The 102,802-nt window shown below is 47.4% G+C and overlaps 1 protein-coding gene across 1 annotated transcript; it reads right to left on the reverse strand.

The window, feature by feature from the left end:
- Positions 1-6,819: 6,819 nt before the first annotated feature.
- Positions 6,820-93,595, reverse strand: LOC130487340 (A.superbus venom factor 1-like). The gene is made up of 40 exons (XM_056861171.1): positions 93,506-93,595; positions 90,615-90,807; positions 88,238-88,400; positions 87,685-87,755; positions 86,875-86,960; positions 85,764-85,846; positions 82,560-82,650; positions 75,289-75,391; positions 75,041-75,176; positions 73,961-74,076; positions 73,577-73,723; positions 72,401-72,613; positions 71,808-72,002; positions 61,191-61,340; positions 60,949-61,078; positions 60,415-60,486; positions 58,630-58,830; positions 50,380-50,500; positions 49,778-49,863; positions 49,490-49,629; positions 47,599-47,811; positions 45,611-45,674; positions 43,396-43,482; positions 39,891-40,094; positions 38,740-38,815; positions 37,723-37,885; positions 33,870-33,965; positions 29,779-29,929; positions 27,628-27,791; positions 26,602-26,760; positions 25,307-25,457; positions 24,217-24,268; positions 23,129-23,216; positions 22,859-22,948; positions 22,382-22,487; positions 20,168-20,257; positions 13,093-13,179; positions 9,743-9,826; positions 7,920-8,055; positions 6,820-6,977 (listed from the first exon to the last, which is right to left on the reverse strand). The coding sequence occupies exons 1-40, from the start codon at positions 93,574-93,576 to the stop codon at positions 6,836-6,838; spliced, it is 4,971 nt and encodes a 1,656-aa protein (XP_056717149.1). The 5' UTR covers positions 93,577-93,595; the 3' UTR covers positions 6,820-6,835.
- Positions 93,596-102,802: the final 9,207 nt, after the last annotated feature.

Genomic DNA, 102,802 nt, shown 5'->3' on the forward strand with positions numbered 1-102,802 from the left:
CCGCATGTATAGCTGACTGCTAGGGTTGCCAGGTCCCTCTTCACCACCGGCAGGAGGATTTGGGGCAGAGCCTGAGGAGGGTGGGGTTTCGGGAGGTGAGGGACTTCAATGCCATAGAGTCCAATGGCCAAAGCAGCCATTTTCTCCAGGTGAACTGCTCTCTGTCGGCTGGAGATCAGTTGTGATAGTGGGAGCTCTCTGGCTAGTACCTGGAGGTTGGCAACCCTATTTGATCCATATGGTACATTCTTACAGGGCAGGTTAGAAATAGAGTTGCCAGGTCCCTCTTCGCCACTGGTGGGAGGTTTTGGTGACAGAGCCTGCAGAGGGCGGGGTTTGGGGAGGGACTTCAATGCCATAGACTCCAATTGCAAAAACGGCCATTTTCTCCAGGGATACTGATCTCCATTGGCTGGAGATCAGTTGTAATAGCAGGCGATCTCCAGCTAGTACCTAGAGGTTGGCCAACCCTACTGACTGCTCAAAAGTTATCCAAAGGCCAACATCTTCTGCCCTGCTTTAGCAACTTCTCTACGTGAGGCTAAGAATGCATGTGGAGACATGTGGTGTGAATTTTGCCTGGGTCCAAAACATGTCATTCAAAGAGGAATGTGTTCATTAGACCAGGGCCCCCCCATATACCAACAAAGAGTTAATGAGGAAGAGCCGGTTATCAGCTGGTTTCCAGTAAGGGTTTGTTTTCTCAGCTAGAATTCTTGGATGGAAATGGCGCTTGGACAATGGCCAGAGATATTAAGTCGGTTGCAACATCTCTGTATTTACCTTGGGCCAAAAGCATTCTGAACGGCTTATTCAAAAGCAAGAGACATGTTTCTGTGTGAGTGAGAAATTATCTGTGTCTAGAGTTTCCCGCTCCGGGTTGGGAAATACCTGGACATGTTGGGGGTGGGGCCTGAGGAGGGAGGGAGGGGTTTTGTGAGGGGAGGCCCCCAACCAAGGCAGGGCTCAGAACAGCTATCAATAAGTTAAAATAATACATACAAATAAAAACAGAAGAAGAAGAAGAAGAAGAAGAAGAAGAAGAAGAAGAAGAAGAAGAAGAAGAAGAAGAAGAGGAGGAGGAGGAGGAGGAGGAGGAGGAGGAGGAGGAGGAGGAGGAGTTGATTTTTATATGCCAACTTTCTCTACCACTTAAGGAAGAATCAAAGCAGCTTACAATCACTTTCCCTTCCCCTCCCCACAACAGACACCCTGTGTTGTAGGTGGGGCTGAGAGAGCTCTATCAAAGTGGTGACTAGCCCTGGATCACCCAGCAGGCTTCGTGTGGAGGAGTGGAGAAACAATTCCAGTTCACCAGATTAGCCTCCGCCGCTCAAATGGAGGAGTGGGGAATCAACGCCAGTTCTCCAGATCAGAGTCCACCGCTCCAGACCACCGCTCTTAACCACTACACCACACTGACTCTAAAACCTAATAATTGAATGTAAAATGGTAATAACACCAGATTTTAAATTCCAGTTTTGGTTGAGCCACTATAATAGCGCCTCTACAGCCAGTCCGAATGGCACTGGCAAGAACAGCCTTCAACTGAAATTCTTATACACAGTTGATATACAATCACGGTAAATGACCCATGCTAGCCCAGACACATTTCGGCCTGAATGGGCCTTCCTCAGTGATCGTAAATACAGAAAGTTATTTAAAAAAACACATCCAGGAATAAAGTTTATGAGATATTTTAATCTGAAAATAGAAAGCCATAAAAAGGGAGACAAAAAAGAAAGCCAAATTAATTTTATGCATATCAGGACTGGAGCAGCTCTGGGGTGTGCAGGGCTTCTCCCGTGTAGCCAAACAGGCCTGGAGTGGTACACAGAAAAGCACCTCTAGCATTGGTGCCAACACCATAAAAGTAACTCCCAAAGAGCTCCAGGTTGGGGGGTGGAGCCTGAAGAGGTAAAGGTTTAGGGAGGGGAGGGACTTGAATGGTGTATAACGCCATAGAGTCCGCCTTCCAAAGCGGCTATTTTCTCTAGGTGAACTGATCTCTGTTGCCTGGAGATCTGTGGTAATAGCGGGAGATCTCCAGCCACCACCTGGCGGTTGGCAACCGTACAAAGAGCCCATCGCAATGGATGTGCCTTTCATTCCACACTGCTTTGCTTGCACCCTTCAAATGCCACCACCCAGACTGGTGCAGCCAAGCCACCCCGGGCCTCGTTTTCGCTCCTTGCACAAGAGCAGAGCGCCGTAGGGAGCTTTTCTTCAGCATTCCTGGAACTGAGTCACGGACAGGGAGCATTAACCGCTCCTTTCTGACCCTCCCAGGTATCAGGAACAGCATTTCCAAAGCCAGCAGAGCTCCAAGGTCACGGGCCGCTCACTGGCATTCTGATAAATGATACTCGTTGGCAGCGTGGCCAGCGATTGCCCAAAAGGGTCCGCTTGGGTCGGAGAGGAAAGGGGAAAGATTGGGCAACAAACTCCTGCTCTTCACATCAAAAATGAAAGGGAACATTTGAGCAAACTGCCACAGTTGGGGGGAAACCCTCTCCCTTTTCCTACAGAGGGAAGCGGTCAGGGCCGTCACCTTTTGGTCTGAATGCAGGCTGGGTGGATCTTCACATGTTTACCCCTTTGTTTACTTGCAGCCCCAACAGCTGATTATTCACATATAGATTTCCTTAAAGAATCATAGAGTTGGAAGGGACCACCAGGGTTATCTAATCCAACCCCCTGCACGATGCAGAAAATTCACAACTGCCTCCCCCCACACCCCGGTGACCCCTACTCCACGCCCAGAAGATGACCAAGATGCCCTCCCTCAGCATTGCTGTCAGATGGCCATCATCAAGCCAAGCAACAGTTTTACCTGCCTTATGTTTGTACGACTGACCCGTCAATCAAAAAAGCCTGCTTGGTGGCTACAAAAGAGAGGGCCTTTTTAGTGGCAGCCCCACGTTTATGGAACAACCTCCCCAGGGACGTGCTCCTGGCCCCCTCACTCTTAACCTTAACTGCCTTATTCAGTGCGGCTTTTCATTAAAGCAGTCCTATACTGTGATTTTAAATTTAGGGTTTTTAATGTATTTTATGTAAACTATTTTGTGCATTTTATCTATACGGTGAGCTGCCTTGAGCTCCATAAGGTGGCTAATCAATGTTTTAAATAATTAAATATGAATGTCTGGTCATTTGCATATCAGTGGCCTCATCTGCATATGTCATCAGTTGACTTTCATACTGGTAGTTGGCTTGCCAAGGGCTCTTCTCCATGGTGGGTGGGTTGCAAAATGTCTTTACTCCTGTGGCTATTTTCTTGCCTGGCATGCCCCAGTAGCCCGTTTTTCTTCCTTGCCCCAAACTCAGCACCTCTTTCACCTCCCAGAAGGGTGCAGACCTCTTCCCCTTCAGGACCCTTCTCCAGTTTCTCATTTTCATTACAACTCTTTGTTTACCTCTTCTGCAGAATTTGCCCAGCCTTCTTCTCTGCAATTTTGCAACCACCTAAACCTTCTTTGCCTCCTTCCCTGAATGGCAGGGAAATCCCCCAGCTTGTTGCTGACCTGGAGGGAACAGGGAGTTCCCTGTTCAGGACAGTCTGGAGCCCTTCGCGCCTCTGTTCTCAAGCGATGCCCCTTCTCAGAAACTTCACAGAACTGCTGTGGAGCAGAAGAAACCTGCATTGTGTTTGAGACAGACACACAAAAAGTCATTTCATCACTTCTCTGTGTCTGAACTTCCCTGTCCTCTCACACACGTTTGTTGGAAGTGCCAGGCAGCCCCCACGCACGCTGGTTAACTCCCCATCCCTTCTGGATTTTTAAAAATTGTGTTTTCCCATCTAAGTTGAGTAATGAACCATCGACAAGCTCAAATGACTAAACTGAGGCGGTCATACTTTGGTCACCTTATGAGAAGACAAGAGTCACACAGTCATGCTAGGAAAAGTGGAAGGCAGCAGGAAAAGACGAATACCCAACAAGAGATGGATTGACTCTATCAAGGAAGCCAGGGCCCTCAGTTTGCAAGACCTGAGCAAGGCTGTTAAGGAGAGGACGTTTTGGAGGACATTGATTCATAGGGTTGCCATGAGTCGGAGGCGACTTAACACACACATGGATTATGTACACATAGCTAGGGCTGTCAATTCGGTTCGGCCCGAACTGAAAATCAGCCGAATTTCCCTTGATTCGGCGGTTTTTAGTTCGGACGGATCCGAACTCAAAACTGGCGGGCAACCGGGGGGGCCGAATTCAGCGAGTTCGGGAGTTCGGCGAATAAATTCGGCCAATTCGGCCGTCAGTAAGCAGCATAACCGTCAGTAAGCAGCATTCTCCTCCCCCGGCCAATCGGTGGCCAAGCTGGGTCTTCTTCTGGCCAATCAGTCAGGATTGAGTGCTGGAGGAATCAGCTGATGTGCGGCCGGCCGGGGAAAGAGAGAGAGAGAGGGAAATCCTCATGTGTGTGTGAGGGGGTGCTTGTGCACATTCACTCCTTTCCGTGGCTGCAGGGGGCGCATTTTTTGGGGTACCGACCCCAAACTTTCAGGGGATATTCAGACAGGTTTTTTTAAGAGACCACCCAAGCTTTGTAAACATTGGGTCAGTGGGTCCCGAGATATGGGCTCCCCCCCTTTTTTCTTTCCATGGCTGCAGAGGGCGCATTTTTGGGTGTGCCAACCCCAAACTTTCAGCGGAGCATCAGACTAGGCTTCTTAAGATACCCCCCAAGTTTTGTGAACATTGGGTCAGGGGCCCCCGAGATATGGGCTCCACCCCTTTTTCCTCTCCCCCCTTTTCCATTTTCGTGGCTGCAGGGGGCGCTTTTTTGGGGGTTCAGCCCCCAAACTTTTGTCATAGCTTCAGAGAATCCCTCTTAAGAGACCACCCAAGTTTTGTAAAGATGGGTTCAGTGGGGGCTGAAATATTGGCTCCCCCCCCTTTTCTCTTTCCATGGCTGCAGGGGGCGCATTTTTGGGTGTGCCGATCCCAGACTTTCGGCGGAGCTTCAGTCAAGGCTTTTTAAGAGACCACCCAAGTTTTGTAAACATTGGGTCAGGGCCCCCGAGATATGGGCTTTCCCCTTTCCCCTATTGGGATGAATGGATCACCCTCGAGAGATGCATACATATGGATCTTATATTGGATACAAATGGAATCATATTGGATTACCCAGCCTCCCAGCCCCTCCTGCTGGAACAGAAGACAGCCACAGTAAGACCCCTTTGGGGGCTTTAATCTATATTTTTTCTTTTCTGTGTGTGTGTGTGGGGGAAAGCAGAGTCTGTGTGTGTGTGTGGGGAGGGAGCAGTTTCTGTGGGTGGGGGGGAAGCCAAAGGGGGCTTTTGCCGGTTCTGCCTGGGGTGTGTGTTCCCCCTCCAGTCTCTCTCTCCCTGGTTTGAGGGGGGGCTTCATTTTTATTCTTCAGGTTTTTCCTCATTCATAAGATCAGTTAGGTTATTGATGCTTGCTCAAAACTGGTTTTCAAATGGTGACTTAAAGAATGCATCTGCCTGGTCCCAAGTCCAATGCAAAAGGAGACATTCCACCCCCTCCTGCTCATTATGCATAGCTAGCTGCCTCTGTCCCTTTCCATGGTATGCAAACTCCCAGGTGTCAGGTGTTGCTGTGCACTGTTGCAAAGGTTTTGCATTGCGTGCTTGTGTTGCTTTGCAGTTGTATTGTTTTGCAAAATTCTTCACACCTGCCCCGCCCTTTGCATATTTGCAAAGGGGTTGCTCTGCAGTTGTGTTGCTTTGCAAAGTTCTTAGCACCTGCCCCGCCCTTGCTCTCATCAGCTGTTTGTCGGGCCGGGAGCTTTGTGCGTGGGCGGCAAGCTCTGCGGAGAGATCCACATTAAGGGTGGGGGGGACCCCTTTCAGGGCCCATATCTCAGCCCCCCCTGACCCAATCTTTACAAAACTTGGGGAGTCTTTCAATATACGTCCTTTGAAGCTCTGCTGAAAGTTTGGGACCTCTAAGCCCAAAAATGCCCCCCCCAGAGCCGCGGAAAGGCGCGGTTGTGTTTTTAATGGCTTTATTCGGCCTAATTTTTTTTCCGAACTTTGAATTCCCGCCGAATTGAACGGATCCGAAGTGGGGGAGTTCGGACTTCGGCACGTACCGAACCCACAAGGGCCAAATTCGGCCGAATCCGAACTGTACCGAATTTTTTTTTTTTGACAGCCCTACACATAGCAAAGACACAAACTTTCCACACACACCTCAATCTTTTGATGCCTGTTTATTCTGTATATATGAATCAAATGTGTGTGTGTGTACATACGAATAAAATTTCAAAAGTTATTGAAAGATGCTTTTGTTTTGCTATTTGATCTTGAATGATCTAACAATGGGAATTATCAAATTATGGAAAGATGACCATAAAGTTTCTGGTGATTGCTAGAACTGTCCTTGTCACTTCAGTAGCTGTAGGAATTGTCAGGAACTCTACGGTCAGAACTCCTTGTGAGGCCTTTTGTTTTTTTATTTTTCTGTCCAGGATGATCATTCCCCCGCCTTTGGACCGAGCTTCCATCCGCTGAGCGTTGGCAGGCAAGAGCAGCAATCGGCTGGGGGTCTCCTGCCATAAGTGGGCAAATGGGAACCCTAAAGAGCACAGCTGACAACTTCTTTCTCTTGGGATACTGAAGCCACCTTAAAACTGGAGGATTTGGGGGTAACTATTCACTTGCTTTCACAGTGAGAAATCTGTTATTTATTTTTATTTTTATATATAAATACAAAAACAATGTTGGGGACACCACAGGAGAATCAGCTAAGAAGCTGGAACGGTGGGCTGGAAGGCATCTTCTCGGCAACGTCGGCTCAGATCCGCCTTCACTCAGCTGCTGTGGACGACGCTTCCACCGTTAGTTGTCACAGCCGAAAATGGTGATTCTGTTGGAGAACTCGAGGAAGTCGTTGCACAGGTCCTGGTATTCCTCCTCCTGGCATTCGTCGTCGGTTGGCCACTTCTCAATCCACGTGTCCTTGCTGATGATGTAATTGACACTGGAGAAGGGAAGAGGAGAATTTAGCCTTTTGCACCTTTGCTCCGCTGGTCATGTGGCCAGTTGGGACTCTGAGAAGGAACGTGCAAAGATGGCATGGCACATACGATGAGGAAGACCCCACTTTTGTCACCTTCCTGTTACAACCCCAGGCCTCCCTCATTCCAGGAGAACTCCAGGCCCCACCTGGAGGTTGGTAATCCTAGATGGACTGGGAGACCTGTGGCTAAGCTGAGCTCTCTGGTACATGTGTGGGCAAGAGACTGTGTTTGCTGTGAGGTGAAATGGATATATGACCAGAAGAAATGATAGTAGCCTATCCCTGTAGGAGGTGAATCATACATGTATCCTATAAACTCACTGTGAACTTGAGCCATGTGTCTGAAAATGTTCTACATTCCTCGAGAGACATGGGTGGGAGTGTCAAGGCGCGCGGGATCCACTGCGGGTTGTGTGCATTTTAATGACGCATGATGGCTGGCCTCTTCAAATGTTCTGCTCTTAGGCAGAACTGCCACCCATGAGGAATTAACTGCCCATGGCCTTCAGTGATGATCCCAAAAAGCAGACCAAGAGTTTCAGCAGCCCGTACGTGTGCAATAGAGAAAGCCCCTTCTATGCTCTGGAAGGAGCACTGGACAAGTTCCTTGTCTCCAGCAGGGCAAATGCCTCCCTCCCCACAACATTTCTTTTTGTTTGAGCTGAGCAAGCTGGTCATAGGGAAAAGTAAGCCTCAAAATAATTTCTCAGGGTTAAGATCTAGTTCCTGAAAGCTTCTTCTAAGTATGCAGCAAGAAAGTGGCAAACAAGGGCTATTGGGGGAAGGAAATACAAACTGACAAACTGCCAGTTTCAAAAATTTCAGTTGATCTGTTGTCAGGGGCTTTGTGAGCCAATGTGTGGGAAACAAGATGTAAATCAAAGAAAGGAATGAAATACGTACCCATTTTTGGTGGGCCACAGGTCTTTTCTGTGGCCTAAGACCAGGTAGTCCTCGTTCACCCGCAGCTCCAGAGACTGCCGGCATTTCATGTGGCTGATGAACTGGCAGAGTTCGGCTTGTGGATTGGCGTCACTACCTGGCAGATTCAGAAGAAAACATTCAGGAATACTTTCACTGGGGCTGTGAGCTTAAATCATCTTAACCATTAGATCAATCAACTAATGATAAAATGAAAGAATTACCAAGGAGGCCGCTTTAATCTGTGAGATGGAGGGGGAAAGCCAAACTCCCACTGTTGTTTTTTTTAAAAAAAACATTTTGCCCCTAGGAGGCATGTATGGACACAGAGGCAATTCCAGTCACCTGACCACAAGAAACTTTCATGAAAAACGACAGTCCTACTCCCTGCATCAACAGTGTGATATCACCTGACAAGTGATCAAACGGATGTTAAAAGGACAGGTAGAGGGACTTGGTTGGAAAGGACCAGCTTAGGAGACCCCACTACGAAACTAGGGGCTCATACAGATGTGATGCAGTGTATTGCTGTGATCAAGGGGGGAAAAGAAGGGGAATGAGACCCAACCTGAAAGACAGAAGCTGGGTACCCAAGGTTGGGTGGGATAAATAAAATAAATAGAGAAAATATAATTTATTTAAGGCACTATGTCAGGATAAAAATTATTTTAAAATATCTTTAAAACAGCACAATGGCATATCCTAGGTTGATATACTGTAAACTCATGCCAGATGTGTTTTGGCCTGTTTGGCCTACCTCAGTGGTCAATTAATACCCATGGGGCTCAGAGTGCAAAGCTGCAGTACTACAGTCCAAGCTCTGCTCAGGTCCTGAGTTTGATCCCGACAGAAGTCGGTTTCAAGTAGCCGGCTCAAGGTTGACTTAGACCTTCCATCCTTCCAAGGTCATTAAAATGAGCACCCAGCTTGCTGGGGATAAAGGGAAGATGACTGAGGAAGGCACTGGCAAACCACCCCGTAAACAAAGTCTGCCTAGTAAACGTTGGGATGTGATGTCACCCCATGGGTCAGGAATGACCCGGTGCTTGCGCAGGGGACCTTTACCTTTTTTAAAACATACACATACATATTTACAGATATATAAACATATACAGTCCAGTATAACACCTTGTAGACAATCTAACCAGATGTTTGTATAATCGGAAATATACTATAGAACCTATATGCATGCCTGGACTGATATATAATTGTCTGTATATGTTTATATATCTGTAAATATGTGTGTGTACATTTTACATGGGTATCAATTGACCACTGAGGAAGGCCAAACAAGCCAAAATGCGTCTGGCTTGAGTTTACAGTATATCAACCCAGGATATGCCATTGTGCAGTTTTAACGATATTTTAAAATAATTTTTATCCTGACATAGCACCTTAAATAAATTATATTTTCTTTCTTTATTTTATTTATCCCACCCAACCTTGGGTAACCAGCTGCAGTTTATTGCAGTGGCGTGCAGTATATGCAATGATGCAGTAAAATGCATATAGAATCATAGAGTTGGAAGGGACCACCAGAGTCATCTAGTCCAACCCCCTGCACAATGCAGGAAATTCACAATATCCTGCCTTTCTATCCAATCAGGGAAATCAAGGCAGTTAACATTTTAAAACACAGCATGAAGACATATCATAAAGATGGAAAAGTAAAATGCATATATAAAAGGAACATATAATGCATATATAAAAAGCAAAAGCCAACAATTTAAAAAGAGGGCAGGAAGGTATTAATGCTTCTTTTTTATTATTTAATGTTCCTGCCCCTTCAAGAAGGAAATTCTTACCTGCTTTAATAATTTCCAGAACTTCCATCATGTAGTTGTCATAACCATTTTCTTCTTCGATTCGAATAAGCTTGGCTTTGTACACTGAAAACGAAGACCGAGAACAGGTGTTAGTTCAGATACCGACCTGCTCTTGACACAGAGATTTTCCTCCTGGATCCTGGTCCCCATTCCCATTTCAGGTGTGCGTAAAGAGCCGTCAAGTCGCAGCTGACTTATATTGACTCCTGATGAGGTTTTTCAGGGCACGTGATTAAGCAGAGGTGTTTTGCAGACTGCCTTCCTCTGCAGAGTATTCCTCGGACGTTTCTCTTCCATGTACCGACCCAGCTTAGCTTCTGAGACCTGATGAGATTTGGCTATACTATACCATTACACACACACCCCTTTTAGAGTGAGAGAAATTTTTTAAAATTCTCCAGCTCAATGGAGAAACTGTTGGAGGAGTCGCAGGCCGGTCTACTGCATCGAAACCTTCCTTGGTGATCTCCCATCCAAGTACTAGCCAGGGCTGACCTTGCCTAGCTTCCAATATCTGACAAGATCACGTTAGCCTGGGCCATCCAGGTCAGAGCAGAGATGAACAGAGGTATGTTACCATTGCCTGCCTCTGAGATGTGACCATGGACTTCCTTGGAGTTCTCCCATCCAAGTCCTAACCAGGGCCAACCCTGCTTAGGTTCTGAGATATGATGAGATCGGACTGGCCTTGGCTTAGCTACCATAGCAGGGCAGGGGGTGCATTTTCATGCTAGCTCCTTAAGTGTAGTCAGCTCCTTAAGAAGTAGTGAAACTTACTTCTTGGAGCTGTTGAGGTGACTGTTCCTTGGGCAGACTGTGCAGCCACCAGGAAACCCAGAACCTGCTCATCAGTATAGATCTAAAAGGTAAAGGTCCCCTGTGCAAGCACAGGGTCATTCCTGACCCATGGGGTGATGTCACATCCCGACATTTCCTAGGCAGACTTTGTTTACGGGGTGGTTTGCCAGTGCCTTCCCCAGTCATCTTCCCTTTACCACCAGCAAGCTGGGTACTCATTTTGTAATGCCTATAATCTTCATCATTATTGGAAATGTATGCTTTTATGCTCAGTCCGCATACTCGCACTTATAAAGATGCTAAGCCTGGGGTAATAAGGGTTAGCATCTAGCACAGTACCATATTCTGCACACATGTGTAATGGCAGTGCCCCAGGTGTAGGGGGTCGGGTATTATTCTTTGGTTCCTGTTCGCTCCTGTGTGATCACTAAGTTAGCATGAGTCTGGCAGACGCCATTATGAGCTGCCAGAACAGAAGATTCTAGTTGTGCCTGGTACAGATCGCCCCAGGAAGGGGCCCACTAGTGATTGAAGCTACCAGGGGCGTAGCTTCAATTCTACCTGAGGCTCAAGTTGTAACGCCTACGGTTCTCTAATTGGATATGCTAATCCAAATGTATCCATTACCGGATCCTTGTGTATCTACGAACTATGTAACACCCCTGACCAAAAGTTATAAACGTTGTTGCAATCCTTTGTTCTGGTGTGTGAATTGTCCTGCGCATTTGGGGCAATTCTCACCCGGTGTGTGTATTGTGGCCACAATAAAGAGATCGTTAAATCTCTCAACCTCCTGCTGTTTTATTATCATTGGCTACTAAATAATGAGGCATTTCAATTTTACCGACCTCGGAAGAATGGAAGGCTGAGCCAACCTTGAGCCAGCTACCTGAAACCGACTTCCGTCGGGATCGAACTCAGGTCATGAGCAGAGCTTGGACTGCAGTACTGCAGTACCACTCTGTGCCGCGGGGCTCATTCAGTCCATATCTAGGATGCTCCAATTGTCATCATGGGGCATCGGAAGCCCACACCATACACTATCAGAGGCCCACACAGCAGCCACCACAGAAAACACTGAGAGTCTAGGGGAGCCAGCTCTGGGTTGGGAAATTCCTGGGGATTTGGGGGTGGAGCCTGGGGAAGGTGGAGTTTGGGGAGGGACTTCAGCAGGGAATATTCCCATAGAGTCCACCCTCCAAAGGCACCCATTTTCTCCAGGGCAGCTGATCAGTGTTTTCTGGAGATCAGTTGTAATTCCGGGAGATCTTCAGGCCCCACCTGGAGGTTAGGAATCAAAATTATGCACTTGCAAAGCTAGTAATAAAAGCACAAATTCAAGCTGAGATGCAAAACGGTCTATTCAAAAGAACGACCTCTAAGTACAAGAATAAATACGTGCTCAATACAACAGAACAGCAAGCAATAACTGACCAAAGTTCACAATTACAATATCCCAAAGGTAAGTCTTGGTATAAATAAATGCATATGCAATTCAGTCAAAATTCCAACATCACAAGAATATTCATATAAATAGATGCATAGGCAATAGTTCAAACGTCCAAAAATGGCAAGTATAAACTGGGCAACGGAGTAGTTATCAACAGCAATGGGCTTCTGGCAAAATTCCCATTTCATAATCTTTTTCAAGCTTCAAATATTTCCGTGTGCCAATGAAACCTAGACAAGAAAAAGGAAAATGCAAAACCACCAATAATATCTATATAAAATGCAAGTAAAGTCTTTTAAATTCTTTAAAATAATGTTATATACATACCCTTATGGGAATAAAGCTTTTAAGCTTGCATTAAATGTGGACAACTTTATAAAGCGTCTAAAGTGACTTATGCCAAGTGCTATTTATATACTTTCCTGATTCCACAGGTGTCAGTAGTTTCGTGGGTCTTACAAGGTATTACCATATATTGTGGTGAGCAGGCACCATTACAATTTATAGAAAACTGGAAAGATCCATATATGAATTTAAACCATTTTTGAACGTTTGAACTATTGCCTATGCATCTATTTATATGAATATTTATTCTTGTAATGTTGGAATTTTGACTGAATTGCATATGCATTTATTTATACCAAGACTTACCTTTGGGATATTGTAATTGTGAACTTTGGTCAGTTATTGCTTGCTGTTCTGTTGTATTGAGCACGTATTTATTCTTGTACTTAGAGGTCGTTCTTTTGAATAGACCGTTTTGCATCTCAGCTTGAGTTTGTGCTTTTATTACTAGCTTTGCAAGTGCATAATTTTGATTCCTCACCATCTTTGCGTGTACTTGTAGCCTAGATTTGATTACTTCCCACCTGGAGGTTGGCAACTCTAGCTGCCACACGTAAAGTTAGGCAGCTTCAGCCTTATCATGCAGATGGAGACAACCTTTGCATGAGGCAGGTACCCTGGAGGCAAAGTATGGATATGAGATGAGGTGCTGACCACTAACATTTCAAAAGAAGTGACAGGATGAAGCACAGCCCCTTCCCTCAAGCACCCAATCCAACAATCCAACTGCGGTTACCGTAATCCACTTCTGTCTCGCAGGCTTTCCGAACCAGGTCCTGCAAATCGACCTGTTCATCTTCTTGGTTGTGCGAGAAGCAGTTTTCTTTGGGAGGAAAACAGAGAGAAAGTGTTGGGTATTAGAGAGCGAGCTTTGTTACATGTCAGACAGTTAAAGGGTTAATATTGTAACTGACCATTTGGTCAGTGTAGTGGCCATTGCAGTCGTGCCCGAGGGTCACGTATACAACTACTTTGCATGTTCAACTGCTTTCGATTTCTTTGTTAGAAGAGAAAGTAGTTGACCACTCACTTTCTCCTTGCTTGACTGCTGAACAGGCAGGATGGAGAGAGGCTCTCCTTTTGCTAAGGATGCCTACTCGTAAGTAAGCTTAGTGCCTTGCCAAAGGCTTTTGGCAAGTATAGGAAACAGAATGTAGACAGATATTATTTGTTTTGTATCCCAGTGACTTTTTCCCTACCCTGAGTTAGAGTAAAGATTGTTTTACTTCAAGACAAATGCGTCTTGCCTCTTTTGTGCGTGTGTGTGATCTCAATTCTCATAGTTCAAGAGGAACGATCCAATCCCTCTGATTTGGTAGCAGAAAATTAAATATCGGGGTTCCCTTTACAGGAACTGGGGCCCCGATTCCCCAATAGAAAGACAACGAAGGCACAGGTGGTCTCTTAGTCCCCTGGGTATTACGAACTGGACGTGTTCGGAGTTGCCGGCGTTTCGTTCCCCAAACCTTGCATGCACAGGCAGAGCCAGGCCAGGATCTGGTTGATCAGGCTGAATGAAGACCCGCCAGCTGACACAGATAGAGAAGCCCTTAAGAAATTTAAGATTGCAGATGCCCAGGCAATGAATTTGATTTCCAATGCGATTAATCCGGAAGAAACTGCGATAATTTTGAATAATGATACTGCCAGGAAAATGCTAAATGCACTCAATGAGAAATTTGGAACTGTGTCAAAAACCCAGAAAATGATTTTAAAAACTAGACTGTATGCAAATAGAATGTCTGGAGATATGACCCTCTTGCAACACCTTAAGAAAATGCAAGATATGGAATCAGAATTGAAGGCTGTAGGAGGGGAAATCGGTGAAGAGGAGTTCCTCGTACTATTTCTGGGAAGTTTGCATTTTAAATATAACGCTGAAAAAAGGAATCTTTTGGGTAGAGAGGACTTAACCCTTACTAAGCTGGTGACTGCACTTAAACAGTTTGAAGCAGACAGGAGCCAAGAGAGGGAATTATCTCGTGGAGTGTCTGTACTGCGTGTAAATGACAAATCCACAATCAGATGCTTCTCGTGTGGAAGGCATGGTCACCGGTCGTTTCAATGTGAGAAACATGAAACAAAGGGAGAAATTCCCCCCCCCTCTCGCCAGGAAGAAAAGCCCGCCAAATCCTCACAAAGGGAGAGGGATGGAAATGGGAGGCAACAGCCCCAATCATCCACAAGAGGGAGGCCAAGCCAAGGGAAGCCCAGATGGCCCCACCAGCCAAAGGCTTATCTAGTCTCGAATAAAGCCTCAACCAAAGATTATTTAAAGCGTGTAAATACATTTGTTCTGGACAGTGGTGCAGATGTACATGTGTCTGGCTTGAGATCAGCTTTTGACTTTCTAGAGCCTTGTGATGAAACATTAGTTATGGCTTGTGGAGAAAGATTTCTATGCACTCAGAAAGGAGAAGTTTCTATTGCAATTCAAAGCTATTGTGGAAATGTAATGCATTTAACCTTACAAGACGTATTCCTAATGCCTAATTCAGATGAAAATTTATTGTCCGTGAATAAATTAGTGGATGCAGACTTTGAAGTGTCTATAAAAAAGGACAAATGTCGCTTATTTGATTCTAAAGGAAGAGAATACCCAGTGCTATCAGTAGGCTCGCACTATTGCCTGGAGAATGTTGCAAGTCAATTGGAGGAATATGCTTGTAGTGATTTTGAGAGCAATGTTGATTCTGATGAAAGTGATTTTGATGGAAATGAGGATAATGTTGAGGAAGAATCAAAGTGCCTAGTTGCTTTTAATAAAGGATTGACAGAGCAGAAGGCTGCAGATTGTAACCACAAGGACTGTTTGTACCAATGGCACGTGAAACTAGCTCATAAAAACTTTAAGTCAGTGAAGCAACTGCTGATTGATTGTGGAATGCCAGTTAAGGAATGCTTTAAGGACAAAGAACGTTGTGAAGTGTGTCTCAGAGGAAAGGGAACAGCGCCTAAGCACGTGCAGAGGCCAAGCAGTGTTAAGGCAGAGATTTTGGAAGAAGTGCACTCAGACTTGATTGGCCCACTCAAGGCTTCAGCAGGAGGGGCAAAATATGTTCTGCATTTCATAGACAGCGCTTCAAGATTTGCATATGTGTATTTGTTGAAATCAAAGACTGAAGTAGCTGAAAAATTTAAAGCTTATGTTGCCCTGATGAAGAATAAACATGACAGAGGAATAAAGTTATTGTACACTGACAGAGGGACTGAGTACCTTAATAAAGAAATGAAAGAAATTCTTGAATCTGAAGGAATAGAGCATGCAACCTCAGTTGCATATACCCCTAGGAACAATGGGTTGTCAGAGAGGTTTAACAGAACTCTGATGGAAAGTGCAAGATGTTTAATGCTACAGGCAGGCTTGCCTTACCCCTGCTGGGGAGAGTGTGTAAATACAGCAGCTTACCTTTACAACAGGACAATTTCAAGTGCTATCAACATGACTCCATATGAAAGATGGAATGGCAGGAAGCCTAGTCTAAAACACTTGAAAGCATTTGGATCTTGTGTGTTTGCATACATCCCAAAGGAGAAAAGGGGAAAAATGGATCCTACTACAGAACTTGGAATTCTTGTGGGATACCATCCTTTCTCAAAAGGATACAGGATAATGGACATTAAGACTTACAATTTACAAATATTGAATGCAGTATATATAGATGAAAGAAATGTTATTAATAATCAACAAATTAATAACTTTGATGATCCAGAGGTTTGTGAAGAGGAAACCATAGAGATTCCATTTACAGCATGGGATTGCAATCCACCTGCTCCTGCGGAACAGCAAGAGACTGCAGATTCAAAAGGGGTTGATCCCGGTGCTGATGGAACAGCGGAACCCTCTCAGACCTTAAGGAGATCTACAAGGACTACAAAAGGAATACCAGCAGAGAAACTGAGTCTTTTCACTAGAATTGACAGCCACGTGGAACCCTCAAGTTGGGACGAACTACAAAAGTTGCCCGATGGGGAGCGGTCGAGATGGCTGAAGGCAATTCAAGAAGAACTAGACTCACTGCAGAAGAATAATACCTGGAAACTAACCAAACTCCCACCAAACAAAAGGACTGTGGGGTGTAAGTGGGTGTTCAAGGTCAAGAAGAATTCGGATGGAACTGTTGACAAATACAAAGCAAGACTAGTTGCAAAAGGATTTACCCAGAAGTATGGAACTGACTACACAGAAACCTACGCACCTGTGATTAGTCACACGGCTATAAGGACTTTGCTGAGTATAGCCGCCTCCAGGAATAAAGTGGTACTGCAACTCGACGTCAAAACAGCTTTCCTGAATGGAGACTTATCAGAAGAAATATACATGGAACTTCCACCAGGATTAAAGGACTGTGATACTAAAAATCAAGTTTGTAAACTTGAAAAGACTTTGTATGGGCTCAAACAGTCAGCAAGAGCATGGAACCACAAACTAACCTCATTATTGAAAGCTCAAGGCTTTGAACAAGGAAATATAGAGAAATGCTTATTCAGAAGGAAGAAGGATGATGGATGGGACTTTATTTTGGCTTTTGTAGACGATCTTCTGATTTGTTCTGACACTGAAGAAGCTGCAAAAGAAATTGCAAACAAACTGAATGAATCAGTAGAAGTGAAACTACTTGGAGAAGTAAAGAACTATCTTGGAATGGAGATTGAAAGAAACCAAGACAATGGATTTTCAATCAATCAAAGGAGCAAGATACTGGAATTTCTACAATTCATGAATATGAAGGAGTGCAAGACCAAGGACACTCCACTTGACCCTTCATATATGGATCTAGACGGAGGTGAACTATTGCCTAACAATCACAAGTACAGAGAAGCTATTGGAAAACTTCTATACTTGAGCAACGTTAGTAGACCGGATATAAGTGCAGCAGTTGGAATCCTAAGTAGAAGGACCAGCACACCTGCAGAACATGATTGGAATGCAATCAAACACCTCACACAATACTTAAAGAAAACTATTGATTTGAAGTTGAAGATAACTCCAAATACTGAGCTGAAACTGATAGGATACATGGACGCTAGTCTGGGTGGTACTAGAACAGACAGCAAATCTACAAGTGGATATCTGTTCTACTTTGGAGAAAACCTGATCTCCTGGACCAGCCAGAAACAGCAAGTTGTGTCAACGTCTTCAACTGAAGCAGAATGCATAGCAGCCAAGTGCGCATGTACAGAGCTGGAAGAGATAATTGAACTGCTACACGACTTTGGATTAGATGAACTGACACCTGCTACAATGTTTGAGGACAATCAATCGTGTATAGCACTACTGAATGGCGAGAACTCTAAGAAAGGGAAGAAACTGCTTCGACTCAAAATGGACTCAGTAAAAGACAAACAAGAAAGAGGTCTCGTAGTAGTGAAGTACTGTGAAAGTAAAGAGATGGTGGCTGACATCCTGACGAAGCCACTGCCTAGACAACAGTTTGAATATTTACGTGATGCATTGTGTTTATATGTCTGAATGTAACTAAACCTCGAAAAGGGGATTGTTGGGTATTAGAGAGAGAGCTTTGTTACATGTCAGACAGTTAAAGGGTTAATATTGTAACTGACCATTTGGTCAGTGTAGTGGCCATTGCAGTCGTGCCCGAGGGTCACGTATACAACTACTTTGCATGTTCAACTGCTTTCGATTTCTTTGTTAGAAGAGAAAGTAGTTGACCACTCACTTTCTCCTTGCTTGACTGCTGAACAGGCAGGATGGAGAGAGGCTCTCCTTTTGCTAAGGATGCCTACTCGTAAGTAAGCTTAGTGCCTTGCCAAAGGCTTTTGGCAAGTATAGGAAACAGAATGTAGACAGATATTATTTGTTTTGTATCCCAGTGACTTTTTCCCTACCCTGAGTTAGAGTAAAGATTGTTTTACTTCAAGACAAATGCGTCTTGCCTCTTTTGTGCGTGTGTGTGATCTCAATTCTCATAGTTCAAGAGGAACGATCCAATCCCTCTGATTTGGTAGCAGAAAATTAAATATCGGGGTTCCCTTTACAGGAACTGGGGCCCCGATTCCCCAATAGAAAGACAACGAAGGCACAGGTGGTCTCTTAGTCCCCTGGGTATTACGAACTGGACGTGTTCGGAGTTGCCGGCGTTTCGTTCCCCAAACCTTGCATGCACAGGCAGAGCCAGGCCAGGATCTGGTTGATCAGGCTGAATCTGGCTGGCTTTTCAGAGTAACTGACTAGCGCTTTGCTGAAGTTCTGCAATCAAACTGCTCATAAAACTGATCCTGCAAACAGCATCCTACACCAATTTTTTTAAAGGTTTAAAATAAAGCAGAATTTTTGGTGGATGGAATGAATTGTTAATGGTCTGCACACAAACAGAGGATGATGACATGTGGAAACATGGGGGGGGGTGAAATCCTTGGTATAAAAGCCTAAGAGTCAGCCAGGGACTGAAGGGACATTGCTGGCCGAGCAACAGAGTAGGGGTGTGCAAAAAAACAAACCAAAAAAACCCCGGTAAATTTCGGGTTTATTGAGCCGGATTTTTTTTCAAGAAACCCAAAACAAGCCGAATTCCCATACAGGTAAATATGGGAATTCGGTTTATTTTTGGGTTTCCTGAAAAAATTCAGCCTGGGGGCCATTTTTGAGGTAGAGCCCCCAAACTTGCAGGGCACCTTTCAGGGACTCTCCTTGCAAGAACTCCCAAGTTTGTTGAAGATTGGATCAGGGGGTCTGAAGTTATGGGGTCTGGAAGAGGTCACACCCTCCCGTCTCCATAGACAAACATTGGAAGGTAAGAGGTTCTCTGTTCGCTAACCAGCTAATGCTTGTCTATGGAGGAGGGAGGGGGTTATTTTCGGTTCCGGTTTATCAATATGCACAGCCCTAAGAAGGGGGAAAGGAAGGAGGAAGGAGATCCAACCCATGTCTTCATCGCTATCTCATGCACACACATACACACACCACTGCTAGTGAACAAGAACACTAGGGGGCAGCAGACACACAGAGGGGGCACTTGTAGGAAGCAACTGAAACTACTGGGGTACCCAATCTCAAGAAAAGGAGAGTTAGGGAGGGAAAGGTTTTCTTTTGGGATTTTAATGACCCATAAGTTAGTCTCTCTTGGGTCTTTCCCGGCCAGTCTTGGGCAAAAGAAGGAGGAGGAGGAGGAGGAGAGGAAGAAGAAGAAGAGGAGGAAGAAAAAGAATTGTTTTTTATACCCCAATTTTCTCTACTTTTAAGGAGTCTCAAACCGATTTACAATCACCTTCCCTTCCTCTCCCCAAAACAGACACCTTGGGGATAGGTGAGGCTGAGAGAGTTTGGAGAGAACTGTGACAAGCCCAAGATCACCCAGCAGTCTTCATGTGTAGGAGTAGGGGAACCAACCTGGTTCACCAGATTGGTGTTTGCCAGTCATGTGGAGGAGTGGGGAATCAAACCTGATTCTCTAGATAAGAGTCCGCCTCTCATGTGAAGGAGAAGGGAATCAAACACAGATCTCCAGATTAGAGTTCACCACTTCTAACCACTACACTATGCTGGCTCCAGCCTCTTCCACCAAAAGGGCAGCTTAGGACATAGTTTAAAAAATAACTAACAGCATAATGCAAAGAGTTCTCCAGGATTGTAATGTGCGTGCTATAAACTACACAATGCCCTTCCCATTTTAACACACTGAATAGCCAAACCGTGCACAATTTGCAAAGCTGAAAAATGAACAACCCTCAACCATTGAAAAGACCACAGATACACAAAGATTTAGCCTTGTAGAACTGGCAATCATAAATTCCTCGGAAATCTTTGGTGAGCAGAAGCCTTATTTCCTGTCCCCTCTGCCCTCCCTTACCTTCTGCACACCGGCAAACATCACCGTGGCAGATCTTATTGAGATGCTCGCTTCCCTTGGATGGGTGGTAGAACTTGGTACAACGGTCATCTGAAAAGAGGAACAGAAAGATAGCTTCAGAGGGCAGGGCCGTGTTGGTCTGCAGTAGAACAGCTAGATCTGAGTCCAGTAGGACCTTCAAGACTAAAAAGATTTTCAGGGTATGACTTTTCAAGGGCTTGGCCAGAGAAACAGAAAGCGACACCCCTATTTCACACTGACTGTGTACTCCCTCAGTTCCTGAGGAGGATATCCCGAAGGGACGGCCGTAGGAAGGTGCAGAGGAGTGATGACTTGTTTCTCCCTAGAGATGCCAACGAACATGTCAACCCAATTTGCTGCAATGGAAACCTGTTAAGAGGGCAGGTTTAGCTGCACAAGTCTCCAAGCTTGCGAGAGAAGCTTGTAAGAGAATTGTAACTCAACGCTCCCTGCAAAGAAAAAGAGATGGCAAACCTCCGTAGTCTTGGGGATTGACCAGTCAATTATCTGCCAATTAGTGCATTTTGTAGACCAGGAGGGGGGGCCCTGGGCACTCTCTGCCCAGTAGGGTTGCCAAACTCCAGATGATGGCTGGAGATCTCCTGCTGTTACAACTGATCTCCAGGCGACAGAGATCCATTCAGCTGGAGAAAATGGCCACTTTCGAAGGTGGACTCTATGGCACTATACCCCGTTGAAGTCCCTCCCCTCCTCAAGCCCTGCCTTCCTTAGGCTCCACCCCCAAAATCTCCAGGTATTTCCCAACCTGGAGTTGGCAACCCTACTGCCCAGAGCCTCCCGAAACCTGGAACCGGTCCTCTCTCACAGCACAAATTATCCTCGGTGGGGAAGCATAACAACAGTGGCTGCCTGTCACAGCTGAGCTGCTGTCCAGAGAGGGAGCTCTCCTGCTAAGGAGCAGCCAGGGAATTCCAGTCAAATTTCAGATGTCCCACAAAATTGCAGAAGATCCGTGGCTTCTTATCCAACCACTCTGCTCAATCAAGGTGGGGCTGGAATTGAAAAGGCTGAGGCTGCTTTTACCCAGTTGTGATACCAACTGGTTAGAGTAGGGGTGTCGAATTAATTTGTTATGAGGGCTGGATATGACATAAATGTCACTTTGCCGGGCTGGACCATGCCTCACCAGCTCAGATCGGGAATGGGGTGTGCGTGGCTGCCTTGGCTGGCTCACGGGCTGGATAAGAGCTCTCAAGCAGCTGGATCCAGCCCCCAGGCCGTATGTTTGACACCCCTGGGTTAGAGCTTGCAGGGGTTAATTTAAAGGGGGTATTTCTGAAATACTGTAAGCGATCCCAGGGGGATGGGCCCCTCAGACCAAGCGAGGGAAGGATAGAAACAGGCGAAATCACCCCTCTTTTCTTTTCTGACCATGCACCTGTGCTGGTTTGGGAAGATGGAGGGATTTTGCCTCCTTGCCCCTCAATTGCAATCCGAACATAGCTATGATGGGGATCCTATATAGGTGGAAAGGCAGCACAGAAATGCCTTAAATCACTCAGTCAATAAAATACTCCATGTGGGTCCCCTGATCCCAGGAATCAATCGGTCAGAAGGAACTGCAAGGTGTTGGGGAAGGCAGGGAAGGTCAGTGATCTTTGCGTGAGTGGATCACTGGATCCCACCCTTGGCTACTAACCTCCCAGGCACAGACATCTAGTGTTGGCTATGGCTAAAGCAGAGGAAACCGGGAGTCAGGACTGCGTGGTTGTGTTCCCTGCTCTTCGTGGGCCACTACAGTTGGGGACTGGAGCAGAGAGCTGGTCAGGAAGATGGGGTGGGTGCTGAGGACTACAGAATGGTCTGTTGCTAGGGTTGCCAGCTCTGGGTTAGGAAATTCCAGGAGATTTGAGGGCAGAGTCTGGGAAGGGCATGGTTTGGGGAGGGGAGGGACGTCAGCAGGGTTTAAGGCCAAAGAGTCCACCTTCCAAAGCAGCCATTGTCTCCAGGGGAGCTGATCTCTGTAGTCTGGAGATCAGTTGTCATGCCAAGAAATCTCCAGCCACCACCTGGGGGTTAGCAACCCCACCCATTGCTCCTGGTTTCCAGGACAGGATTCATTTCATGGGATTCCATTCATAAAAGGGAGACAATAAATGGTTTGGAAACCTTTTGCGAAGTGTTAATTCAAAGTCATACAGTTAAACCTCTGCCAGGAGGAGCTGGCGTTACCTATGGAATAATAGCTGTACACTGTGACTGATCCTGGCTGAACGAGGCCGGCCTCAAAATACTTGTAAACTTTGAATTCCAGACATTCATCCTCCGAATGAGAAACCTGGGATGGAGAGAGAGAGAGAGAGAGAGAGAGAGAGAGAGAGAGAGAGAGAGAGAGAGAGAGAGAGAGAGAGAGAGAGAGAGAGATGACATTGTGTGTTGCCAGCTTTCCACTGGACTTCCTCGGTGGTCTCCCATCCAAGCACTAGCCAGGGCTGACCCTGCATAGCCTCCAAGATCTGATGAGATCAGGCCATCCATGTAAAGGTAAGAGACAAACAGAGGTGGTTTGGCATTGCCTGCCTCTGCATAGGGACCCTGGGCTTCCTTGGTGGTCTCCCATCCAAGTACTAACCAGGGCCAACCTTGCTTCCGAGATCTGACAAGATGGGGCTAGCCTGGGAAATCCAGGTCACAGAAGAGCTTCTTTACCTTGTCTAAATAGATGACCAGGTTCCCCCTTTCTGACGTGTCCGTGTTGATTTCATACTTGGAGATGTATCTGTCCACACCTTCTGAAAGCTAGACACACAGCAAAAATATGAGGCACTGCTGAGCACAGGGCAGCAACCATACAGGAGCCCCCCAGAGTCACAGACGGCAAAATGCAACTTAAGTCTGGAAAGGCCTCATCAGGAAATGTTCTTTTGCACTCAGCATATAGAACAGAGCCTGGGGACATGCAATGATTGGCCTACCTACCCTCTTAAGATCTTCCGTGGCAGGTCCATACCCAGTGAGCATGGAGACGTCGATGATGGACATGGTGGCATCGACCTCACGAAGATACCTGCAATCAGAGACAGAGGGGAAATGCACTCAGAATGGATTTCTTGGCTCAGGCAGGGATGGGTGTTTCATTCTGCCACTCCTCAAACCACTAGGGCCAGACTACATGATAGGACACGGTATTCAGCGTGCACACAGCCCCACAACTGGGTAAAAAGTGCCCCAGGGGCTGTTTCGCTTTGGGAAAAGAATGGGGGAGGGAAAGGTTGATGCCCCACTCCTCCCCTAGCACTGTGGTCCCGATCCAAATCAGGCCCGGCGGCACTTGGGGAATTAAGTTCCCCACAGCTGCCATGGGATTGTGAGGAAAGGGAGCTGGCCAATTGCATCATGTGGGCAGGCAAATCCATACAAGACAAGACACATTCAGGAACAACTAACCCTTCCCCCTAAATAAGGTTGCCAGCTCTGGGTTGGGAAATACCTGGAGATTTTGGGCGTGCAGCCTGAAAAGGGTGGGGTTTGGGGAGGGGAGGGGCATCAATGGAATATAATGCCATAGAGTCCACCTTCCAAAGCAGCCATTTTCTCCAGGCGAACTGATCTCTGTAGGCTGGTGAGCAGTTGTAATAGTGGGAGATCTCCAGCCACCACCTGGAGGTTGGCAACCCTACTGCTTAAAGCTTCAGCTTCTCCCACCTTGTGGCTGGAATATAAGAACTCAGGGATCTCCATTCCGATGTGCGTCTGAGGAAGGGAATGTTGACTCTCAGAAGCTCATGCCCTGAGACTCTTGCAGGTCTCTAAGGTGCGACTGGACTAGAATCTAGCGTAGGGGTATCAAACTCAATTGGTATGAGGGACAGATATGACATCAATGTCACTTGGTCAGGCTGGGCCATGCCTTGCCAGCCCAGATCGAGAGTGGGGGGGGTGGCTGGCTCATGGGCCAGATAAGAGCTTTCATGGGGCCAGATTTGGCCCCCGGGCCTTATGTTTGACACCCCTGCTCTAGCTGTGACTGAAGTGCCAGAGATCCCTTTAATGCCCACTGTTCTCACCTGGCGCAGATCTTGATCTTGGCTGCTCCCAAGACTCCATCTATTGGCTTACCTAAAAATTGTTTTGAGACAAGGAGAGGAATTAGACTCTTTGCATAATGCCCACGCCGTAGGAAGCAGCTGGGAAGCAATGGTTCACTTGACTCCAGAGCCTGTGAGAAAATGGATTCGCCCACCAGCTATGAGCCCTGTTTCTGGCTTGTTCACTAAAAGACCCTTTCCATTTAAAAAATCTTGGTAAGGAGCTCTCATAAGCAGTGGATACACCCTTTCTGATCCAACCCTTTACTGAAGCTGGTGCTGCTCACTTGTATGTTTAAAGTTGTGTTGCCAACCCCAGGTGGGACCAGGAGATTCCCCCAGGATTTCAACTGCTCTCCAGAGATCAGCTCCTTTACAGAGGGTGGATTCTATGGCAACAGAACCCTCTGAATTCTCTCCCCAAATGCCTCCCTCCCCAGACTCCACCCCCCAAATCTCCAGGAATTTCCCACCACAGAGTTGGCAACCCTCGTTTGAAAGAAGAGCAGCCCTTGTATGTTTCTCCCAGTGGTTTCAATGCAACTGGAGATTTTTAGCACCAGGCATGTTAAAGCTGCGTAACACTTCCTCTATGCCACCTTATGATAACTGCACGTTTGAGTCTTCCATGATCACAAATCACATCTCCCCTTGCTTTTATTTTACGCAGCCATTCAACTAGAGAGCAAACACATAGCTCAGGGGTCCCCAACCCTTTTGAGCCTGTGGGCATCTTTGGCATTCTGACACACTGTGGTGGGCACAAGTACAAAATGGCTGCCAGAAAATGGCTGCCGCACGTTACCTTCAGTCACGCACTGAAGATCCTTGTGCTGTGGTGGCAGCTGTTGCCAAAACAGCATTTTAAAAAATCTGCCCAGCCAATCAAATCTCCAATGGCCAATCAGAAACCTTGGGGCAAAAGCCCTACCCAACTCCTCTCATTTTCTAACAACACTTGGTGGGCACCAGGAAAGGTGTTGGTGGGAGCCTTGATGCTCATGGGCACCGCGTTGGGGACTGCTCCCATAGCTTTTCTAGCAACTCAGAGCCCACCATCGGGACTTACGGAGCTGGAAGGGTGTGGTGGTCACCTCCAGGTCAAAGTTCTTGCAGGGAACGGCCTCTTCCCGGAGTTTTGCATTATACAAGGTCACTACGGTCACTGTGGCCTGTCCCTGTCCCGTCGCTTTCACAGTGAAGTCTTCGTTGATCTTGGTCTGGAAAGCAACCAAGGTTGACACGTTTTAAATGTTCCAAGGTGTAGAGTGAAAGAGACAGTAAGTTGGCAGGGGATCAGTAAGACAAATACCAAGAAGACAATGTCCATCTTTTCTGATGTCCCCGTTGTTCAAAATCCTCCCCCCCAAATTTATTTTATTGTTTATTTACAAAACCAGTATCCTGCCTTTCTGCCCTTGCAAGGGTTGCCGAGGAGGCTAACAATTTCAAACATACGTGACAAAACCACATTTGAGAACCATTAAAATCAACCCCTCCCTCCAGTAAAACCCACATCATTAAAACAATTTTAAAAGCAGAGTTAAAATACACACAAAACATAAAAACAGCAATTAAAACATTGGTAAGGAAAGAGGGAGGAATGTCAATGAAATGAATGGGAGGGGCTATGCTCCCGCCCACAGATTGCTTCTTTAGCAGCATCACATGATTTTGAACACAGCATATGGAAACAGGGCTTTTTCCCCACCCACAACATTCATGCAACCCTGAAACCTAAAACAATGGAATCTGGGACTCTAAAAGCAAGCTGACCCTATATGTGGTCATCATCAAGTCTTTACTCGGTACATAACCAGCAAAGTTGCAAAAAGTCTAATACACAGTTATATTTAACCCGCCATCCAAATGCAATTCCCTATAGGTGGTCAGCCGGTCTCAAGTCTGTTCTCAGGTGCATGCAGACATGGACACCATTTTTGGGATAAGTCCACGGTTGACATACGCTCACCACGTTTTGCACTGGTGCATAGCTTGTGGTGACCTCATAGCCACCACTGAGAGCAGCTGTCAGGGTCATTGGGGTTTTTTTTATTAAAAAAAAGAATGTTTTAAACTTATATAAATAAAACATTGAACAAACTTTTAATCAAATAAGCATGCAAGGAAATTGAGCAAAACATCCAAACTGAAAGGCGGACAGCTCATCTAAAGTCCAAGGGAAGGGGAGAAGAGAGAAATCACCATTAGATCAGGAACAAGTACCATTTGAGGAGTCAGGGTTTTAAATCACTGGCTGCTGAGAACTCCAGCATGTGTTACCCACCCTGAGCCCTGACAAGAGGGTGGGCTAGAAATGGACACTGAATGTCCGGCGTGAAATTTCTCACAGAACCTCCATACCTCTGCTGTTCTAGCGTGGAGGGCATTTTCGTATTCAATTCTGTGCCTGACCAGATTTTCATATCCCGGCAATAGAAGAGAAACGTCCAAATTCATTGCCTTTAGGAGAGGGATGTCCGTGTGGTACTGGGCAAGGGCTTGAAACACCATGACAGTTGACTGCAACAGCAGGAAAAGGACAGAGCAAGTTAGGAATTTCTCATAGGAGACCTCTCAACGTGGCCCTAGGCCCTGAGGAAAGGAAGACCTGGCGACATAGGGGGCTGGCGCATGGTGGGGCATGGATGCAGCTTCACACTTCAGGCAGTGGCCGTGGATGCACACACACTGGTCTGACACAGGTGGTTCCCACAGCGCCTGTGCAGACGGTGGATGCGGCTCGAATCAGGATCCAGCCCGGAATGTGGAGTCGCCGGAATGCGCAAGTATTTTGGTGACCAGGAAAAATTGTTCCTTCTTCCCAAGTATAAATTGGGGAAGGATGATACAAATTCCATCTCTGATCCCCAAAGGCCCACCCTCTAAGTACATTATAAAGTAATTATTTTTTTAAAACGTCCACTGGGGAAGGGGGGCAGTTGGGCGAGGAAGGTTTAACCCCTCCCTTCTCTGGTGTGACGTTCCTTAATGGAGAAACTAACATTTCAGGAGGATGAGGTATAGCCTCTGCACTTTGGAGCCAGTCAGACTGGGGTTGCCAACTTCAGGTTGGGAAATCCCTGGAGATTTTGCTCTACAGTTGCCAACCGCCTGAATATCTCCCAGAATTACAACTGGTCTCTAAATGAGAAATCGGTTCCCCTGATGGCTGCTTTGGTGGGTGGGCATAATACCCCGCTGAGGTCCCTCCCCTCCCCCAAACCTTGCCCTCCACCCTCAAATCTCCAGGAATTTCCCATCCCAGAGCTGGCAACCCTAAGCCTCTCCCTCCACCCTCAAATCTCCAGGAATTTCCCATCCCAGAGCTGGCAACCCTAAGCCTCTCCCTACAGCCTGCCACCAAAGGACAGTGAAAAAGCCACTCACCTGAGTGTGCCCGTATGTTCCCCCATAATATTTCTGCTGTGTCAGCCATCTTACGACAGGACCGGCCTCGTCAAACTTCCTCAGTTTCAGCAGGGCCAGAAGAGCGTAGGAGGTGCCTTCGATGTTATAGGTACGAGCATTGGTTTCTTCCCACCGATTTCTACCTAGATAGCAACAGACCAATGTGGTGGTGGAAAGTACTGTTGATTTGCAGCCGATTTATAGAATCATAGAGCTGGGAGGGGCCACCAGGGTCATCAAGTCCAACCCCTGCACAATGCAGGAAATTCACAACTACCTCCCCCTACACACACCTAGTGACCAGAAGATGGCCAAGATGCCCTCCTCCCTCTCATCATCTGCCTAAGGTCACAGAATCAGCATTGCTGACAGGTGGCCATCTAACCTCTTCTTAAAAACCTCCAGGGAAGGAGAGCTCACCACCTCCCGAGGAAGCCTGTTCCACTGAGGAACCGCTCAAACTGTTAGAAAGTTCTTCCTAATGTCTAGACGGAATCTCTTTTGATTTAATTTCAACCAGTTGGTTCTGGTCCAATTTTCTTGGGCAACAGAAAACAACTCAGCACCATCCTCTATATGACAGCCCTTCAAGTACTTGAAGATGGTTATCATATCCCCTCTAGGGCTGTCGATTCAGTTCGTCCGAATTGAAAAAACAGCCGAATTTTCCGCAATTCGGGGGGTTTCAGTTCGGATGGAACCGAACTGAAAAAAGGCGGGAAAACGACGCCCAAATTCAGCAAATTCGGGGCGATCGCCGAATAAATTCGGCAGGTTCAGCGTTCCCAAACCTGCCTTTTCTCGCCTTTAAAGACCCCCTGCGCGCGCCTTCACGGGGCTTCCCTGAAGGCGCGCGGGGGGCGCTTTAAACAGCTGGAAGGCGCAGATCTGTTTAAAAAGCCCCCCGCGCGCCTTCACGGGGCTTCCCTGAAGGCGCGCGGGGGGCGCTTTAAACAGATCTGCGCCTTCCAGCTGGAAAGCACAGATCTGTTTAAGGAGCCCCCTGCGCGCCTTCATGGAAGCCCCGTGAAGGCCCGCGGGGGGGCTCTTTAAAGACCCCCGCCGGTTTGAAGTGGTGGGCGCCCAGGCAGCGCCCAGCACTTCAAAGTCCCAGCCGAATTTTCACCCAAACTCCAGATCTCGCGCCGAATTTCATGGATCCGAAGCAGAAGAGTTCGGACTTTGGCACGTCCCGAATTTAAAAGGGCCGAATTTTGCCGAAGCCGAACTTTACCGAATTTTTTTTTCAACAGCCCTAATCCCCTCTGTCTTCTCCTCTTCAGGCTAAACATACCCAGCTCCTTCAACCTTTCCTCCTAGGACTTGGTCTCCAGACCCCTCGCCATCTTTGCTGCCCTCCTCTGGACACGTTCCAGCTTGTCTACATCTTTTTTAAATTGTCATGCCCAAAATTGAACAGAGTTGAGGTCTAACCAGAGCGGAGTAAAGCGATACCATCACTTCGCGTGATCTGGACACTATACTTCTGTTGATGCAGCCCAAGATTGCATTTGCCTTTTTAGCTACCGCATCACACTGCTGACTCATGTTCAGTGTTTGGTCTACTAAGACCCCAAGATCCTTTTCACACACACTACTGCTCAGACAAGTCTCCCCCATCCTATAATTATGCATTTGATTTTTCCTACCTAAATGCAGAACTTTACATTTGTCTTTGTTGAAGTGCATTTTATTAGTTCTAGCCCACTTCTCCAGCCTGTCAAGATCATCCTGAATCTTGGCTCTGTCTTTTACCGTATTTGCTACCCCTCCCAATTTAGTATCATCTGCAAATTTAATAAGCATCCCCTCTATTCCTTCATCCAAATCATTTATAAAGATGTTGCACAACACAGGGCCCAGCACAGATCCCTGAGGAACACCACTAGACACTTCTCTCCAAGTGGATGAGGAACCATTAACTAGCACTGAACGAGGCAGGCAGCTGAGTGGAGCAAAGAGGGGCTCTCTGGCATATTGCTTTTGGCTTGGCTTGAACTGCTGAGACATTCTCTGGGCCTTGCGCATTTTAGCCCTCCCCACCCATCCCCGCCTTTTCACATTGGTCCCTCGTCCTGCTCCTGGAATGAACAGCGTGCCCTCAAAAGCCATGAATTACAACCAACGTACCTGTCGATGCTCTCATCAGCACCCTGTCGTGATTCAGCTTCCCGGCCAGGGTCAAGGCATACGAGGTGAGGGCCACGGTGTACGGCCTTTCCAGCGAGTCATACTTCCTGACTAGAAACTCGGCAGCCTTGGTGATGCTGTTTTCTAAACTCTGAACAGGAAAGCAAAGTTGTCTGAATGCCAGAAGCCTTCAGAGACCAGTTGTCAGACATGACGTCTGTGATTTTGCTGCCTACCTCTCCCCCAAGTGGTGGGAAGTTCTGGAGGATCCTTACACACCCTTTGCTTCTTTCTACCATTTGCCTTATTTAACTGTACTGATCATGTGTTGTTATATTTTTTAAAAAATGTTGTTTGTTTACACATTTGTTGTTAGCCACCTCGATCCCAGCTTTTGATGGGAAAGGGCAGGGTATAAATCAAATCAAATCAATATGCAAGCAGAGCACAATGAATAAAAACAAGCACTCCTACAGGAGGCAGCAAATCACCAGGGAGTAGGGTTGCCAGGTCCCTCTTCGTCACCGGTGGGAGGTTTTTGGGACGGAGCCTGAGGTGGGCGGGGTTTGGGGAGGGGAGGGACCAATGCCATAGAGTCCAATGGCCAAAGTGGCCATTTTCTCCAGGTGAACTGATCTCTATCAGCTGGAGATCAGTTGAAATAGCAGGAGATCTCCTGCTACTACCTGGCAGTTGGCAACCCTACCAGGGAGCAACTTGCTGATTCCTTTACTTCCCTTTTAAGTGGGGGATGAAGAACAGGATTTTAGCTCTGTCTACTGAGCAACATGTGCATAACCCTAGATGCTAGCTAGGCTGTGGAATAATGCACACAGCACCCTTTGGACATGTTTCCCTATCAAAGAGGTGCACATGTGTGCACACCTTTTTCCATGCATTTATGGGTCAAGCATGCAAGGAAATAACAAATAGAGGAGGAATTAGATAAATGTTAGTAAATGCATTTATTTCTTTAATTCGTTTATACTCCACTTTTCTCCCCAATGGGCATCCAAAGCAGATTACACTGTTCTCTTCTGTTTTACCCTCACAACTAGGGCTGTTGGGAAAAAAAATCGGTAAAATTCAGATTCGGCAAAATTCGGCCCATTTTTATTTAGGAAATGCCCAAGTCCGAACTCCCCCTATTTGGATCTGTGGAATTCGGCATGAAATTCGGCATTCGTGAATAAATTTGGCCAAATAATGCCATTTAAGCACATTTGCGGCTTTCCGCTGCTCTGGGGGGGGCATTTTTAGAGTTAGTGGTCCCAAACTTTCCGTGTAGCTTGAGGGGACCCTTCTTGCAGGAACCCCCAAGTTTGGTGCAGATTGGGTCAGGGGGTCCTGAGTTATGGGTCTGGAAGGGGTTCCCCCCTCCGCCCATTGGAATGAAGAGGAGCTGGCAATCCTTAATGTGCATCAGAGAGCGGCAAATCCAAGGCAAAACCTCCCATTGTTTCTGGGGCAGCCAGAGAGAGACTCACCGACCCACACTGACCTCCAGGCGAAGGTGGCAACCAGTGAAAACAGCAAAAATCACACTTGCAAAGAGGAGATCAAGCCGTCCCCCCCACCAGGACAGGTCACCCCCCTTTGGCTCCCCCCCCACACACACACACAGCAGAAGCCAGTCCGTGATTTCTAAGAGCTGAAGTAACTACGCCGAAAGTGCATCCAACAACACTCAAAGCGTAAGTATACAGCGTAACTAGCATGGGTAATGTATCTTTTCATGTCAACACAGCCAAAGTGCATCTTATAACGCTACTAGCATAAGTGCGACCTGCACAAATTCCATATCTTCAGGACTGATAAATTTCATTCGCAAAGAGGCAATCAGCCCCCCCCCAGGACAGGTAACCCCCCGAAATCACACTCCACAGAGGCAATCAAGCCCCCCCCCCAGCAGAATAACCCCCCCTCAAACCAGTACGGCTCAGCTCAACCCCAAACAAACAATCCAAGGAAGAGGAGGAGGCGCGGGTGCCGAGCGGAGGGACACTCACGCCACACTGCCGCACTGACTCAACTCCAGGTGAGGGTGGCAACGGGCAAAAAAGGCAGAACACACACTCCCACAGAGGCGAGTGCTCCCCCCGGCAGAACAGGCAAAGCCCCCCCTCAAACCAGTACGGCTCTCGGCTCAACCCCAAACAAACAATCCAAGGAAGAGGAGGAGGCGTGGGTGCTGAGCGGAGTGGGACTCATGCCACACCACCGCACTGACTCAACTCCAAGCGAGGGTGGCAATGGGCAAAAAAGGCAGAACGCACACTCCCGCAGAGGCAAGCGGGCACACCTCCCCCCCGGCAGAACAGGCAACAGCCCCCCTTTGGCTTCCCCCTCCCCAACCACAGAAACTGCTTCCCTACACACACACACACACACACACACACAGAATCTGCTTCCCCCCCACACACACACACACAGGAGAAAAGGTATAGAGAAAACCCCCCAAAATCAAACTGTGTGGATGTCTTCCAGCAGGAGCAGGGAGGAGAAGTAAATCCAATCCTATTCCAGTAAGCAGCTCAGCTCAGGATCTCTCAGGAGCAGCACCACCAAAATGGAAGGAAATGAACTCGGGAGGGGACGGCACAGGAGGGAATCGGGAGTTTTTATACTTTTCTCCTGGCCAATTCAAAAGGGAGAATCCCTGCTCTGATTGGCCAGAAGAAGACCCAGCTTGGGCCACCATTGGCGGCGGGAGAATGCTGATTCAGGGGCCCCGAAGTTGTACAAATTTATCCGCCATCCGCCCAAACTCGCAGAGTTCAGCTCGTCATTTTCCCGCCTTTTTGGACTTTGGTTCTATCCGAACTAGAAACCGCCGAATCAGGGAAAATTCAGCTGTCGGATGGAACCGAATCGTCAGCCCTACTCACAACAGCCTTGAGAGTGTGTGACTGGCCAATGTTCACCAAGAAAGCTTCCATTGCAGAGAGGGGATTCGAACCCTGGGTCTCCCAGATCCCAGACCAGCCCTCTAACCACTTCACCATGCTGGCTCTCAGTTAAATGTATTTCATTTCAGGAACACCATAACCCTCAAAAACAAGGGGAGTTTAGGACTTACAACTATCTTACAGATAGGGTTGCCAGGTCCCTCTTCGCCACCGGTGGGAGGTTTTTGGGACAGAGCCTGAGGAGGGCAGGTTTTGGGGAGGGGAGGGACTTCAATGCCATGGAGCCAAAGCAGCCATTTTCTCCAGGGTAGGGTTGTTAACCTCCAGGTACTAGGTGGAGATCTCCTGCTATTACCACTGATCTCCAGCCGATAGAGATCACTTCACCTGGAGAAAATGGCCGCTTTGGCAATTGGACTCTATGGTATTGAAGTCCCTCCCCTCCCCAAACCCCGCCCTCCTCAAGCTCCTCCACAAAAACCTCCCGCAGGTGGTGTAGCGGGACCTGGCAACCCTATAGCCAAAAAATGGCTGCCACAGAAGGCAGAACCAGCCACAAAATGGCTGCCACCGCTTACCTTCAGACGCACAGTGAAGATCCTTGTGCTGTGGGGGCAGCTGCTGCCAAAGCAGCGTTTTTAAAAATCTGCACTGCCAATCAAATCACCAATGGCTCATTAGAAGCCTGGCTGGGCAAAAGCTCAATTCAGTTTCTATAAACACTTGGGGGCCACCAGGAAGGGTGTCGTCAGGCACCAAGCACCATGTTGGGGACTCCGGTTTTAGAGGTTACTGAAAGCCAGATCTTGGCCAGCATAACACAGGGGAAATGAGTCACACACCGGAAGACCATCAGCAAAGTTCAACTCAGATGAATAGAGGATGGGTCCCACTGTTGTTAAATCATAGAATCATAGAGTTGGAAGGGACCACCAGGGTCATCTAGTCCAACCCCCTGCACAACACAGGAAACCCACAACCACCTCCCCCTACACCCCCAGTGACACCCCCCCACTCCTTGCCTAGAAGATGGCCAAGGTGCCCTCCCTCTCATCGTCTGCCCAAGGTCACAGTTGCTGTCAAATTTCAGACCTGAGGTACAAGCAGCAAAAACTGAACATTGGGGTGTGGGGACGACTAGGGTGTGTGTTATCCTAGGAAGCTTTGCACACAGATACTTACACTGATTTGCCCTCTGCAGATTGGTCTGGTCTCCAGCAGTGCCACCAGGACAAAGGCTGTTAAGGACACCTCTGGTTCCGCACCCTGATAGCCTCCCTAGGAACAGAGAAAAAAAACTAACCATTTAATAACCGTACTAATTTTTTTTAAGACCCTCCTAAGCCCCCAAGAACGGTGACAGTGCAGACACTGCAAAAGAAGTAGCAGTACAGAAAGCTAGCGAGAGCACAGCAGAAGCCTGGAAACTTGAAGCCATTGAGAAAAGGCGCTGATAGCCTCTTGGTCACCCCCACCGACCGCTCAGGTGCCTCGTTTTGATTATGCGCGCCTTTCCCGACCATCAGAGGTTGCCTCACTCTCCCCACGAGTTTTCCGGAATCCAGAATCCAGAAAACTCGGAGGAAATGCACAGAAACATGTGAGGAGAAAGAGTTGACCATTGACCATCAGGAAAGGAATGCATAATCAAAACGAAGTACCGGAGTAGTTGGCGGGGGTGACCCTGGGGAAACCGCCCTGCATAAGTGGCCTCTGAGTGTCGCAACCTTTTGCATTCAAGGGGGGTCCTACAATTTTTTTTCCAATAGCTGAAACTCGCTGCAATCTGCCCATGAGAGCCTTCCCCCACTTCCACCCTTTTTGAGGGGCAAATTAAGGGCATGACCCACTGGCAGCAGAAGCAGCAACAGAATTACACAGGACACTTCGGCCCAGGGGAAAACACTCACATGGAACTGCCCAATGCTGAGTCAGAACTTGGTCTGTCAAGGTGGGTATTGTCATGGGGAGTAGCTTTTCAGGGTCTCAGGCCGAGATGCTTCATAACACCTACTAGATGCTTCATAACACCTGCATCGCCCAAAGCTCCCAGCCCCGACAAACAGCTGAGCTGCGGGGAGCAAGGGCGGGACAGGTGCAAAGAAGATAGAACAGAAGACATCCACAGTAAGACCCATTTGGGGGCTTTTCTCTATAATTTTTCTCTGTGTGTGTGGGGGGGGGGAAGCAGAGTCTGTGTGTGGGGGGGGGAGGGAGCAGTTTCTGTGGGTGGGGGGAAGTAGATCGCTACTTACACAAAAACTCCAACCACCACCCCCGACAGAAAAGAGGAATAATCAAAACATTAATGGACTGTGCAAGACGGATCTGTGAACCACAGTTTCTCAAGGAAGAAACTAATCATCTAAATCACGCACTGCTAGCAAACAGCTACTCCAAGAATGAAATCAGAAGGGCCATTAAACCAAACAAAAATCAGAAAACTCAGGAAAAACAGTCTCCCATAGGAAAGGTATTCTTGCCATTTATTAAAGGAGTCACTGATAGGATGGAGAAACTTTTGAAAAAACATAACCTACAAACAGTGTTTAAACCCACCAAGAAAATACAACAAATGCTACGATCAGCAAAAGACAAAAGAGACCCCCTCACCTCTGCAGGAGTATATCGTATACCTTGCAGCTGTGGAGAAGTTTACATCGGGACCACAAAACGCAGCATACAAACAAGGATAAAAGAACATGAAAGATACTGCAGACTTGGCCAACCTGAGAAATCAGCAGTGGCTGAACATGGACTGACACAAACAGGACACAGGGTCTTATTCCAAGACACTGAAAGACTGGACAATTCTACCAACTATTTTGTCAGATTGCACAGAGAAGCCATTGAAATTCATAAACATCAGCACAACTTTAACAGAAAAGAGGAGAGTTTAAGAATGAATAAGGCTTGGCTTCCTGTTCTGAAAACCTCCAGACTAACAATGACAACAGTTAACAATTGCCATGCAGATTAGCTTTGGATTACACACATTAACAGATCACTTCAGGATACAATGGTTCCATATTAACATACCATACCCTCATTAGCACATTATCTTGATACTTACAGGACAATGATTAGCACATTACTTTTGCAGGACTGTACTCAGCTCAAACCCAACCCCTTTCTGACTATATATTACTCTTCCTACACACTTGACACTGAGAGACACTGTCCTTCAGTGTTGCTCCTCTGAAGATGCCTGCCACAGTTGCTGGCGAAACATCAGGAAAGAAAATTCCAAGACCACGGTTACACAGACCGGATAACCTACAAGAACCAATGAACTCTGACCGTGAAAGCCTTAGACAATATCTATTTTGATGCTTGCTCAAAACTGGTTTTCAAATTGTGACTTAAAGAATGCATTTTCCCCTCCTGCTCCTTATGCATAGCTAGCGTGCTTCTGTCCCTTTCCATGGTTTGCAAACTCCCAGGCGTCACGCGTTGCTTTGCATGGTTGCAAACGTGTTGCTTTGCATGGTTTGCATGGTTGCAAACGTGTTGCTTTGCATGGTTTGCAAACTTCTTCACACCTGCCCCGCCCTTGTTTCCCCCAGCTCAGCTGTTTGTCGGGGCTGGGAGCTTCGGGAGTGGGCGGCAAGCTCTGCTAATGTCAGACAGGGCTTCTAACAGCTCCGTCCCCAAACAAGATGGTTTCCCCGCGAAAAAGTTGGAGTTCTCCATGCACTCCTTCCCCTCCCCCGTTTTGCACACGAGCTCCGGCCAGGGATTTACAATTGTATTGGGACCCACCCGTGTAAATCTCCGATCTGATATCGTGTCCCACACACAAAGCCGAGAGCCCGGCCATCTCTTCCACTGATTGCTCACAATTGTTTCTGTTTCAGTTTTACTTAAGTTGTTACTGGCAGGAAACGACTACATTGTCTCTTTGTTCTTGTAACCCTATTGTATCAGCCCTATATATGTATCCATACTTCCCCAGTCATGTATTCCAGCCTTGCTCGTCTCTCTACTGAAATCACTGACTTTCGGAATAAATCCTTGAATCACTGCTCTGTCTGGATTTGAGTTCTATTGCCTGAAACGCCATGCATTTGCTGAAGCCTGACAGCTAATTGCAAACCCCCATTGTCATAGATGCACATTAAAAAGGGGGGATCCCATTCGGGGCCCATATCTCAGCCCCCCCCTGACCCAATCTTCACAAAACTTGGGGGTTCTTGCAAGAAGGGTCCCCTCAAGCTACGCTGAAGGTTTGGGACCTCTACCCCCAAAATGCCCCCCCCCCGGAGCCACAGAAAGGCGCAATTGTGTTTTTAATGGCTTTATTCAGCTGAATTTTTCCCCGTATTCCGGATCTCATGTCGAATTGCACAGACTCGAAGCGGGGGAGTTCGGACTTCGGCATTTCCCGAATAAAAATGGGCTAAATTTTGCCGAATCCGAACTTTACCGAATTTTTTTTCAACAGCCCTACTCCTAGCCTGACTCTTCCCCACTCCAATCAAGGGTGCCAAACCATAGCCTGCCATGGCCTGAGATACCTAGAATACCTTCTTCTGGTTCTTGAGGTGGCCTGAACACCTTTTTAAATCTCTCCGTAACCTGGACCTGGATAACCCAGGCTAGCCTGATCTCAACAGATCTCAGAAGCTAAGCAGGGTCAGTATTTGGATGGGAGACCACCAAGGGTTGCTACCCAGAGGCAGGCAATGACAAACAATCTCTGAACATCCAAGATCTGATGAGATGGGGCCAGCCGTGGCCATCCAGGTCAGTGCTCAATATAACTACCACTACAGAAAGTTTCTGTTCTTTTAGCAGCGAGGTTAGAGGGTTTGCAACTCTATTCACAATGCCTTGTTCACAATGCCTTGTTCAGGGAGCCTCTCACACACCACCAACTGGCCACTGTCATCAGCAGAGGGTTAAGACCTCGTGAGCTACGTTGGCTCCAACATACAACACCAATTCTTGTGCTGCGTTTCTTTCAGAATTAGGAACTTGGAAAGCCCTGGATTTAATCAGGTCAAGAAATGTTCACAGCGCAAATCAAACATACCGCCATCGATCCACTGATCACTGGGGCATCTTCTTGGAACATTCCGTCCGGCTTTTGCTTGTTCAGAATCAGCCATTTCACCGCTCCGCAGATGACCTGGGCATCAATGTTTGGCTGAACAGGTTTAGCCATGGCAAAGATCTTTGCGATGTATGCTGTTAGCCTGAAAGGGAGGTGGTGCATCAGACCAGCCAACTCCAAGTTCTCAGGGCAGTGGTAGAGTATCTGCTGGGCTCAGTGGTAGAGCATCTGCTTGGCATGCAGAAGGATCCTGGGTTAAATCCCCGGAATCACCAGTTAAAAAGTTCAGGCAGCAGGTGAGGTGAAAGACCTCTGCCTGAGACCCTGGAATTGGTTTTTATACACCGTTTTTCTCTACCTTTAAGGAGCCTCAAAGCGGCTTACAATCACCTTTCCTTCCCCTCCCCACAACAGACACCTTGTGAGGTACGTGGAACTGAGTTTGGAGAGAACTGTGACTAGCCCAAGGTCACCCAGCAGGCTTCATGTGGAGGAGTGGGGAATCGAACCCGGTTCTCCAGATCAGAGTCCGCCATTCTTAATCACTACACCACACCTTTGCTGAGGATGTAGCTTCACTACAAATATAAAGAAGTTTAATAGCAATTATTGCTGAACACCTCCTCTGAACTTCAGGTGGGGCCTGAAGATCTCCCGGAATTCCAGCTCATCTCCAGAGTACAGAGGTCGCTTCCCTGGATGAAATGATAGCTTTGGAGAGCAGACTCTTTGGCATTATATTCCACTGAGGTCCCTCCTCTCCCCAATCCCCAACTTCCCCCGCCACACCCCCAAATCTCCAGGAATTTTCCAACCCATAGTTGGCAATCTACAACAGTGGGCGGGGGGTGAGTTGCCATGCAAGAGGTGGGAAGGGCAAGCTTCATGATGGCGAGCCTGCGGCCCCTCCCAGTGGTCTGGCCTGGCTTATTGCTACATCCAAATCAGGGCATCAGAATGCCAAGCAACGACTAGATTGGGCATGGCCACACTTACCAAGTGCTTGATGGGCGACCAGTAAATGAGGCATAGGAGTGGTCTTCTTTCTTGTACGCCAATTCCTGCACATAACCTGAAAAAGGAGGAGGTGGCAGGCAGCGGTGAGATCTTGGCCCAGTTTTTCCCAAAGCATGTATCTCATTGGGAAGAATCCATGCTTTTCACCCACCAAGCCTTTTCTGGTGCCTGCCGAGTGTTTTTAGAAAGTGGGTGTGGCCAGGTGGGCTTCTTGCCCAACAAGGCTTCTGATTGGCCGCTGGAGGTCTGATGGGCTGTGCAGATATAAAAGAATGCTATTTCAGCAGCAGCTGCCACCGTAGAATACATTTTATTCTCTTTCTCGCTTCTCTTTCCCAGTGCATTTTTAAAGAATTACTCTTCTTCTCATAGAATCACAGAGTTGGAAGGGTCTATAGAGGCCATCTAGTAAAAACCCCTGCTTAATGCAAGATCAGCCTGGAGCATCCCCTGACATGTATTCGTCCAGCCTCTGCTTAAAGACTGCCAGTGAGGGTGAGCTCACCACCTTTCCTAGGTAGCTGATTCCACTGTCAAATGACTCTTACTGAAAAAAATGTTTCCTAATATCCAGCAGGTACCTTTTTACCTGCAATTTAAACCCATTATTGTGAGTCCTATGATCCTCTGCTGACAACAGGAACAGCTCCCTGCCCTCTTCTAAGTGACAGTCCTTCAAATACTTAAAGAGAGCAGTCATGTCCCCTGGCAACCTCCTCTTCTCCAGACTGAACATTCCCAACACCTTCAGCCTTTCCTCATAGGGCTCGGTCTCCAGGCCCCTGATCATCGTCGTCCCTCTCCTCTGCACCTGCTCTGTTCTGTCCACATCCTTTTTGAATTGAGGCCTCCAGAACTGCACACAATACTCCAGGTGCGGCATGACCAATGCGGTGTACAGCAGAACTATGACCTCTTGTGATTTAGATGTCATGTTCTCCCCTGCACTTGGCCATCTCCTGTGTCTGACTCCACCTCCCACGAGGGGTGTTTTGTGGTTTGCATCACCTGTCATGGCAGCCATTTTATGGCTGTGCCCACCACCCTGTGACAGAATTGCAAAGGGGCCCACAGACTCAAAAAGGTTGGGAACCCCTGCCCTAGTCTGATGATGCCCCTGCTGCTTTTACCTTGCATGATCTGCTTGATGGCATCAGATCGGCGCTCCACCCCAATCTTCTCCCATTGCTTGGTAGCGTCCAGATAGTGGGTGGCGATAACCGTCGGAGTCATTTTGATCATGTTCTGCTCTGCACAGCCAGATGGAGTTACGATGAGATGGTTCAGGTTGGCCCCATCAATGGAGTCTTCGACAATCTGGGCTACAGGGTTTCCTGAACCAAACAAACCAAACAGAAAGTGGGCATGTGGGCAGAAAGGCAGTGGGACAGATGGGTCGAGATTGCATGCTTAAGGACATAAGAAAAGCCCTGCTGGATCAGACCAAGGCCTATCAAGTCCAGCAGTCTGTGCACACAGTGGCCAACCAGGTGCCTCTAGAAAGCCCACAAGCAAGACTACTGCAGCAGCATTATCCACCTGTGTTCCACAGCACCTGATAATAGGCATGCTCCTCTGATCCTGGAGAGAATAGCTATGGGTCATGACTAGTATTCATTTGGACCAGTAGCCATGGATAGCCCCATCCTCTATAAGAATATAAGACAAGCCCGGCTGGATCAGACCAGGGCCCATCAAGTCCAGCAGTCTGTTCACACAGTGGCCAACCAGGGGCCTCTAGGAAGCCCACAAACAATGCTTCCAGGTTGCTGAGCCGCCACAGTTCTCTGCAGGACATCATGAGCTCTTATAATTATCTTTGGGGGTCAATTTCAAGGTGCTGGTTATTGGCCTACCATAGCCAAAAGGAACATGCCGTGAATGATACAGTGGTTAGACCAGGACTATTATTTGATTAACAATGATCTAAGCCTCATTGAACACCCACCCATCAGTGTGGTCTCCCTAGATCAGTGGTGGCGAACCTATGGCACACGTGCCAGAGGTGGCACTCAGAGCCCTCTCTGTGGGCAAGCGAGCTGTCGCCCCAGCACAGAGTTTGCCTGAGTTCGTTCCCCTGACTGAGGAGGCTGGGGACCAGCAGTGCCTTCCCGGCTCCTCCGGGAAGCGCCGGGCTCCTTCCCAGTGCCTTCTCCATAGTTGCCGGCTGCGCACTCCGGAAGTGAAGACAATGACGAGCCTTCTGCCGAGGACTGGAAGAGGCAGAGCCGGGACGGGGCTGGACCGGGAGTGGGACACCTGGGCAGCTGTCTGCGGTGGGCTGGTTGATGACTGCAGCGCAGGGGGTTGTTGGTGAGGGCCGAATGGGGACCTGCCTGGCATTTGTGCTGGAGCTCTTCGCTTAGCTCGGGTTTCCACTCTGCTCGTTCATGCAACCGAAGGTGCCTCTGAGTGCGTGCAGAGGGCTGTCCCCACCATCAGCCCCCCCACCTAAAAGTCTTTTTTAATTCGTATGAAGATAACAGTTGGAAAAAGAACCAAACTGAAGGGGTGGGGGCTATGCTCCAGCTGCTTTCCTTCCCCAGCTCGGCCGCCCATGAAGGGTTGCCAACTTCCAGGTTGTAGCAGGAGATCTTCTATTTCAGTTCACCTGGAGAAAATGGCTGCTTTGGCAATTGGACTCTATAGCATTGAAGTCCCTCTCCAAACCCCACCATCCTCAGGCTCCGCCCCAAAAACCTCTCGCAGGTGGCAAAGAGGGACCTGGCAACCCCTAGCCCCATGTGGACTTCTAGCTGTGTTGGCACTTTGCGATAAATAGGTGGGTTTTGGGTTGCAGTTTGGGCACTCAGTCTCTAAAAGGTTCTGGTCCGACCTTCTGGGACAACAGAAAACAACTTGGCACCCTCCTCTATGTGACAGCCCTTCAAGTTCTTGAAGGTGGTTATCATATCCCCTCTCAGTCTCCTCCTCTCCAGGCTAAACATACCCAGCTCCTTCAACCTTTCCCCACAGGACTTGGTCTCCAGACCCCTCACCATCTTTGTTGCTCTCCTCTAGACACTTTCCAGCTTGTCTACATCTTTCTTAAAGAGACTTATCTGTAATTCTGAGATCTCCAGGCCCCCATTGGAGGTTGTAGTCAAAGACGGTTACAAGTGCTACTAAGAAGATGAGGCAATTCAAAATAAAAGCACCAGCAAAGTTACACAATTGAAGTAACTACAATACAAATGCTATTGGAAAAATATATTCAAAAGTGCTTATTGTAATCACAACCAAAGTTGAGCAAAACAACACAATAAATAGTTTTTTACAATTGGTCTAAAGAAGACCTAATGTAAGGACGCAAAGGTGTTACAAAATAGGTAAATATTATCTTGCCGTCCATGCATACAGGGAAGGCACACTCCTTCATGGAATAAATGCACGAAAGGACTCATGAAGCTTGAAAAAATATCGCATGAAATGGAATTATACTGGATTTCCATTGCACTATGTCCGGTCTTTGCTGCCTAATTTATTGCATTTGCACTTTATGTGTATGGACTTTTATAAGAACTGAGCAATTGTGCCTAATATTTACCTATTTTGTAACGCCTTTGCGTCCTTACATTAGGTCTTCTTTAGACCAATTGTAAAAAACTATTTATTGTGTTGTTTTGCTCAACTTTGGTTGTGATTACAATAAGCACTTTTGAATATATTTTTCCAATAGCATTTGTATTGTAGTTACTTCAATTGTGTAACTTTGCTGGTGCTTTTATTTTGAATTGCCCCACTGGAGGTTGGCAAACCTAGGCATGCAGTATTATAGCCACCTAGCTCCAAGCACCAAGTGGACTTAATCTGCCCCTTGCTTACCGTAGTCTACATGCAATGGTGGGCCAAGAAGAGATATACCTCCACCACCACCCCACTCAGGCTGGCAAAAATTAGGGTTCAACTGGAGAAGCCCAGCCCCAAAGAAGCCTCCTTGCCACCTCACCCCAAGTAGGGTTGCCAACATCCAGGTGGTGGCTGGAGATCTCCCAGAATTATAGTTGCTTTCCAGATGACAAAAATCAGGTCCCCTGAAGAATATGGTTGATTTGAAGGGTGGACTCTATGACACTATACCCTGCTGAGGTCCCTCCCCTCGCTAGGAGAGGGCAAAGTCACCATGTGAGCCAGGATGGTCTAAACAGCGTGGGGCTCTATAGGGCTGCCAAATGCCAAGTTATGCATTTCTATTCAAAGTCTGCAGAAGAGAGATGGCCATGCCTTGGTTCCACTTGGAGTACGGGAGGACAGACATAATTTTAAGGGAAGGGAAGGGAATTCTTGGAGATTTCAGAGTGGCTCCTGGGGAAGATGGGGTTTGGGGAGGGGAGGGACCTCAGCAGTGTATAATACCATCGATTCCACCCTCCAAAGTAGCCATTTTCTCCTCGTCATCTTTACTCCAGATGATACTGGTCATCTAGAGATCAGTAGTAATAGTGGGAGATCTCCAGCCGCCACCTGGAGGTTGGCAACCCTAGGTAAGAGTGATCTGAGCCCTGCGCTGCATCGGTGTCCTCCTCATTGTGCTGACCTAGGCAACGGCTTGGATGGACGACCTGCTCCCCCTTCTTGGTAGTTTCCTTCCCTGTGATCCTCTGGCCCTATATTTTAAAGTTAGTTGACACTTGCCTAGGATGGTAATTTGGGTCACAGTTTCCGAGTTGGGGACCTGGTCGTCGATAACTTTGGCACTGACCTTCTGTTCCTGAACTCCATCTGAAAAAAAGGGGGGAAAGCAGGAACATCGTAAGGGACAGAACCATAACCCTCCACCAGTCTCTACAGATGTGCCTTCGTTCAGGACATCGGCCGGTGTTTCCCTTGAGCCAGTGAGGAATCCGTGCATGGATGGACTACCCCAAGGGATTGGGAAAGGACAGGGAGATGGCATTAGAAGGAAGATTGTCTCAGAGGAATCACATCAGCATAAGGCAGACCTACACAATGCAGCATCCACCCAGTCAAGCAGACACGTAACGTGGCCTGCCACGGGCTTGACAAGATACCCTTTTTACCATCCCATGCGTGCAATGCCCTGACCTGGATGGCCCAGGCTAGTCAGATCCTGTCAGATCTCAGGAGCTGAGCAGGGTCGGCCCTGGTTAGTACTTGGATGGGAGACCACCAAAAAAGTCTATGAGTGCTACACGGAGGCAGGTGATAGCAAACCACCTCTGTTCATCACAGTTAGACTTCTAGAAAATTGTAGATCACTGCATCTGGGTTCTGTCCCACTTCCAGTCACAAGTCACACTAACACACGTTCCTTAAGAAAACCTGACCTTAACTGCTGTGAGTGTGTGTTAAGTGGTAGTTTAAGCGATTTGTGGCTGGAAGTGGGACAGAACCCAAATGCAGAGCTCTAGGTAGTTGAGAGAGCCATTGACGAGCAGCTACAGCGGTTTCTTGATGATGCATTGGTTCTAGACCCATTCCAGTCTGGTTTCTGCCCTGGCCATGGGACGGAGAAAGCTCTGGTCGCCCTGGTAGACGATCTCCAATGACAGCTGGATGGAGGTGGGACGGGGCTGCTGATTCTTCTGGATCTGTCATCAGCCTTCGACATGGTCGATCATTATCTTTTGGACCACCTCCTTGCCGACATTGGGATTCGGGGCACAGCCCCTCAATGGCTGTGCTCCTTCCTTTATGGTCGGGGACAAAGGGTGGTGCTCAGGGAAGAGATTTCGCAGTGACACCCTTTGGGGTGTGGGGTGCTACACAAATCACAAAATCACACAAGGTTGGAAAAGACCACAAGGGCCATCCAGTCCCAACCCCCTGACATGCAGGATCCCACAATCAAAGCGCTACAAAATCACACAAGGTTGGAAGAGGTATGCCGCAGGGAGCGATCCTCTCTCCCATGTTGTTTAACATCTGCATGTGCCCCCTTGCCCAGCTTGTGTGGAGTTTCAGGCTGGGGTGTCATCAGTACGCTGTTGACACCCAGCTTTATCTACTAATGGACGGCCATCTAGACTCTACCCCGGACACATCAGCCCTGGCTCCGGCCTGGTGGAATGCTCTGCCAAGGAACATCAGGGCCCTGCGGGACTTTAAATAGTTCTGCAGGGCCTGCAAGACGGAGCTTTTCAACCAGGCCTACAATAACTGAGGGCAGCCGCAGATATCATCTATACTGGCCTCCCTTACCCCTACCCCTTCATATGTATGAAATGATATGGTGGAGGGGCAGCCGCCTGCAGGGGCTCTTACAGCAAACGGGGATTTGTACGTTATCTTTGGTCTGATTAGTGGTTTTAGGTTATAAATGTTAGTGTTGGTTTTATGATTACTATTAGTATTATGTAACTGTGTGATTATTGGATTTTAAATTGATGTTACCCGCCCTGAGCTGGCTTGCTGGGGAGGATAGATAGATAGATAGATAGATAGATAGATAGATAGATAGATAGATAGATAGATAGATAGATAGATAGATAGATAGATAGATAGATAGATAGATAGATAGACAGAGAGAGAGACAGTCCTAGAATTCTGCTGTCTTTGCTCAAAAATCTGGAAGGAGTACAGAAAGGTCTGGTGGCAGGCAATGTACATACCTAAGACCATCGCCTTGCAGAACTAAAGTTACAAAATTTGTGTTTGGGGTGGGATGAAGAATTCAGTAGCCTTCCATGTTCAGGTCTTTTTGGAAACCCTTCCGGGTTGAAAGAAGCCCCATATGAAACTTCCCAAACGAAAGTATATCCACTGTACATTGAAACGTTAAAGCAAAGTGAGTAAAAATACAGGATGTTGAAAAAGATCTTCCCCAAAAAAGATCTCCCCAAAAAAGTAAAAAAAAAAAAAAGTGCTAAAGAAGGAAGCTGTTACTCACCGACTCCTTTCGCAGCAGGATCCAGTTCAATGACGGTCACCAGCTTTATCTGCATACCTTCAGGCTGTTAAGGAAGGAAGGATAGGATCTTGACACAGCTAAGACTCCATGATAGCAGTGAGAGACTCAACATAGCAACAGGAAAATGCAAGCCAAGAGCATCAGGTCTCATTTCTGGGGCAAATGATTCAGTGACACGGTTCAGTTAGTGCCTGAATACTGACACAACCCTTCCTGCTCTTCCTCTCATGATCTTCCTAAATTCACAGAATCAGCGCTGCTGTCAGATGGCCACCTAGCCTCTGCTTAAAAAGCTCCAAAGATGGAGAACCCACCACATCCCAAGGAAGACTGTTCCACTGAGGAACCACTCTAACTGTCCGGATTACTGGATGTGGAGAGTAGGAATGCACTCATTAACAGAATATTTGTCAGGCCTTTGCTGTTAGCAGGAGTAAAGGCTCTTGACATAAGTAGGCCAGTTCCTGGCTACACATCAAGTCCTTGGTTCTCATGCCTGTAAACTCTGTGTACAGTTTTGCTCGTCCTGTTTTCCACAGCTGCACTCTAATGTTTAATCTTCCTTCCTGGGAATCGCTTATCTCGGGGTGGCTTAGCCATGTTTACCTTCACAGCCTATAGTGCTTTTAAACATGTAACCTGCCTATGTTTCGCCATTATCAGCCTCACCTGCATGTAGGCAGTCAGTTCTTTAATCTGTTTTTTGCTCCTAATAAAGTATTACTGCTTCAGAGCTACCTGCCTGGATGTGTTTGCTTATGGGATGCTAGGGACAGACGCCTGATCCTGACATTAGGTGGCTAATCCCTTCTTGGGCTGCGGTGCCGTGTTCTCCCCAACACCATGGGTGAAGCTCCGGACACCGACGTGCCCAATACCGCGAGACCGCTGTTTCCTGACCAAGAGCAAAGCACCGGACGAGGAACCTAAGCAACCAGAGAAGCCAGAGGAGGCCCCCGAGTTGCTGTTGGGACAATCGCGGCCTCGGAGCACAGACGGAGCCGTGCCTGGACTTCTGGATGTTCGTCTGTGGCTCTGGCAGGAGTCTCCATGGGTGCCCCACACATTAATACCCGGCGACGGCAGGGAGCAGGCTCCGCCTTGCTGGATGAGGACTGGGATTTTACAGTCGGCTCTCGGATGGGAGCAACGAGGGATTCTGAGGAACCATCTTTGTGGGGCATGGGATTACGCCACACACTCAAGTGGTGAGAGCGGGACGAGGACTACCTACGTCTCCAGCAGCAAAACCATGAACTGGTCGAGCAGGTAGCTACGCTGTGGGGCTTATTGGAGGGACTTTGGCAAGAGGTGGCTGAAATCCGTCAAGCGCAGCCGCCGCCACCTCAGCAACCGCCCGCACCTCCGGCGCCCCAGTCTCTGCCACCCGCTCCGCGGAGGGAGTTGCAAGCCTCCTTTGATGGTTCAGGGGAGAAGCTCCCCTACTTTTTGATTCAAGTGGACGGTTTCATGAGAGAGCAGGGGCCCACTTTCGCTTTGGAGGAGGGTCGGGTACGGTACATAGCTTCACTGCCGGAAGGTGAGGCAGCAAGCTGGATGGTCCAGCAGTACAACCTCCATTCCCGTGCACTGCGGACCCTAGATGACTTTAAGTTTGTGGTCAGATGGCGTTTTGAGGATCCGCACCAGAGCGCACAGGCCAAGACAGCTCTGTTACAGCTTCGCCAGGGTGCCAAATCGCTGATGCAGTACGTGAGTGAGTTCCAGTTGCTAGCAAGCAAAGTTGTGGATTGGAGCGAGGCCATGCGTGTGCAGTATTTATGTGAAGGACTGAACTCAAAGATTCTCCACTGGGTTTTCATGCACTGGGTTTTCATGTTCAGAGCTACCTGCCTGGATGCGTTTGCTTACGGGATGCTAGGGACAGATGCCTGATCCTGACAATATTCTAGAAGCTGGCTCATTTCAGCCTTTCTTTCTCCAAGAGGCCCTGACTTCATACGTACCACAACTTTCAGCTTCTTCTTGACACCATCTGACACAAACCAGCCCCTGACAGCTGCTTTGACCTCAACGTCATGGAGTCCCCACTCGAGCGGGACAATCACAAACGGCACCGCCTTAGAGGACAGGCCTTTGATGCTGAACATCTGCGTGTATCTTTTCTTGGCAGTGGAAGCGCTGCAGAAAACCGGGTTGTGGACCAGCTCGACTCGCACCTGCAGGGAAAGACGGGGAAGTGGTGATCCGCTGTCATGGAAATATGGGAGAAAGAAGCCGCATCAATCCTTCACTTCCCCCTTCATGTTACAACAAATTACATTTTAGGGTGAAGCCAGATATTGCTATTTTTCCAGCGGTCGTGGCAGGTTCTTCCTTTGTAATGTGAACCCACCTGGTGGTATAACTATAAAGGTAAAGGTCCTCTGTGCAAGCACCGGGTCATTCCTGACCCATGGGGTAGCATCACATTTCAACCATTTACTAGGCAGACTTTGTTTATGGGGTGGTTTGCCAGTGCCTTCCCCAGTCATCTTCACTTTACCCCCAGCAAGCTGGGTGCTCATTTTACCAACCTCAGAAAGATGGAAGGCTGAGTCAACCTTGAGCAAGCTACCTGAAACCAACTTCCATTGGGATTGAACTCAGGTCATGAGCAGAGCTTGGAATGCAGTACTGCAGCTTACCACTCTGCACCACGGGGCTCTTGGTATAACTATGCTCGTCTGCAAATTGAAAGTCTGATCAATGAGTAAGTCAGCCTCTCCATCTTCCTTTTGCTCTTTGCATCAGACAGGCTGCCCAACTATTTTTCCCCCCTTCATGTTACCAAGATTTTTCTTCAAAAGTCCTTTTTCACGGGTTGGAGAGGAAGTTAGTTGGTGATGTTATAGATACTGGCCAATGGGCATCTATCTCAGTGTAGGAGTGGGAAAACCAACCCGGTTCATGTGTAGTAGTGGGGAAACCAACCTGGTTCACCAGACTAGAGTCCGCCGCACATGTGGAGGAGTGGGAATCAAACCCGGTTCTCCAGATTAGAGTCCACCGCTCCTAATCACTATACAATGCTGGTTCTCCAGTTTAGAGTTCTGGTTCTCCAGGTTAGAGCCCGCCGTTCCTAACCACTACACCAGCTTTTTAATGGTCTGCTTCTGTTTTATGGGCACTTTTTATGTTGCTTATGTCCAACAGCTTGTTTTTAAAATTGCGGCATGGTTTTGATTGTAAGCTGCCTCAAGTAGGACTCTGAAGCAGAGGTACCCGAGGTTGGGTAAAAAAAATACTGTAAATATAATTTATTGGAAGCACTATGTAAAGGTAAAAAATATTTTAAAAACATTAAAATAGCACAATGGCATATCCTAAGGTTGACATCTGTAACCACAACCACATGCGTTTCGGCCTATTGGGCCTCCATCAGTGGTTAATTAAAACCCATGTTAGCCTGCACACATTTACAGAAATAAATAAATACATACATATACAAACAGCTCAAACCTATCCAGGCATGTGTGTAGGTTGTAAAATCTATTCCCAATTACTCAAACATCTGGTCAGATTGGCTCTAGTTGTCATACTGGTTAGTATATGTCTCTCATATACTATGTGTGCAGGTATCAACCTAGTAGAGCAGTTAGGTACAGTTAAACTAAGCTTGGTTTTCTGAGGGAAAAGACCAAATGTGGGTAATGCTCGAGAGAGACTGATGCTGAACAGGGATTCCGCTTGGGATTCCTTGCCATACCTCCGAAGAGGGTGTCATGACACAGCTCTTGTACTGGATTCAGTATCTAAGAGGGGTGCCCCAGAATGGTGCAGAATCCCTAGAACCAGGAAGGGGTACGAACCCCCTCCGTTCTGCACGCACCCCCCTGCAAAAATCCCCAAGCTCACTGTGATGTCTTGGTCCCAATAGTTGTAGAGGACAGCCCGAATCTCCACTTGCTCATTTCTCACAACTGAGTAAGGCACCCGCAGGTCGATGAAGAAGTCCTTCATCACTGTGATCTCATAAGGGTCAGCCACGCAGATCCCTGGAATGAGGGGAAGGGGGGAAAGGCTCAAATGGGGCTATGCCTCAACCACCCTCTTTGCCCCCTCTGTGTTTTCCAAGGCAGGCTGTAAGCTCACCTTTGTTTGCTCAGCCACGCCCCCCACTGCCTGGGGTACAAAACTCCTTACCTTTCGTATCTGAAATGCTCACAGCCAATACTTCCCAGGTCGTGATGGAATCGTGCAGGAAAAAAGACACCATCTTGGATGAGATCCTAGATACAAAGAGAAGGTGCCACGTCATCCCTGTCCTAAGCACAAATGGGGACAAGAGGTGCAGTCTCGAGTGGGAATGAGACCCAAAGCTGCTGCAGAAAATGGGAGATAGGTGAACCATTTCCCCTCCCCCCTAGGAACATCTAGGACAACTGATCCCAATTTTGATGGCACAATGTTGCAGGTTTCCCTGCCTCCTTATCCCCCTGCCAGCAACACCCAGGAGTGTGAAGTGGGAAGTGCACAACTTTGTGGTATCAGAGGACACATCCCAGAGAAAAAAGTGTGTGGGCTTGCTTTCAGCAACGTGTTTGACATCATTTGCCAGCCTCACATTTCTTGTTTCAGCAAGAGTCTTTCTACAGGTGGCCACAGCTTTCCACAGCTTGAGGGAGGAGGCTGAACCCTCTGTACAAAGTCCCCAGCCTGCCTCCCCCACTACAGTTCTCAGCATTCTATGTGGAGAAGGAATGCCTGTGGAACCCGCATAGCAGAAGAGAAAGAACGGCGTGTACCCCTGGTCATTTGGAGGCTCAGTCAGATGTTCTATTTGCCACAACCAACTCTCAGGAAACTGTGTTCTGGAGACAATCTCATCATTGGCTAAGAAATCATCATCAACATCATCAACATCACCTGGGAAATCAAGAGACAACACTAAGCTGGAGTGGTTTATGGGGTCATTTTCTCAAGGGGTGGGGGGATTGGCTGAAATGTTGAAGTCCGTGCAACTCTCCACACATGGCTGGCAATTTCACAGAGTGAATGCAGAGGAAATCTAATGGATCTGTCCTCAGGGATCTGTTCTGGGCCCTGTGTTGTTCAACATCTTTATAAATGATTTGGATGAAGGAATTGAGGGGATGCTCATTAAATTTGCAGATGATACTAAATTGGGAGGGGTAGCAAATATGGTAGAAGACAGAGCCAAGATACAGAATGATCTTGAAAGGCTGGAGAATTTGGCTAAAACTAATAAAATGCATATCAGCAGAGATAAATGTAAAGCTTGGCATTTGGGTAGGAAAAATCAAATGCATAATTATAGGATGGGGGAGATTTGTCTTGGCAGTAGAATGTGCGAAAAGGATCTAGGGGTCTTCGTAGACCAAACACTGAACATGAATAAGCAGTGTGATGTGGTAGCTAAAAAGGCAAATGTGATCTTGGGCTGTATCAGCAGAAGTATAGTGTCCAGATCACACAAAGTGATGGTATCACTTTGCTCTGCTCTGGTTAGACCTCACCTAAAGTATTGTGTTCAGTTTTGGACACCACCATTAAAGAAGGTTATAGACAAGCTGGAACATGTCCAAACAAGGGCAATGAAGTTGGTGAGAGGTCTGGAGACCAAGTCCTATGAGGAAAGGTTGAAGGAGCTGCGTATGTTTAGCCTGGAGAGGAGACGACTGAGAGGGGATATGATAACCATCTTCAAGTACTTGAAGGACTTTTGTATAGAGGTGTCAGATTCTAGGACTCCGTTGCCTCTCAGGAATCATCAACTTTACTCCAGACGTTAGCAGAGAGTTAAAGTAGAATTTATTTGAAAGGAAGGGTACAGTAATCTATGAAACACAACGTTACAATGGCGCCAAATCATTTGGAGGGTATTCTTATAGAGTACACACACTAGCATGTTTACAAGTAACATCTTTGAAATGCAAAACATCAGAGGTTCCCCAATACCAAGAGAGAGAATTCACACCTTAAGATCAGAGCAGGATTACAATCAGGAAGTCACTTTGAAGTGGAGATCTCTCGAGCCTTTTGGCTGTTGTCTCTTCCTTCCCACGGGAAGGAGAGATGAAACGAAAGTCACCTCGCTATCCCGGGTCCGATTGCATGCCCTCGCTGACACTCCGCCTCCCCAAAGGCCCCCCCTCCAGATTTCCTGGTTTGTCCGGGTAATGGCGATGGAAATCCGCTACAAGGGTTGGAGCCTGTACGTGAACAGCGGACACCCACTCATCGTGACTGGAATTTAAATGTTTCCAACGCACAAGATATTCCAGTCGGCCCCTGCGCCTCCGAGAATCGAGCACCCTGGAGATTTCAAAGTGCCGTTCGCCCTGTACCATGATGGGAGTTGCCGCTTCGGGTTCGGGGTGCCATTCTGGTGCTTGTAGAAAGGGTTTTAATAGACTCACGTGAAACACCGGGTGCACCCCTTGTAAGGATTTGGGTAGCTCCAGCTCTACCGTAACCTCATTGATAACTCTGGAGATAGAAAATGGGCCCACAAACCGTTGGCTCAATTTTTTACACGGGCGTAAAGACCTGAGGTTCTTAGTGGAAAGATACACCTTTTCTCCGACCCTCAATTCCCACTGAGGTGTTCTGTGTTTGTCTGCTTGTAGTTTGTACCTATCTTTAGCCTGTTCCAGGTTTTTTACAAGCCAGGGCCAAGTGTTCCTCACTGTGTGATCCCATTTAGACACCTCGGGGGGATCGCCTTCTGGCGGGGTGGGTACAGCCCCTAATGGTCCAAAATCCATTCCATAAACTGCTTTGAATGGGCTCACCCCGGTTGCAGAGTGCACCGAGTTATTGTAGGCATATTCTGCCAGTGGCAGCAGATCAACCCAATTGTCTTGGTGATAATTAACAAAACAACGCAAATAACATTCCATCACCGCATTAACCCTTTCGGTCTGCCCATCCGTCTGGGGGTGATAGGCAGATGACAAACCCAACTGCACACCTACAATTCCTAAAAACGCTTTCCAGAACTTGGACACAAACACGGAGCCCCTGTCACTCAGGACCTTCCGTGGAAATCCGTGCAATTTGAATATGCAGTGTACAAACAAGCGAGCCAGTTTATGTGCAGATGGCATCCCTTCACACGGTACGAGATGAACTTGCTTAGAGAAAAGATCCGTGATTACCCACAGGACAGTCTTCCCCTGACTGGATGGGAGGTCTGTTATGAAATCCATCCCAATCACTCGCCAGGGTGCCTCGGGAGTTTCTAGGGGCTTTAATAATCCCGGGGGTTTTCCCATCAAACGTTTACTAGTTGCGCACACAGGGCAGGATTTGATAAATACTTCGATGTCTTGGCGCATCCCAGGCCACCAAAACTGTCTTCTTATTAGGTGTAAGGATTTAGCAAACCCAAAATGTCCCCCTATTGTTGAACTGTGGCTCCGTTCCAATATCTCCCGCCTCAGTTCCCTGGGCACGTAATGTTTGTTCTTACAGATACCGTTTTGGTCCGTCACCTGGGATGGGATAGATTCTTCCTCCCGCTCCCGTTGAAGAGCCGCCCCCCACCTTTTCTTGACTGCCTCCGGGAGGCTTTCTGGAACTGCCCAGAGGCGGGGAATGGCAACATCCGACCCCGGCAAGGAGATGGGTATCGGCCCTTCAGCCTGGTCCCTTCGCTCTATTTGGGAGCTTTCCCCCCCCTCCCCAGCGGTAGTGGTTGAGAGTTCTCCGGGGACTGCTGGGGATGAGGAGGTGGGAGCGACCACTTCACGAGGGGAACTCGAACTCGAGTCCTGTGCCGCCGCGCGGCTTTGCGCTCTGGTCAGAACTCCTGCACTATTCCCCTCTGGAGTCAAACCCAGGTGTTCCCGTGTGAAAAGAGAACCCACCGGCCGCTCAACCTGACACTCATATTGCGGCATGCGAGACAGTCCGTCTGCTAAGCAGTTTTCTTTCCCAGGCATGTGTTTGATGGTAAAATTAAACTTAGAGAAAAAGGTAGACCAACGCACTTGTTTGGCTGACAGCTTCCGCTGACCCAAAATAGATTCGAGGTTGCGGTGATCAGTACATACCACAAAGGGCTCGGCAGCCCCCTCCAGGAACTGTCGCCAAACCGTGAGTGCATGTTTAATCGCCATTGCCTCTTTTTCCCCAATTGGCCAATTGAGTTCAGGGCCAGAGAACTTCTTAGAAAAATATGCGCAGGGTCTAAGTCTCCCTTGATCATCCCTCTGAAGGAGCGCGCCTCCCATCGCCTTGTCAGAGGCATCTACCTGTAAGGTGAATGGCCTGGAGCAATCTGGGTGCGCCAGAATGGGTTCAGAGGTAAAGCGTTCCTTAAGAATTTCGAAAGCCGCCTGACACCTGGCAGTCCAAGGTACCTGGTATTGTGCAAAGGTGGCCTCTTGCCCCTTCCCCTTGGTTTTAAGCAAATCAGTAATAGGCAAGGCTATTTGAGCGAAATCCTGAATAAAATTTCTATAAAAGTTCGCAAACCCCAGAAACTGCTGAACTTGTTTGCGAGTTCTGGGAGGTTCCCATCCTAACACTGCCTGCACCTTTTCCGGATCCATGCTTAACCCTTGGGGAGATATCACATAACCCAAAAACGACAATTGGTCTTGGTTGAATGCACATTTTGATAACTTAGCATACAAATGATTGTCCCTTAGACGACTCAACACCTCCCGCACCAACTCTCTGTGCTCTGCGGGATCCTTGGAGTAAATTAATAAATCGTCGAGAAATACTATTACACCTTTAAATAGGAGGTCGTGTAGGATCTCATTAATTAATTGCATGAAGCACGAGGGCCCCCCAGACAGACCGAATGGCATGACTAAAAATTCAAACAAACCATAGCAACAAGAAAAGGCTGTTTTAGCTTCATCCCCCTCCTTGATCCGGACCCTGTAGTAGGCTTCCGCCAGGTCAATTTTCGAAAAAACACAACCCTCCTGTAACGCACTCAGGAGATCCGGAATTAAGGGAAGGGGGTAGGCATTAGTTTCAGTAATCGCGTTAAGCCCCCTGTAGTCTACACACAGTCTGAGATCAGATGTACCTTTCTTCTTCACAAAGAAGCAAGGAGAAGAAAATGCAGCCTTGGACGGCCGTATGAAACCCCGCTTCAAGTTCTTGTCCAGAAATTCTCGCAGCACTGTTTTCTCGTGAGGACTCATGGCATAAACTCGAGCCTTGGACGGTTTCACATCCTTAATCAGTTCGATGGCACAGTCCGTTGTGCGATGAGGAGGCAATAAATCACAATCCGTCCCTTCAAATACATCGGAAAAGTCACTATACTCTGGGGGTAACGTGGGCGTCTCCAAAGCAGCGGCGTCTCCCCCTTCCCCTCCAGGTAAATCATCCCGGCTGTGTCTCTCGCACTGGGGAGCTCCAAATACCACCTGCCTTTGTTCCCAATCAATGCTCGGGTTATGCCCCACCAACCAATTGATGCCGAGCACCACCGGGTAGGAAATTTTAGGAACTACCGTGAAGTGGATTTGTTCCCAGTGATTTCCCACCCCCAACCACATCTTGCGAGTGCGCAAATGAACCGGCCCCCCCCGCAGGTCACTCCCATCCATTTGATGGAAGTGTAGGGACTGGTCCAGTTCTCGAGTCCCAATTTTCAGACGCTCTACCACCGCCTGATCAATTAGGGTCCGGGAGCACCCGGAATCCACTATAGCCACAACAGCCACAGGTTCCCCCCCTTGGGGGTTTCGTAACACCACAGGTATCAGTAATGTCTCTCCCTGATCACTCACCCTACATGGAGCCGGTTTGGTTTCTTCCGCGGGTGCCCTCTGTGCCGGTTCCCTCACAGAAGGCCGTCCTCGTTTTTTGCCGGTGAGGGGCTTCGGAAACTATCTCGGGTACAACGATTGTGGAGATCCGATGAGGTTTCAGCTTGCAGGGCCGCCGCCCCACGGCGACCGTTCATCCCCTCCGCTCTCCTGTGCTCCAGATTCCGAGGTGGTGTCGCCTCCCGCTCTTGTGTCGCCCTGTTGCTCGTCCCTTCTGACGGCGTGTTGGTACATTTTGCTGCAAAATGGCCCATCTTCCCACACTGAAGGCAAGCTCCCTCCCTGAACCGACGCGCCCTGTCGAGACTGTAGACTCCTCGATGTCTTCCCTCTCGCCGGGGGCCTACTGCGTTGTCCCCTCTCGCGGGCGGGATAGGGATTGTCTTCGAAGGACGATCCCTGGAGAACTGGAGGGTAAGTTTGCGATTCTCTACCAGAGCTGCCAAACTTATCCACTCCTCCACCGATTCTGGATCTCCCAAAGTCAAACAGCCATCCAGCACTTCCCACCGCAACCCTTCGCGGAAATGCTGGACCTTTGTGGCCTCGCTCCACTCCCGTATCTTGCACGACAAAGATAAAAAGTCTTGTGCATACTCACTTACTGAGCGGGTTCCCTGCTTCAAACGACGCAGGGCAACCTTTGCCTTTTCCCCCCGGTGGGGGTCTTCGAACCTGCGTCGCAGAGCGGACAAGAACTCATCCAGGGATGCCAAAACCCTAGGCATAGTCTCTGCTGCCGTCACTGCCCACTCCACCGCTTCCTTCTCCAGCAGGCTGATCACATACCTGACCCGAGCCTCTTCCGCGGCAAAGGTCTCCCCCTGGTCCTTCATGAAGCCGGAAATTTGGAGTAAGAAGTGAGGCAACTGTGAGCTGGATCCGTCGAAAGATACCTTCAGGTCTCTGGCCGTAGGGCGTCTGGGCGTGGGAGCCTCCCCAACAACGAGCGGTCCTGTAGTCGGCCGCGAATCCGTTTGGGGTGGTTGCACAGGCTGTCCAAGCCCCCTCACTGCCCCTAGAACAGCTGCGAGATCCCGCTGCAAGGTGTCTAGCTGAGTTTGCAGGTCCCGATTCTGCAGAACGAGCATCTGATTCTGTCCGCGTATCAGAGTGGCCGCTTCTGCCGTGAGGGTAGGGGTGTGAGCGAGCGTGGGGTCCTTCCACCCTTCCCCCTCTCCATACCAAGCGGCCAGCGGTCCCCGGTAGAAGTCGCCTCCTGGTTCTGACGCTGCTCTCTGCCGCTGCCCGGCCCCCGAGAGTCGGGGGGTCCACGTCAGCCTCCCAGGGACATCGGTAGGCCCGGGTGGGCGCTGCTCCGGGGTCGCTTCTCCTTGGCCAACCTCAATATCAGCGGGAGTCTGCCGACTTTCCTCTCCCGCGTTGAGCGGCCCCGAGGGTGGTACAGACATCCTAATACTACTTCTGACCCGAAAACAAAAAAGGTTGGGATTGTAACGTACTGTCAGATTCTAGGACTCCGTTGCCTCTCAGGAATCATCAACTTTACTCCAGACGTTAGCAGAGAGTTAAAGTAGAATTTATTTGAAAGGAAGGGTACAGTAATCTATGAAACACAACGTTACAATGGCGCCAAATCATTTGGAGGGTATTCTTATAGAGTACACACACTAGCATGTTTACAAGTAACATCTTTGAAATGCAAAACATCAGAGGTTCCCCAATACCAAGAGAGAGAATTCACACCTTAAGATCAGAGCAGGATTACAATCAGGAAGTCACTTTGAAGTGGAGATCTCTCGAGCCTTTTGGCTGTTGTCTCTTCCTTCCCACGGGAAGGAGAGATGAAACGAAAGTCACCTCGCTATCCCGGGTCCGATTGCATGCCCTCGCTGACAAGAGGAGAGCGCAAAGTTGTTTTCTGTTGCCCCAGAAGGTCGGACCAGAACCAGCAAAAGAGTTTAGGAAGAACTTCCTAATAGTTAGAGCGGTTCCTCAGTGAAATAGTCTTCCTCGGGAGGTGCTGGGCTCTCCAACTTTGGAGGTTTTTAAGCAGAGGCTAGATGGCCATCTGACAGCAATGCTGATTCTGTGAACTTAGGCAGATCATGAGAGGGAGGGCAGGATAGGTTGTGTCAGCGCTTGGCTCTCGTGGCCCTCTCTTACATGGCCAAGGAAATGCTGATCACCACTTTGGGGTCAGGAAATAATTTTCCTCCAGGCCAGTTAGGCCAGGGATCCTGGAGGAAGATTTTTGTGGGGCCATCTTCTGGGCATGGAGCAGGGGTCACTGGGGGTGTGTGGGGAGGTAGTTGTAAATTTCCTGCACTGTGCAGGGGATTGGACTAGATGACCCTGGAGGTTCCTTCCAACTCTATGGCCACTTATGCTTGGTAATTAGCAGCACGTTCCAGTCTGAAGTGTCCCGCATATTTTTTTGAGTTCTTTACACTAAACCTTCATTCCGAAAGTCACTGTGAAGCCAGCACATACCTGCTTTGCATTACTTAAGAGCCTCTTTAATGCAACCTTTTTTCTTTGCTCCGTTCCCGCCTTGAAGCATCCACTCAAGGAAGCATGAAGAATCACAGCCGCGGGTTAGCTATGCAAACGACGATTGCTAATGGCTATGCAAATGAAGGAACAAAGGAGCAGGCGAGTGGGGTGGAATTTGTTGACTTTCTCCTCTTGCATTGGGACCGTGAATAGGCATTTTAAAGGTTGGATTTAAAAAAGGAGCTTTGAGCGAGCATAAATGGCCTATGATTCTATGAGAAAGTCTGCTAAAAGAGTTTGCTCTCCCTTCCCGGCAGTCTGAAACATACCAGTCAAATCTTCCAACTGGAAACGGGTGATATTCGGAGAAAACCCTACAGAGAAATGAATCCAGAAATGAAACCACCAAATCTTCTACCTGTCTCCAGGGCTGCCAACCTCCAGGAAGGTGGCACAAAAGAACAGTATTGAGACTCAGCACACACAAATATGTGGAATTACAAACTGTATTATATCCTGTGCAAAAGGTAGGGCCTAGAGAGCTCCCAGAATTACAACTGATCTCCAGACTGGAGAGATCAGTTCGCCCCGGAGAAAATGGCTCCTTTAGAGGGTGGATTCTATGGCACGATAGCCCACTGTGGTCTCTCCCCTCCACAAACCCCGCCCTCCCCAGGCTCCACCCCCAAATCTCCAGGAATTTGCCAAGCCAGAGTTGGCAACCCTATGCTGTGTCCCTCCTGTAGCTCCAAAAGAAGACAGAAACCCTCTACTTGCTTCTTGACAGGATCAGCTCCTCCTCCCGCGCATGCTCATCACGGATGCTCCGGATGTACCGGCAACATTCAAGGAAGGCAGCTTTGCACCCGTCCTGCTCAAGGATGTATCCTGCACGCTTCTCACAGCTGTGGCCCATGGGGTTGTCCTGCATGCCGTCTTCGCAGCACTTCCTCAGAGTCCGGCCCTGATACTGGGCCACTGAAACACAGAAGCCTCAATGAAACCTAAGGTAACATCCCTTCTCCGCACCATTTTCTCTCGGTATTCAAAACAGGAGACAGCCAGTATTCAGAGAAACCCTACGGAGGAATAAATTCTGGGTCATCAGTATCCAGAATTATACAACATTAAGGCTGAGGAGGAAGAAAATTGTTAAAGACTGGCTATTCCCTTGCTCCATCATCAACCCAAAGGGATTGAGACTGGGAAGGGCAGCCGTGAAGGAGCTAGGAAAGATTCTTACATGTGAGGATGTATCTCTGGCAACCAAGATCAAGTTAATTCATGCCATAGTATTCCTCATTAACTACATATGGGTGTGAAAGCACAACAATGAAGAAAGCTGACAGGAAGAAAGTTGATTTATTTGAAATATGGTGTTGTGTGGAGGGTTTTATGGATACCGTGGACCGCCAAAAACACAAACAAGTGGGTTCTAGATCAAATCAAACTTGAACTCTCCCTGGAAGCTAAAATGACCAAACTGAGGCTATCATATTTTGAAAGGAAGCACAGCCCTCAGTTTGCAAGACCTAAGTAAGGTCCTAATGATAGGACATTTTGGAGTTCATTAATTCATATGATTGCCATAAGTTGGAAGTGACTTGATGGCACTTCACACACATACACACACACACACACACAGAATCCAAAAACATACTTTGTTTTTTGGCTGGGTTTTATGGGTTGTCATTATTTGAGATATTTCTTTAGTTGCATTGTATTTTGTATATATATATTTTTAAATAGCCCCTTGGCTGAGAAGTAAGTTATAGATGTGAAAAATAATAAATGATGAATATGGACCCATACTATTGGTCCATGAACCCCCTCCTCTGATTGGTAGAGGCTCAGGTGGAGAAAGGTTTTCCAGCCCAGCCACTTCAGATACACAAGGGAATACATGTGATGCTGCCTTACGCAGAGGCCTTTTATGCATGGCTGTTTCCCTCACGGTCATCCCTCCGATGACATTGGGTCTTTGTCTTGATGATGCATGCCGTTTCCAACCATCAGAGGTTGCCTCACTCTCCCCCAGTGTTTCCCCACGTTTTGCCCGCATTTTGAGAGACTTGTTTTATCTCAAATTTGAAAACATGGGCAAAATGTGAGGAAACGCAGGGGGGGAGTGGTTGGAAATGGCAGGCAGAATTTTAAAAACTGAAGTCATCAGAGGCCAAGGCTTTCCCCTAATGTTGCCTCCTGGCACGTTGAATCACAGCTTGCTTGCCTTTGAATATCAAGGTTCCCTTTAGTCACCATGGCTAGTAGCCACTGAAAGACCTTCCCTCCATGAACCCGCCCAATCCCCTTTTAAAGACATCTTTGCCTGCAGCCATCACTCCAGCCTCTGGCAGCAAATTCTACATTTTCATCACTCGCATCAAGAAGTATTTCCTTTTGTCTGTCCTGAATCTGCTGCCCACCAGCTTCATTGGATGCCCTCCGAAGCAAGCAAGCTGGGATGCCCACCCTCTCCCAATCTCACACGCCTTTCTGGCCATCGCACATCACAGCTGGACTGCTTGGAGTGGCCTGCCAGGCCCCGTACTTCTCCCGTACCTTTGCTGGCCTTGGAGTCCAGAAGCTGCAGAGAGCGGCGCCGACGTCTTGTGGGCTGCTGGCACTTTGGATCTTGGGTGGGGAAAATGGGGGAGGGGGAGACAAGAACAGGAAATCATTCCACTGGCAGGAAATAAGGAAACTCTGCTGCATTCCAGTTCTTGTGCACGCTGATCCCAGGCCTGTTTTCTCAGAAGTAAATCCTGCCACATTGAACCGGACCTACTCCCATGTAGGACAGAAGTGCACCCTGCAGTAATTAGGGACTGTGGTCTATAATATTGTGCATAGCTTGCTGAATCTGGGATCCTACTGTGTAGTTTTTGCATCATGTCATGTGCAGTGTTAACACTTATGCTTTGCTTCCGTTCTGTTTTTGGACTTCTGGTGGGTTCTACAACTCTAATCCTATTGCACTGTTTCTTGACTGTCCCATCCTGTCGATTGTACTGATGCACTCCCTGTAATCTGCCTTGAGTCCAAGTGAGAAAGGCAGACTATAAATAACATACATAAATAAATAAAACAAAATACCTGATCTTTGGGGCGTGGAAATCTTATTGCTCATCTCCAGGGCCAGTCCAGCATCTGCAAACACTCCTATGTTGTTACTGCCGCTGCCAGCCGTGCATCCGATGTCGCTCTTCTCTACGGTGTCCCATATCTGCCATGCAAAAGGAACGAGTGAGAGGACTGAACAGAGCGGACTGAGCGCATGCCAAGGCTAGACACGATCGGCACCGGGTGTTCCTGCCATGGCGAATGCCCTGCCTCACCTTTGCCTGGGTCAGCTTGTTCTTCTTGTGGAGGACGTAGACCCCTTTGTCGACAGCCACGAGGCCCACGTGAGCATTTGCGTCGCCTTCCAGTTTGATTCTCATTTCTGCTGCTGGGGCGTGAATTTTGTTATCTCCTGTCACTACCAGCTGTTGAACAAAGGAGACAGTGAGGGTTAGGTCTGAGACAGAAGAAACACCTGGTTGGAAGTCTTTGTGGGGTTCATGATCTTGGATCAAACTTTTAAGTCCATTAAGATGTCTTACGGATCTCCCATACATTGATTTTTCTCACAACTGAACAAGGGCTACAACCATACTTCCCATTCTCCTGGTTTGATTGCCCTGTTGTTGGACCTCCAAAGGAACTGGTCGGACACTGTGTGAGGCGGGATGCTGGACTAGATGGACCCTCAGTGGTCTGATCCAGCAGGACTCCTCTGAGGTTCTCATCAGAGGAAGGCCTTAGCCCCTCTGCCCTGTTGCTGGACCTCCAGAGGAACTGGTTGGCCACTGTGTGAGATGGGATGCTGGACTAGATGGGCCCTCAGTGGTCTGATCCAGCAGGGCTCTTCTGATGTTCTTATGTATTTGATCAAGTAAAACGAAAATTTAGTTACAACAGCTCTTGGTAAAATGGTCTGTTTAACATAAAAGACATTATGACAGCTTCTTCTGCCTTATTACAAATGCCCTGGCACAGAATCTCGCAACCTGATAGGTAATATCTTTAACAGAATCATCTAATAACAAGGTAGTGTGGCTAACTCTCTCTCTATTTGGGAAGCTAGACAAAATTGGATCGATGAACATTTTACGTATGTCTTGATAAAATGGGCAGTGTAAAAGAACATGTTCAACTGTTTCTACCATGCTAGATTGACAAGGACAGGGGCGGAGTTCATAAGGGAGACGGGCATACCTCCCTTCAAGAAGAGCAGATGGGAGGGCATTAAAGCAGGCCAAAGTAAAGGCTCTTCGATATTTAGGGTAATCTAAGGCACAGAGATAATTTGCGGGAGCCAAAAAATTAATACGGTTCTCCACTACTGGAACCGAGTGATCTGCCAGCTTGGAGGGCCGTGTCCCAAAGCCTCTGTTTAGCTATAGTTTTTGCTCCTTGATAGCCAAGATTTAGTAGAGTTGTGCTTGATAAACCTAAACGTTGCAATTTATCCTCAATTGATGTAATCCATTTTGAGGAAAAATTATCTGCAAAGATTAGGGGAGTTAAACCAGATGGGAACAGATTTAGCTTTAACCAATAAGAAATAGCATGGTACCAAGAACGTGTTTCTAATATCACCATCCCGGCTTCCAGTCTGATCAGTGCATTTGAAATACAATGTGGGACTCCGAATAGGGATCTGAGAAAATCACCAGAGGATGTGGGGAGCAAAAAGAGCTCAGGGTGAATGACCCCTAAAACGCAAGACCCAGACCATCGCTTGGGCAGTCTAGAGTAGGCATGACTGCCACAGAGCCAGAAAAAACCCATCAGGGGCTACCCAGGAAAGTGAAATTTCACCAGAGTTGCTGCTGCCCCCCTTTTCTATTGCAGGGCAGGAGAGACAAACCCACGGTCTCAGGCAGGGGGCATGAGACCCCCTCAAATGACTCCCAGTAGGGGAGCCCAGATTCTGAGCCACGGGGGGGGGGGGAGATAAAAGCAAACAATGTTAGCATATAATAGAATGTAGGTACAGTCATTTGTTGAACATAAAGTCGTTTGGCATCAGGAAAAATAGCGTGTGTTGAAATCTCAAAGCCTCTGGCATCAGGAAAAAATAGCGTGCGTTGAAATCTGGAGAAAAATAGATTTCGTTGAAATCTGGAGAAAGGCACTTAATGTCTGCAGAGTGTAGCTGAAAAGGAGAAAAGCAATGTCCACAGCAAGAGTTCTAGAGCCACATAAGAGTTCTGTCCAAAGGCAAAAGGTGGCTGAAAGTAAAACCTGAAAATCTCAAAAGTCAATTAATTCAGTCTGTGCATGTAAAGAGCAAGATTTTCCCCTGTTGACATAAAACCTGAAAATCTCAAAAGTCAATGAATGCAGTTTGTGCATGTAAAGAGCAAGATTTTTCCCCTGTTGACCTAGAGGGGCTTCCCCCCACCTTACTTTTCTTTGACACACAGAAAGCAGTGACCATTTTATGCCCAAGAAAGCTACTGACAGACTGAGTAAGACCTCAGAGCCTAATAAGCAGCCACTATCACTTTTCTCAAACCCTTAAAAATCTCCATTGCTTGCTTTAGACCATCTGGAGAACAGATCCACAAAAAAAGAAAAGAAAAACCAAAAGCTGTTTCTTGCTGCTGTGAGGTGGCATTGTCTGCAAAGTTCTTGCCAAGCCTCGTTAACTTGCCAAGCCTCCCCAGGATGTTTCCCCCTTTTTCTAATGCAACCTGGCTGCTGCTCAGGTCAGGGCAGGTGGCAAGTAGAGTTCTGACACAAAAAGGGAATGTAACCAGAGCTCATCCATCAGATCCCCAAGCAGAGGTTTCATTTCCCGAGGCTGTCTATCAGAGTCACAAAAACCAAGTTTACACCAGGAAGCAAGGAAGGCATAGATGGTAGCAGACCCCCCCTCCCCCCGCAAACTGGCAGGCTGTAATAAAAATGAGGAAGCCTGCATCCAGGAAGGAGTTAATGAGTGGCTGGCGTGCCTGTGCATCTGGAAACAGCTGAACTAGATGAGGGGCTGCAGGGCCTGCATACGCGGCAAAGCCAGGATCGCCTGTGTCCCACACTTCAGGATCGGTGGATGGAAGGCAGCTATCAAGACCCTCTGTCTGGCTGGACCCTCCAAGAAAGCAACAAACATCTGGCTTTGATGGTGGGAAAGTTTTCTTCAGCCTTCCCGGCACTGGCCGCTTTCAAGGCTTGTTCCAGTTGGGCATAAGTCCACATCTGGGTTGCTAACCTCCCGTCCCTTGTTCCTTGCACTGATTTTCTCCCAAGGCATGGCTGGCCCCACTTTCTTCACCCCGGTTTCTGTCACTCTCTGCAATGTACCTCTGGAGAGCTCTGGCAGTCTTTCTCCCCTCTTTCTGTTCCCAGTCTGCATCAAGATTTCAAACCTCTGAGCACTGGGGGCTTGGAGCACTTTGTCAAGAGCACTCTGGTCGATTAAATCTGACTTTCGATTGATTTCTTTTTGAAGCGGTTGAGGCTTGGGAGAGGGGGAGAGCGGGGGCTTGTCGGCAACCTTGCCGGCTGCTGCTGGGCTGGATGCACTTTCTGGAGGGGTGGAATCTGGAGCGGGTGATGCTTGGGTGGGGCTACTCCTGGTCGACTGCAGGAGTAGAAGCCGGGACAGTAGAAGCCAGGAGAGGGAGGGGTTGTTGCTGAATGGGCTGGTGCGTGCCAGTTGGAGAAGGCACAGATGCACTGAGCTGGGAAACACTGGGCTGTGGAGTGGAGTTTAATCCAGAAGCTGCGGTGACTGCTGCAATTGGTGCGGGCTGGGGATCGATGCAGGGTGGCAAAATCTTTGGGGTTTGACACAAAGCAACAGTGTGAAGTCCATTTCCCTTCGGGGGATTGACGAGACAGCACTTGGCTGCAAGATGGGGCTGTCCCCGGAGTTCCCAAAACAAAGAAATGTAATGTTTTTCACTGTATTTCCCTGTCCTGATAATAAAATGGTCCATGAGTGCGAGAAGAGAGTAATCAAGTGATCCCTCCAGGGGCCATCTAGTCTCTCCATCAGACTCAAACTGAGGCCAGGCTATCTGGCAAAAGAAAATAAACTGCTTATTTGATAACCCTTGTGCACTACTAAATTTCTTCCAATTTTTCACAATACATGTCATGGGGCAGCGTTCTACACTTAACGCATGACCCATGCTCAGAACAGGAGATTTTCTCGGTTTTATCGAGCGTGGCAAGATGCTGCAGACCTGGGGCCCAAAAGCACCTACAATGATATGTGTCTCTTATAACCCCTCTACCTCCCGGAATCTCTGGCACAGCGGAAACCTTTCTGTCACTATGCAGGTCCGCTCATCAATCACACAGGCAAGATAACACAAGGGAAAGGGAGGACCGCAGAGTATGGGGTCTCTTTGGTCAGACTGTAGAACAGGGATTTTAACAACAATCAGTTGGTCGGCAGGCCAGCTCCCTCGCGAGATACCTGGATTCTCAGCCAAAGCCACAATCAGCGCCTCTGAAGTAGAAGTCCACGCAAAGATCACACAGCCGCCTCAATTTCACAAAGAATAGAGATATGTGCATGTCCCAGTATTTTCTCTTTTCACAATATAAACACAAAATCAGTTTCCCCCTCTGTTGTGCTGATCTCCAGTGGCTGGGCAGGCATTCGGAAAAGCCTTCACTGGATCTTCCACCCTTGAGGAAAAGCTGGCTTCTCCCAGACAAATGGTCCAGTGAGCTCTTGAGAATCAGAAATCCCCCAGGAGGTTTACTCCGGGAAGGCTATGTAGCCGAAAAGCCAGGGGAATTCTAAAAGCGAATTTCCCCCAAAAAAACTTGTTTGGGGGCAGGTAGAATCGGCTTACCTTGCCCCACATTTAGGGCGCCATTATGTTGTGCCTAAAAAACCATTACCCCAGGTATATCTGATCAAGGATAACGCTCTGGAGATCAGGAAGTACTTTTACAGCTTGCTCTATTTAATGGTACCGAGTTAAAACATTCAAGCCGGGATCAAAATCTCTCCAGCCGAAACACAAAGAGTCAGACTGCAGAAAGAATTGCATTTTCATTTAGCATTGATCAACCTTTTATACACTTTCTCTTCAATTCCTTCAATAATGATACTTTTCGTTTTTTCTCATGCTGTCATTCTTAACAAAGTTTCTGTAAAGCAAGTGCAAAGCAGTTCTTTTGCGAAGGTCTTTGTAATGAGATAACAAGCTAGCAAGGCAGAGCAAATCTGGCAGAGGTTGGAATGTTGCAGACTGAGGAATGTTTGTGTTTTTATGCAGACTAAGTGAATTGAAAGCAAGACGAGGGAGGGGTTGACACGCATTTATCTACACGAGTGTCATGTCTAAAAGGAGGATCCCTGCACCTGTTTATGTACAGAGGGGCAGTTAATAGTGCCACAGGTAAAATACCTTTATTGTGGGCACTTCAGGACTACTTCTAATTTGTAGTATCTGTTAAAGAGGCATATCTGCGACCCAAACATGAGTTGAGGAATCACCTTTCCCTGGAAAACTTTCATAGCAGAAGGTATGTGGGAACCCCATTTTGTAACATTTTTTTAAATTATTTATGATATTTCTTTTCGTGTAAGCTGGTCTTTGACCGTAATAAATAAATGATGATGGTGTTGTTGTTATGATGCACAGCTAGGGTCATAGGGACTGGTGGAAAAACTCTGGAGCCTAATTTGAGTAACAGGGGGGTTCCTGTGGCTTCAGGAGAGACGGTTTCCTCCTCCGGAATCAACCCTTCCCTTCTGTTGACAGTTATGGCTAACCGACGCTCTCTCTGCCTCACACTCTTACGTGTTAACACGTTTTTTGTTAAAATGAGGTTAAAAGTTACAGAAGCCTCTCAAGAAAAATGATGTTTGTTTTGAATGACTTCATGAATATTTATTAAAACAGGGTTTTTTTCTTGAACATTTGATAACGCGTGCTATTCAAAACCCCTCCACATTAATAGAACCGGCTGTTTAAGGACTCTGCTGTTAAAGAGGTGGAATATTCTGCACCTGGGCAGTGCTGGGATATTACCCCTAAAGAAGCGAGTGGGTTATTTTCCTTTTTTCCCCCAACAGGGACTCTCCCAGAAAAAAATGAGTACCTGTTCCTGTGGTGAACGACAACGAGTATAATGGAGCCAGCTGAGCTACAGAACACCCCCCCTCTCTCACACACAAACACACCCACACAGAGCCTGGAATGGCCTCCTCGTGTGAATTTTCAGAATGGCTGAGAGAGAGAGCGTCCAATCTTCTAAATAAACAGGATGTTCCTGAAGACATTAATTTCAACCCAAAGGAATTTTTAAAATGTAAGGGCGACACAACTCTGCTCTTCCACACCTTCCAAATAAGCCACAAGTGACAATAGGTACAGTTGTGTAGCTCCACAACTTATTCCCATCAGAGACAGCCATGGTGATTCTGGGGCCCGGGCCAAAAGTCCAGGATGGGGCCCCAAAATCACTTCGCCTGATGATGGGGAACTGACACACATTAATCCATTTGACGGTAGTTTCCTGGGCCCTAACACTTTCTAATTAGAACTGAAACTGAAGTGCCCCAAATAAAGGTATTTTACCTGTGGCACTATAGATTGCCCCTGTGTACGTGAACAGGTGCAGGAATTCTCCTTTTAGACATGATACCCATGTAGATAAATGCGTGTCAAGAATCAACCCCCCCTCTCTGTCTTCTCTTGCTTTCAAATTCACTTAGTCTGCACAAAGCACATACACTCACATTCCTTAATGCGCAACATCCCTGCTTCGCTAGTGCGTTATCTTGGTAACGAGAACTTCATGTTTCAGTAAAAGAACTGGTTTAATGCAGAATTGCTTGTTAAGGATGAGAGCATGAGAAAGTTAGGATTGTATTGTCTTGAAATCCATTGTTAGAAAATGTATAAAGCTTGAGCAATTCTAAACAGCAGTGTGATTAAAATATTGTCAAAGGCTTTCACGGTCAGAGTTCATTGGTTCTTGTAGGTTATCTGGGCTGTGTGACCACGGTCACACAACCCGGATAACCTACAAGAAGCAGTGTGATTCTTTCTGCAGCCTGACTTTTTGGGGAATTTTTCACGGAGCTTTGCTGTGGTTTAAAATCTGATTTGAGGCGCTCCAAATTTTTGATTATTCATTGCAGCTCCGAATTTTCCTGAACCGAGCAACAAAACCAGCATTATGCCCGCATCAACTGAAACCTCTTTTGTGCCGTACTTTCCTGTTACTGCACATTTTTTGGCTCGGAATTCCATGAAGAAGTTTTGCTTCGGTTCACTTGCCACCGCCCATGATGGGCAATGACCCCTCCCCCAAGAACAACGATTGGCTGGGGGAGTTTCGTGCTCGGTTGAAGACACCGCCCCTTTTGTTTCAGTTTGTGCGGCGGCCAGCAGGTATTGCTTGCTACGGGAGTGGTCAGCATTGGGTGCCTATTTCAAGTTATTTCCTTTGTTTCAAAAGTCCCGCTGTATTGCTGTGGTGCTCGAGCCAATTGCATCACGCGTCCAGGTCACTTGCCCGCTGCTGTGAATGTGCTTTGTGTTGGTAGAGGCTGACCCATTTCTTGTATTCCCTCTTGGGCCAGCACGCTCATCGTAACTCACCTGAAGAAGCTGCATTTTGTTTCGATGGCTGGAAGCCAAAAATCAACTGGTGTCCGTGGTGTTTCGTGGAGGGAACGAGAAATGCTCGATTTACTCTCCATATGGGGCGAGCACAGGATGCAGCGGGCTCTGCTCAAATCGCATCACAACACTGATGTGTTTGAGAAAATAGCCGCAGAGATGGCGCGGGCCATCATCGCTCGGCGCTTGAGTGCCGTTCTAAAACCAAAGCACTGCGTCAAGATTACAAGAGATTGTATGGAGAGAAGAGGCAGAAGGCTTAATTCCCCCCCAAAAAAGCAGCGGCCCTCGTCCTTTCGGAGCGGATCCGCTTCCCAGTTGGCGAGGAAAAGGGCCAGAGGTCTCTCTGGTGGCGGCTTCTCCACCCGGCTGTCGGGAGCAAGTCGAGTAAGGGAGCCGCTGCGGTTCACCTGCCAGCCGGGAGCTACCCACGGCCGGGAACCCAGCTGCTCAGGAACCCCAGGGGCGAGCTGGAAAGGCAGGCCGGAGGGTGCCAAGTTGAGGAAGAGTGGGGGGATCGCAGAGGGAGGGTGGGTGGGGGTTTCCCCCTGTTCCCGGGCGGGGTTTGGAGGAGGAGATCTGGTGCTCCTTGGCCATTGATGCACGGGAGGTTTTGCCTTGGGTTTGCACATTTCCAGATGCACATTTTCCCCATCCAAATTAAGTGCCCCTGGGTTTTGAGAATTCGGATGGGGGAAATGTGCATCTAGAAAGCGGCAAATCCAAGGTGAAACCTCCCAGGCATAAACAACCGGCATCTTGGCTGGCCCGTTCGGCATGCGGCTCCCTCCCCGGGTCTTATTCTGGCTTGAGGGAAGAGGAGCCGCTGCTGCTGTTCTCCTTCCTCCCTGCCCTCTTCCCTACTTCCTTCCCAGCCGGCGGCATGGAAAAGCCCCAAGAGAGCCATAATGGCTTCTTGGAGCCGGGTGGCCTGGCCGAGCTGGAGGCGTGTGCGAAAGTCTGGAGGGGGGGAAGTGCTCCTCCCTCCACACTTTCACACACACCTCCAGCTTGGCCGCACCGTTCTGGCTCCCTCGGTGGTAGCTGGAGACCTGGCAACCCTAGCCTTCCTTCCCTCCTTCCCTCCCTCCCTCCTCTGCAAAGCCTCTCTTAGGGTTTCCACTCTCCAGTTGGTGGCTGGAGTCCTGGCAACCCTAGCCTTCCTTCCTTGCCTTCTAGCGCAGTGCCATCCTGAACTCAGTGCAAAAGTGGGGGGGATTTGGCGGTTTGGGGGGCGACTATTCAGCCGGGGGGAACGTGGTGGCGGGCAGAGGTGAGGCAATCCCTCTTTGAGGTGAAGGGGGGGTTCATGAAATCCAAAGAAGGAAGGAGTAGGCAGGAATGGAGAGGAAGTGAAGCACATTGGAAATCGGACCTAAACCTGCATGGGAGGTGTTGCCTTGCATTTGCCGCTCTCTAGATGCACATTTTCCCCACCTGAATTCTCAAAACTCAAAAACAAACACCCCTGCTTGTTTTCAGAACGCACGGGACATATGCGTCTACAGAGCGGCAAATTCAAGTCAAAACCTCCCATGCACAGATATCATGATTCCCAAGAAAATCACAGAAATTCAACAGCAAAGACGGGTCGCAAAACTGCAGAAGGCTCCCGCCCTATAGGATGGGGGGATTATGAAAGTGCGGGAAAAAGTCCCCAGGATTGGAGAAGGAGTGAAGCATGAGGGGGAAATGCTTTGTTGCAGTGGGGGGGATTTGGCTGTTTGGGGGGGCGACTATTCAGCTGGGGGGAGCAAACAACACGACACTTCAGTAAGACTTTGGAGGGCACCATTTGGGGGTGATGTACATCTATTCAGAACAAAAACTTTGGAGGACAGCGCTTGTTAACATTGTAATGGTAAACACATGCCTTGGCCGGAGGGGGGTTCACTTATTGCACAGCTGGAAGAAAGATGTTTCGCTGTCACCTCCACATCCTGTCGGCAGCTTTGAAGTAGTTAATGAAAAGGGGGGAACTCAGTCCCTCCCTCCATTTTCTCTCCAACAACTGTCGCGTGCGACGGTTCTAGCGATGGTTTTGCAAGTCCGAGGGAGGTAGGGAGTCCAGATACATATCACACAAGGCACTGTGTTAATGCATGAGGCATTTATGCACACGCAAAAAATCAGTGCAGTGGAGGTTTTAACTGTACTTCTGCACTGCCTTTTTCTTTTTTGCTTACAATTTCCACAGCAGTTGGAATCACACCTCATGGAGGGAGCGGGGGTTCTGGGTGGCAGCAAAATACCAACACCTGTAAACGTGCTCCCACCGACAGCAATAATGGAGGACCATGGCAAAGTGGGGAAAGGGGGGATTTCCAATCTTTCGAGTCAGTGCCCGGGCACGTCCGGGACAGTGTTGTCAAATCAACAGCGGGGAGCGACATCTAGAGGGCAAATGGAGCAAGGCAGGATCATGGGAAGAGTGGGCAGGATTAGGTGGATTTGGAGCGGTGAGTCATGAGCGGGGAACAGACGTAAGCGGAGCAGAGAAGCACGCTGTTTCTCCCGTGAAAAATCGAAAATGCCTCAGGATGGGGGGGGGGGGAAGCTGCGTTGCCATGAAAAAGCTATTTAAATCGGTTTATTGTTTGCTCCGATTCGAAACCGAAGCAAAATCCACCGTGAAAAATACCCCTTTGTGTTTGGGATGGAGAGATTTGATCTCAGCTTTGTACTGTTTAAAACTTGGTACCATTAAAGAGTAAGCTGTTAAAATAATTCCTGCTCTCCAGTGTGTTACCCTTTGATCAGACATACCTGGGATAACGTTTTTTTAGGCACAACAAAACAAATCTGGAAAGGGGTGGGAGTGGCTAGATTTTGAATTTCATATGATATTCCTTTCCCTAGATTTAACAGCCATTGCCTATTCATCTACCATTTCGCACTTAAAAGGGGGGGTGAAAATTATTTTTTTCTTGACACAATAAAGAGATAGGTTGCCACATCTCTCACACAATTCACTGGTTTACCTGACAGCAGATAACACAGGATCCGCTTCTCAGACAGTGCCAGCAGCTGTTTTATCCAGGAGTGCAGTATTATTCCGTGCACATGTTAAAACAATGCGGACTAGGGAGTCTACTTGATCCGGACAAAATGGGCATTTGCGTTCCTCTGTGATAATTTTATTGTATCTCCCTTGCACTTCAGCTGAGCCTAAGGCATTACACCTCGACAATAAGAAAGCTCATCTAAATTCATGGATTTCCAACCAGAGGAAATATTCTGAAGGATTCTGAATTTAAGCATTCTTTTCCTTCTGCATTTTGTTTTTGCCACAGCAAATTCACCTACCGTTCCCATGCAGGTGTCTTTCACATCCACCCAGACCGAGTCCGCCACAATTTCGCTGTTTCCTATTTGACTGTAAGCCACAAACCGGAAAGAGGGGATGAGATCGGGGGTGATGGGCAGAGTCATCGTCACCAGGTTCTGTCCTTGACCCTTGAGCTGCCTCCCAGTTTTGAAGATCTTTCCTTTGGTCATGATCTGATGGAGAACGATAGACAGCGGTGTGGTAAGGCGAAAGAGGCTGACACGCAGGGACATGGATGGCACTTCACTCACAGCTAGGAAAGCCAATGGAGAATCCATGTCAGGGGTTGCCAACCTCCAGGTGGTAGCTGGAGATCTCCCACTACTACAACTGATCTCCAGGAGACAGAGATCAGTTTCCCTGGAGAAAATGGCCACTGTGGAAGGTGGACTTTATGGCAATATGACCCATTGAAGCCCTTCCCCAAACCCTGCCCTCCTCAGGCTCCACCCCCAAAATCTCCAGGTATTTTCCAACCCAGAACTGGCAACCCTACCAGAGCTCCTTCCAGGGAGCATGTTAATTAAAAAGTATAAGGGGATTTGGCCCTTGGATTTGCCCCTGCACTTACTATGTAGGTGAAATAATTGATCTGGTTCATCAGGATTTGGTTGTTGGTCTTCACGATGAAACTGATATGCAAGTTATCCCCAGCCCTGAGCTCTCTTGCTGTGACTGCCAAATGGAGGTAGTTTCCAGACTGCCCTTGGGTTTGGTAGGCGTTGGCCACTATGGTATTCCTGGCTTGTGCATTGTCCTGGAGTTTGTTGTGTCTGGTTTTGACCTAAAAGAGAGAGAAGCGTTAGCAGCCAAATCTCAAAGCACGCCGCGCATCCTTTTAATGCCATCACAAGGAAATCAGAAATTCCACTCCAAGTTCTACCGGAAAAAAGATAACATCTGAGATAGATAGGCTATTACAACTGATATCATGCCGATAGAGATCAGTTCACCTGGAGAAAATGTCTGCTTTGCTAATTGGACTCTATGGCATTGAAGTTCCTCCCCTCCCCAAACCCCGCCCTCCTCAGACTCCTTTCCAAAAACCTCCCACCGGTGGCAAAGAGGGACCTGGCAACCCTAGGTCTTTCCCAAACAGGATTGTCCTTTGTCCAAAAGGGATTAAGTGTGGCAGGATGGTCCAGGGTGGAATGGAAATGAAGGGGCCATCCTAATGTAAAACCCAAGGGATCCAAGATCCCAGACACTCCAAGTGGCACTCTTGAGCCCTAGTAAAGTTTTAGGGCAGATGTGACAAACTCAATTGTTACCAGGGCCAGATATGACATCAGTGTCACTTGGTTAGGCCAGGCCAGATAGGGAGTGGGTTGTGTGGGGCTGCCTCGGCTGGCTTGCGGGCTGGATAAGAGCTCTCAAAGGGCTGGATCTTATGTTTGACACCTCTGGTTTAGGGTTTCTTTCACATCATTCCTCAAAGAAGTGAAAATATGAAGCTCAGTCATACACATATGACTCATCCCCGTCCATTAAACTCCCCACAAACTCATGGGACAGGTAAAATTCTGTACAGGGCCTGGCACCAGTGCACATATTTTTTACCAGAGCAGAACTTGAGGAGGATGGTGGCCTTCTGTATTAAAGGGAAAGTCCCTCCATCCCTTCTGCTGAATCGGCTCTCTCCCAAAAGCTCACAAGCTCCCCCAGGAACATGGGCTTTGTATATAGACAGTTGCCACCAACCACAACGTGTTGGAGTGAAACTTGGCCCAATCTCTAAACGACTCACAGTGATTCGTAGCTGTTGCACGTTCCCTGGTGTGTTCACGATGAGTTTAGCAGTTCCATCATTCTGGGTGACCGCCTCGACTGCAAGGGGCTCCGAAACCACAGGGATGTTTGGAGCTGGGGAGCCATCGGGATTGGTGACAAAGACCTGGGGGAAATCAGAAGAACATGGGAAATCAGAAGAACCCATGGGAAACCCAGAAACCCCTGCTCCCTTCCTCACTCCATCTGGAACATCAAAATATAACTTCACTGCTACTTATGACTGCCACTCTAGTTTTAAAACTTTTATACAGACAGCCAAGATGTGTGTTCTTAATTTCATCTGTTGAACACTGAGACTGGGCCACAAGAAGAAATGTGGCTTTAATTAATATAACCGTACTGTCAGTTCGTAGGGCATTCCTGGTTTGAAGTACTTGGGGGTTTTTGTGAAGAGGATTTCGTAGGGAGATGTCACAATCTTAATGCCACTTTGTTCAGCTACCACCATATCATTGCCTGCAAAAGCAAGAAAGAGATGCAGGTAAGAAAGCAAAACCCCAGTTCTTGGGGAGGGGAATATAAAATTTTAAAACCAATTTCATTGGTTCTCCAGCCAAGCCACCCAAGCAACTGCTTGCAGTAGGACAGTGAGGACCAAGCAAATACCCTGCTGGGCCTGGCCTGGCTTCCAGCCACTGGCATCTCAGGAAGGGACCGACATCCCCTTCTAGGCCTGCACCTCCACTGAGTGGTGATGCAGTGATCGCCACAGATGGACCCCCACTGGTCTGATCCAGCAGGGCTCTTCTCTTGTTCCTATCAGAGGAAGGCCTTGGTCTCTTTGCCCTGTTGTTAGCCCATCAGAAGAACTGGTTGGCCACTGTGCGAGACAAGATGCTAGACTAGATGGACCTTCTTTGGTCTGATCCAGCATGGCTCTTCTGAGGTTCTTGACAGGTTCACACCTCGGCCTCTGTGCCCTGTTGTTGGCCCTCCAGTGGAACTGGTTGGCCACTGTGTGAAATGGGTTGCTGGACTGGATGGACCCTCACTGGTCTGATCCAACAGGGCTCTTCTGAACAACTTGACAGGGGAAGGCCATGGCCTCTATGCTCTAATGTTGGACCCCAAGAAGAACTGCTTGGCCACTATGTGATTCAAAATGCTAGACTAGATGAACACTTCACTGGACACCTCTCTTGCCACACATGACCCACCCGCTGTTTCATCAGAAGCCATCTAGTCTAGCATCTTGTCTCGCACCGTGCCCAACCAGTTCTTCTGATGGGCTAACAACAGGGCAAAGAGACCAAGGCCTTCCTCTGATAGGAACAAGAGGAACACTGTCCTTCTGTGTTACTACTCTGAAGATGCCTGCCACAGTTGCTGGCGAAACGTCAGGAAAGAAAATTCCAAGACCACGGTTACACAGCCCGGATAACCTACAAGAACCAAAGAAGCCAAAGGCTTTTGCCCCCACCTGATTCTGTCATCACAGTCACAGTGACATAGAGGAAATGCCCAAGGAGATCCCTGATTTCCCCAGGTTTGTCAAATCTTTTCTGTAGTATTTTTTTTGTTAGCACTGCTTCTTTTTCCCCTTCGCCATCGACAATCTGAAACCAAAGGAAAAAAGGAACACTGTTTGCCAGTCCATCCCAGCCAGCCCCAGAGGGAGCCAGCGGTGTGCATTCGCACCCGTGTGCCTCCAAGCCTGGTCCAACCTACCGGGATCCTGTCGAGTGAGTCGGGGATGGAGAGCTTCTTCCCATCTGCAATCACTCCGAAGAGGACCAAGGCCACGCCTTGTACTTTCTTCCCATAGAGGAACCTGGGAGAAGACACAGAATGACAAACACGGGTCAAGCCATAGCAGCAGCCGTATTGCTACTCACATAAAAAGACTGTGTGTTTGCCCGAGTCTTCCGACTCATTAATTCTTTTTTTAATATAATTTTTATTGATTTTTCAAATATATAAACCACAATTTGACAACAATTAAAAAGATAAATCATAAAAGTGAAGAAAAATCCATAGATTATTGTTGAAAATATAAGTTAATTAACTAATATATTTTCCCCACCACCTCCGTCTACCTCAAAATAAATTGTATACTGTATCGTTTGTATTTTCTGATCCTAATATTATCATAATCATCCAAATTACCTTTAAATACTTTATAATATATCTAGTTTTTTTTTCTTTCAGCCAATTATAAAGATACTACATTATGGATCAGATCAAAGAATAATCTTCCATTTTCCCCATATGCAATTCTTGTTCACAGTAATTCTTCCAAGCCTCCCATTCTCCCATAAATTGTGCATTGTCTTTTTGGCTAATTGTTGCGTACAGGCAGGTCTGAGTCTCTGCTTTCCACACAGCAACGTATCGGTGCTGAAGGAAGCAGAACCTGACGCGTATTTTACTCTTGCCGGGAGGGCCCAGCAGCTCCTTAATAAGGACAGGAGCAGTATACTCACAATACAGGAACAAGGTCACAAACAGACACAAGCTCCTCGCCTTTAAGGTCTTGGCTGCAGGCCACGGCTTCCTTCCAAGTTCAACACCACGGCAAACCGGACTCCAAATGAAGCTTCTCACGATAAGAGACAGGCAGCATGCAATAACATTTGCTCCCACGAGGCACTTAACGGTCATTCCTGCTTATATTGCCTTCGTGACTCTCCAGGTGTTTCAGCTCAACTGTCGGCTTCAGACTCTGATTCCTCCTCCGCCAACTTACGTCTTTTGTCCAAAAGCCGGGCCGACTTTCTCCTTTGCTGCAATGCCATTCTACCTTTTACTCTTCTTCTCTCCACTGGTGGAGGAGACCCTGAAGGTGAAAGGCTTTCTCTTCCCTGGTCTCTTGTTTCAGCCGGCTGGTCTTCTGGCTCAGAGGCCCCGTCTTGCTGTTCCGGTGTTATCTCTTCAGAGGGAGTGAGGGCTGGTTCTGCCGCCTCTTCTTCTGAAGAGTAATTCTCAGGCTGACTCAAGACACTAATCATTGCTGTTAATTTCGCCATCTCCACCAGTTCTAGCATTTTTAATATCCAATCTTTTTTCTCTGGGATGTCCGTCGATTTCCATTTAGCTGCATAGAGCAATCTTGCAGCCGTGGTGGCATAGATCAGAAATGTTCTTTGAATCAAAATGTTATTTGGTATCATACTAAGTAACATCATCTCTGGTGTTTTGGGTATATTATTCTGAATAATCAATCTTATCTCATTGTATATCATGTCCCAAAATTCTTTAGCTTTATCACATGTCCACCAGATATGGTAAAATGAACCAATTTCTGTATTACATTTCCAACATTGCGGGGATATCACCTAATAAATCTTCGCCATCTTTTTAGGTGTCAGGTACCACCTATACAGCATTTTATAAACATTTTCCCTTATTGATTGAGCATAGATACCCTTTAGATCTCGAGTCCACAGTCTTTCCCAATTATCCAAAGGGAGATCATGACCCAAAGTTTGTGCCCAATTGATCATAGTAGGTTTGATTCTTTCTTGTTCACAATAGATTTCCAATAATAATTTGTACATCCTGGAGATGAGATGATTATTATAATCCAGTAAAGATTTGTGGAAAGGTGACTTGTTTTTAGAAAAACCTGTTTTTATGTCTTGTAAGAAGACTGAGTTAATCTGATGATATTGAAACCAGGTTAAAACGTCTTTTACCTCCTGGTAATCTTTTAAGTAACATTTATTGCCATCCCATTTCAATAGGTCTTGATATGTAACAAACTGTTCAGGTCTAAGTGGACGTAATGTCAACATTTCTTGTGATGATATCCACATTGGTGTCTTTGGTTCAAGAAGGTGTTTATATTTCATCCATATCCTAAATAACGAAGATTTAATTCTACAATTCCAAAATGTTGTTTGTATCTTGATTTTGTCATACCATAAATAGCCATGCCATCCACTTATATTATCGAAACCTTCTAAGTCAAGTAGTCGTGCATTTGATAAGTTGATCCAGTCCTTAAGCCATACCAAAGCAGCTGCTTCAGCATACAATTGAAAATTAGGAAGTGCAAAACCTCCTCTATCTTTAGTCCACAAGATGTTTATAAGCAACTCTCGATTTTTTCCCTTGCCAGATGAAATTTAGTAGATCTCTTCTCCAAACATCAAAGTATTTAACATGGGAAATAATAGGCAAATTCTGAAATAAAAAAGTATCCTCGGTAAAATGTTCATTTGGGTTGTTGATATACGTCCCAGAAAGGAGAGTTTCTTATTTGACCAAGATATCATATCCTTCTTGATAGTCTCCCATAATTTAAAATAATTGTTTACAATCAAATCTTTATTTTTTGTAGAAATCCAAATTTCCAAATATTTAACTTTATTAGTCTTTCCCCATCCTGTATATGATACAAAGTCCATCTGTTCAGTTTCAGGTGTATTCTTAAATATTATTTGTGTTTTTTCTTGATTAATCCTAAACCCTGAGACATGTCCAAATGCATTAAAAATTTCCATCAGTTTGCCCATTGATTGTGTTGGGTTTTCCAAAATTAGTAGGAGATCATCCGCAAATGCTCTCATTTTAAATTCATGTTTTTTTATTTGTAATCCACGGATGGTCTCTGTTGCTCTTACCTTACAACACAAGGATTCCAGTACCAAAATAAACAGTAATGGGGATAATGGACTGCCTTGTCTTGTCCCTTTATGTATTGAACAATTATCAGACATAGATTCATTAACCAAAATTTTTGCTTGTTGTGATGTATATATAGCTGTTATGCCTCTCATAAATCATTCACCAAAGTTCATTTTTTCCAGAACTTTTTTCATGAAATCCCAAGAGACCATATCAAACGCTTTTTCTGCATCTAGGAAAACAAAAGCTGCTTTATGCTGATTATTATGCTCATAGTATTCCAAAGAATCCAATAATATCCTGATATTGTCCTTGATTTGCCTTCCTGGTACAAAGCCTGCTTGGTCCTCATGTATTAAATCTTTAATGAACTGTTTAACTCTATTTGATAGTATCGAGACATAAATTTTATAATCCACATTCAGCAACGAAATGGGCCTGTAATTTGAAACTTTCTCAGAATCTCTTCCCACTTTATGTATCAATGATATGAAAGCATGTGACCACGTCTCAGGAGTTCCAGTATCCAAAATTGTATTACAGAGTGTCAAAAAAGGGTTAAAAATACTTTCTTTAAACATTTGATAGAATGAGACAGTAATTCCATCTGGTCCAGGGGTTTTATCAGTTTTTTGTTTCATTATCGCTTCTTGTAATTCTTCCTTGGTAATAGGGGCATCTATAAGTTTCTGTTGGGCAATTGAAAGAACATTCATTTGTATCGAATTCAAGAACTTTTCTATTTTCTTATTTGAAACATCGTCTTTTTGATATAGCTTGGTATAAAAAGTCACAAATTCTTTTTGTATTTCCGCAGTTGTATTTAATGATCCCCTTGCAGATTGCAGTTTTGTTATTATTATTTTTTAAAAGAGTCTTTCAATTGAGAAGCCAAGAATTTTCCGGGTCTGTTTACTTGTTCAAAATATTTTTGTTTAGCGAATTTCAAATTCTTGTTCATTTCTTCCATCACCACTAAGTTCAATTGATGTTTACATACAGATATCATCACAATATCCTTCTTTTTATCTTCTTGTGTCTCTGCAATAAGTTGTTGTTCCAGATTTTGCAAGTCCCAAAGTATATTATTAGTCAGTTGTAGTTGTGTTTTCTTCCATGCTGTATGTTTCTGAATCATGAATCCTCTCAATATAGCTTTAAAGGCATCCCAGACAGTGTTCAAGGTGGTTTCTCCATTCAAATTAATTTCAAAAAAATCTTTAATAAGAGTATTAAGTTATTTCTGTAGTTTCTCATCTTTTAAAAGTTTATCATTTAATCTCCATCTAAATGCATGTCTATTATTCCATTCAAATGAAACTGGGTTATGGTCCGAAAAAGTTCTTGGAATAATTTGAATTTTACGTAGCTGTGTAAAAATTGATTTGCTTGCCCATATCATATCAATTCTGGAGTGTGAATCATGTATTGCTGAATAAAATGTATACTCTTTGGCTGTTGAATTCATTGTTCTCCAGATGTCTTGTAATTCCAGTTCATTCATCATAGAAAAAAAAGTTTTTGGTAAGCATCCATCTTTATCGTCCTTGGCCTTTGTTTTCTTATCCACAATAGGCAGAGTAACTCCATTGAAATCTCCCATCAACAGTATCTGATCGCCAGCAAATTGGGAAATTACTTCATTGAGTTGTGCATAGAACTTAGCCTTCCCTTCGTTGGGTGCATATATTCCAACAACAATTGTTTTTTGTCCCAATATTTTTATTTTGATGATTACAATTCTGCCTTCCTCATCTTTATACACCAATTCTGGACTCAGATTGGGGTGAGCATATAGGACTACTCCTTTAGTTTTTGTTTTAACTGATGAAACAAAAGCTTGGCCCAGCAATTGTCTTTCCAAAAATTTTCTATCTTTTGATGAGATGTGTGTTTCTTGTAAGCAGATCAATTAATATTTTTGTTCCTGTAGATATTTTAAAATCCTGGCTCTTTTGATTTTTTCATTCAGTCCGTTTACATTCCATGAAATTACTTTAGCCATGGTAATGAAATTATAAAAAGAAAGAAACATTAAGTTTATGATTTAGAGCCTCCAGCCGTGCCTTTTAGTTCCTCCTGATCTTCTTCCTCTTGTTCTCGTTCTTGTTCTGGGGTGAGACCTACTAGTTCTTTCTTGTATCTCCTCATGAACTTTCCAGCATCCGCTAGTGAAGTGACAGTTATTCTGACCTCTGTAGGTAAAAGCCAGGCCTTGCGGCATTATCCAATGATACCTTATGCCATTATTTTTCAAAACCTGTATGAATTCTTTGTATATATTTCTCTGAGACAAAAGATGGTGAGGAATGTCTTTAAGGATAACCAAGGGCATCTCACCAGCAGCAACTGGGTTTTCATAGTGAATTTGCATCATCATATCCTTAATCCTAATATCATTAAAAAAAAATCTTGACAAATCTTGGTTTTGATTTTTTCAGTCTTGCAGGTAAAGATATCCTGTAGATTCTATTAATTGCCTGGTCTAGTACTTTTTCTTGAATTTGAAATAGGTCAGCTAGTGCTGTAATCAAGGCCTCTTTATTATCCCCATAATCTTCAGGTAAATTGCACAGACGAGGGTTAGATTCTCTGACCTTCATATCCATTATTGCAAGTTGGTCTTTAACTGTGTCTTGATGAGTATGTATCACATCAATTTGTCTCTCATGTCCTTCTATCTTCTTCTTGACTTCTTTTTGCTCTTCCATTACCTTTTTGAATGAAGAATCCATCGCTTGCATGTCTGCTTTCATAGTCATCATTTGAGCCTTAACATCTTTTATATCTTCTGTGACAGTATCTAGTTTCTGATTGATAGTCTGTGTTGATTGACTAAGAGTAGTCATCATGAATGTCAGCTGTGCCATCTGGTTGGACATTTGTTCAAACTGTTTTGCAGACGCCTCAGATTGTTTGGCTAACATGTCCTGCACTTTTTTCTCCATTGTTAAATCTTGTGAGGTTTCTTTTAATTTTGTGAATGCAGGGCTATGTAGAGAGCCAGCGCGAGGATGGCCTCCAGACCTTTACATTAACCGTCGAAAAATGATAAATGTTTGACAGGAATCCAGTATATAGAACTTGTAAAGGGTAATTTACTGATCAGCAAATATAATTTTTCGCTGCAGAAAAGTTATTTTTTGGCTTAGAAATAAACTTTTTAAATTTGTAATACCAACGAGTTGCACAAGTCGCTCTAGGTCGGCAGAAACAGGAAGTAGTAGGAAGTCAAAATGGCGCGGACCGTCTATTGCCTCGTCTCGATGGTCGTTGAATGTAGGAACAATTTTGTTGTTGCACGAGTAAGACGTAGTTCCGGTCCTATGACCTTCTTCCTTTGTTGTTCTTAGCTGAGCAGTAGAGAGTAGAGACTGAAGTCTTCCGGTTCCAGTACATCTCTATTCAATAAAACGTGGCTGGAGGACTCTTTTAAGCCGGAAAAACGTCCCAGTTGTTAAGGGAGGGAGTTCGATTTTTCCCTCCCCTTCCACCAGTACCGCGTCTGATTGGTGTTCCCTGCCAATTTATAAGTCTTGTTTATTTTGTTTTAAGCTGATCAGTTTGATAAGGCTCCTGCCGCTTTATCTGATGGATTTTACAAGCCAAAGTTATCCAATTATATTAAGGGAGGAGCAGAGATTCTAAGAAGATGTTCATCAGCCCCCCGTTGTTTATTTATTCCAAGTAAAAACGAAAGAGTGCTGGCAACTCACTTGGGTTTCAGGAGGTGAGGTTTCGGATTTGATGATATCGCTTAGATGGTTATTGATGGGGGAGGGCTGAGCCTAAAGCAGAAGTAGCGTTCTGGCGATAGTATATCCCTTTGTGCCTGCGGGACCAGCAACTAAACCTCCGGGGGACTTAAAAAAGCTCCCTCAGAGAGTTTAGGAGATCAAACCGCTTAGGTGGCTGCAGGGAATTTCCTGCTTCCTGGTCCACTTGCTAGGACCGGGTTGGGGTGCTATTCAGCTCCCCAAATTCAGCGCTTCTTGGATTCTCCCGGGAGAGGTCCAGGAAACGTGGTGCTCAGCCCAGCTGCCCCACCGGAAGTCCTTACTCATGAATTCCATGTCAGAGCAGGATTCCCTGGGATCCACAGAACGTTGTTGAAGCAAGACAACCAAAGACAACCGAAGGGTCTGGGTCTGAGCAGGCCTTTATGGTTCCTGCTTCTGCTTGGGGGTGGAAGCAGTGGCATCGTGGCTGATCCATTGTCCTGATTTTGGAGAACTACAGGTCCTTCAGTCCTGTGGATCGGTCATGATACCAACTTAAAAAGGAACTCACTGGGATTTATTTTTAAGTAAAGATAGGTTGAGCGGGTATCAGATGAAACCTCTTTCATCTTCTGAGCAGCACACACCCACCTTGCAGTGATGGACACTCTGAAATTGTCATCACTATTAATGTTATAAAACTTCTCTTTTGGTAGTAGTGTGACTTCAAAGCTTGGTAGCACTAGAAGGAAAACAGAGGAAGAGGAGATTGTAAACATTTGTCGAAGGGTGAATGGAGAAATGAGCAGATAGCTTAAGCTTCTACTACAGGGTTCCCCAACCTTTCTGAGCCTGCGGGCACATTGGGAGTTCTGACAGAACATGGTGGGTGCAGCCACAAAATGGCTGCTACAGAAAGCAGAGCCAATCACAAAATGGCTGCCGCAGCTTATCTTCAGTCACACAGTGGAAATCCGTGTGTTGTGGTGGCAGCTGCTGCCATAGCAACGTTATTAAAAACTTGCAGAGCCAATCAAATCTCCAATGGCCAATCAGAATCCTTGGTGGGAAAAGCCCCACCTGACCCCATCCTAGAGTTGCCAGCTCTGGGTTGGGAAAGACCTAGATATTTTGCAGGTGGAGGCTGAGGAGGGTGGAGTTTGGGGAGGGGCAGGACCTCAGTGGGATATAATGCCATAGAGTCAACCTTCCAAAGCAGCCATTTTATCCAGGGGAACTGATCTCTGTCACCTGGAGGTCAGTTGTAATAGCAGGAGATCTCCAGCCACCACCTGGAGGTTGGCAACCCTACCCCACTCACTTTCTAAAAACACTTGGTGGGATTCAGGAAAGGTGTTAGCTGCTACCATGGCACTCACAGGACCACACTGGGGAACCCTTTTGTAGTGTAATACCAAGGATGCTGAGAACAGTGCCAGAACTGCAACCAACATTGAAGCTTGCCCTGTTGAAAATACCCAGTTTTTGTCAAATCAAAATTCTCTTTTGATAACCTCAAGGATTTGCCTCTTTGGTTGCAAGCTGTTTTGTAGCTGTGTACCCTCTAAAATGATGACTGCCCAGGTAGCTGACGCATGCTTAATCACTATGGCCCAAGGCATCATGGGATGGCTCTTTTAAAAGCAGCTAAGTTAGGCTTATAAAATGCAATAGGCCATCACTTACTTAGCTATAGAGGCTCCATGCTTCTGTGAAATCTAGAACAAAAGTCTGATTCTAGAGAGCCAATACCTGTTTTATATACAGTTGCCAGCTAAGGGTTCACAGAATCATAGAGTTGGGACCACCAGGGTCATCTAGTCCAACCCCCTGCATAATGCAGGAAATTCAGGGACCCCTACTCCAGGCCCAGAAGATGGCCATGATGTCCTTCCTCTCGTGAACTGCCTAAGGTCATAGAATCAGCATTGCTGACAGATGGCCATCTAGCCTCTGCTTAAAAATCTCCAGGGATGGAGAGTTCACCACCTCCCGAGGAAGCCTGTTCCACTGAGGAACCGCTCTCACTGTCAGAAAGCTCTTCCTAATGTCTAGACGGAAACTCTTTTGATTTAATTTCAACGTGTTGGTTCTGGTTCGACCTTCTGGGGCAACAGAAAACAACTCGGCACCCTCCTCTATATGACAGCCCTTCAAATACTTGAAGATGGTTATCATATCCCCTCTCAGCCTTCTCCTCTTCAGGCTAAACATACCCAGCTCCTTCAACCTTTCCTCATAGGACTAGGGCAGGGGTCGGCAAACTCATTAGTCAAAAGAGCCAAATATCAACAGTACAACGATTGAGATTTCTTTTGAGAGCCAAATTTCTTAAACTATATAGGTAGGTACACTGTTTATTAACTTAATAAACTTTAATTAAAGTTTTAAGTCTTAATTAAACTATAGGTACACTGAATAAAACCTGATATCATACTTAATAGTGATCTTATTTATTGATAAAAATTAAATTGTAAGTCCCTGCCATTTCCCCCTCCCCGTCCGGAGTCCTCATCTGGAGGCCTGGTCTACCGCCATAAAAGCCTATTGGTAGACCTGGCCTCCGGCTGAGTCCCAGTGGGAGGCCAGGTCTAGGGCTGTTGGGAAAAAAAATTCGGTATAGTTCGGATACGGCTGAATTCGGCCCGTTTTAATTCAGGCCGTGCCGAAGTCCGAACTCCCCCGCTTCGGATCCCCGGATATTCGGGGGATCCGGAGTTCGGGGCAAAATTTGGCCCCCCGAGCGCCTTCAGTGGAATTCCCTGAAGGTGCGCGGGGGCCCTTTAAACAGATCTGCGCCTCCCAGCTGGGAGGCACAGATCTATTTAAAGCCTCCCCCAGCCCTGCCGGGACTCCCGGCAGGGCTGGCGGGGGGCTGGCAAGACCAGACCCCCACACACACCCCCTTCCAGCCCTGCCGGGAGTCCCGGCAGGACTGGGGGGGGGGGCTTCAAACAGATCTGTTTGAAGACACCTGGAAGGGGGTGTTTGGGGGGGTCTGGGGGGAGTCTGGGGGGTGGTCTGGTCTTCCCAGCCCTGCCGGGAGTCCCGGCAGGGCTGGGGGTGTGTCTTTAAATAGATCTGTGCCTCCCGGCCGGGAGGCACAAATCTGTTTGAAGACCCGCCACGTTCCTCCAGGGAGCTTCCCTGGAGGCGCGCGGCGGGCCCTTTAAATAGATTTGTGCCTCCCGGCCGGGAGGCACAAATCTATTTAAAGACACCCCCCAGCCCTGCCGGGACTCCCGGCAGGGCTGGCAAGACCAGACCACCCCCCAGACTCCCCCCAGACCCCCCCCCAAACACCCCCTTCCAGCCCTGCCGGGAGTCCCGGCAGGGCTGGGGGGGGGGGCTTCAAACAGATCTGCGCCTCCTGGCCGGGAGGCACAGATCTGTTTGAAGACCCGCCGCGCTCCTCCAGGGAGCTTCCCTGGAGGTACGCGGCGGGCCCTTTAAATAGATCTGTGCCTCCCGGCCGGGAGGCACAGATCTATTTAAAGACACCCCCCAGCCCTGAAGGGTCTCCCGGCAGAACTGGGGGGGGGCTTTAAATAGATCTGTGCCTCACGGCCAGGAGGTGCAGATCTATTTCAAGGGCACCCCGCGGGCCTCCAGGGAAGCTCCCTGAAGGCGTGCGGGGTGGGGGGGAAACAGATCTGCGCCTTCCAGCTGGGAGGCGCAGATCTGTTTAAAGGGCACCCCGCTCCTCTCCAGGGAAGCCCCTCAAAGAGCTGCATGCGGCTCGGGAGCCGCGCTTTTGCGACCCGTGGAGTAGGGAAATGCCTGGAGTCTTGCCAAGGGACTGATGAAACCTGGGATAAGGCAGGGAAGAGGCTGAGCCAGAGTGGCCATGCTTACCATATTCCTTGACTTCAAATTGTGTGGTGAATTTCTCCTGCGGGGAGTCTTGATACTTGGCCACAACTTTCCACGTCCCAAAGCTGGAGGAGAAACATTTTGGGAAGGGTGAATTCTTTAGTGCTTCTGTTTGCTCGGCTTTGTGACAATACATGTGAATTAAGCATTGACCCCAGATCTCTTTGTATCAGGACCTCTTTGTATCAGGCACAGATATTCTGTGTAAGTTTTTGATGTTTGTCCACAGAAAACATGCTTAAGCTTGGAAGGAACAGAACTGAAAATGCCCAGAACATGTAGGACCTATTTGGGATGGGGTTTAATCTGGCTTTTCAAATATTTATAAACCTCACCGGGCAGCTTCAGACAAGACAACGTTTCATTTATTAAAATATTTATGTCCTGTCTTTCATTTAGCCCATGTCAGTTTAGTTTACAATATTTTTAAAACCACAGCTTCAATAACAACATTAACGTAAATTTAGACACTGAAAAGAGAAAGGGGGGAGAGAGAGAAAAGCCACAGCATATTAGGATGGGGAAAGAATGTTAAGTTGGCATGGGGGAACACATGAGGTTGGAGACGGAGTTCAATTACAAGGAGCTTCATTCCCTTGATTCAATCACACACACACGTGCATACATAACAGAGAAGATATAGGGGGTTTTTTTGTCAGGGGGTGTTTTATTTGTGTATTATTCACTCCCTTGGGTCACAGGGAAAGGCAGAATATAATTTTTTTCAATAAAATAACACAATAAAAATAGTTTTGATTGGTGAGAAGTGCCTTTGGTGGCAAATGTTCTATTTGTCTCACTAACCTACCTCAGGTTGTTGTGAGGATAAAATAGGATCCCCACCCCCACCCCCCAAGTATTCTGCCCTCAGCTCCTGGAAAAAATAATGGATGCAAGAGGTCTCTGAATGTGTGTGGGAATGAGAATGAAAGTGTGAGAGAGATCATTTATGCATGCAGGTTTTGGGGGATTCCGAGTTTAATCTGAAACCAGAAGAGCAAGGCAGAAGGCACGGTACTTCTTTCTTCCATAGCCGATATATCAGCTTGTCTTCCAAAGAGACCGCCATGCAGTAATAGTCATAGTAAATTACCTCACAATCTCAGGTAAGTTGAAAGGCTGGGCGTTTGTTGAAACAGAGGTAATGGAAGCATGGTGGGCCACGATGTCCTCTGGTGTCTGGAAAGAGAAGGCAACGTCATCATGGAAGGGGTTAATATACATACATACACACACACACTTTTAAAAAATATATTTATTTTTTGCCATCAAGTCACACTCGACTTACGACAACCCTGTGGGGTTTTCAAGGCAAAAGACTTGCAGAGGTGGCTTGCCATCGCCTGCCTCTGCCTGGACTTCCTTGGCGGTCTCCCATCCAAGTTCTGACCAAGGCTGACCCTGCTTAGGTTCCCAGATCTGATGAGATTGGGCTATCCTGGGCCATCCAGGTAAGGGCAGAGGCAAACAGAGGTGCTTTGCCATTGTCTACCTCTGTGTAGCAACCCTGAGATTTCCTTAGTGGTTTCCCACCCAAATACTAACCAGGACCAACCCTGCTTAGCTTCTGAGATCTGACAAGATTGGGACATCCTTGGTCATCCAGGTCAAGGCAAGAGACAAACAGAGTTGATCTGCCATTGCCTGGCTTTGCCTAGCCTAGCAACTCTGGACTTCCTTGGTAGGGTTGCCAGGTCCCTCTTCGCCACTGGCGGGAGATTTTTGGGGTGGAGCCTGAGGAGGGCGGGGTTTGGAGAGGGGAGGGACTTCAATGCCATAGAGTCCAATTGCCAAAGCAGCCATTTTCTCCATGTCTTTCCCAACCCAGAGTTGGCAACTCTATTCCCGGCACACCAACGGGACCAGCCTCTGCACAGACAGACGCTTTCATCGTGGTTCTTACCATAAACTCAATAATCACATTCTTCTCCAGAGGCTCCAGGTGGTAACCCACAGGAAAGACTCGATAGCGCACTGAGAAAGAAAACAGCATGTCACTGATTCATGATAATATAGTTCTGATGCTGGTATCCTGGAGCCCTACAGGGCAGACTACACAAACACAATGCCATACTCCAATTTCCAGACATTTCCCTCGTGCTCAAAAAGCAGCCAGGAGGGGGCAAACTGGATTAGGGCCATGGTTAGGGTTGCCATCTCTGGGTTGGGAAATACCTTGAGATTTTGGGGGTGGAGCCTGAGGAGGGCAGGGTTTGGAGAGGGGAGGGACTTCAGTGGGGTATAACGCCACAGAATCCAACCTTCCAAAGTGGCCATTTTCTCCAGGGGAACTGACCTCTGTCACCTGGAGATCAGTTGTAATAGCGGGGGATCTCCAGCCACCACCTGGAGGCTGGCAACCCTACTGGCGAGAAAGGCATCTGAACAAAGGCCCGGCCCAGGAAGGGATCCACCGGCATGGCAGGGGGAGAATTCGATGGAGCCGAAGGACGTACCTGCACTTCCAGGCGTGTAGATGGTCTTATCTGTTTGGATGAAGATGTAGCCACTTTGGAAGGAGACCAGAACCACCTTCTCCAGCTGGAACTGGGCACACCTGGCTTGGACAACCACATACTGGTTGAGCTTGGAATCCTTCTTCATGTCTTTGGCAGGAACCTGTGCAGGGAGATCAAGAGCAAGACAATGAACTTGGTCGGGTCTTTGCCAGTGGGGCAAACGCTACAGCAGGAAGGGGGTACTGGGTGCTGCAAGAGAAGCACTGTTGGGGGGGGGGAGGAAAATAACCCACTTGCACTGCCCAGGTGCAGAATATTCCACCTCTTTAACAGCAGAGTCCTTAAACAGCTGGTTCTATCAATGTGGAGGGATTTTGAATAGCACACATATCAAATGTTCAAGAAAAAAAACTGTTTTAATAAATATTTGTATGTTAATTTTAACTTGGCATAAGCAGAGCCATCTTTATTGTCTGCTAGGTTCTTCTGGTTGAAAATGGGCTTTTGTACCCAGACAAGTTTTTATGCTGGCTTTGCTAGTCTAAAAGGAGTATTGTCAAAGAAAACAAGGCCTCCGTCCTTGGGCGTTGTTAAGGTGGTACAGAGTAGAATTTAGAGTTAATCTCCCTGAAGCTACAAGAAGCTAGATACAATGCCTAAGCAGCATGAATGCGTCAAGACTTGCGCATGTCTAACTGGATGGGATCATTCCTCTTTTGCAGTTCTTCCTCAGTAACACTGTGATGTCATTAAAGCTATAAAAACTGTATGCATAAAGCACTCATTAGAACTTCCTTGTCTTTAAGTGACTTAGACTAGGTGAACTGCTCAGCTGGAGCTTTTAATAAAGGATTACTTTGACGGCTCTGTTTTGTTTGGAGCGCATCATTGGGCAGCCCTCCTTGGAACCTTCCATCAATTCCCCGTCATTTCCATAAAGTAATTCAAAACAAACATCATATTTCTTAAGAGGCTTCTGTAACTTTTAGACTCATTTTAACAAAAAAATGTGTTAACAGCCGGAGAGAGCGAGGCAGAGAGAGCGTCGGTTAGCCGTAACTGGGGAGGGGCTGATTCCGGAGGAGGAAAGAACCCTCTGTCAATCAAATTAGGCTCTGGAGACTTTCCAACAAGCACTGCCTCTTGTGTAGGGTTGCCAGCCTCCAGGTGGTAGCTGGAGAGCTCCTGGGATCCCAACTGATCTCCAGGCGACAGAGATCAGTTCCCCTGGAGAAAATGGCCACTTTGGCCATTGGACTCTATGGCATTGAAGTCCCTCCCCTCCCCAAACCCAGCCTTCCTCAGGCTTCACCCCAAAAGCCTCCCGACGGTTATGAAGAGGGACCTGGCAACCCTCCCCTCTCCAAGCCTCGCCCTCCTCAGGTTCCACCCCCAAAACCTCCAGGTATAGCCCAACTCAGAGCTGGTAATCCTCTTGCCATGGGGCAGTCCCTGGAGAATGGGTCCTCCTCAGAGGAGGAACTCTACCAGGAGAATTCAGCACCAATGGAGCTGCCTCTGACCTGGCAGCCTGGAGTGGGGCCTGATTCAACACAGCCTGGGGAGGAGGCTGACAGCCCTGAAGCTGGTGACTCCCCAGAGCAGGCACAAGACTTGCAGTCAGAAGTCATGGCAGAACCAACCCCGTCCTGCTCAGAGCCTGAACCCGGTGGCCCAGCTGTGAGCCCTCAAGCTACTAAGGCAGCAAAGGCTGACAGGTGGAAGCAGCACCAGAGAAAGGCACGGGTGGGTAAAAGACATAGTGCCCGGCTGGAACCCTACCGGCGTGTGCTGGAACAGCAGCAGAACAGTGAATCCTCGCAGGAGGAGGACTGACAGAGGACCCAGATGCCAGAAAAGCCTCAGCTGAACAACCCATGGTTGAGGAAGCAATGCAGTGCATACCTGAGCAACTGGCTGCCTCCCATGTCTGAACAACAAGAGGGAAAGGGCCGTGACATTTGTAAACTACCCAGGAGTCGCTGTTAGTCTTCTAGTGACACTGTGTAGGTTTCAGCCTAGGGGTGCATTTTATGGCTCTAGTCCAGCCAGGTGGTCACTGAAGTGCCTGTAATTGTGAAGTGCTCACAATTGTGCCCGCCAACACCACTGATGGCCCTTTCTGGTGGAAGAAGCAGCCTTATTCTCAAACTGGACTACTCTGGAGCCTACAACTATCTGGATTTTCAACATCTTTTACATAACATTCTGGTCATCATTGTGCTCCATTTTGAGTTTCCGATCACTGCACTTGCCTCCGCTGATCTTTTTAAAAATTATTTTTAAATGTGTATCCTGGCCTCCCCAGCAAATGCTGGGTTGGTTTTTGGATGTTTATAGATGTTGCTACCTACAACCATCACCACATACCCACCTTTATTCTTGGGGTCACCATCATGCCATTTTCTTGGTTCAGGGTAGCTGTGACCTCGTACAAGGCCTTATTCTTCAGCGGGAAGTCGAAGACAGTGATGGTCACTTCCGTGGACCCACTGAGGCTGTGAGCCTCCACAATGATCTTCTCTTCACTCTCCACCCGCAGAACATTGGGAGTGATGAGGCTGTACCTGTAAAGGAGAAAGAGTTTGTGCATTGAGTTTTGTGGGACTGAAATGTCGGCTGGTAGGACAACAGAAAACAGCCCAGCACCCTCCTCTATATGACAGCCCTTTAAGTACTTGAAGATGATTATCATATCACCTCTTGCATCTCAATCAAGATGGGTATAAGCAGGCAAAAAAAAAAAAATTCTTAGCCATCTTTGTACCCACTTAGGGCCCACAAGGAAGCAAAGTTTTTTTTAAAAAAGATAATACTAATCAATTTTAAAAACAGTACATAGGTATAAAACCAAAAATTAGAGATTTGGGTTGTGATTTTTGTGGTTAAATTCATTGCATCAAAGATGGAACTCTTGGTTTAAAAAACTGAGCGATGCATTTCTCAGTATTTAAAAGAAGGTGTTTTTTTCCTTGTATTGGCCTGTGGCGCAGAGTGTTAAGCTGCAATACTGCAGTCAAAAGCTCTGCTCACGACCTGAGTTCAATCTCTACGGAAGTCGGTTTCAGGTAGCCGGCTCAAGGTTGACTCAGTCTTCCATCCTTCCGAGGTCGGTGAAATGAGCACCCAGCTTTCTGGGGGTAAAGGGGAGATGACTGGGGAAGGCACTGGCAAACCACCCCGCAAACAAAGTCTGCCTTGGAAACATCAGGATGTGACGTCACCCCGTGGGTCAGGAATGACCCGGTGCATGCACAGGGGACCTTTACCTTTATTGGCCAAATTATGGCTCCTTTGATCCTGCGATGAGTGATTAAATCAAATTATTTCCTTTCTGCTGGATGGTTCCCAATGAAAATCTTCAGTATGTTGGGACTGTACAGCCGTTTAGGCATTCTGGCGGATGTGTTGCCAACCTTCAGGTGGGGCCTGGAGATCCCCCAGAATTAAAACTGATCTCCAGGCTGCTGAGATCAGCTCCCCGTGGAGAAAATGGCAGCTCCAGCAGGTGGACTATAGGGCATCTCGTCCCCACTGAGCTCCCTTCCCCCTCCCCAAACACCATCATACCCAGGCAGGCACCCTGAAATCTTTAGGAATTTCCCAAGCCAAAGTTGGCACCCACCCCACCCTAATTATGTTCCAACTAATGAGTTCACATTTGTTTGTTTGGATTCAGCAAAAGTTTACTTCCTTGTGGGCTGGAATTTCACTTGGTGGCTGCCTCTTTGTATCCAAAAAAGGTAAAGGTCCCCTGTGCAAGCACCGGGTCATTCCTGACCCATGGGGTGACGTCACATCCTGGCGTTTACTAGGCAGACTTTGTTTACAGGGTGATTTGCCAGTGCCTTCCCCAGTCATCTTCCCTTTACCCCCAGCAAGCTGGGTACTCATTTCACTGACCTGGGAAGGCTGGAAGGCTGAGTCAACCTTGAGCCCGCTACCTGAAACCAACTTCCGTCAAGATCGAACTCAGGTCGTGAGCAGAAGAAAATCCAGAAGAATGTGTATCCCTGGCCAAGCTAGCTCATGCGAGAGAATCTGTAGCCAGCTTTAAGTCACAACCACTGTACTGCTCAAACCACTTCTTGGTCAGTAACTTTGTTTTTTCCCAACCAGCATCTTCTCAGACCTGTTTCAGATCTAGAAAATGCTGTGGGAGAAAGGCTTAAATCCAGTTAGGGGTCCCACCCCTGTTCATTGAATGCAGCGCCCTTCTGGAAGCTTCCAGCCCCTTGTCTGGTTTGATCCACAGCTGCAATGCGCTGAGGTCCAGTGTGGACTGGCAAAGGCTATTGAGGCACCTAGTAGGAAAAGCTGTTGGCAATGCCCAGTCATGCCATTGCATTGCCTTGCCCCATCTTGACAGGCTGGAGCACTGGGCTAAAACTAATAAAATGCACTTCAACAAAGACAAATGTAAAGTTCTGCATTTAGGTAGGAAAAATCAAATGCATAATTATAGGATGGGGGAGACTTGTCTGAGCAGTAGTGTGTGCAAAAAGGATCACAAAATCACACAAGGTTGGAAGAGACCACAAGGGCCATCCAGTCCAACCCCTTGCCATGCAGGATCCCACAATCAAAGCACTCCCTACGGATGGCCATCCAGCCTCTACTTGAAGACCTCTAAAGACGGGGACTCCACCACCCCTCGAGGCAGCACATTCCACCACGAACCGCCCTCACAGTCAGGAAGTTCTTCCTAATGTTTATGTGGAATCGCTTTTCTCTTAGTTTAAATCCATTACTCTGTGTCCTAGTCTCTGGAGCAACAGAGAACAAGCTAGTTCCCACATCAACATGACATCCCTTCAAATATTTAAACATGGGTATCATGTCACCCCTTAACCTTCTCTTCTCTTCGGGTCTTAGTAGACCAAACACTGAACATGAGTCAGCACTGTGATGCGGTAGCTAAAATGGCAAATGTGGTCTTGGGCTGCATCAACAGAAGTATGGTGTCCAGATCACGCAAAGTGATGGTATCGCTTTACTCTGCTCTGGTTAGACCTCACCTAGAGTACTGTGATCAGTTTTGGGCACCGCAATTTAAGAAAGATGTAGACAAGCTGGAATGGGTCCAGAGGAGGGCAATGAAGATGGTGAGGGGTCTAGAGACCCAAATTCAATGAATCCCCTCAATGCCTAATTTCAGACAAGGGAAGGAGACATATGAGCAGCGGCCCCTTCCCCACCTACCCCTTGGCAGAGAACAGCTGCCCTGCCTTGGAGAGGGGGTGCTGAAACCCATCTTGTACTTACAGCTGACCTTGAGAAGAAGCGGAGAAGCAGACCACCAGGGCAGCCACCAGGCAGAGAGCAGGTCCCGCCATGGTGATCTGATGGGTCAGGAAGAGCGGCTTGCAGAGCTGGGTACTTATTGGGTATCCTGGGAGTCCCGTCCCCCCCCCAAGGCCAGCCCTTGGGCAATCAGTACATTGGGAGGAGTCTGAGCAACCTGGGGATTTAGGAGGAAACTAGCACAGCAGTCAAAATCATTTCTGTTTGCTAAGCTGTCAAAAAAGAAAGGATACCTGAATGAGGAAGCTAGTCAAATTGACTTCCCTGATTCCTCCACCAGTCAGAAGTGCCAAGTTTGCATCTGTGCCAATTTTTGTGTGTGTGTGGTCTGCTAGTGATAATTGTGCTAGCAGGTAGCATGCCCTGGGACCATTTTGCTGGTGGTGGAAAGTGCCTTCAAATCACAGCCAGCTTAGAGCAATCCTGTAGGGTTTTCAAGGCAAGAGACAAGCAGAGGTGGTTTTGCCATTGCCAGCCTCTGCGTAGCAACCCTGGACTTCTTTGCTGGTCTCCCATCCAAGTACTAACCAAGGTGGACCCTGCTTAGCATCCGAGATCAGACAAGATTGGGCTTAGCCTGGGCCATCCAGGTGAGGGCAAAAGACATACAGAGGTGGTTTGCCATTGCCTGCCTCTGCATAGCAGACCTGGATTTCCTAGTCTCTCATCCAAATACTAGCCACAGCTGGCCCTGCTTAGCTTCCAAGGTCTGACAAGATTGGACTAGCCAGGGGCCAGCCACGTCAGGGCTGGGACCACTTTAGCAGACTGAAATGCTCATCTAGAAATGGACAGATATTGTCACCCAGTGTTGTGGTGTAGTGTGCTAGCTTGGCCGAGCCAGAGGGTAGCAGGTTGCCAAAGGGTGGAGCTCACAGGAGGATGAATACAGGCACTGGAACCAGCATCTGGTTTGAGGCTTGCCTGGTGCTAGGAAATAGAGTTCAAGGTTGGCACACAGAAGCAAGGTCGATAGTCAGGTCCGAGGTTCTGAGTCAGAGAAGTGGCAGTAGCAAAGTCAGCAGGCAGGAGCAAGGTCAGGAATCCAGTCCAAAAGTCAGAAGTCCAGGGAGTTGTCTCAGGGAAGCATCAGCAGCAAAAGTCAATAGCTCTTTCGCAGAGTAGCTTTCACAATGCTGGCGTGTCCTAGGCAAGGCTTTAAGCTGGTTTCCTCTCATTGCCACCTTCATCTCTGATGACTCGCAGTCTTCCAGCCTTCTCTTTAAGGCTTCTAAACGGGCACTGCGCCTTTTAGCCTGAAGCTCTGCTCTGCCTCGTTGCCTATGAGGTTTATCTGCTTCAGGTGAGTGTAAGCCCTTGGTCCAATATGAACCAGAAACCACATCAGAGACAATCAGGTCCAAAGAAGCTGGTCTTTACTGGTCAAATAGGCAAACAGAGCATAATGACAGCAATGAGGCCCGCTGGCCTAGGCTTGGTAATATAAAAGCATAGGAAAAGGCAAGAGATTACAAAACACAAACAGCGCTGTGCTTCTCACAGCTTCAAACGGGTTGAGGAATTCATAACAGTCCTTGAGTCTGGTCAGTGGAGAATGCAACTTACAGAGATACAGAACGAAATCTACTGGGAAACAGAAACCAAGATACAGGCCTGACATTCTGCCCCCCTTAAAGCCCCCTCCCACCGTGCGAGGGGGATGGCTTGTCCGGGTAGGCGGAATGAAAGGCGTTGACTAAGCGCGGGGCGGAGACGTCTTGCGCACGCACCCATTCATCGTAGCCTGGAGGGAAGTGCTTCCAGCGGACTAGGTACTGCAGATGCCCATGTCGTATACGTGAATCCAGGATCTTGGACACTTCAAAATGCTCCTCCCCCCCTACCATCACGGGCTGCTCAGGAGGCTTTTCCAGGTGCCATCTCGAGGAGGCGGTGTGGGGCTTAAGGACACTGACATGGAACACAGGGTGAATACGTCTCAAGGTTTTGGGGAGAGTCAGTTCCACAGTCACGGGGTTGATGATCCGGGCGATGGGATAAGGTCCAATGTATTTGGCACTGAGTTTGTGGCAAGGACGAGTGGACCGCAGATTTTTGGTGGAAAGATACACTAAGTCACCAACCTGAAAGTCCTTACTGGGGGAGCGATGCTTATCAGCTTGCGCCTTATATTTGCGCTTGGCTCTGTCCAGGTTGCTAACCAGCCAGGGCCATGTAGTACGGAGGGCATGTGCCCATGAGGCCACATCAGCATCCCCCTCCCCCTCGGACACCTCCACAGAGGTAATAGGACCAAAGTCCTGACCATACACAGCATAGAAAGGACTGAAACCAGTAGATTGGTGTACAGCATTATTGTAAGCATATTCTGCGAAAGGCAACAGTTCTACCCAGTCATCTTGGTGGTAATTGACATAACAACGCAAATAACATTCTAGCACAGCATTGACACGTTCAGTTTGCCCATCCGTCTGGGGGTGGTAAGCACTAGACAACCCTTGTTCCACCCCCACCAACTTGAGAAAAGCTTTCCAAAATTTAGCTACAAAACTACTCCCGCGGTCGCAGATTATCTTGCACGGGAACGAATGCAGCCGGAAAACATGTGACACGAAGAGGCGGGCCAACTTTGGGGCGGAGGGGATCCCCGCACACGGAACCAAATGTACCTGTTTGGAAAATAAGTCAGTAATAACCCACAGTACAGTTTTACCCCCGCTAAGTGGGAGATCCGTCATGAAATCCATGGCAATGACTTCCCAGGGCTTGCTGGGGATTTCCAGTGGTTGTAGCAGTCCCGGGGGTTTGCCTTGAGACCGTTTGACTGCGGCACAAATAGGGCAGCTGCGAATGAAGGAGTCTACATCAGAACGCATCCCCCCCACCAAAATTGTCTGTGCAACAAGTGAAGGGTTTTCAGGAACCCAAAATGTCCCGCAGTTTTAGCTCCATGGGCTAACTGTAGGACTTCCCTGCGAAGTATCTTAGGCACGTATAGTTTTGAGTCTTTATACCAACACCCACCTTGCTCAAGTACCCCTTGGGGCAGGGTCTGGGCAGTGCTTTCGGCTAAGCACTGGACACGCAGGGAGTCCAGGAAGGTGTTGGAAAGGGTCATCCCCCCCTCCTTCCGCAGAAGAAGGTGTTTTAGGAGCCAGGGGGGAAATTGGTTGCTGCGGCGGATCGGGTACAGGCGGTGCAAGGGGCGCCGGCGGGGGAGCCGGCTGATCAGGGCTGAGTCTCCTGTCGGCTCCTGTACGGGGTGCAGGCTGAGGTCGAGTTTGGGACCGGGTTTGCACGGCTAGTCCGGGTAGGGCACTTCTGTGCGCTGGGGTGAACAAAGAGTCTGTCGGTCGCTCGAGTTTTGTTGGGTATTGAGGCAATCTGGAGAGGGCATCAGCCAGTACGTTTTGCTTTCCATGCACATGTTTAAGGACAAAACGGAACTGAGCGAAGAAGTCCACCCAACGCTGCTGTTTTGCGGACAATTCGTGGGTCCCCGTGAGGGCAGCTAGATTTTTGTGATCAGTCCAAACTTCAAAGGGGACCCCGGATCCCTCCAGGAATTGTCTCCATAGAGTAACGGCATGATGGACGGCCGAAGCTTCTTTCTCCCAAATGGGCCAGTTCAGTTGTGAATGCACAAACTTTTTTGAGAAGTAGGCACAGGGGTGAAGGAGACCATCCGGTCCTCTTTGGAGAAGGGGCCCCCCATGGCTACGTCGGACACATCGACCTGTACAATAAACATTCGGTTCGGATCAAAGTGCTGCAGCACTGGTTCAGAGGTAAAAAGTCGTTTGAGGGCTACAAAGGCTGATTGACATTGGTCAGACCAGAGTATCTTGGCAGAGGGCAACATTGCTGAAATCCCTTTACCCTTTGTTTTGAGGAGATCGGTAATGGGCAGTGCCACCTGTGCGAAGTTGGGGATGAAACCACGGTAAAAATTGGCAAAGCCTAGGAATTGTTGCACCTGTTTGGGGGTGGAGGGTGGAGTCCAGTCAAGCACCGCTTGGACTTTAGGAGGGTCCATGCTGAGGCCCTGATATGAGATTATGTATCCCAAGAAGGTTATCTTCTTTTGGTGAAATTCGCATTTAGACAGTTTAGCATAGAGTTGGTGGTTGCGCAGACGTCGCAAAACTTCTTTGACCAGAGCAACGTGCTCTTTCATGGTCTTAGAATAAATAAGGATATCATCCAAATAAACCACCACGCCGAGGTACAGCAAATCGTGCAGGATTTCATTGATAAGTTGCATGAAGACCCCTGGAGCCCCTTTTAACCCGAACGGCATCACCAGAAATTCATACATTCCAAAACAGCTAGAGAAGGCAGTGAGGGATTCGTCTCCCTCACGGATACGGACTCAGTAATAAACCTCCACCAAGTCTAATTTGGAGAAAACGCGACCCTACTGCAATTGTCCCAAAATGTCCGAAATCAACGGTATGGGATCGGCATTGGCTTGGGTAACCGCGTTGAGTTTCCGGAAATCAATGCATAAGTGTAGGTCTCCCTCCTTTTTTCGGACGAAGAACGCAGGGGCTGAATTGGGAGTATTCGATGGTCGAATGAACCCTCGAGCAAGATTTTTATCCAAAAAGTCACGTAACACAGTGCGTTTGGAGGTGCTCATGGGGTAAATCTTGCTCTTAGTCAGTGTGCAGTCCTTAACCACCTCAATTGCACAGTCAGTGGTACGGCGGGGGTGGGGGGCAAAGTATTGCATTCTTTAATGTTAAAGAAGTCAGCAAATTCTTTGTATGTCTCGGGTAGAGAATTTGTTAAGGAGGCGTCAGAAGTTAATGCCGGAGCGGGTGGAGGCACCACCGCAAGTTCATGTCGGTGCTGGTCGCACTTGGGGTTGGCAAAGGTAATAGTGTCCGTTTCCCAGTCTATGTAGGGACTATGACCTTTGAGCCAGTTAATCCCCAGAACAACTTCAAATCAGATGGGGGCTATAGTAAAGTCTATTTGTTCCCAATGAGAACCGATACCCATCGCCACTCCCCGAGTGCGATGATCGACTGGTCCCCCTTTAAAATGGCTCCCGTCCATTTGGGCGAATTGGACGGGGGCTGGTAGCGCCTCAGACTTAACTTTGAGGGCTGCAAACGTGGCTTCACTAATTAAAGTGCGACCGCAGCCAGAGTCTATAAGTGCCTTGACCGGCAATTGGGGACCCGCTTTGTAGTGTTGTAACACTGCATCCACATAAACGGTTGTTTCCACTTCACTCACCTTGACGGGAGCTTTGGGTTCGGCAGGAGATTCTGCAGGGGTCTGTGGAGACGCTCCACTCACCACAGACCGTATCCGTTTTTTGACAGGTCTAGAGGGGTGTCCAGATTTAAAGCTGGAGAATTCCATTGATTATCCTCGTCAGAAGAAGGAGAGTTGTCCCCCATTGGGGCACTTGTAATCCGGGACCCTGCGGGGTCACTTGATGCAGGCAGGTTAACTGATTCCTCAACGTGAAGTGCAGAGGGTGTGGGTCGTCCTGGCGCTGCGCTGCGGGTGGCCACGGTGCCTCTGCGTTGAGGTTACCCTCGAGCTCAGGGCGGCATGCTGGGGCGAGAAGTCTCCAGGCGTTGAGGACAGGTTGCCGCAAAGTGACCCAGTTCAACGCAAACGAGGCAAGCCCCCCTCTGGAACCTTGTTTCGCGATCCTGAGGCGGTCGCGTTGGGGAGCGGTGCTTTTGACTGGGGCTTCTGGGCGCTTTTATCCTTGTTTCGTTGCCGGACCAGGGATATGAAACACCGGCGGCTTTCTTTTTTTTTTTTCCCATAAAATTTTTATTATTTTTAAAATATTTTACTGTCTGGTACTTTTCAACAACACATTCATTTCATAAATCATACAATAAAAAACTTTAACAGCGTCATCGAAAAGCATATTCATCTGTTAATGAAAAGATATTCAAATAAGAGACTTCCCCCTCACCTTCCTCCATCTTACTATAAATTTATCTATTCTTTTGCAAAGAAGTTCTAATCCAGAAAAATACATCAAGCTTGATTACTAAGTTAATTCTAAATTATTCAATTCATTTACAATTAGTACGTGTTTATTATTGATTTCATATATAGTAACAGATTTTATTTCAAAACCGTTCTTAAGATAAAAGGATTAGATCAGTAAATACAAAATTCCCTAGTCATCATTTAAATCCCTGTTTAGCCCTCTGTTTCTCTCTATCACCCATAAACTGCATGTTTCCTTTTAGGTTTATTCTTGCTGTGAATTTTTGTTTTTCCAACATTTCTGTTATTTTTGATGTCCTGTCTTTTTTGTCCAGATGTCAAGGCCAACTCCTTTTTCTCCTCTTCTTGTTGATGTTGTGGCTCCTGGTTAAGACCAGCTAGATCTTTTTCATAGTTCTTCAAAAAGTTTTTTACTTCCTCCTGTGAAGTGATAGTAAATCTGACCTCTTTGTAGGTAAAAGTGAGTCCCTGTGGGAAGATCCAGCAGAATCTTATTCCATTCTTCTTCAATGTCCCAGTAAATTCTTTGTACATATTTCTCTTCATCATCAAATGTCATGGGATATCCTTAAGAATGATAAGAGGATTTCCATTCACAGACAAAGGATTATCATAGAGGGTTTGCATAATATAATCTTTCATCCTTATATCATAAAAGGAAATCATAATATCTCTTGCCTTTGTCTTCTCCAGACTGGTGGGTAAAGGAATTCTATATACTTTGTTTATTGCATAATCCAGATCTTGTTCACTTATATGAATCAGGTCAGCCAATGATTTTATGATGGTTATTCTGGTACATCCCATTGCTTCTGGAAAATTGCGAAGACGTACGTTCGATTGTCTTAATTTTAACTCCATAGTAGCCAGTTGGTCTAAAACATTTTCTTGTTGGAAATGTATAGCTTGAATTTGATTACCTTGAAGTATCTGTTTATTTTTAATATCTTTCTGTTCTTCAATTGCCTTTTTAATTGAAGTATCCATTTTTCCCATGTCAGTTTTCATTGTAGATATTTGAGATTTCATATTTGTAATTTCGCTTGCCAAAATGTCCAATTTCTGACTAGTCTGGTTGGTAGTTTGAGTTAGACTAGTCAATATGTTGGTTAGCTGAGCCAGACGTTGAGATTGTTGCTCATATTGTTTAGTAAAGGCATCCATGTGTTTTGTTAACATTTCCTGTATTTTCTCGTCGGCCTTTCCCATGTTTATTTCTGAAAATAGTTCTAATAATTCACCAATACCAAGAAGTGATGTTTTAAATATGTTGGCAGGGTCCAAGACCTTGTAGTGGTTCTATTCATCAATTATACAGGTCCCGGGATTAAATGACTGTAAATTCTTCTCTCCGCTGTAAAACAATTAGTGTTGTTGTAAAGGGCCATCAAGTTTTATTGACACTCTGCTCGGTTGTAAAAGAAGGGGGTGAGCTGGGCATTATTTAAATCGCAGACCTTTGACTGTCTTGTTTTCCAGTAGTAGGAATATGTTGCATGTTGCACAATAAAGACACACTTCAAGCCCTGCGATTTTCCTGTATGATCTTTCCCTTTCAGTCTCGATGGTTTTCTTTGATGAATCGGAAAGACGTCATCTCCAGAGGAATTTAGCCCATTCGCTCCCACCCCTTTTAACACCTCGGCTTCTAATTGGTAGCTAGAGTGTCTGTCAGCCGTCCCGTTTGTTATGCCAAAGTGGAGATCGAATAGATAAGGCTCCTGCCATTCAACTTTAGTCTTTTTAAACAAACGAAGTCACTTATATTCTGGACAGAGAGATGCAGATTGCATTGATTATTGTTACGATCTTCCAGAGCTTCAATTTCAAGGTAAAGACAAAAGAATTCTTGCAACTTACTCAGATGTTGGATGATAAGGTTACGGTGATGATAATTTTCTTAGATGGTGATTGAAGGGGGAGGACTGAACCTTGATTACCCATGAAATGTTCCGGCGATGACTTTCCCTCTTGCCCGCAGGACCGGCATCAAAACTTCCGAGGGGCTTAGAAGCCTCCCTCGGAGAGTTCTGGAGGTCAAACCGCATAAGTGGCTGCAGGGAGTTCCTGCTTCCCAAGTCCACTGTTTAGGACCGGGTTGAGGTGCTATTTAGCACCCCAATTTGAACATTTCTTGGATTTTTCCTGGAGAGTCCAGGAAACATGGCGCTCAGCCCAGCTGCCCCAGCAGGAAGTCAAAACGCCGGAGGCTTTCAACCTCTTCAGCCAGTAAAATCCAACCCTCAAGGGTGTCGGGATCGCCCCGCATATACGACCAGTTAAGAATGTCAGGGTGTAAGGCTTCCCTGAAGTAGTGGATTAGGGTGGCCTCCGGCCAGTCCACTATTCTACTGGCCAGTCTCTGGAATTCATCTGCAAACTCTCGGACTGGAGAAGAGCCCTGCCTAAGTTGCAGAAGTTCTGCTTTGGCTCGTTCTCCCATAAAGGGATCCTCAAACCATCTCCGCAAGGCAGTCATAAAATTGTTGAGGGAGCGGATGGAACGGGACTGAGTGTCAATTTGGAGGACCATCCAGTCAGCTGCTTTCCCCGTCAATAGAGAAGCTATGAAACGAACCTGGCTATCCTCTGTGGGAAAGAATTGTCCTTGTTCTCGCATGTAACTGTCCACTTGATGTAGGAAACAGGGTAGAGTCTCGAGCGAGCCATCATAGGTCGTTTTCAACTGAGGCTGCTTCCATGGGCCAGGTATGGGTTGTCCCGGTTGTACGGGTGCCCCGGGAGCTGGTACAACTGGCGCTCCGGGGACTGGTGGCTGAACGGGGAGATTAGCGGGTGGTTGAGCTGGGTGAGCTGGCACAACCGGCTGACCTGGTAGGTGAACCGGTGCGGCGGGCCCAGGAAGAATGGGCTGCGCCGGAGTTATCAGCGCCCGCTGCAATTGCTCGTTTTCCTGGAACAATTTGATCCTGGAGACGGTCTACCCGATCGTACAACTCCCAGTTTTGAGCCCGCAATAAGTGCACCTCTTCCTCAGGTCCACCTGTACGATGTGCTAGGCTGGCCCGGAAGCCCGTGGCCCATTGGGAGCCGTCCCCATACAAGTCCTCCTCGTCAGAATCGTCGGAGCCCCGAAGCCGTTCTGTGAGGCGAAGCGCGCGTTGGGCGGTGCGGGACGGAGCAAAAGCCGGGGAAAACGGCCCCCACGAAGGGCCGGTTCGACCGGGGTCTTTGGGGCGCACACCCGCCCGTGCCCGTTCCGCAGCCAACTGTTGCTCCTTTTCCCTTGCGGCCTGAGCTTTGGCCGCCGCCTCAGCCGCCACAGCTGCTTCTCTGTCCGCGAGA

Source organism: Euleptes europaea, chromosome 1 (genome assembly GCF_029931775.1).
Source record: "Euleptes europaea isolate rEulEur1 chromosome 1, rEulEur1.hap1, whole genome shotgun sequence".
Lineage (NCBI taxonomy): Eukaryota > Metazoa > Chordata > Lepidosauria > Squamata > Sphaerodactylidae > Euleptes > Euleptes europaea.

Bases quoted from the DNA above. Each gene is read 5' to 3' on its own strand.
- LOC130487340 (XM_056861171.1), bottom strand. From the start codon at position 93,576: ATGGCGGGACCTGCTCTCTGCCTGGTGGCTGCCCTGGTGGTCTGCTTC. The intron at 73,724-73,960 runs GTACGGTTATAT...GATTTCCCCCAG, and splicing joins GAATGCCCTACGAACTGACA to GTCTTTGTCACCAATCCCGA. The intron at 22,488-22,858 runs GTAAAGAAGCTC...TCTCCATCCCAG, and splicing joins TGGTCATCTATTTAGACAAG to GTTTCTCATTCGGAGGATGA.